This window comes from Canis aureus, chromosome 33, assembly GCF_053574225.1.
Source record: "Canis aureus isolate CA01 chromosome 33, VMU_Caureus_v.1.0, whole genome shotgun sequence".
In the NCBI taxonomy this organism is placed as follows: Eukaryota; Metazoa; Chordata; class Mammalia; order Carnivora; family Canidae; genus Canis; species Canis aureus.
Genome location: NC_135643.1, coordinates 21,968,452 through 22,079,025, shown reverse-complemented (window position 1 = coordinate 22,079,025; position 110,574 = coordinate 21,968,452). Strand labels below are relative to the sequence as shown.

The 110,574-nt window shown below is 41.2% G+C and overlaps 1 protein-coding gene and 3 long non-coding RNA genes across 9 annotated transcripts; 2 read left to right on the top strand and 2 right to left on the bottom strand.

The window, feature by feature from the left end:
* Positions 1–1,475: 1,475 nt before the first annotated feature.
* On the bottom strand, positions 1,476–64,485 carry LOC144303738 (uncharacterized). Its single transcript, XR_013370711.1, has 7 exons — positions 64,109–64,485; positions 61,837–61,891; positions 60,897–60,973; positions 58,887–58,997; positions 34,786–35,019; positions 5,239–5,345; positions 1,476–1,965 (listed from the first exon to the last, which is right to left on the bottom strand). It is a non-coding gene; the product is annotated as an uncharacterized LOC144303738 (long non-coding RNA).
* LOC144303736 (uncharacterized) lies at positions 15,442–16,705 on the bottom strand. 2 transcript variants are annotated; one of them, XR_013370706.1, is made up of 3 exons: positions 16,436–16,705; positions 16,264–16,322; positions 15,442–15,567 (listed from the first exon to the last, which is right to left on the bottom strand). It is a non-coding gene; the product is annotated as an uncharacterized LOC144303736 (long non-coding RNA). The 2 variants fall into 2 exon arrangements; XR_013370707.1 differs by having other exon boundaries at positions 16,557–16,705.
* Positions 64,486–64,588: 103 nt separating the features above from the next.
* Positions 64,589–79,933, top strand: LOC144303737 (uncharacterized). 3 transcript variants are annotated; one of them, XR_013370710.1, is made up of 4 exons: positions 64,589–64,810; positions 65,454–65,544; positions 67,123–68,981; positions 79,718–79,933. It is a non-coding gene; the product is annotated as an uncharacterized LOC144303737 (long non-coding RNA). The 3 variants fall into 3 exon arrangements; XR_013370709.1 differs by lacking the exon at positions 79,718–79,933 and having other exon boundaries at positions 67,123–67,212; positions 68,779–69,011; XR_013370708.1 differs by lacking the exon at positions 79,718–79,933 and having other exon boundaries at positions 67,123–69,011.
* An 8,824-nt stretch (positions 79,934–88,757) lies between these two features.
* On the top strand, positions 88,758–108,648 carry C33H4orf54 (chromosome 33 C4orf54 homolog). 3 transcript variants are annotated; one of them, XR_013370704.1, is made up of 4 exons: positions 88,758–89,064; positions 89,929–95,413; positions 103,940–104,063; positions 108,300–108,648. XR_013370704.1 is itself a non-coding variant. In XM_077882095.1 (3 exons), exon 2 carries the CDS (start codon positions 89,962–89,964, stop codon positions 95,374–95,376), a length of 5,415 nt encoding a protein of 1,804 aa, XP_077738221.1. In that variant the 5' UTR covers positions 88,758–89,064; positions 89,929–89,961; the 3' UTR covers positions 95,377–95,413; positions 103,940–108,648. The 3 variants fall into 3 exon arrangements, 1 of the variants encoding a protein (XP_077738221.1); XR_013370703.1 differs by having other exon boundaries at positions 104,234–108,648; XM_077882095.1 differs by having other exon boundaries at positions 103,940–108,648.
* Positions 108,649–110,574: the final 1,926 nt, after the last annotated feature.

Below are 110,574 nucleotides of genomic sequence, written 5' to 3'. Positions count from 1 at the left end.
TAACATGTGCAGATGGTATTTTTCCACTGAGTGTAGGGCCTGGTGGAGCTATCAGATGTAGACAAGGTTTAGCACAAGAGGCCACGGGTTGGGAATGAGCCAGAAGGAGCCCTGCAGCAGAGGACTTAACTCGAGGTGGTCTCCAAGGTTCTGAGAAAGGCTCTTTCTATTTCTAGTGCCATACTGACCTTGCATCATGAGAATTTGCATCATGGCCAACTATAATGACCTGAAATGATTCTGATTAGTGGCAAGAAGGCATTTTTACAAAGAATGCTTGTTTCTCCTAGCTTGGAAAGTTTTTTTTTTTTTTTTGAAAGTTTTTATCTTGAAAATATTTGGCTTTAGGACCAAACACAGAAGTAAAACTCAGTCTTGTTAAAACATCTTCTTTGTTATATATTTGTTTATTTCTTTTGGGAGAGAAACACACACACACACACACACACACACACAAACATATCAGCTTTGTGGAAACCACCTCTAAATCAAAGAGAGTCATAGTGAATTTCCTACACATATTTTTTTCCAGATGATATTTTCCTCTTCCTCAAACTGTAAGGTGATGATATAGTGTGTAAAGTGATGATACATTTGGATAAAAAATAGAATTGTCTCCTACGTAGCAAATTTATGCAAGTTTTATTCTGTAAGTAGAGGCAAACTTCAAACACACACACTCAAAATTGCTCAAGAATCCTAGGCTACGAATGCTCTTTGGCAGGTAACAAGTATCAGAAAATGTCATCTGGGTCAAAACACAGCTGAATTATAACTACGAATGAACACATCAAAATTCCCACGTCTGGGGTATCAAATTTGTTTTATATTTTTGTTTTTGTCATTCAAGAATGTATTTTTCAAAATTATGTTTCAACAGTACCTGGGTGGTGCCATCAGTTAGGCATCCAGCTCTTGGTTTTGGCTCAGGGTTGTGAGATTGGGCTGTGTGTCAAGCCCCATGTCAGGTTCTGTACCCAGTGCCGAGTCTGCTTGGAACTCTCCCTCTCCCTTTGCCCCTCCCACTGGTGTGCTCTCTCTCTATCTCTAATCTCTCATAAATAAATAAATAAACAAACAAATAAATAAATAAACAATATCTTTTTAAAGGTCTTTTTTTTTTAATTTTTATTTATTTATGACAGTCACACAGAGAGAGAGAGAGAGGCAGAGACATAGGCAGAGGGAGAAGCAGGCTCCATGCACTGGGAGCCTGACATGGGATTCGATCCCAGGTCTCCAGGATCGCGCCCTGGGCCAAAGGCAGGCGCTAAACCGCTGCGCCACCCAGGGATCCCTAAACAATATCTTTTAAAAAATTATGTTTCACAAGTGTTTAAGAGGCAGTAAAAGCAAATGTTATAACCTAAATTGTTCAAGATGATCTAGATGTTAGGCAAGAACAATTAAACATATCAATTCCAATGATCTGAATCTTTTTAAAGTGTTCAACTAATGAAGGCTTTAATATGGGCATTAGATTTACTTTCAGAGGAATTGGAAACTCTGAACACATTTTCCATCTAACTGTTTAATATCCAGTTACTCCTGAATAAGCATTTTGGACAAAGAGGGGGCTGTCCCTTCTGTTCCTGAGGCAAGGCGTGCAGGCTGCCCAGTGCAAAGGTGTGCCCTTGTGGGAATTCCCCCCTCTTCAGAATCTTTGGGAAAGAGGATGTCCTAGGGTTGAATTCAGGAAGGCATAAGCTGTTGTAATAGATCAAAGGCAATTGTTCATATAAATAAGCAATTTTATGTATATAAAAGTAAAATAAATTATCTTCATCCTGTGCCATCAGGTCAAAGCCTGTTATCCCTCTTAAAAGACAAGATGTGGCCTTTATAGGTCTGTTACAAGATTTCCTGTAGTGTTAATCTCAACACTGATGAAGTTTTCTAGAAAGATTCAGTCTCTGAGAGTATTTTCCATCTTGTCTTCAATGTGGAAGATTCATTAGAATGTTCCTGCAATAGTTAATTTCCAAAGAAACAAATGAAGAGAAACAAACAAAAGATTACCCTGAATGTTCACAAATACCTGAGACAGCAGTCATCACCTCTGTCAAATGCTATGAGAGAACACCAAGTGAGCATTCCTAATTTCCATGGGGCCATCTCTACAATAATTCCCACCAGGCAGCTGAAATCAAATGTGTCCCTGGTCTCCTTCTTCACAAACTGGTTCTTGCTGTTTCCTCTTTCCAGTTTGAAAGTATCTCTATCTTCCCAGCTAGGATTTGAAGTTAGATCCTTTCCCAGCCTTAGTCCACTTATAGTTAATTGTGATCTGGGAAGATCTAGAAGACCTAGAAGGTCCATAAGTTAAAGTTTCTTTGTGAATAGAAATAGCTTGACATCCTAGTCCATGAGACGGATATTCAGAGAAAGTGTGGTAGAAGATGACATGCGAACACCAACTAAAGCTATATTTGGAGCCAACCTCTATTCTTCCCTGTACCTCAGCCTGTGTACTGAATCTGTCCCTTGTGGCCATTCTCACTGTCTCTGGACCAGGTCAGGCCTCTGTCATCTCGTTTTAGAAATATGGTGATGACTGGTCCTTACTGGCCTTTTTAATCTTGAATCCATCCATCATGTCCCTGGTAGCACAGGCAGGGGAGGGGAAAATTATTTTCTTTCTACCCATCTTAGGTTTTTTGGCTGGAGCCTCATAAATTGGGCTGACAAAAAAGCAGATCAATAAAAGAAAAAACAAACAGAAGTCTATTAACAAATGCATTGTGCATGCACATGGGAGCATCCAGTGGTAACTCAAAATGATGGTTAGAACTTGGGCTTATAAAGCTTTACAAAAGGATAATTTTTTGGAGAAGTGACAAGACAGAGGAAAAAGACTTTGAGTCTCTAGGAGTGGCAAATTGTGGGAAGGCAAATATATGGGGAAAATAATGGTACCTGAGGGCTAGTTTTAGCAAGGTTTGTTACGTAGATTCCTCTGGGCCAGTGAAAGGCTAGAGTTGTCTCTGGTGATTAACTTCTGTCCTTTCTGGTAGAGAGGGGCAGGGGACACCTTTACAGATTTATGTTCTGCTTTTAGATAAATATGGGGAGGCAGGGAGCTATTCTTATCCTTGCTTCTTCTCAATTGTCTTCCACTCATAATAGTCCTTATGCCAAAACAGTATATTTTGGAGTGGCATATTCTGCCATCCTTCACATACTAATATTTACATACAGTCGTGCTATATCTTCTTGCTCAAAACTTTCAGTAATTGTCATTTGTATATAGAAAAAAAAATTGTATTTTCTTAGCCTGGCATTCAACTTCCCCATCATCTGGCTTCAACCAACCTTTTAAAACATATTTTTGAGGGCATTTGGGTGTCTCAGTCAGTTAAAAGCCTGATTCTTGATTTTGTCTCAGGTCATGATTTCAGGGTCATGAGATCAAATCCCCCATGTCCAGCCTGGGGCCAGCTTAAGATTCTCTCTCTCTCTCTCTCTCTCTATCCTCCCCCCCCCCCCCCCACCAAACATGGGCTCTCTAAATAAATAAATAAATAAATAAATAAATAAATAAATAAATAAATAAATTTAAAATAACACATAGTTTTCATTATATCCCCTCCAACAACACTAGGCTCCAGATGTATTTTTCAGATACATCATGCATTTTCATATTTTGTGCTTCTGTTTCCATTCCTATTATCATGCAATTACCCCAATTAGGATATGGTCTATTCTGCAAAACATAAATTAAAAACTAACTCTGAGGAGTTATTGCAGAAACTTTCCCCCCCAAATTAATCACTCCCTGCCCTCCCTCCCCTTGGAATATTCTGTACCATGTTCTTATGGCTTCAGACTTACTCTACCCCACTGAGCTACCAAAAGAGGTTTCACACTGTTGGAAGACATGAATTTTCTCATCATCTCTGTGTTTCCCTTCTTTGCTCAAACATTTGGCTGAGAGCCTTGCACAGAGTAAGTGCTCAGTAAACATGTTCTGGCAAATAGGAAAAGTAGTAGCACAGAAATAAGAAAGAATAATAAGTTACATCTTCACCTAACTTACTTAAAGTTAAATGGGAACTCAAAGAGACTCAGGAACATTCCAGAAGACACTGAGCCTGGGTCAAACAGCCTAGAGTCACTTTCTCCAGGTTTAATCCTGACAGTATTATGCTGTTATAACTTCACAACTCTTTCAGGACAAAATGCCAGGTTCAGATGTAGCCATTGACTGTGACAGTTAATTAAGTGCAGGTGTCCTCAAAAGCCATCTGTAAAAGGTGATCTTGGGCCTGCTGCATGCTCACTAATCCCTGTGGCTGTGGAGGAGCACAGTGTCATTTTAAATCAGTTTGGCTAGCAGCAGCTTTGTTTAGACACCTGCTCCTCCTCAGTAACTAAAGGTAACTGATATCTGTGCTTGTACGTGCCCAGACAGGCTTCCAGTCCCAAACGGTCAACTAAAATTATCCTTCTTGAGAGAACTATTTGAATCTGACATTTGCTCACTTATATTCTTCAAAATGTAGTGGAGAAACTAAGAGACGACTCACTTATTATTCCAAGAAGAGACTTCCACATGCTTTCTCACCTGATACACATGGGCTTCAGTTATGGGGTGCTTTCAAAACCCCATAGTAGCCAGGTGATTGTGCATTTTGGAGGAAGGGAGGAAAAGTCTAGAGGCTGAAGATTTTTATCCTCCACTTAGAATTCCTCAGGAAAGATATCTATGCTTTCGCTTATGCTATTTCTCTTGATACAGTATGCCCTTGCCTATTCTTTCAACCCTTATCCTATTCTCCCCTAAATTTTGATCTGATATCCTGCCTCATTCCTGAGACCTTTCCTGACTTCTATAGGTCCCTCTCTTCTCCTTTCTCTGAACTACTCCTGCACTTCTGATTAGTACTACCCAATTTGCATTTTTTGGTTTCTCACTGTTTTAAAGATGTTAATTTGATGTTCTCTGCCAGAAGGCAAGCATTTTTAGGACTGACATTATGCATCTCTTTTGCCTCCCACCATGACCTCACTTGGCAAATACTTTTTGGAAGCCATTGAAATCAAGTCAAAGAATAAAATGTAATTGAAGCTTCAACTGTTAGGGCAGTCTCTTTATAACCTTGATTCCTAGAAATCTTTTAGAAACTAAAAAGCAGACTGAATTGCTGCTTAAAAATATAGGTCTTTTAACTCCAAAAATATTCCAACCAAGAATCTTACACCAATGACAGTTGAAGTATTTTGTGGTCAGCTCCTTACCCAGCATGAGCAACATTCATAGAATCCTGATGGAAGGGACTTTAAGGAAGGCATGTAATCTTGCCTCTAATCTTGTAAGTCACATGGCGGACAGGAAAGCAGCAGTCCTGTTCAAAAGAATGACAAGATTAATAGCTCAGGGGCTTACTGGAGACAGAGAAGTTGGAAGCTACAGTTTGCCCCATTGGATGCTTAAAATCACTCCCAAACTTTTCCAGGCCATATTTTGAAAAACACAGGGTTTATAAGTCTTTCTTTTGTCAGGTTTAGAATATGGTTCAATCTCTGAAAATTAAGAAATCTATTATTGTTTAGCATCCTATTATGGCTAGAATGGTTTTAATATTGCTCAGAATCTGTTTTTCATGTAGAAAGTAGAAATCTATAGCTTTACTAGGAAAGCAGATATTGTACATTTACTGCAAAAAGGCACTGAGAATTTTGATTATTAATTTCATAGAGAGAAAATGGAGGGATATGATTGTAGCAATTCAAATTCTATGAAGTAAGAAGGATGCTTGGAATAGTAGAAAGGATACCTTGCAAATGGGTGTGAGAGGAACTTTGGAACAGGAACGAAATTAGCTTTATTTTAGATTTATTAGATTTATTTTATCAGGGGAAAAAGATGGTGAAAAGACTCATTGATAGTTATGACTAAAAAAGACTTCTCATTCTCTTTCAAAATTTATTAGGGATTTTATTTTATTTTTTTTAAAAGATTTTATTTATTTATTAATGAGAGAGAGAGAGAGGCAGAGACACAGGCAGAGGGAGAAGCAGGCTCCATGAGGGAACCCAACATGGGACTCGATCCTGGGTCTCCAGGATCAGGCCCTGGGCTGAAGGCAGCACTAAACCTCTGAGCCACCAGGGCTGCCCTATTAGGGATTTTAAACCACATTATGCCATGGTTACATGTGGTGTGTAAGTTAATAGCACCAGTAAAACCACCAAAGTTTTGCATTATAGTGTGTTGTAAAAGGGAAGGATGAAGTTGATAACATCACCAAGGCTTTTCAATTAGGAAGAAGGAAGACTTCCAATTGGTGTAAAGAATTTCTTATTCACTAATTCCTTATTATTGAATCATTCATTCAAGAACTATTTATTGGGTATCAATTATGTGTTAGGCCCAGTACACAAAGGAGTGAATAAAACAGTCAAAAATCCTTGCCCCTGTGGAATTTGCATTTGAGTAGGGTGATAGACTATATTAAAAGAGAAATGAAATATACCCTATGTTAGATAGTAATGGGGACTAAGGAGAAGAAGATTTCAGGCAAGGGTATAGTGGAGTGTGTGTGTGTGTGTGTGTGTGTGTGTGTAGGAGGGATTGCAATTTCAGATTAAATGGACAGAAAAGGCCTCACTCAAAAAATTCTACCTGAGGAAAAGCCTGAAAGAAGTGAGGAGAGGGAACCAGTGCTGGGAAGAATCCTGGGAAGAACATTTGGCAGAAGGCCAGCAGTTAAAAGACCCTGAGGTAGAGCCAGTGCCTTGTGATTGGGGGACAGAAAAAGGCTGCAGTGGCCAAAGCAGAAAGAGTGAGGGCAGCTTTGTGGGAGAGGGGGTTGGGAAGGCAGAAGAGGAGAATAGGTCACTGCATGGTGGTGGAAGGACTTTGGCTTTAGGGAGTCTTCACAGAGAAGAGGTGTGATTTGACTTAGGTCTTAACAGGGTCACTCTGGCTGCTGGGTTGAACATAGAATGAAGGAGGATTTCATACTCTCTCTTGGTTGCCATGACAAAGTGCCACATGCTGAGAGGCCTACATAACAGAAACTTATTTTCTCACAGTTCTGGAAGCTAGAAGTCTGAAATTAAGATGACAGCAGGTTTGGTTTCTTCTGAGGGCCCTGAGGAAAGAATTGTTTCAAACCCCTCTTGGCTGTCTTCTACCTGTGTACTAAAGGTCATATTACCTATTAATAAAGGTAATTAAATTATTAAAGGTAATTAAACAAATGTTAATTAATATTAAAAAATAGGAATGACTATATGATCATCTCAAGAGATACAGGTAAAGTAATGGACAAAATTCAGTATCCATTTATGAAAAAAACTCTTAAAGTGGATATAGGAGAAACACACCTTGACATAGTAAAGGCCATATATGACAAACTCACAGCTAACATTAAACTCCATGATGAAAAGCTAAAAGCTTTCCCTCTAAGATCAGGAACAAGACAAGTATGCCCACTTTTGCCACTTTTATTTACCATAGTACTGGAAGTTCTAGCCATACCAATCAGACAAGAAAAATAAACAAAAGGCATCCAAATTGGTAAGAAAGAATTAAAACTGTTGCTAGTTGCAGATGACATGAAACAAATAAGGAAAATCCTAAAAAGTCTACCAAAAAATTATTGAAACTAATAAATAAATTCAGTAAAGTTATAGGTTACAAATTAATATACAGAAATTTCATACACTAGTAACAAACCATCAGAAAAAGAAATTAAGAAAAAAATAATCCCACTTGTAATTGCATCAAAAAGAATAAAATACCTAGGAATAAATCTAACCAATGAGACGAGAGACCTGTACTCTGAAAATCATGAGACACTGATGAAAGAAATTGAAGAAGACATGCATAAATGGCAAGGTATGCTGGCTCATGGATTAGAAGGATAAATATTGTTAAAATGTCCACACTGCCAAAACAATCTACAAGTTCAGTGCAACCGAATGGCATTAAAAAAAAAAATAAAACTAGAACAAATAATCTTAAAATTCTTATAGAACTGCAAAAGACCTTGAACAGCCAAAGCAATCTTGAGAAAAAAGAACAGAGGTATGGAGGTATCATACTCACAGATTTCAGGATATACAATAAAACACTATGTACTGACACAAAAACAGACACATAAATTGATGGAACAGGATAGAGAGCCCAGAAATAGGCCCATGCATATATGGTCAATTAATCTACAACAAAAAGGGCAAGAATATACAGTGGGGAAAAGGCAGTCTCTTCAATAATGGTGCTGGGAAAACTGGGCAGCTATATGCAAAAGAATAAAACTAAACTATTTCTTATCCCATATACAAAAACCAACTCAAAATGGATTAAAGACTGACATGTAAGGCCTGAAACTATTAAACTCCTAAAAGGAAACAGTCAGTGAACTCTTGGACATCTTAGTAATATGTTTTTGGATCTGTTTCCTCAAGCAAGGGCAACAAAAATAAAAACAAAAAACAAATAAACAATTGACACTACCTCAAACTGAAAAATTTTTGCATGGCCAATAAAACTAAAAGGCAACATACTGAATGGAAGAAAATTTCCAATGATATATCTGATAAGGGATTAATATCCACAATGTATAAAGAATGCATTCAACTCAACACCAAAAAGGAAATATCCAACTACAAAATGAGGAGAGAACCTGAACAGACATTTTTCCAAAAAAGACACATGGATGGACAACAGACACATGGAATGATCAACATCAGTAATCATCAAGAAAATGCAAGTCAAACCCACAATGAGATATCACCTCACCCCAGTCAGAATGGCTAGTGTCAAAAAGACAAAAAACAAAAAAATGTTGGTGAACATGTGGAAAAAAGGAAACTCTTGTGCACTTTTGGTGGGAATGTAAGTTGGTGCAGCCACTGTGAAAAATATTATGGAGTTTCCCCAAAAAAATTAATAATAGAAATACCATATGATTCACAATTCCACTTGTGAATATTTACCTGAAGAAAATAAAAACATTAATTCAAGAAGATAAATGCACCCCTATGTTTCTTGCACTACTTACAATAGCCAACATATGGAAACAACCTGTTTCCATTGATAGGTAAATGTATGTGTACAGACGCACAATGCTAGTACTCAACCATAAAAATCTTAACTGTTTAGGAAAACAAGGATGGACGTAAAGGCTATTGTTAAGTGAAGTAAATAGGAAAGAAAGAGACAAATACAATATTCTTTCACTTATCTGTGAAATCTAAAAAAAAAACAAATGAACAAACAAAATGAAACAGAAACAGACTAATAAATGCCTTGTACAAACAGGTAGCAGCTGGAGGAGAGAGGATGGAGGGGTGGGTAAAATAGGTAAAGGGGATTAAGAGGTATAAACTTTCAGTTATGTAATAAAGATGTCCTGGGGATCCCAGGATCCAGGATCGAGTCCAGCGTCGGGCTGCTTGCAGGGAGCCTGCTTTTCCCTTGGCCTATGTCTCTGCCTCTCCTTCACACTCTGTATCTCATGAATAAATAAATAAAAAATCTTTTTTAAAAAAGTGACATAGGTTATCAGGAAAAGAAATTCTATGATATTATGGAAAAGGTGGAGAAAAGTAAAGATCAAGTGGACAAGAAGGCACAAGACACCACTTAGATCAGAGGCCCCAAACTGGAGGCCCAAGAACAAAAAGCTAAATTAATTGCCATCATTGAAAAACTAGGGACTATAATTTAAAAGTATAACTTTCTATCTTGTCTTAAAAAATCTAGAGGTCTGGAACATGGGATGGCATTCCCACATGAAAATGTTATACCAAGGCTCCAAGCCCCTGAGCCCACAGCCAGTTGGTCTCAATCACTCTTGGGTGTGGGACTTCCCAGTCTTTATTTTGTGCATGGATGCAGCCTCATAATCAGTTCTGTTCATGTGCCCCTGGGGATATTAGGGTCTAGGATCAGTTATTGTTTCCATTTAGCTCACATCATTGCATTCCTGACACATGGTTTGTCTTGCTCCTTCTTGTTACCTGTTTGGGTTCTGTGGGCATTTGAATTTACCTCACTTTATAGAAATTCCTAAAGAGTAAGATTGAAAAACATAAGAATAACAGATTCTCCAACAGAAGCTGGAGCCAAGATCTGAGTGTGGTAATGAGAAAAGATAATAGCTCTTAAAGTCAGATAAACCATGTTTTCCTGATGATTTGCGGGAATTTATTTAACCCCCTTAGGCCTCAGTTTCCTCATCTATAGATGAGATAAAAAATACGACCTTGTTTGGTTCTGAGGATTGAATGAGATAATGCATGAAAACAGATGGTGGATCAAAGCAAGCCATCAATGATTTATAGATACAATTATTCTCTAACGTTTCATTTCTCAGTTGTAAAATAGTGTGGTACCACATGCCTCACAGCTCTATTGTGAACGTTAAATAAACATTTGAAAAAGCATTTCCTCTTTCCTGGCTTAAGAGCCAATCAATATACATTAGTTTCCCTTCTTCTTTTCTAAAATAAATGTAAAAGAGAATTTGATTTTAGAGTATAACATTTGTCTTGATTGTGATAGAACAGGATCTAACTATGTTGCAGAAAGCATTCAAACACCATCAGAAATAATAAAAAAAAAGTGAAAGGAAACCAAATACTTAGAATCAACTTGCATAAATAGAGGATTGAAGAACACAGCAGTGAACAGTCGGTAATAATCCAAAAAAGAGTAATCATCAATAGTATTCCTGGCTCTTATGTACCTGGAAGAATAGAGGTTATGAGAGATGCTGTACTTCCTTTTTCTGATCTTGCTACGCTAATAGAAGAAATTAGATTCTCAAAAAAAAAAAAAAAGGTTTGGGCAAAAGGAATAAGAGATGAAAAAATATGGCAAATTAAGAAAAAATGTTGGAACAAGAAGATAGAAAAATAAGACTGACAATATAAGAATATACCAGAAGATGGATTCTGGACTCTGGAGTTTGAATTTCAGCCCCATCTCTTGTTAGCTATGTGGCCTTTGGTAAGTTACTTAACTCTACTAGGTCTCAGTTTCTTCCTCTATGCCTATTTCAATCTTTAAAATGGTTATAAGGATAACCTTATAATGGCTATCTCATTAAAAAGTGTATAGTAAATGAGTTAGCTTAATATATGTAAAGTGTTCAGAACAGTGTCTGGAATATAATAAGTACCACACAAATCTAAACTCTTATTATTATATGAGGCAAGGTCAATGAAGAAAATTCTGATTCTTTTTTCTAAATATCATCTTGATTTCAGCTCAATGAGACTCCTTTTGGACTTCTGAACTACAGAACTGTGAGATGATGGATTAGTGTTGTTTTGAGTCACTGTGTGTATGTGATGATTTGTTACAACAGCCACAGAAAACCACTACATGTACTCTCCAGGGATAACCACTAGTATGTGTTTACATGCTCATTCATGCTTTTGTGTGTATGTAGTGTTTTGCGTAGCTAGATTTTTGAAGGTAGAGTTCTTTAAGGGACTACTTTGGAAACAGGAAAAGTGAGGAGAGAAGGAAAACAATGCAGGTAGAAGTTTAATTACTGGTCAAAAATGAAGCAGCCAGTGTCATAATAGTTGACATCCAAAGATGGCCTGGGTCAGCCACAGTCCGCATAGGGAAACACTGTAAATGGTACACACAGGCCAGGCCACAGGGCCCACCAAAGTAACATAAGACACATACCAGAATCAATTACCAATAAATTGGATGAGTCTCAAAAAAGGTGCAGGAAGTGTGTGTTAATCTAGTTTTGCTAACGGAGAAAAGGACCTCTGTAAAAGGATGCTAGGAGATGGCTGAAGGACAAGGGTAAAAGTTTCAAAAGAGAAAATTAAGGAAATATATCATTAAAAGGTCTTTAGGATCACAGCTAAAATGACATGTCACTAAAGAAGCCTTTCTTGACCACTCTAAACAGGTCCTTGCTCTTTTATTTTCCTCAGTGATCCTTGATTATTTCCTTCCTGGCATCTAGCACAATCAAAGTAATATTTGTTTACTTCCCTCTTATTTCATGAGAACTGGGATGATGTCTGTTTTGTTCATCATTGGATATGTAGAGGTAACACACTGTGTCTGGCGCATACTAGAAATTCAACACACATGGTGTTTGCCAGATAAATGGATGAAAGGAAATCGACACACCTGTTCATATAATATAAAGAAATAAAGAAGATCTTTAGAAAGGAGTGGACTTGAGGATGAAGCATGAGCTCAGGGAATAGATGGATTCAGACAGCAGTGGTGACACATGATAAACCCATATAGCCCCCTGCTGGCCATAGGCAGTGAAGCACTAAGGGCCAATAGCAAACTTCTGACAAAGGCTGAGGAGGCAGGAAGGAAGACAGTTTTATGGGGTCTCTGAATTCTTTGAATAAAACTTCGTGAATTGAAGGATGAAAGGAAACATACACAACCACATTTGTGTGGACGAGGTTATTGAGCCAGGGGAAATGTGTAAGTCAGAGACATGTAAAGATCTAGAAGAGCTAATTAGAAGGATAGGACACATTCTTGAAAAAGAAGATTCTAGGGGTGCATGGGTGGCTCAGTGGTTGAGCGTCTACCTTTGGCTCAGGGCATGATCCCAGGGTCCTAGGATTGAGTCCCGCATCCAGCTCCCTGTGGGGAGCCTGTTTCTCCCTCTGCCTGTATCTCTGCCTCTCTCTCTCTGTCTCTGTCTCTCATGAATAAATAAATTAAATCTTAAAAAAAAAAAAAGAAAGAGAAGATTCTAATAGGTGAAAGGAAAATAGTGAAAATGTGAGGATACTGCAGTTATAGGAAATGGCTGTCAGATACTTAAGGAAGTTTCTTGGTAATTGGAAGTATACAAATATTGTAGTTAAATAATTTTTTGGTATTGCAGTTTACATATTTAAATACAAATCTGTAAAAGGTGTACCTAGAATAACTTCAAAAGCAAGATATAAATTTAAGCAATTTTTTTCTTTTAAATCCCAGCAGGAAAATAAATAAATAAATAAATAAATAAATAAATAAATAAATAAAACAATCAATCCCAGCAGGGAGGAAAATTGATCATTGATGTGAATGTCCCCTGGGGGAGATAAAGTGTCCTTGCTAGCTGAGCTAGCATGGGATTCTCACAGAAATACTCTAAGTGAAGCAACAAAATGTTCAGGACAGAAGTTGTTCTGTAGAAGCAAGATAGAGTAAAATAAAATACCAGTTGTCGCTGTATTGTTTGCATTCTCCCCTCCCGATCTTGCTTCTAATAATGTTTTCCTCTTTTTTTCTGTACCAACTTTTCTAACTTCATATTCAGTTCTTTCTCTGATGTAGTCCATAACTATTTAAGAAGGAGTTAATATTTATGAAGCTATTACAATAGTTCTTGGCAATAGTTAAGCAGCTATATAAATATTTGATAAATAAATGCATAATCCTAAAATATTTACCCTTCAGGTACAAATTTAGCCCTACATATGCTTTTCTTCATTATACTTGAAATAACATGGCTAACTGTATGAAGTGGAGCTGCTGGTTTACAAAACAAGTGGAGAGAAGTATATCAAGAGGGTTGGTAAGCTTATCAGAGTTAACTGTCTCATTTTCTTGTAAAGATCTTCCTTATTCTATGCTCCTCCATCCCACTTCTCTCCCTCACCTCATGTGTCCAGAAAAAGTCTTAGCTAAACACAATGGAAATTTTATTCTGATATTCTTAAACACCATAGCTCTTGTTTTATTTTATTATTATTATTATTATTATTATTATTATTATTATTATTATTATTATTTGCTCTTGTTTATCTATAAAAACAACCTCTTGGGCAGCACCGATGGCCCAGCGGTTTGGCACCGCCTTGGGCCTGGGTATGATACTGGAGTCCCAGGATTGAGTCCTTCGTCGGGCTCCCTGCATGGGGCCTGCTTCTCCCTCTGCCTGTCTCTCTCTCTCTTTGTCAGTCATGAATAAATAAATAAAATCTTTTAAAAAATAAATAAATAAATAAAAATAAATAAATAAAAACAACCTCTTCCGGGCAGCCCTGGTGGCTCAGCAATTGAGCGCCTGCCTTCAGCCCAGGGTGTGATCCTGGAGTCCCGGGATCGAGTCCCACGTCAGGCTCCCTGCATGGAACCTGCTTCTCCCTCTGCCTACCTCTCTCTCTCTCTCTCTCTCTCTGTCTCTCAAGAATAAATAAATAAAATCTTAAAAAAAAAAAAAAACACCTCTTCCCTTTTCTTAGTGGTGGATCACTTCTCCCTTTCCATTCTTAAAAGAAACATGACAAATAAGTGTTTGCTATTACTGTCTCTATATTCATTCTATTGCTCTAGACAAACGGGACACAGATTGAAGAAAATGGAGGCCATACAACAATGCTTTGTCATCAGCAGATGAACCAAGACCAAATTCACGTCTCTTCATCGCCAGACCTGTGACTACATTACAATCCTGCTGGTTAGCCGTGGGAAATTTCCCCCTTCCCAGTTGGTGCTGTCTGAACTACATGTAGAACTCTGCAATGTGTGCCTCCTGCCTTGTGTTTCTTCTCTGTCCAAATGTGAGAGCAGGACTGAAGCGAGGGGAGAACCCAAAGCAGGCCTACCGTGCCTGCACCTGCTGGGCTTTCCTCCCAGCCCCCTGCTCCTCACGTTCACCTCTCCACCTCTGAAGATCCAGCACTCTTCTGTGCTAGCTCCTGCTGGCCCCTGGCCCCAGTTCTTACACAGTGTCTGGCTACAGGAGCGATGCAGGAAAGGGGCGAGTTAGGGAAGGGGAAGGAGCCACACAGGGGGCCAGGGTGGGTGGGTAATGAGGACCTGTGCCTGCGACTTGGAACGGCAGATGTTGCACCTCTGTGAACCACCATACCGACTACTGACTCCACTCTGGAGACCTAATATTCCAATATGCCTTACTTAGTGTAGGAAAGAGGATATTTCACATTTTTACAGAAAATGTTCAACTAGGGAAGAAATTGAGTTCATCAAATTAGGCAGGAGTAATTTGTCATAGAATAATTGGTAGTATAGATAAAGGGAGTTTATTTCTAAGATAATAGCAACAACGAAATACTAAGGACTGTATTTTGCTCCAAAGTGAAAGGAAATTCAGTGAAAAGAGCTTTTAGTTTACTGCTCTTATGAGAATTATTGTGGGTGGGTAAAGCAACCAGTTCATTCTTTTGCAAATTAATCACTAATTCTGCTTTCTTTTTTTTTTTTTTTAAAGAGAAGGAGAGTGGGAGCTGGATCCCAAGATGTATTCTAGCCTGAGCAGTTTTTCAGATGTTATTTAAATTCTCTGGGCCTCAGTCTTCTCATTCCTGAAATCAAGGGTTTAGTCTAGACCAAGGGTCAGGGACTTTTTTCTGTAAAGGGCCAGATGGTAATTATTTTAGGCTCTGCGGTCTACACAGTCCTTGTCACAGCTCAACTCTGTTGCTATAGCATGAACACAGAATAAGAAAAAGAATGCACGTAGCTGTGTTCCAATATAACTTTATTTACAAAAGCAGGCAGTGGGCTGGATGTGGCCCGTGGGTTTCAGTTTTCTGACCCCAGATCCAGATCTCTCATTTCCCAAGTGTTCCCTGGAGATTTCTGGGGCTTCTTCTCTGAAGGAAAAAAGGAATAGGGAGCCTGGGCAAGTGGGGTTCTGTGGCTCTCACCTCCGTTTCATCAGGGAAGCTCTTTTTCACATTTACAAATAAGATTATTTTTAAAGCATCTTCAGTTAAAAAGCAAGTAAAGAAAACATCAGCTCTCTAAAGTTCCCTTGAAAATTGCATGCTTCTTAGTAGTGTCAGCCACTCTCATGCTTTGTACTGGCTGTTCCCACCCTGCCCTCTGAAGACCTGATGGCCCCCAGATTTCTCATTCTAGTTCAGAGTCCTCCCTGAATTAGATGCCCATATTCATTTTCCTTCTGGATAACTGTCTCTGTTGGAATGTTCCACAGGAAGCCCATAATCAATACATTCAAAACATAACTCATTATTTTCACCCCAAACCAGGCTTCATTTGAGTTAATGGCTCCAAATTCCCTCTGGTGACACAAACCAGAAACCTGAGACTTCTCCTCTCCTTTTCTCCACTGGAAATCAGTAACTAGTCTGACAGATTTTATCTTGTAATTACCTCTGCTTTAGTATCTGGATCTTACTTCGGACCTGCACTAGCTCTCACCGGGGCTATCATCCAATGAGAGAAAATGAGAGGCAGAAAGAAGGTGGGGAGCCAACTGGTTTTGGCCACTCTCTTTACCTGTGACAATGGTCTGTCTAAAGTACAGATCTGAGTAAGAAACTCACCTACTTAAAATTCTTCATTTGTTTCTACCCCACGTAAGAGAAAGCACACGTTGTTCAACCTGAAATTAATACAAAGTCATCTGTAACTGACCACCACTGATGAGGTGGAACCACATGAAACCACCATTTCTGTAGGTTAAAATGGTTGACATAGCAATGTGTTATGGTTCACCTCAAACTCTGACCTACTGTCATTTCCTCACTCACACTTCACACGTAAGTGTGAATTCCTTTGCTGGAATGCACATGCCCATCTTCCTCACTGGCCTGATCAATTCATACACAAATCTCACATCCTAGTCCTGGTGACCATTTCCTCCAGATCTTCCAATTCCTCCAAATTGCCAACAGGTAAGAGGTTGCCTCTCTGTGTTCCCATAGCAACCTGTGCAAAGGCCTGAGAAAGCACTTAGGCATTGGGTTGAAAGGATCTGTTTGTGTTCCAGTGTTCCCCAGGAGACCTTCAGATCTTTGAGAGCATCTTTGTCTCCCCCTCTGCCTGGCATGGCACATTCCATTTGTTGAACTGAATGGAATGGAACAAAGGTAGCAAGTTTTTAGCAAAAATTGATCACTAATAAACTGATTTTGGATTTCAGAATTGTTTGAGTTTCAGAAGTCTCTGGGGATTTGAGCCTACCTAGTGTTTTCATATGCTAAAAAATGTGTTCGAGGCATGAAGCATTAATTAAATGAACAGGTAGCTTTGAGAACTGAATGATAGAATAAGCCAAAGGTCAGGACTTTTAGCCACAATATTTATATCAGAGTAAATGATTTGAGTAAAGGACTTCTGGAGTTCTATTGTGGGGAAAAAAGCATTTTTATAGTATGAATAATGCAAACTTTCATTTCCCAGGTCCCTGAATGTGCAAATTGCTTTTTTCTGAATCTCCTCTCTATATGCCAGTTTGCATTGATGAAGATGAGATATTTCAGCCCCTCTCTCCTAAAAAAACAAAACACAACAAACAAACAAAAACATACCAAGAAGACTGTGGGCAGATAGTAATATTAGTTTAGATAAAAAATAACTCACAATTGCAATTATAGCAACTCAGCTGTGGAACTCTATGCAGTGTGGGAACAGACATATATATGGGGCTGTTGGCAGAAGTAAACAAACTTATTCATGTCAGGATAGAATGTTCCCAAATAAAGCTCTCCTGCCTGGTGGAGAAGTAGGCAACAAACCAGCCAGCAGACACATCTGCTAATTGGTCACATAATTATGTGGAACTCCTAGAGGAGAGCCCTAGAAAAAGGCGATAATTCATCAGCATGTTCATTGTTAGGGCCGGGGCCTGCCATACTGTGGCTAGAAACAAGTGACAGCTCCACAAATTTGAAGAACTGCAGTGAAACAACAAAAAATAGCAGGCTTAAGCAAGGGGCAAATATTGAACACCTCTCCAAATACTGTGTCTGATAGGGGGCTCTCACAGATAAGACTTCACTGTGGCATCCTTCTCTTTTCTTGAAATGCCAATCCCAAGCATTAAGCCATCTTGCTCCTGTGTCAAGATCTGTGTCCGTAAGCATAGCACCAGGTGCAGCGAATAGTAAAGGTTTTTGCATACTTAAAATTCTTTTGCATAGGACGATAGGGAAATGAAGACCGGGAAGGGAGAAAGAGGCCTGGGTGCAGAAGCTCCAGGAGAACATTCAGGTTGCAACACATCCTGTGCTCAAGGAGGGCTTCATGCTCTGGATATGGAAGCTACATGTGTGGGGGATGTATACAGGACTTGAAGGCTCTTATGATCAGTGTAAAATCTAAATATAGTGCATGCTCTTTTTCTCCGCTTCTTCCTCTTCTTGCCTTCTTGTTTCAGAGTTGTGTGGCTCAGTGGAGGAAGCAAGTTGACCTTTCTAAACTCTGTTGTAAAGAGTCTGAATTTACTACCACATCTGGTTCCATATTCATGAGGAATTCATATATATCCCCATTTTTCCTTTGTCTTCATGTGAAGTTTCCTAAAGAGTGTCTGGTTTACCTCATATCTCCTTTTATGATTCTCATTCACCATTCTGGCAATGATCTCTAATAGCTTCTTCTAGACCTGAACCATAACCTTTTTTCTAGTTGTTTTTCATATGTTCTGTGCCTTTTCTAATAATAGTGATAGTGAGATGATGGAGTATGATAGTGTTGATGACATGTGTTTAGCCACTGTTTACTGAACATCTATTATATACTCCACAGTACTTTGAGAAATTTACATATGTCATTTACTCTCATTTACATATTATCTGATTTTTATTGTCTGTATAAGTCATTGTGTTAGGTATTATCATCTCCATCTTTTAAATGAATAAATGGTTGGTGAAAGTGAGCTTTGGTCACTTCCAGTTGTCATATAGTCAGTAACTAGCAAAGCTGCATTTGATTTCTGTTCTGTTTGACCTCAAAGATAAGCTCCATGTACTTTTGTTGTAAGTGGTTGTTTGTAGTTCTCCACTGTCCTTTTTTAGTTCCTCTTACTCCTGAGTTGGCTTTTCTTTCAAAGTATCCTACGTATTTCATTTAGTACCTTTTATGGCTATTTCCAAATTTGCCTTTCTATTCTAACTCTCATTTATGGCATGCCACTACCCTAGCATTCTTAGAGAATGTTCTCAATATTTTTTCAGAGCTTTATAGAAAGACATAGCATCTGATCATTTTTCTCAAACTTTCACTAATTGAGATGTTTTCCATTTTTCTGAAAGCCTATGTAATTTGTCCTGTTCCCTGAGTATATAATCTTTATGCCAAATTTCAATCTTTTCTATAATAATGTATTAGGGAAATGTAAATATTGTGTCTTTGAATTGTCCTTTTTTAAAAGATTTTATGTATTTATTTTAGAGAGAGAGAGGGAGTGAGCACAGGGAGAGAAGTAGAGCGAGAGAGAGAGAGAGAGAGAGAGAGAGGATTCCAGCAAACTCTGCCCTGAGTGCAGAGCCCAATGTGGGACTCAATCCATGACACTGAGATATGACCTGAGCTGAAACCAAGAGTCAGACAGATGCTTAACTGACTGAGCCATCCAGGTGCCCCATGTCTTTGAATTTTCTTGAACTGACTTCCCCTATATCTTCTGAAGAAATTCATTTGATACTTCTGACTGCTTTGTTAAGGAAGTTTTCAAAATGTTGCTGCGTGTATATCAAGAGAAATAAAGAGCTACTATTCCTCCTCTGGCATCTAAAACATAATTTTCAATAAAATTCTGAAAAGTAGTCATTCTGGAGAGAGGAAATTCCTCTATCCTCACCTTTAGCATACCCAAAATCAGGCCTGGTGTACCTGTTCATAAAGATTTAATTAAGGCAAGTCCTGATCTGATAGAAATAAGAAAAAAAGAAAGACTTCCTTCTTCTACTGGAGATGGGCTATGAGAGAAGGAGGTAGATGCAGATGGTGACAGGGGAGGAAACACGCAGAGGAATCCTAGTTGCCTGAGCACGCTGGAAAAAGTGTACAAGGAGCTAAGGGAAGCCAGACTTGTAACCACTTCCAGTAAGATTCAGAGAGATGGTGGAAAGGCACCAGCAGGAGTGAGTTTAAGAGGTTATACCTTTTATCTGAAATAGTCAAACTCATAGAAGCACAAGGTAGAATGATTGTTTTCAGTGCTTAGGGAGAGGGGGAATGGGGAGTTGCTGTCCAAGAGATACAAAGTTACAGTTACACAAGATGAATAAGTTCCAGAGATCTGTTGTATAGCATGTATTTATAGTTAGCAATGTTGTATTATACTCTTAAAAATTTGCTAAGAGGGTAAGTCTTATATTATCTGTTCTTAACACAATAAGAAAAAGAGGTAACCCCTCAGTTTACACAGAGCATTCATGGGGAACGAACATGCCCAGGTGCTGACTGAGAGGAACACAGTGTTTCTTAGGGCATCTTTGGTCTGTAGAGCCTGGTATTGGAAAGAGGAGGCCTCTGAGAGTGGGGAGATCAATGACCAAAGACCATGTGGTCATTGGTAGTGGAAGTATTTATCCAACAAGTCAAATAGGATTCATTTCATCTCATTAGTCACCAGTACAAGGAGCAGTTGACTAGCCACTCTGTGACAGAGCTTGGCAAGATCTAGAGGACTCTGCATGAATTCATGCCTTCTCCACCAGTCCTGTAACCAAGAGGTCACATGAGCCAGAGTTCTCAGGTATATATGAGGCCATCCTGAAAAGGATCAAGGAAAAGAAAAGATGTTTGAGAGACTAAGCAATTCTAATGATGAAACCACCTCAATCTCATTATAGAAAAAAAAAAATGTAGGCACGAAAAGAAGGAAACAATACTCACAATCCTATTTATAGATGATAGCTTTTAACATCTTGCAGCAGATCCTTTAGGATGTAACTCACTAATCCATACCTCCCGATCTTTCTCTGTCCTTACTCTCTCTCTCTTTCTTTCTCATGGTTCTGCCATTTATTACTCCTATGACCTTGAGAATAATCATCATTTGTAAAGTGAAGGTAATAGTAATATTAATATCTACTTCATAGAATTGCTTTAGGATTAAATATGAAGTTGTATATGAATGTCAGTGCATAGTAAATATTCAACACATTTTAGATGTTTAGTTGGTTTTTTTAAAAATGGGCATAAGATATATTTTTAAAGTAAGAATATATACTGGATATCTTTTTATATCAATACATAATTTTTCTATAACATCACTCTAAAGAGTTGAACAGTACTCAAGGATATGACCAGGCCAGAGTTGATTTAATCAATCCTCTATTGTTGGACATTTAGATTATTTCTGATTTCTCATTACTACAAATAGTTCTCATGCAAATATTCTTAGAGATACATATCTGGGACAAATAAATTCTTAATTGTTTCTTTAGATTAAATTTCCGAAAGTGCAATTTCTTGGTTAAAGGAAAAGTTTTAAAACTTTGAATACATATTTCCAGATAGCTTTCCAGTAAGGCTGAACTCAAAATTAAGGTGCCTTTTAACAAATCAGCAAGAATATGTCCAACCACATATCCTTCTTCATCTTGACAATGTAACTACAATTCACAGCAAGATAAAATTCGCTGCGAATTAAAGTAACTCCACCTGGAACAACAGATCTTACATTTACATTTTCAGGTAGAGTGTAATCTGAGAGAAGAGGGAGGGAGATTCTCAGTTTACCCCCATAGTCTTTGTGGCTGATGGCCAAATGTCAGACGCAACTATCACACCTGTCTTTTTTTTTGAAAATCATTTTGTAAAGCCTCTTGTTTGAAAGATAACTGCATTTTAATTGACTAGCATTCTACATCATTATGTTACTTTACTATCTGAAAATGAAAAAGAAAAAAAAAAAACTATTACTCTAAAAACCCCTCCGGTCTTGAGTTTAGTTTTCACCCCCGCATGGATCATCATGGCTATGACTTCCTTAGGGATTACTCACAGGAGCAAGAGCAGTCGGCTTCATGCATGGGAAGACTGAAAGCCACTAATCTACAGAACTTAATTTAGAAACAACCTGCAAAAGATAGTTAGCGACTAATGAAGGTTAACTGAACCCTCCCTGGGGATGGTTCTCCTGGCTTAGATATAACTGTGCAAAGCCTTTCTTTCGCATCTGTTACACCCAGGAGGCCAGAGAAGGAAAGACGACCAACAAGAGACAAATAGAGTCAGCTCTTCTGCCTCATTCCTGCTGCCCTACTTAGGAAAGGAGTTCAGTTCAGCCTCAGAAACTAACACACACACTTTCTCAGCTGTACATGGTCATTCTTTCTAGATGAGAGCCCCATGGTACAGTAATTACCAGATTCAATTGCTTTAGTTGTCTTATGACAAACCCTAATGTGGGAACGCACTAAGCTATAAAATGACGATGATATCTTGCTCATTGGATTCAGATGTTTTAAAGAAATTGCTATATTAGATTTCTTTTGCAGTAGGATTGGCTTGATATTATTGACATTCTTAAAATAATTAATTACTTCAATAAGTTCTTTTTATCTCCATTTTTTGGAGAAATAATTGGCATACATCATTGTATAAGTTTAAAGTATACAGCATGATAGTTTGATTTACAGATATTGGGAAATGATTACCACTGTAGACTCAGCTAACATCCATCTTTTATATAGATACAATAAAAAAGAAAAAAAGGAAAAACAATTCTTTTTGCGATGAGAACTCATAAGATTTACTGTCTCAACAACTCTCCTATATGTCATGCAGCTACAGTCATCATGCGGTACATTCCATCTGTAGCACTTACCCCTCTTACAACCCCCTCTTACACCCAGAAGTTTGTACCTTTAGACTACCTTCTGCACTCCCTACTTCCCACCTCTGGCAATCAACCACAGGTCTAATTTCTCTTTCTACCAGTTTTTTTTTTTTAATTATTCTATATGTAAGTGAGATCACGTAGTATTTGTTTTTTCTCTGATTTATTTCCCTTAAGTGTAATACCTTCAAGTTTGTTGCAAGTGGTGGGATTTCCTTGGTTTTTTTTTTATAGCTGAGTAATATTCCATTGCATAAATAAATCCCAACTTCTTTATCCATTCACCCATTGATGGACAATTAGGTTGTTTCCATGTCTTGGGTATCGTAAATAGTGCTGCTATGAACACGGGTTTGCAGATAGCTTTTCAAGTTAGTGTTTTCATTTTCTTTGGATATATTCCCAGAAGTGGAATTGCTGGATCATATGATAGTTCTATTTTTAATTTTTTGAGGCAACTTCATACTGTTTTCTATAGTTGCTATACCAATTTACAGTCCTACCAACAGGGGTTTCCTTTCCTCCACATCCATGCCAGGGTTTGTTATTTCTTATGTTTTTTGATGATAGCTTTTTTAAGTGTGAGGTGATATCTCTTTATGGTTTTAATTTGCATTTCCCTAATGATTGGTGATGTTGAGCATCTTTTCATATACTTGTTGGCCTATTGTATATCTTCTTATATATAGGAGACCTGAAATGTCTATTCAGGTCCTTTGCCCCCTTTTATTTTTTATTATTTTATTATTTGTTTATTCATTTATTTAGGAAGAGAGAGAGTGGGGAAGGGGCAGAGGAAGAGAGAGAGAGAGTGAGAGAGAGAGAATCTTAAACAGGCTCCATGCCAGCATGAAGCCCGATGCAGGGCTTAATCTCACGACCCTAAATCATGACCTGGAATCAAGAGTCACAGTCCCAGGTGCCCCAGTCCATTTTTAAATTGAGTTACTTTTTTTTGCTATTGAGTTGTATGAGTTCTCTCTATGTTTTGAATATTAACCCCTTATCAGATATATAGCTTGCAAATATTTTTTCACACTCTGTAAGTTGTCTTCTCATTTTGTTAATGGCTTCTTTTGCTATGTAGGAGCTTTTTAACTTGATGTAGCCCCAGGTGTTTAATTTTGTTGCTTGTGCTTTAGGTGTTGTATCAAAAAATCATTATAAGACCCATGTCAAGGAGCTTTATTTCTATGTTTTTCTCTAGGAATTTCATGGTTTGAGGTCTTACATTTAAGTCTTTAATCCATTTTCAGTTAGTTCTTGTGATTGGTAAAAGATATGGGTCCAGTTTCATTCATTTACATGGAAATATGCAATTATCTCTGAACCATTTATTGAAAAGACTTTTCTCCATCAAGTATTCTTGGCTTCCTCATCAAATGTTAGTTGACCATATATGCTTGAGTTTCCTTCTGGCTCTCAGTTCTGTTCCGGTGGCTTATTTGTCTGTTTTTATGCCAGTACCATACTATTTTGATGACTGTGGTTTTATAGTATAGCTTGAAATCAGAAGATGATGCCTTGTGCCGCTATTTTTTTTTTTTTAAAGATTTCATTTATCTGAGAAAGAGAGAGAAAGAGCATGAGTGGTGGGGAGGGGCAGAGGGAGAAGCAAACTCCCCACTGAACAGGCAACATGATGCGAGGCTCAATTCCGGGACCTTGGGATCAGGACCTGAACTGAAGGCAGGAGATGCCCCGACTTTGGGTCTTCTTTCTCAGGGTTGCTTTGTATTCAGGATCTTTTGTGGTTCCATGTACATTTTAGGATTGTTTGTCTACTTCTGTAAAAAATGCCATTGAAATTCTAATAGAAATTACACTGAATATATAGATGGCTTTGGTAGTATTGATGTTTTAACAATATTGATTTTTTAATCCACTTATTTGTGACCTCAGTTTATTTCATCAATGTCTCATAGTTTTCAGGGTAGAGATCTTTCACTTCTTTAGTTAAATTTATTCCTAAGTATTTTATTGTTTTTGATGGTACTGTAAATGGGATTAACTTCTTTATTTCTTTTTCAGAAAATCTATTGTTAGAGTATAGAAACACTCCTGATTTTTCTATGTTAATTTTGTATCCTGAAGCTTCACTGAATTTATTAGCTAGATCTAACAGTTTTCTGGTGGAGTCTCTAAGATTTTCTCTATATAAAATCATGTCATCTGCAAATAGAGACAATTTTAATCTTCATTTCAAATTCTGATGCCTTTCATTTCTCTATCTTACCTGATTGCTCTAGCTAGAACTTATAGTACTATGTCAAATAGGAGTGGTGAGAGTGGGCACCCTTGTCTTGTTCCTGACCTTAGAGGAAACACTTTCAATTTTTCACCATCAAGTATGATGTTAACCATGGGCTTATCATATATGGCCTTTATTATGTGGAGATATGTTTTTTCCATGCCTCATTTGTTAAGAAATTTTTTTCATGAATGGATGTTGAATTTTGTCAAATGCTTTTTCTGTGTGTATTGAGATGATCATATGATTCTTTTCTTTCATTTTACTAATGTGATGTATTAGAATAATTTATTTGCATATGTTGAACTATGCTTGCTTGCAGGGATAAATCTCACTTGATCATGTATAATCCTTTTAATGTGCTGTTAAATTCAGTTTGTCAGTATTGTATTGAGAACTATGTTCATTGAGGATATTGTCCTATAGTTTTGTTATCTAGTGTATTTTTCTGATTTTGATATCTGGATAATGCTCGCTTTGTACAATGAATTTAGGAGTGCTCCCTCCTCTTTGATTAATTGTAAGCTTTTGAGAAGAACTGGGGTTAATTGTCCTTTCTTTATTTATTTTTGCATATTTTTTATTGGAGTTCGATTTGCCAACATATAGCATAATACCCAGTGCTCATCCCATCAAGTGCCCCCCTCAGTGCCCATCACCCAGTCACCCCATACCCCCACCCATCTCCCTTTCCACTACCCCTTGTTTGTTTCCCAGAGTTAGGAGTCTCTCATGTTTTGTCACCCTCACTGATATTTTCACTCATTTTCTCCCCTTTCCCTTCATTCCCTTTCACTCATTTTTACATTCCCCAAATGAAGGAGACCATATAATGTTTGTCCTTCTCCGATTGACTTACATCACTCAACATCATACCCTCCAGGTCAATCCACATCAAAGCAAAAGGTGGGTATTTGTTGTTTCTAATGGCTGAGTAATATTCCATTGTATACATAGACCACATCTTCTTTATCCATTCATCTTTTGATGGACACCGAGGCTCCTTCCACAGTTTGGCTATTGTGGACATTGCTGCTAGAAACATTGGGGTGCAGGTGTTCCAGTGTTTCACTGCATCTGTATCTTTGGGGTAAATCCCCAGCAGTGCAATTTCTGGGTCAGAGGGCAGATCTATTTTTAACTCTTTGAGGAACCTCCACACAGTTTTCCAGAGTGGCTGCACCAGTTCACATTCCCACCAACAGTGCAAGAGGGTTCTCCTTTCTCCACATCCTCTCTAACATTTGTGGTTTCCTGCCTTGTTAATTTTCCCCCATTCTCACCGGTGTGAGGTGGTATCTCATTGTGGTTTTGATTTGTATTTCCTTGATGGCCAGTGATGCAGAGCATTTTCTCATGTGCTTGTTGGCCACGTGTATGCCTTCTTTGGTGAAATTTCTGTTCATGTTTTTTGCCCATTTCATGATTGGATTGTTCGTTTCTTTGCTGTTGAGTTTAATAAGTTCTTTATGGATCTTGGAAACTAGCCCTTTATCTGATAGGTCATTTGCAAATATCTTCTCCCATTCTGTAGGTTGTCTTTTAGTTTTGTTGACTGTATCCTTTGCTGTGCAGAAGCTTTTTATCTTGATGCAGTCCCAATAATTCATTTTTGCTTTTGTTTCTCTTGACTTCATGGATGTATCTTGCAAGAAGTTGCTGTGGCCAAGTTCAAAAAGGGTGTTGCCTGTGTTCTCCTCTAGGATTTTGATGGAATCTTGTTTCACATTTAGATCTTTCATCCATTTTGAGTTTATCTTTGTGTATCGTGCAAGAGAGTGGTCTAGTTTCATTCTTCTGCATGTGGATGTCCAATTTTCCCAGCACCATTTATTGAAGAGACTGTCTTTTGTCCAGTGGATAGTCTTTCCTCCTTTGTCGAATATTAGTTGACCATAAAGTTGAGGGTCCACTTCTGGGTTCTCTATTCTGTTCCATTGATCTATGTGTCTGTTTTTGTGCTAGTACCACACTGTCTTGATGACCACAGCTTTGTAGTACAACCTGAAATCTGGCATTGTGATGCCCCCAGCTGTGGTTTTCTTTTTCAATATTCCCCTGGCTATTCGGGGTCTTTTCAGATTCCACACAAATCTTAAGATTATTTGTTCCAACTCTCTGAAGAAAGTCCATGGTATTTTCATAAGGATTACATTGAATGTGTAAATTGTTATGGGTAGCATAGATATTTTCACAATATTAATTCTTCCAATCCATGAGCATGGAATATTTTTCCATCTCTTTGTGTCTTCCTCAATTTCTTTCAGAAGTGTTCTATAGCTTTTAGGGTATAGATCCTTTACCTCTTTGGTTAGGTTTATTCCTAGATATCTTATACTTTTGGGTGCAATTGTAAATGGGACTAATTCCTTAATTTCTTTTTCTTCAGTCTCATTGTTAGTGTATAGAAATTCCACTGATTTCTGGGCATTAATTTTGTATCCTGCCATGCTGCCGAATTGCTGTATGAGTTCTAGCAATCTTGGGGTGGAGTCTTTAGGGTTTTCTATGTAGAGTATCATGTCATCGGTGAAGAGGGAGAGTTTGACTTCTTCTTTGCCAATTTGAATGCCTTTTATTTCTTTTTGTTGCCTGATTGCTGAGGCTAGGACTTCTAGTATTATGTTGAATAGCAGTGGCGAGAGTGTACATCCCTATCCCATTCCTGATCTTAGGGGAAAGCTCCCAGTGTGAAACCCTGCATCTTTTGATGGGATCATTTAGTCCATTCATGTTCAGAGTTACTATTGAAAGATATGAATTTGTGTTATCATAATACCTATTCAGTGTCTGTTTTTCTGGACTATTTCTTTGGACTTCCTCTTTCTTTTACAGAGTCTCCCTTAATATTTCTTGCAGAGCTGGTTTGGTGGTCTCATATTCTTTCAGGTTCTGCCTATCTTGGAAGCTATTTATCTCTCCTTCTATTCTGAATGAGAGCCTTGCTGGATAAAGTATTCTTGGCTGCAGGTTCTTCTCATGTAGGACCCTGAATATATCCTGCCAGCCCTTTCTGGCCTGCCAGGTCTCTGTGGAGAGGTCTGCTGTTAATCTAATACTTCTCACCATATAATTTTTTTTTTCTCACCATATAATTTAGGCATGTCTTGTCTCTTGCTGATTTAAGGATTTTCTCTTTATCTTTGGAATTTCCAAGTTTTACTATTAAATGTCGAGGTGTTGAATAGTTTTTATTGATTTTTTGGGGGGACCTCTCTATCTCCTGGATCTGAATGCCTGTTTCCCTTCCCAAATTAGGGAAGTTCTCAGCTGTGATTTGTTCAAACGTGCTTTCTGGTCCTCTGTCCCTCTCAGCACCCTCTGGATCCCCAATTATACATAGATCTTTCCTTCTGAGGCTGTCATTTATTTCCCTTAACCTTTCTTCATGGTCTTTAATTGTTTTTTTCTTTTTTCCTCAGCTTCCTTCCTTGCCATCAACTTGTCTTCTATGTCACTCACTCTTTCCTCTACCTCATTAATCCTCATTGTTCGGACCTCCAGTTTGGATTGCATCTCATTTAATTGATTTTTAATTTCGGCCTGATTAGATCTAAATTGTGCAGTCATGAAGTCTCTTGAATCCTTTATGCTTTTTTCCAGAGCCACCAGTAGCTTTATAACTGTGCTTCTGAATTGGCTTTCTGACATTGAATTGTAATCCAAATTCTGTAACTCTGTGGCAGAGAGTACTGTTTCTGATTATTTCTTTTGTGGTGAGTTCTTCTTTCTAGTCATTTTGCTCAGTGCAGAGTGGCTGTATGAGCAGGCTCCATCAAGAATATCAACCACAACCTAAGTAAATTTCACCCTAGATTATTCTGCTGAGGTTAGAGACCAGAGATTGAAAACAAAGGTCAGAACAAAATAAAACAAAAGGACCACTAAAGTGAAAAACAAATTTTAAAACAAAGTAGTAAAAAATAAAAGGCCAGGAATCCTAAAGAAAAAAAGAGAACAAAAAGAAAAAGGAAAAAGAAAAAAAAAAAAGAATGAAAAAGGGGACTGGGAGATGGTGGTGGTGGTGAAGAAGTTGTAGTGGAGGGAGAATATAGTCTACCTGAGGGGTTCTAGAGGTTGATCCTGTTGTTTCTGAGTATATTAAGTCCTGTATATTAGAAATGCTCAGTCCCAAATTTATATAAACCAGAAATACTTGTAGAGGGCCCCAACATTGACCACCAAAACATAAATGAGATAAAAGAGGGGGGGCAGAATGGGAATGAAGAATCTCATAGAATGAACCAGCACGGTATACCACTTGTTCTATGCATACTGGTCATGTTTTAGAAGGTATTAATTTCTGCCATTGTAGAACAAAATGAGGCAGAGAAAACAAAAAACACAAAACAAAACAAAAAAAACCATATCTTGTATATCTCCAAATTAAGTTGAGTATGTTGAAGGAATCTAAAAGTGGAAAATATATCTGGGACCTGTAATTGTAGAAATATGAAAGTCAAAAAGGAAGAATCTTAAAAATGAAGGTGGTAAAATATTGTAGTTAAGGTGGGAAAAGAGAAAAAAACCTGGACATTTACAGTCTGATATAAAAATGAGTTGTACTGGAAAAAGGAAGAAAAAAAAAAAAAGGAGGGGTATCCTCTGGTTCTATATACTCTAAATCCCTCGACTTCCCCTAGAGCTTTCCAGCACTGCTCGGTCAAGAACTTGCTCTTCCCCCATCTTTCCAGCTGGTCTTCTGAGGGAGGGGCCTCCTGTGCTGATTCTCAGGTGTGTGCACCCGGGGGAGCTGCCCCGCCCCCTGCCAGGTGCACGGCTCAGTGGGAACTGTTTACCGTGAGGCCCTGTTCCCTGGCACCCCGCTCCATCCAGGCAGAGGGTGACACCAGGAGGAACAACCCCACTGGCAGCGGCCAGCTCTCCAGCCCTGGAGTCAGCTCCCCCAGTAACTACCGCAGTCTCCCAGTCTGGACTGCCCTAGATGCTCTGGGGGCGGAGGGTGCTGATCTGCACAGCTCTGGGCGCCCAGCGGCAGGAGAGTCCTCGCTGTCCTGTACCCTCCCCACCTCCACCTGTCCCGGGGGAGCTCAGGATCCCGGCTGTGTCCCTGGGAGCCCTGGGGCCCGGGGCCTGCGCTGCTGGAATCGCGCTCCCGGCCCGCGGCTCCCGAAGGCAGCAGGGCGCAGCCCCCTCCGCCCGGAGCCCCCGCCTGACCCCCGGCTTCTCCCCGAGGCCCCGCCGGGCGCTCCAGCCCTTTCCCGAGCTCGGCCGCGGGGTGTGGGGCGCTCTCCCCGGGGCACCTCCTCTGTTAGTGACCCCGGGAGCCGGAGGCCCCACCGCCCCTCCTGCGATCCTGCCCGAGTTCCCTGCTCAGCCCCTTTCCCTCCGGGAAGAATCCGGTGCAGATTTTTAAAGCTCCCGCCTCTCCGGGGCTGGGCTCTCCGGTCTGGAGGCTCTCCCCGCCGCCCCCCGCCCCCCGCCTTAGCCCGGCTCCCCGCGGGGCCCCTCCCCCACTGGATTCTTTTTTATTTTTTTCCGCCTTCCTACCTTGTTAGAAGTGCAAACTCTTCTCCCTGTAGCGTTCCAGCTGTTCTCTCTTTAAATCTCAGGTCAAATTCGTAGGTTTTCAGGATGATTTGAAAGTTATCTAGGTAAGTTGGTGGGGACAGGTGAATTGAGGACCCTAATCCTCCACTACTGGCCCCCCCACCCCAACTCCTAATTCTTCTTTAAATATTTACTAAAATTCACCAAGAAGCTCTCTGGTCCTGGGCTTTTCTTCATTTGGAGATATTCGATTACTGATTCGATCTCCCAACTAGCAATTGGACTATTCAGATTTTCTATTTTTTTCTTATTAAGTCTTGTTAAGTTGTATATTTCTAAGAATTTTTCAAACTTTTTTTAATTTTTGTTTGCTCGCATGTAGTTGTTCACTATAGCCTCTTATGGTCCTTTGAATTTCTTTGTCATCAGATGTAATATTTCCTTTTTCATTTGTTTTGTTGATTTGGATTCTTTCTCTTTTTCCCTTGGTTAGTCTATCTAAGGGTCATCAATTTTATTTATATTTTAAAAGAAACAACTTAGTTTGATTAATCTTTTCTATTGTATTTCCTTTCGGTACTTTATTTCTGATTTAATTTTTATTATTTTCTCCTGCTAACTTCAAGCTTAGTTTGTTTTCATTTTTCTAATTTCTTAAGGTATAGAGTTACATTGTTTATTTGGGATCCTTCTTGCTTCTAATGTAGGTGTTTATTGCTATGAACTTCCCACCTAGAACTGCTTTTGTTACATCCCACAATTCTGGTATGTTTTGTTTCCATTTTCACTTATCTCAAGAAACGTTTTTATTTCCCCTGGAATTTCTTTGCTCCATTGGTTGTTCAGAAGACTACTGTTTAATTTCCATGTGTTCACAAATTTTCCAGTTTTCTTCTTGCTGTTATTTCTACTTTTATGCCATTGTGGTCAGAGAAGATACTTGGTATGATTTCAGCCTTCTTGAATTTACTGACTTGTTTTATGGCTTAACATATGATCTATCCTAGAAAAGATTTCATGTGCATTTGAGAAGAATGTGTATTCTGCTGTTATTGGATAAAATATCCTATATAGGTCTGTTGGATTCATTTGGTCCACAGTGCTGCTTAAATTCACTGTTTCATTATTGTTTCTCTGGATGATCTACCCACTGTTAAAAGTTAAGTAGTAAAATCCTCCACAATTGCTGTATTGCTATTTATCTCCTTTTACTTTCATTCATTATTGCTTTACATATGTAGGTACTCCAATATTGGGTGCATATATGTTTATAATTATTATATCCTCTGATCCTTTATTCATTACATAATGATTTTCTTTGTCTCCTTTTACCATTTTCAGTTTAAAGTCTACTTTGTCTGAAATAAGTATAGCTTTTTAGGGGTTGCCATTTGTTCAAAATGTCTTTCCATCCCTTCTCTCTCAGTCTATATGTGTCTTTCAGGCTAAAATGAGTATCTTATAAACAGCATATTGTATCTTTATTTTTTTTAAATCCATTCAGCCATTCTATGTCTTTTAGACACTTTCTATTAGAGACTTTGATCCTTTTATGTTTAAAGTAATTATTGATAGGTAAGGACTTACTATTGCCATTTTGTTAATTGTTTTTTGGTTGTTTTGTAGATTCATTGTTCCTTGTTTCTTATCCTGCGGTCTTTTCTTGTGTATTTTGATGTTTTTTGGTATAAGTCTGCTTTGACTTCTTTATTGTGTTCTTTTGTATAATTACTATAGAATTTTCCTTTGTGGTCACTATGAGTCTTAAATAAAATATCTTATTTTTTACTACTTCCCCTTACATTTTAGATTATTATTGTCATAAATTCACATTTTTTATATTGTGATACTAATAGCAGATTATTATAGTTGTGGTTATTTATACTACATTCATTTTTTAACTTTTAAACTAGAGTAATAAGTGAATTATGCACCACTGTTGCCATATTGCTGAATTCTACAATGACTATATTTTTACCATTACCACTAATATTTACACTACTCTTTATGCTTTTTTGGTGTTAATTAGCATTCTTTTACTTCCCCTCAAAGAGCTTCCTTTAGTATTTTCTGCAAAGCAGCTCTGTGATAATGAACTCCCTCACCTTATATTTGGACAAATTTTTATCCCTCCTTCATTTTTGAAGGACAACTTTCCCAAGTACAGACTTCTTGGTTGACAATTAATTTCTTTCAATATTTTAAATATGTCATCCCCTTCTTTCCTGCCCTGAAAAGTTTCTGTTGAGAAATTTGTGGCTATGGGGATTCCATTGTATGTAACTTCTCTCTCTTCTCTTTCTGCTCTTAAAAATTTTTATCTTTAACTTTTGACAATTTAATTATAATAAGTATAGTGAATCTGGATGTTCATTTTTCTCCCCAAGTTCAGGAAGGTTTCCTTTTAAGTTCTCCTTCTGAAATTCTCATAGTGCAAATATTCTTTCTTTTCATTTTGTCCCATAGGCTTTCTTTACTTTTTAAAAAGTTCTTTTTCTTTTTGCTCCTCTGGGTAATTTCCCATGTCCTATATTCCAGGTCACTGATTGTACTTTTGACATTCTCTATTAAAATCTTTAGTTCAATTGTTGAATTATTCAACCCCAGGATTTCCATGGAAAATTTTATTTGTTTGTTTGTTTTTTGGTGGTTGCTCTTTCCTTGTAAAACTTCTCATTATGTTCATACATTGTTTTCCTAATTTTGCATAGTCATTTGTGTTTTCTTGTAGTTCACTAAAATTCCTTGAAAGGATTGTTCTGAATTCTGTGACTGGGGTGGTTTGTAGATCTCCATTTCTTTAAAGTGAGTTATTAGAACTTTGTAAGTTCCCTTCGTGGTGTCATATGTACCTGATTTTTTTGAATCCTTGATTCTTTATGTTGGTATCACTGTATTTGGGTAACTAGGCACTTCTTCCAGAGAAAGTTCTTCCTTAGTCAACACAGTTTGGGTTTCTGGGGGTATGTGCTGATAATGCCTTTGGGAGCTACTATTATGGTCTATTTTGGGGTGAGGCAACTATCTGAGCTCTGAGGATGGAGATGGGGATATCTGCCACTGACTGAGAATAGTTGGATAGGACTACTGGCTTGATTCCCTCCCCATGTGAGTCTGTAGGATAGACTCAGCAGCTGTCTGGATTCTCTGTTCAGGCTCAGATGGTTGAGACTGAGTACTATATTCAGTTATAGATGGGGCTATAAATTAGCTTTCTTGCCCTGAGAGAGCAGCTAGTGTTCAGGATCTGTGCAACTCATTGTTTGGGGACTTAAATCTGGCCAGAGTGTGCACTGAATTCCTTGGTCAGATGAGGTCACTAGTTTTGCTCTGCAGATGGAGAAGCCATGGGCTGTGCTCTGGTGTTTAATTGCCACCATGCATAGGACTGTTGAATGGGCTATACAGCTTCCTGTGTGCTATAATTAGAGACCTTGATTGGACAGGCTGAAGGCTGTATTCAATGATGAATGGGGATATGAATTAGATTTTCTGTTCAGGCGCATTAGGAGAAATAACTCTAAAGCTGGTAAAGTTCATTGTTGTTGTCTTAAGCCAACCCATATTCCAAGTGCCCTGACTAAAGAAGGTCCTGGCTTTGCTCTGCAATGTATCAGCTTCACCTACCCCCCTCTTAGCTCCAGGGCTACTGGGTTGCACTGCTTCCTGGAGATGTCTCCAACCCTTCTGATTGAGTGGGGCAGGAAGACACTCTCCACAGTGGTGGGAGCTATTTCTTAGCTCCCTTGCCTGGGCAAGAGGAGGAGAGGACACTCTGGGTTACTCTCAATTTCCCAAGGAGGTTCTCCAGTTGGCAGGGGCCAGGAACTACCTTCACCCTTGGATATGAATTAAACCCCCTGCTTGTGCATACCACAGAAACTCTACCCCTGGTACTGGCTTTGCTCTGGGAACAATCAGCTTTGCCTACCACCTCAACTTGAGCAGGGCTGTGCCATACTGCTTCCAGGATTTTTCACCAGTCCTTCTGGTCATATGGGGCTAGAAGACATTCTCCACAGTGGGTGGAGCTGTGATTCAGCTCCTTGCCAGGGTGTGGGTCCACTAGGCCATAGGGCTGGCAAAACTCCTCATTTGAGAATCCTAACCAGGCACATCTGTTCCCTACCAAGTTCTAGGTGAGAGTGCACCCCTGACTTGGTTCTGTATATGGGCAAAAACAATTATTAGGATTACTACTTGGGCACTGCAGGTATGAACTCAGTCTGCCAAGACCCATATGGTGGCTGTTGCAGGTCCCTCCCTCCTCCTTCACTACAGTCAGATTCTCAGTGATTGAGCCCTGCAGATTCCTCTGCAATGCCTGTGGTGTGAGATCAGAGTAGGGCTCCTAAAAAGTGAACCACAATGCTGGAGTGGGGCTGATTGTTCCCACTGGATCCTCTTTTCCTGCTGGAGGAATGAGAAGTTTAAGGGAGATCTCTGTGCATGGTGCTGCACTTGTCCAGGGTAGAGGCAATGCAGTCTCTGTGTAGACACTTCTCTTACCTTTCTAATGCAGTCTGTCTTGGTCTCTGTGGTTCAAGGAGGGCTTGAGCCTCATCACCATGTTCTAGGATTCTTTCAGTGGCATCTTAATCTTGAATAGTTGTTAGTTGTTCTTCTTGTGATGGAGAACAAAGTCAAGAACAACCTAAGTCTCCACTTGGTCAACGCATTCTTGATAAATTTCTATGATAGGCCAAACAATGCAAATATCTTTCTCTCAAAAGATCTCAGAGTCTGAAATAAGAGATAAAATGTAAACAAATAACTGAAATACAAGATAGAGAATGATGTTGACACAAGAAATGCATAAATAAATGCATAAATTATTTTAAGTATTATAAGTTAAGTATTATTAATTAAGTATTATAAGTATCATAGTATTTCAGAGAAAAGTCAGATGATATTTAATAGAGTGAAATCAAGAAGAGTTTTCTGGAGGACAAGATATTCCAAGCAGGTATGGACCTGCTGAGATAAAGGCAAAGCTATGCAGGTGGGGGAGAATGGGCAAAGTTATCCTGGGAACTGCTAGCTATTGTTTTTGATTAACATAAGAGATGGGGAGATGTGGGAGAGATGCAGTTAGGAGGGTATGGAAGCCAAATCATGGATACATAGAATATCGACATTATGGGGATCTTCAATTTGGGATTGCTCATTAAATTCCTCATTCAGTATCTGAGGAAAATGAGGCCCAGAGAGGTAAAGTGGCCTGCCCAAGGTCACATAGATAGCTAAGGAAAAAAATAAAATAAGCAGTAGAATTGTGAGTTTTAAATATCCCAGACTATATTCAAAAATGTAGTTAAATTTAACATAAGATAAAATTTTAAAATATCCTCACCATGGCATATGTACACAAATCTGGAGTATACCTAAGAGTGAAATGGCTGAGTCAAAGGATATTTATATGATGCAGAAGTTGAGCTTTAGTCAATGCTGCCAGTTTACCAAGGTGGTTGTACCAATTTACACTTCCACCAGCAGTTTTGTACAACCTTACCAACACTTTGGATTGTCTGTTACATGTTAGCCTTTCTGATAAGCCTGTAGTATATCTCATGTATTTGGTTTGCACCTCCTGATGACTCATGAACTTGAGCACCTTTTTGTATGTTTATTAGCTATTCGTATATCCTTTTTTTTTTTTTTTTTTTTTTGGTGAAATGCCAGTTCAAATTTTTGCTTAATTAAAAAAATATGATGCTTAAAAGTTATACTACAGAATTCAAAGTCACTTCGACAATGTAAGTCATTAAAGGCAATTTAAGTTTTATTAGCATATCCAGGACACACATGCCCAACAAAGATGGTACAGGAAGCTAGAGAGTGCAGTCTGGTTGGTCCCAAGCCAAGTTGTTTAATAAGCACAACTTGCCTTTGTATCCTTTCACCTCCTCTATTGGATTTCCCCCCTTCCAACTTCTCTGTGGTAACATAGCCCCACTGACACCTCTTCCCCATTTCTCCAACCTTATTCTATATCCTGGATGGGAGAGTGCATTGGAAAGCACCACTCTTAGGTTTCCCTTTGTACTTTGTGTATATCAATACTTTCATGAGTTTTTAACATGCAAAAGTAGCCTTGAAAAGAGCTGAGTTTGAGAGTGAGGACAAAAGAGAGTTTAATTGAATTGTGAGAAAAATCCATTGGAGCAGGAAAGGATTTAGCCCTTGAAGGAGTATTTAAAGATTTTTTTAAATTTATTTATTCATGAGAGACACAGAGACAGAGAGAGAGAGAGAGAGCCAGAGACACAGGCAGAAGGAGAAACAGGCTCCACACAGGAAGACTGACATGGGACTTGATACTGGGTCTCCAGGATCATGCCCTGGACTAAACCGCTGAGCCACCCAGGCTGCCCTGAAGGAGTATTTAAAGAGGAGAAATGAGAGGGGGATTCAGAATCCAGCAGGGTGATGTGATCACTGAGAAATTCCCAGTGGAGGGTGTTAAATGATTTTGTAAATTAAATTCTTTGAAATTTTAGTCATCTAGAAAAATACATTTATATGGTTCATAAATCAAAATATATTCAATGAAATGTCTTACTTAGTCCAACTTTTGTCCTTATCTACCCCATTCCACTCTCTCTCACTTCCAGGAAGTTTCTTTTTTAGTTTTTAGGGTATCTTTCCAGTATTTCCAATACAAACCAACCTTAATTTATGTTTTAATTTTCTAACTTCCAAAAATATTTTAATGGCAGTGTCTAATATTCACTTGAAATTATTTGAGATATGAGGCAAATCTTCAAAATTTAGCAAAATCTGCCTCACACAACACTTTTTTAAAAAAAGATTTCTTTATTTTAGAGAGAGAGAGAGAAAGCAAGTGAGCATGAGTGGGAGAAGGAGCAGAGGGAGAGAGTCTTCAAGCAGACTCCTTGTTGAATGTGGAGCCTGAAGGGGGCTTGATCTTCTGACCAATGAGATCATGATCAGAGCTGAAATCAAGAGTCGGATGCTTAACCCACTGAACTATCTAGGTGCCCCACAACAGTCTTGTTTATATGTGTGGTTCTATGTGTATCACGGAACAGGATTTGAGTTTCTTATCTGGGCTAACATGATGTGGAACAGTACTGTGTAGAATGGAGAGAGAATCCATACACTGAATTAATTCATCAGGGGAAAATGAAGCCAGAGGTGATTATGAGAACATAAACCCACCAGGAACTGATATAAATATTGGGAAGGGTGTTGGGTTTTCCACAGAATGTGTAGTGGTGGTTGAAGCCTATCGTATTTAGGCTTTAAAGGACAGAGTGGATTCAAATGATACCTGAATTACATATTATTGCCTTCAACTATGAAAAAATCCTTAATTATTAACCATTATTCTGGAACTTGATGATAAAACATCTCATTGCTAAGCTGAGAAGCTGATATTTTCTAAAGGCAAATGAGTAGTCATTGAAGGTTTTTAACAGGGGAATGACACAATCAGAATTATATTACTACAAGTTTAATTTGGCAGCCCCAAAATTAATAACGCTATTCCTAGATTTGGGAATCCCATTGAAAGTATATTGGTTACCTGTTGATGCATAATAAAGCATCACAAAATTTACAGCTTAAAACAACAAGCATTCATTAACTTAGTTTCTGTAGATCAGAAATCTGGGTGTAGACATAGCAGGATTCAACTCATCACTGGCCATTAGACTGGGAACCCCAGTCCTTCCAAGGTCATTGGCCAGAGACCCCCCTCAATTTCTTGCCAAGTGAATCTGTCCATAGGGTAGCTCATTACATGGCAGCCGGCTTCCATCAGAGCCTGCAACTGAGAGAGCAAAAAAAGAGGAAGAAGAGACACACATAGAGGATGTGAAGATGGCTATGTGAAGATGAACTCAGGATCGTAGTAATGCATCTACAAGCTGGAAGAGAAGAAGGCACTCTCTAGTGCCTCAGAGAGACTATGGCCTTGCTAATACCTTGATCTTGAACTTCTGATCTCCAGAACAGTAAGGCAATAATTTTTTTTGTTCTGAACCAGAATGCAGGGAGGGAAAGGAATGGAAGGGAAGAGAAGGGAAGGAAAGAGAAGGGAAGGGGAAAGAGAGGAGAGGGGAGGAGAGGGGAAGGAGAAAAAGAACAGATAAGCAAGATGGAAACCAGAGTCTCTTTGTAACCCAATCTCAGGAGTGATATGCCATCACATGTGCCATATTCTATTCACTGTGCCTTATTCTACTAATTCAAAGCAAATTGTCAACCCCAGTCAACATGCAAGGGGAGGGGGTTACTCAAGGTATAAATACCAGTAGGTGGGATTTATTGGGGACCATTTTAAAGGTTATTTCAACCTAGTAGGCTAGAAGTCGTGAGGCATTGCAGTAGGTGGTTCCTGTCAGGCGAGATAGGGGAACGGTGTGAAAATGAAGATAGAATTAGAATTGCCAGCACTTGCAAACAGATTGGATGGGTAGGATGAATGGAAAAAAGGTGTCAAGCCCGGCTGATTGGGATGATTGCCAAGGGAGTCACAGAGAGAAAACACATGATGAGAGGCAGATTTGGGAGAAACGTCAGTTAACAAGAATAGGTTTTAGGAAACTCAGCATTAAGGAATTAGGAGAGAAAGAACCAAGAATTCTTTTGGTTCCAATGACTTGCAGCATCTAGTGTAGAAAGAAGCAAGACCATATGCCTGGAGTAAGACAGACCTGGGTTCAAACAGCAACTCTTCCCATCACTAACAAGTCCTGTGCCACTGGACAGACTACACTGGTTCTCAATTTCTCTTCTGTTGATGTTCAAGTCAATGCCCACCTCTCCTGGTTATTTTTAGAGGTATTTGAGGTAACCACTTTAAGGTTCCTAGTACAGAGTAGGTGCTCAGTAAATAGTACTGAGTACAGTATCCTTCATGTTCTCCAAAGTAGGTATGAAAATATCCTTTGTCAGTGTCTCCTTACAACTATCAGATAACCCCACTTATATCACGTTATTTTGTCAAATTCAACCCCTGTCATAAAGTTTAATTTATACCTACATGGCATCAAATCATTTTATATGTGTAGGGTTTTTATGTATTTGTGTCAATCATGTCACACAAATATCCCCCAAATGTGGGTACCCAAACATTTAAACTCACTAGCATTAAATGTCACTAGCATTCATTATGTGCATGAAATTAGTGTGTTGCTTTCTTTCTGTTTTTCTTTTTCTCTGAGGCCTACTCCAAAGTTGAGCTAGAAAGTCATTTTTAATAGCCTCTCCTTTTATTGGGCAGAAAGACACTATATAGTAGGTCAAAACGAGATAGAACAACAATCTAAACAATCTTTGAAGACCTGGATTTGAATCCTGATATTCTTTTTTTATTAGCCACTTAAACTTTTGGGTTTCCAGCTTCCTACATTCATAAAAATGTAGGACAGTTTGAGCTGCCTTATAGCCCTCCAGAGTAAATGGCCCAGGATTACAGAGGTGGAAGTTGCCATCATCCTCGTCTTCCCTGTAGCAACTCAGGGGTGAGGGCCACATCATTGCATCTACCCGCCAGTGCAAATGTATGCAGCATTGCCCACTGCCTGTCATGATGGGTGGTTGAGTGGGTGGATGGGTCATTGGGTACATTGCCCTCCAAATGCCAACAGGCAAATACTTGTAACGCAAATGGCAATCATCAGCTTTACTACCATCTAATCAGCGTTGCCAATATCATTTCTAACTTCCTCCCATTTTAACCTTTTCAAATAATCATATTGAGTTTCAGAGTTTCAGAGTAGGCAGAAGGTAATGTTGAAGTATTTGAAAGATCAGTTGAGACAGAAATGAATGTTGATATAAATTTGTCTCTTTTTTTGTTGTACCATAAATCTGTAGCACCACAAAATGCATGAGGTTTGGAATTTCACATGTAAATTTTGCTAAACTTTTTTTTTCAAGCAATATTCGTATGTTTGGAGTTCATAATAATTATTTACATAAGTCAAATATTTAAACTGTGCCAGGCTCTGGACTTTACATTTATTAACTTGCCTAATTTCATAACAACCAGTCAAGTGTGTACTATGACTCTCTTTCACATCTAAGCAAACTGAGGCATAGACTCACCTTCCTGGAGATGAAGGTAAGTGACTGAGCGGGGCACTAATATCTATGCAGCCTGGCTGCAGGACCCACACTCTTCACCACTATGCCTAACTTTAAGTTCCAAATAGTTGTTTGCAAAGTGTTGTTTGCCAACTTCTTAGCCTCAGAGTCACCGGCAAGTCTTCTTACAATATGGATTACTGAGTTCAACTCCTGACCTGTTGAATGAGAGTGCCAGGGTATGGGCCCTAGAAATCTGAACCTAAGCAAGGATTTTGCATTCTTCTAATGCAGACTAAAGTTTAGGAACCACCATACAAAACAGCCTTGGATTTTCCATGGGTCAGGAACCGTTGGATTCTAGATCCTGCCTATTTTCTTGCCTTTTTTGAAAGCTCAGCCCATACACTCACCAAATGCAATCCTGAAGATCTCTTATTTAATTGAGGCAACAGCATCCAGACTGACTACCCAGGATGCCTCTATCTTTAAATTCCAAGGCCATCTACTTTTCTTCTTTGTTCTTCAGACGTTAATTTCTAACAGATGTGTTCCCTTTACTCATGCAGTCTGGTCTGGGGTGGATGTCTAAGGAACTACTCTGCCCCTGGCTAGAAGCTCAAGGCTTTTCATGAAGCGACATTTATCCAGGGTTCGTGGGTTTGGTTCCTGAGCCTTATTCACCCTCTACCTCCATGTCCACGGTATTCTCTTGACATTATTATCTGAGGACTCTCGTTTGCATCTGCTGGCCTCTCCTTTGAGTTCATGAGCCATGTTGCATCTCAGCTGCCCTCCCTGGTGAACCCCCACACCTCCCTGTCCCGGCACTTGTGTAAGTGTGACCACTTTCAATATGAATCATCATAAGAGATGTCCCATCTTAGATATCACTTGAATTGGCAAAACCTCCCACCAGATGTCTGTCCCAACCTCACAGTTTCTGTTTGGAGAACCCCCAAGAATCCCTGTGTTGCCAGGGCTAGCCTTTGCTTTCCTCCCTTTGAGTCCTCTCTCTCTTCTAGGGTTTAGGTCCTACCCCTTCATCCCAACTGAAATCCTGCCACTGGATTACCACTTCATTCTCACTTCTTGCCATCCTCAGGGTTGCATGTTTAGCTCCAGATACACTTTTAGTTGCTATAGAGGGACCTGTTCTTTCTTGCTACAAAGTTATTCTTGTTCTGTCTCCTATTCTCTTGGTCTAGAATACTCTCTGTTTCCCTTTCAGCTGCTAACTCCTTTTTTAAAGCTTTGGTTCCATTGTCACGTCCTCCTTTACCTCCCATTGACATCTCAATTCAATTCTTTTAAGATTTTATTTATTTATTTGAGACAGAGGGAGACAGAAAGAGACAGAGAGAGAGAGCATGAGAAGGGGGGGAGAGGGAAAGGGAGAAGCAGACCCCCAGGTCCCTGGGATCATGGCCTGCACCAAAAGCAGATGCTTAACCATCTGAGACACTCAGGCACCTCAACATCTCAATTCTTGATCAAATGTTTTTCCTTTGAAATTCCACCATCCTGTACCTCTCCTGTCACAGAGTTCATCACATTATAACGACATTGCCTTTTTATTTACACATAGTCCCTCCTAGATTCTAAGCTTCATGATGACAGGGAGCCCATCTTCCCACTATATATTTTTTAAAGATTTTATCTATTTATTTGACAGAGAGAGAGAAAAAGCACAAGCAGGGGAAGCAGCAGAGGGAGAGGGAGAAGCCAGCTCTCTGTTGATCAGGGAGCCCAATGCAGGACTTGATTCCAGCACCCTGGGATTGTGACCTGACCTGAAGGCAGACACTTAACTGACTGAGCCCCCCAGGTGTCCCTTCCTACTGTATTCTTAGTCCTCAGGACACAGTAGTTGTTGAAAAATAAACAGTAATAATATTATTTACTATTATAATAATTAATGAATTATTGTGAATCATAAATGTTCTTCCAAGTACTAGCTAAGTGCCTATCTGAATCAGAACACCTTTTGCTCTGGCATGAATCAGTGCCATGTTCTCACGCCTGATCTACTCCCTTGTAATACCTTGCTTGGCCCCTACATTCCACAGAAAGGATAAATCATGACTTTAGAGGGTAGGTCATAAAAGACATGGGTTTCTGCCTCATTGTCTCTTGGATTCTTAGCTCTGAGAGAAGCCAGCTGCCATGTCATGAGGACACTCAAGCATTCCTAGAAAGGAACTGAGGCCTCCTGCCAAGGGTCACCTTCAGTTTTCAACATGTGGGTGAGCCATTCTGGAAGAAGATCTTTATTCCATTCAAGCATTCAGATGGCCATAGACTTGGCAAACATCACGAATGCAACTTCGTAAGAGACGTTGAAGCAGAACCAGTTAAGTTTCTCCTGAATTCTTACACTGTAGAAGCTGTGAGATGGTAAACATTTCTTGTTATAAGTTTCTAGGTTTGAAAATTTGTTACACAGTCATATGTAACTCATTAAATTCTTTATTCAACCTTGTTTCACCAGTGAGAACACTCAGCCCACTATGAAAGCATAAATCTTAACAGGATGACAAAAGTTGAAAAAACATGTAAAAATCTGACTCAAAGTGTGAAAATATGGTAATTAAGGCCAACGTGTGTGCATGTGTATGTGTGTACACTTACACATACACACACACACACACACCAGCAGGTGTCTCCCTCACTTCCCATGGTTCCTAGCTGAAACAAACTGCTCACCCATTTAAGCATAACACACACGATAAATAAACCCTTTACGTAGAGGGTGCCTGGGAGACTGAGTCAGTTAAGCCTCTGATTTCAGCTCAGGTCATGATCTAAGGTACTGGGATCAAGGCCCAGTGGATGCCCATGTGGAGGCTCCCCTTGGGCTCAGCAGGAACTCTGCTTCTCCCTCTACCCCTCCCCCACGCATGCTCGCTCAAACTTTCTCTCTCAAATGAGTCAATAAAATTTTAAGAAAAAAGAACAAGGAAACTAAATAAAGCATAGTATCCATCTTTGGTTTTTTGGATGGAGTGCTAACTCTACAACTGTTTTTTTTTTTAAGATTTTATTTATTTATTTATTTATTTATGACAGACACAGAGAGAAAGAAAGAGAGGCAGAGACACAGGCAGAAGGAGAAGCAGGCTCCATGCAGGGAGCCCGACATGGGACTCAATCCCCGGTCTCCAGGATCACACCCCAGGCCAAAGGCGGTACTAAACCACTGGGCCACCAGGGCTGCCCCTAACTCTACATCTTAAGAAGATCCACTGGTCAACTTAGAAAAAGGAGTGGTGGGAGGATCTAAAATAGATATGCTAACAAAGGGGCAGCTTTTTTTGAGACAAGTGTTTTTCAGCCTAGGAAGATAAAGCTTGAGAGGAAATATAATTTCAATTTTTAATATCCTACAGGACATGGAGAAGGTAAAGAAGAATTGTTCATCTGATGTCAGGGTGAATGCTTAAGTGTGTAGCAATATGGCCTTTGTGGCGGTCTTGTCTATATTTGGATTATAAAAACAACTATCCACACCAGGAAATCAACATATTTTTTTTGAATCGTACAGAAGTTGAAGGTTGAAAATATAAGCAGATACATGTTAAAGCTTAGAAATCACAGGCTTTGGGGGAGCTGACCCTGTAAATATAATAGCCCTTCCTCTCCTTGACCAGCCTTAATCTTAGTGTATTTGAGCATTCTTAAATTCTTGCAGTCGCCCCATCTAAATCAGCCTTCTAATGAGGACTCTCACCTTCTCTCATGTCTTCCCAATCCATTCTCCACAAGGCAGCTGGCATGCTCATTTTAAAAATATAAAACTGATCGTCTCTCCTTTGCTATGCCCTTTGGGCCCTCTCATTGATCCTTGCAGGAACACAGCCTCCTTACTGTGGCTCTGGCCCTGTAGCCCAGGTCCTGCCACTTCTCCAACCACCACCTGCCCCCTGCCCACCTCCTTTCTCTTCTGCAATTACCCCAGCCCCTTCCTATGTGGGGCTTTGGCAGTGGGAGTGTGTCCCATGGCTGCCTTACTGTCCTCCTTCAGGTTTTGAGTCTAACTCCCACATCCCAGAAAGGCTTTTCCCGACAATTCCTTTGAGTGCGTGGTTGCTTTCCTTTGCAGCATTTATCATTGCTTGAAAATGAATTCTTTTCTTTTTTGTTTATTTGTTCATATCACTAAGCCCTAGCTTTCAAGTGCCTTCCTTGCCCTAGTATTCCCAACACCTAGCACTATGATTGACATTTGTCATCATCCTCTTCATTATTAGAATAGCAAATGAGACAAAACAGACAAGTGAACAGCTGGATATTTCATGGCAAATTTCCATAATCAACACCATTTCACAAACTCTTCCCTCCTTCTTTCCCTCCTCCCTCTGTCCTTCCCCCTACCCTCCACCCCGTCTCTCGATTTCTCTATGGCTTGAAATATGTCAAGTCTTGGCTTTCTACCTTGCTGCTTCCAGAAAGTGCAAAGCAATTATATTCTGCTTTTCGCTTCTGACTCAAAGATTGTATGACTTTAACCCTGGGCTCCCTACCTGCCCTAGTTTCTCTTTAAGTAGAGGGAGCATGCATTTTCTGTTTGGTAAAAGGCTTTTGAACATGTTTAGCTCAGTGGTGTTTTTCTGTTGAGGAGTATTGCTAATGTGTGACAAAGTGTTGAGTGAGTGAAGGAAAGTGCCGTGCGTGGCAGCGCTATTAATAGAGATTTGGAAAACGGACACCTGCAGGAGAGTCAGACTCACGTCCAACCGTAGAACCTAAAGTCTGTGCCAGCCAGAAACTATCAGAGCTTTCCAGCAGCATCGCACTGTAAACATCATTTACTGAATTTTCTTCCTTTTTCATTTTGTTGTACTGCCTGCTAACATGATCTCAATTAATATAACATAAAACAAACAGTCGTATTGTATTTGTTCAATTTTTTGAGTTAAACACATTTCGATAACTTTTCATTTAGTTACCATTTTCATGAAATTGATTATTCACTTTTTAATTAAGATAAAGAAGGAATTCACTTAATGTTAATTTTGGTGTTTATATTTTTCCCATCACATGATATTACCTGGGATCATCATTTTTTGGCATGATAACAAGAGTAGAAGAAAAATCAAGGCCTGAGGGAATGCCACTGTGCTAGCTTTGAAATTGGAAACCAAGAGAATAAATATTGAGGAAAGACCTATTTTTTTTTCTATTGTTTTTTTTAAATATAACTCTTACATCCAAAAACATTTTTAAAGTACACCCTAGGCCTTTTTAGTAGGCTTTACTTCCTTATAACAAGATTTACTAATGAATTATCAATAATCAAAATTAAGTACACATAGAGGATTGCCTAGCCACAATTCTGAAGTTTAAAGTGGTATGAAAACCAAGGAGGGTTTCTTCTGTTTGTTTGCCTTTGTGGCCAAAAGAATTAAAAAATAAAAAATAAAATTGAACCTGAACCAATGCCTTGTTGTTAATCATCTTTATGTATTTCACTGAGTCTGGACAGCCATACATTTTACTGCAAAAATATTAATGTATTTTATTAAGGGGTGTTGCTTCAGCCCTCATTGGAAATGTTGTTTAAAGAATAATATAGGCACTTTATTATCTTTGAAAGAATGTGAAAAGCTTGAACTCAGTAGCACAAGCAATCTGCAGGTTTTCACACAGGGCTCTGGGGACCTGTGTCATGGAATCATAAAGAAATGTTCGAGTTGGAAGGTACCTAGGAGATAATATATTCCAACCTCCTCGTTTTATGAATGAGGACGCTGAGTCCAGAGAAGTGCAGTGACCTGCCAAAGGTCTTACTACTCGGTTAGTAGCAGAGATAGAAATAGACTCTGCTCCCAAGGTGCTCAAGTCCCGGGCTCCTTCCACTCACAGCGTTTCGAGGAGCTCTTCCCTGTGCTGGGATTTCTGAACACACACAAGTGTGCCCTCTACTCCAGGCCGCTGCTGCAGTGCGGAGGGAAGCCGAGACTGTGCATGACATGTACACATATATACATGATGTGTGCAGGACATACCTACTTTTGAAAGAAACCAGGTCCCTCTTCTCTTCCTAAATTGAGCCCTATAGAATTGGGTTGATTCTGCTAACCAGCCGAAGGGCAGTCACCGTCATGATCCTCCCCAGTTTGGTAGGCACTGTTCCAAGTGCTAAAAAGGCCACGTCCTTGACTTTACACTCCAATTTAACTTGGTTGTTTGATCAGTTTCTATTAAAAACATGCCAGGATGCATATTAGCTTTCAATCACCAGGAAATTATTGGGCTGCTCCTATGTGCCAAGGATTGTAACATACTAAATCAGTGACCTTCAACCAAGGGCGATTTGCCCTTCGGAGAATGTTTGGCAAAGACTAAAAGCGTATTTACTTGTCGCAACTTGGAATGTGCTATTGGCATTAAATAGGTAGAGGCCAGGATTGCTCTAGAAGCCGTTCAGTGCACAGGACAACCCCTGGCCCAAAAGGTCAATAGTGCTAAGACAGAGAAAATCAGAGACTAAACATAGACCATTATTATTATTGTCTTTTCTGGAGACTATATACTTTTGTAAGGGCGACTCAACTAACATTTATGAAGTTACAAAGCATAAATAAATACTAAACTCAGTGCTCTAAGGATTCAGAAACAGAAGACCGAAGTTCAAGCCCCACCTTGCCACTTCTTTCTTCTGTGATCTTTGGACAATCATTTAAGCATTTGGGGCCTCAGATTTATTATCTTGAAAACAAGGCTATTGATGACTAACCTACATATTTTATTGGGCTGTTATATCAAAAGAGATAGTGTTTTTGAAAAAACTTTGAGAACTATAAAGTATGAAATAGATATAAAGCAATAGTAGTACAATAATTCTTTACCACACTCTTTTACCAAATTCAGATAGACATGTTGTAGAAGTGTCCACCCTGACCTCGGCGAACAACATCATCATCTACTGGTAATCCAAGTCAGGAATACCACATCCTCCTTGATCCTTTTCTTTCTTTCTTTTTTTTTTTTCCCCTTGATCCTTTTCTTTTCTCATTCCCCAATCAGTCAGTGAGTCCTGGGGAATCTAGTTTTTTTTTCCTTTGTTGGGGGGCAGGAGGGTAAGTGCAAGAATAGAAATCCAAATGAATACTCCATCCAGGCACTCGCTGATGAAGTTAACGTCGAATCACAGACAAATGGTTCAGCACTGTTTGGTTATGCTCTGTTGCCCTCTTCCTTTTCTTCCATCTTGCCCTCCTAGCCCTTGAAATTTCTTCCCTTATTCTTCTGGGAGACTCAGTAACAAGGCTATCATTTCTTATACATTGCCTTTTTGGGTGTGAGCAGACTTAAGACCAGGTGGATAGTTGAGTTCAGGGTGAGAATCAGGACGTAAGTGAAGGTGTGGGAGAGCATCATTTGAGGTCTAGTGAAGGAACTCAGATCTTCGGAATGTTTGAGGATCTCTGGGACATCTTTTTGGAAGGCACGAGCTAACTGACCGAACTGAGAACACCTACCATATATGTAAAGGGTACCACAATGTGCTACTTTGTGTAGAGTTTTTTGTACTATGCACACTCAGTATATGAACTCCTATGTATGTAAAAGATTTACTGTAGTTTAATTATTCACTCTCTAAAAAATGTTTTATCTGTGAAATTATTCCTAATAATGTAATAAAGACTCTCCCAGTGTGATTAAAATATATTTTTAATTGAAGTAAAAATAACAGTTTTATATTAGTTCAGGTGTACAACATAGTGATTCAACAATTCTATACATTAATCAATGCTCACTATAAGTGTAGTCACCCTCGGTCACCACACAACGTTAATACAATATTATTGACTATATTCTCTATGTTGTACTTTTGATCTCCATGACTAATTTAGTTTATAATTGGAAGCTTGTACCTCTTAATCCTCTTTATCCATTTCACCCATCCCCTACCCATCTCCCTCTGGCAACCACCAGTTTAAAAAAAAATTAGAATAGATTTTGATTCACAAACAAATGCTTTAAAGGCACATCTCTTCTGACATGTCAAGTGATGTATATGGGGTAGAAAGAAAAGGACAAATGGACAATGTCTGCATTGATGGAAGAATTATATAGGCACAATTAGAAAACAGAAGGAAAACAACTTCTTTCAAGAATTGATTGGTACAACAGAGCGCTCAGTCAGTTAAGAATCTGCCTCGTGATCCCAGGGTCCTGGGATTGAGTCCTGCGTCACTGGACTCCCTGCTCAGTGGGGAGTCTGCTTTTCCCTCTTCTTCTACCCCTCTCCCCGCACTCGTGCTCTCTCTCTTTCTCTATCTCTCTCGCTCACTCGCTCTCAAATAAATAAATAAAATCTTAAAACAAACAAACAAAACAATAAAAAATGTATTGGTGCAGATCAGTTCATAGAACCATTTTCACTTTTTAAATCCATCATTTCTTGACTGCTTATAGCATATAAATCTTGTACTATAGTTTCATGTGGGTATAAAGAAACTCAGTGAAATGATTTATTTTTATTTTCTTTCTCTTGCTGTTTTGAGCTCTATGGTAGTATCTGAGACCTCGGCATACAGAAGGTCTGAAATGAAATATGCTTCACAAATTTCCGACATGGAATATCCATAATTATGATTCAGTTAAATAATACTAGTAGCTGGCTGTTAACAACAACAAAAAAAAAACTACGTTTTTTTTTCTTCTGTGATACTCAGAAGGATTGTGTTTTTCCCATGACGCATAGATATTCGCAGGATCATGCACATTCTGAGTTGACCCTATCCATAAAGCAAAGGAGAACAGTCTTGCTTGGCTGGAGTAGTTGGTTCCAGCATCATGCACACCATCACATGGAGCCAGCCTAGAAGCTTCGTTCTGACTCTATACACTAAGTTGCCTTTCTCTTCCCAGACCATCCACCTCTTTGACTTTAGCTTGCTCCATGTCTGAACACACAAAAGTCTCCTGGTGGCCTGGATGATCAAGAAGCAGAGAGATGTAAATGAACTAGTTTAGAGCCCACTTTACAAATTGCAAAGAGATCTGAGTTCACTGGTATACTCTAACCCCCCCATGACATGAACTAGATTGTTCTTGGTGATTTTGATGTCATTTCCAAGGCCTGCATATTTCCCATTTGCCAGGTTCCTCTTGGATGATAACATGGAGGGGTTTGCACTGGTACCGTTAATGTCAGAGAGATGTCTGCTGAGTTCTTATGGAGTTTTACTCTGTAAAATCACATACCAGAATGAAGCTTGTTCCTTTAACAATTCCAGTAGATTTCCTAGGAAAAACCTCTTCCTAGCCCAGAAAAAGCCCATCCTCTATTTTTTTCTTTCATGGAGCTCCATCTAATGGCAATTTCCTGCTTTTCAACAGGGAGGGAAATGCCTGGTCTCCAGGTAAAGGCAAAACTCCCCCAGCTGTGGAGCTGAGTCTGGTGCTTTTTCAGTAAGGGTAGTAAGCCTTGATGTTTATCGTTTGCTGCATCAGGATTTTACCGATTGGATTGATTTCAGTTCTGGGCATTGAGAAAGTCAAGGAAAGAGAAAGCGTATGCTTTCACTTAATCATGTCACAAAGCAAGATACCCCCGCTGCACAGCTCTGAGCAACATCTGGCCAGGGCTGGAGCCACTCAGCTGTTCTAAATGCCAAGTCAGATGAGAAAATCACAGGCTTGAGACTGAAGACTGCAGGAGGCCTCTCTTGTGGCTTCTTACTGCATCACTCCATGGCGCTGAGGCAAGGTAGAGGCATGCAGAAAATGCACACTGCAATGGGCATGCATTTTGAGATGCAAACCGCAGGAACAAAGATACAATGCCTCATCAGTCCTTATGCTGCTCTTGAGTACAGAGACCCACAGTAACTGCTCCCAGGGTGTCATTCAGTAGCTGCTGGAGGCACGCTCTGCTGAGTCACTGGCCTTGGCAAGACAAGCTGGCGGGGACCTGGTAGGCAGGTGATAGAGGGAGAAAAAAAAAAAAAAAAACTGCTCTGTAAACCAAGCAGCAAGGCCTTTTCCTGAGACTCACTTTTTATTTTAGTCCATTCACTTCTTTTCTATGTTTGTTATATTTTAGCTACTCCGACAGAGCTATAAGTATAGTTATTTACAAATGTCTTGAGTAATTGCAAATACGTTTCCAGGGTGCAGGAGGCTCTTTCTTCCCATCTACTTTCCTTTCTCTACAAACAAATGGGTGTTATGTGCACGTGTGTGCATGCATGCATACACACACACACACACACACACAGTTGCAGGAAGGGGGCACTGTATTTGTGATGGCGACTTGGAAAAATTAAAAACTTCAACAGCAGCAATGGGATTATAAAGAAAAAATGAGAAGGACCCCATCCTAGGCTCCCAGCCCCATGTCCGTGACCAAAGGCATCTGACATGCCTGGAACCTCCTTGTCCTCTGCTGGGACTCAGGTGGGTTCCTCCAAGAACTCTGACAGCTCCCACCTTGGGTCTTTGCACCAACTTGCCCAATTGGAAAGATTTTCTATTCTATGTGTGAGCCAGTAAATATTTCCGGTGAAAGGCTGTGAAAGGTGGGAATGACACATCCGGAAGCAGCTGTTTGAGGCCCAGAACACCCAGCAGGCCAGCTGGAGGTCCCTCACTATCTCTTTGTTATTGAGATGAGGTTGCTCCCTATAGAGAGGATGCTGGCTCCTCAAAGGCATTGCATTGCAAGTGTCTTACTATATTTACCCGCCAGTGGGAGTGACTTTGCTTTTCCAGTCAGAGGTGAGTGATTATTACAAAGGATGATCTAAGGACCAAAGTGACCTCAAAAGAGAGGCAGGAAATGCAATAATATATCTCTATTTCAATTCATTTAGCATCGCCCCCTCTCCCCCCAAACCAGACACTGACTCCTCTGCTGGTTGTTTTGGCTTCCAGCCATAATTTGCTTGCTAATAAGGAAATTCTTGCCCTGGACTGCCTTCTTTTCAAGGGTGTACAGTGGCAGTGTCGGTAAGGAAATCTGGATTTAGAAGAAGAGAAAATGCCTTTGAGTTCTCCTATAAAGATCCTGTTCCTTCCCCTGGAAGGGCCAGATTGTGGCCCAGAGGAGGGTCATAGCACTGTGGGAACTGATCCTTTACTTGTAAGTTTACTTCTTTACCTGTCCACAGAACACAAACGCCAACTGGATTCATTAGCGTGATGCTGCCTTACAACAAACACCCACACTGTATCTCGGGCCTAATGGTAATAATATGGGTCCATAATCCACTTCCTTCCCTAAAACAGAGGAAGGTGTATTTCCTCAATTCTTCTCATTCATCCACCCACTGAGAAGATTTCAGATTAGTCTAGAAATAAAAGGCTCAGGATATGAGACGTCAACTTTTAAGCCCTATCATTCCTCTGGCAGTTAAGTGTCACACTTCAACAGTACTTGGGTTTGCCTTGCTGTATTGTCAGAAATTTATTCAGCTGCAAGAAACAGAGAAATGTCCCCTAAATAACTTAAAATTATAAGGCTGATTTCCTGAAAACCTTCAGCTTATATTTTATTGTCTGCAATGTATTGCTTCGCTGCACCCAATTATGACAGTCTAGGAAGCTTGAGATTTTTAGCCAGGAACATTGTTACCCTGATTAAAATTACTAAGGAAGTAGAGAGGGACAGGAATTTGATTTTGGGGAGGAAAGAGTATTGATTGTTATAATCCCAGCATCTACCACTGTGCCTGGGAAATAGTAAATTATACGTACTTGTTGAATGAGGCCCTAAAATATTAAGATAAAGCATGGTCAAATCTTAAAATGCTAAGCCCCTTACAGGTGTCACTAATATAGTGATTAAGAAAATACCTGTGAGAAAATTTCATGGTAATAGAGATAAGTGTACAAAGCAAATATTTATTTGATTCTTTTTGATTCTTAATGTTCTTGATGAAATAGAAAAAGAAGGTCCTTAACATGCTCTAGCCATCTTTATACCATTATAGCTCTCAGAGGTGCAAAGATCTTGGCGTCAGCTCTTTCTGCAATAGTTTTTTTAATGAATTTCTAGGTCAATGGCCTTAATAAACATCACATTACAGTTGTGGGACTGTTTTGGTAACTTTATAGAAAATTATTCCAAAGATGGAATATCATGTATAAACATTGTCTTGGGATGGTCTTTATTTTTTAGCACCTTGATCATGAGTGAGTTTTCATAAAACAGAGGTATCCAGTGGTGTCTTTGATTTCAATAGAGCCTTAAATCGATTCAACAAGGATTAATGGAGCATTGACTATACTCCAGGGATTATATGGGGGGAGAACACAGGCCCTGAGAATACACAGAAGAATCATGTACTATTTCTCTCCTCAAAGAGTATATAATCCAGGGTTGAGAGACATTTCTGATATGGTGAGTGCTATTCTAGATGGGATACATGATGCTGTAGGACACTTAGGAAGGGCAAGATTAGATCCATCCATCTGGAGAAAATTCTACAAGGTTGTTAGAGGGATCTGAGTTGGGCCTTGATTGAGGGCTTTAGCAAGTAGAAGGATGTGGTTGAAAATCCTATCCTTTTGTATTTGATTTATATTAAAATAATTATAGTGGCACAAGGCAAGAAAAAAATTAAGCAAGCATGAAAGAAGTCATCACTTAGGAAGGTAGAAGCTTGAAGCTGAATTAAAATCATACCTTTGGAGAATGTTATGAAACCTGTTTGACTTATAGTCATTAAGCAGTTCACAGTCACTGTCCTTGGAAATGGGATTTTGTAGACTGATCAAACTTTGCAAAGACTAAAGAAATAATGTCTCTTTTCTCCTGACCATCCTTTTCATTTGATGGAAAGGAAAGATGGGAGTTCAGAGTAACTGGCAAGCTTCCCATGACTGTAAAATTGCTGTCTGGAAACTGCTATTTGGCTCTTTGGTAAACAATATATCCCCCAAACTAAAGATCAGGTCATAGCACCATTTAATGATCTCAAAATATTTGAAAAGATACTTAAAAATTAAATCAAAGGTGTAGCTGTTTTCTATAGTGATGCAAAATGCATACAGATGTTTATAGAATTCAAATTTGGAAAGTTGGAAAAGAGGTAAAAAGCATTGTGACAAAAGTCTTCAGATTGAAATTCAGTCCCTGTTAGGACGGAACAGCTGCTTCTCTGACAGCCTGAGAAGCAATCCATGCCCCTCAACCTCCACTCTGTCCTTCCCCACCACTGCCTTCAGGGGGACAGAAGACAATTGAGCTCAGACGTCACATGGAGGTTGATGTTACCGGAAACCCAAATATCCAAACTGCAGTCAATCAAAGCATGTAATATGGTTGCAGATGATTAACTAAATTGATGGGGTGCTTGGCACTCTGTGTACCCTAGATATTTTCTTCCTTGTTAGATACTCCATGCTGCTGGGTTTTTAGAAACCTCTGTTAGCTTGGATTCCTCAGGTTGTGGTTTTTGTTTTTTGTTTTGGGTTTTTTTTTTTTTTTTTTCAAAGCTCTTTTGTGTGTCCCACATGGGAGCATTGGAAATTACTATGTTATTCTCTTGAGATATGCCTAGTGTTTTTACAGCATATTTGCTGTAGTGTTACTTTGTGTTACTTGTAGTTGCCATTCAGCATGGCAAGATTACCTATTTTATTTTATTACTTATCTTTCCTCTTGCACTGTTCCTGTCTTTTTGGAGAAAATGTATACCCAAACCACACTGATAGTTGGTTCTTCAGTGAGAGTAGCTCATGCTCTCCTCCAGGAATGTAGGACATGGGGCAATTTTAGTCTCTCTCAAAGCCAATCAGGCATCTGCAGATAACTTGTGCCTGTTAGCAAACAATTAAGAGAAAAAAGAACTTCACAGTATAATGGCTTGAAGTTGTAGCCTTGACCTTTTAACTCCTTTCAGCAATCGCTGAAATATCCTGCCCTCCAATAACTGGGTACTTTTATCAAAAGCTAAGTTATCACAGTCATGGCAGACTCAAGACAACAGCCTCCCCTGGTGCTCTGTAGCAGTTTCCTGGGTGAAGGTCCCCACTGTGTGGTCATTAAGGCACTAGAGCTCAGTAGCACCTGAAGATTCACAAGGATACCCAGAGGCCAGGATGTAGTCCCAAGAATTGAGAGTGACAGAGGGGGAAGAGGGAACCCTTCTTGACAGCAGCTGTTTGTTCTCAGAACCCTCTTCCTGCTTTTCTGGGTATGAGGACAGTCTATTTCAGTATGGAGTATGTAAACAGCTCTCTGAAACCCCTCTTGTCTTATTTGTTGAGATTAGAAACATAGTATTTTTGAAAAAATAGGAATCTTCTTCCCAACAGGTAATTTTTAAGTTTTATATAGCTGAGAGATACTGTGATTTCAGTCAACATCTTTAGAAACCCACTAATTCTGAGACATAGAAATATTTGCTTGCTGTGGAGACCTTCTGGATGAAAACATTTTGCATATTTTCTCGCTATGTATGAGCAGCATCAGGTATAGATTAAATCAACCAATAATTGACCGGCTAGCAGACTATAGAATGTTGCTACTCTATCTCAAGTTGTTTATTTAAATTAGGATGTCATCTTTAGAGATGTAGTCAATCACTAGGACTGCCATAACTAAGTACCAGGGGGCTTGAACAAGAGGAATTTGCCCATGATTCTAGAGGCTAGAAATCCGGGATCAAGGTGTTGGCAGGGTTGGTTTCTTTGAGGCCTCCTTCTTTGGCTTGTAGATGGCTGCCTCCCTCCTGTGTCTTCACCTTGTCTTGCCTCTCTACTTGTTATGTCCTAATCTCCACTTCTTGTAAGGACACCAGTCATACTGGTCTAGGCCCCACCCACCCTTATTCCCTCATTTTAACTCCACTGCCTCTCTTCAAATACAGTCTCATTCTCAGGTATAGGGTGGTGGTGGTCAGGACTTCAACATATGAATTGGTTGAGGGGGGCACAACTCAGGCCCTGATCAGTGGTATTAGCAAGAAAAATATATTTGCAAAATGTATAGATTTATTGAAGCATATTACACACCAGGCAATGGGATAGCTGTTTTACATATGTAATTTTATACACTTCTTATAATGATCCTAAAAGCTAGATGAGTAGAATCTCTATTTTGCAAATGAGAAAATGTGGGCTCTGAAGTAAAGTGACTTTCCCAAAGCTATAGTGAACAAATTGTTGAGACCAAGTCTCCAGAAAGTGCACACGTACCATTCTGCTCCTCTGCGATGTATGCAAGGTCACAGAGCTGGCCGGCAGCAAAGGCAGGCCTCCTAATTCCCAATGCAGCTTTCTATTGCACTCATGTGCAAATGATCCGAGAGTAATGGAGTTTTCACTACCTCGCTTGTTAAAAATGAGGCTATCATTTTGCCTTGTGTTAGGCTGTTTTATATTTCGAGGGATAGAGAGCGATGAACATGATGAGATGTTAAAAACCACCAATGCCTTGCTTATTAACTCAGTTAATTAGGACTACTGAAAGGATATTAATAGGTACTGCCACTGACCATCCCGGTTTGCCTGGAACTGAGGGCATTTCCAGCATATGGGATTTTTCTGTTAAACTTCAGATAATCCTAATTTTAAAAGCAGAAACAGTCTTTTGTTTTTATTTTTTAAGACTGTATTTATTTATTTATTTATTTGAGAGAGAGAAAGAGTGCTGGAACAGTGTGGAGGAGTAGAGGGAGAGGGAGGTGGTAAAGCATCTCAAGCAGACTCCTGGCTGAGCACTGAGCATGATGGGGGGCTCAATCTCATGATCCCAAGATCATGACCTGAGCCGAAACCAAGAGTCATTTGCTTAACCGACTGAGCCACCCAGGTGCCCCAAACAGAAACAGTTTTAAAGCAGAAAATATTGGAAACAATTTCAACAACTGCAGAGGCAGGCCCTCTGGAGAATGGGACTACAGACACAACAGCTAGACTCCTTAAGGACTGAACATACAAATGGACAATGGCTAGACCATATATAAAACTAGACCTTTGGCTGGCAACCTACAGTCCTTTTCCCAGGAAGCCAACCCCTTGTCTGCAATGAACAACCAATTATGTCTCACTTGAAGGAAGCCAGATTGCCATTTCTGGTGGCAACCCAGGAAGCTAAACAATAATTTCTGTAACAATCAGCCCAAAATGTCCAGGGCTTAATTAATAATCAATGTCTGCCCTAATTTTTGTTCCTGCTCCCAACTTAGGGTAAATCAGAGAAAGCCAAATATGCACCCCTAACCAATCACACAGAATGTCCTACTTCTAGTTAGCCCACCAGTAGTTCCCCTTGCCAAAGGCCTCAATGAGGGCACACCAGAAGCCTTCTCTTTCATCTACTATAAAGTTTCCCCCACTCCTCTGCCTGCTTTGAGTCCCTGTCAAAGGCTGCAAGTGACATGGCAGTCTCCCTTGCTATAGCAAACTCAGAACAAATAGCTTTTGCTTGCTGTCATTTGATTGGCCTTTATTTTCACATTCCATCAACAAGACACATCATTCATCCTCTACTCTAGCGTTCCACCATTTTGGACAGCACTCTGCCTTTACTGTTCTCACCTGCTATGATACCATTGAAAACTGTCTGTGCCTTTGTGGTCTCAGGCTTCTGTTTACTGCCTTATTTCTGGGCCTTCAGGTTTTCCTTTCCATCAGCTGCATCTATCTTTTAGTTGAACTCCCTGAGAGAAAGTGTCAGAATGCAGCATGCATTGGGTGCTAAAGGAACATCCTTAGTATGCATTGTTATGACTCCAGCCAACTCATAAGCTGCTGGCCAGACTATAAATGACTGCCTTTGGCTCAATGGCTGGTCCTTGGCCACAGAGCAGCTTTGCTCATGGTAACACCATCATGTGGTACAAAGCATGGCAACTCATGTATAATAAGGCCATTTCATTCAAATAGAGTTTGTGATTATGGCTTCACAACGAGTATACATTAACAAAACTGACTAAGGGTTATGTCTGAAAATGACATTTGGTCCTTACTGAAAAGATATGTTTGAACATGTGAAGCACACACAGCAAGGCACCCTACATATTCTTCTTTACTTTTCTTCTTTCCAAGAGCTCTTTTTCACTTTATAATTGGAAGAAAGAGAAGCTTTGAGTACGTGCTCAATTTGATTTGGCAGATTTTTATCCCTGCCATGTTACTACTGGGCTTTACTGAACAGAAAGTCTTGCAAATTAGATTCCAAGTGAACAGTGTGGGATTCTCCACCTTAATGAGTCATCCCTTGCATGTGAAACCTTTCAATAAATGATGTATCAACTGTTATTCATTACTAGTTCTATAAAACTACTTTCTTCTTAAAAGAATTAGACCCAAAGAATGGCCACTTTTGAATCTTTTTCATAAAGTTTTTCAAAAATTTTTAGTTAATTTTGAATTATTTGTACTCATTTATTTATCATTGGGTTTTTCATATTTACAGAGCACCTTCTATCTTTCAGGTTTATTATTTACCTGCTAGAGTGTGATTTCCAAAGCAAAATTATTGTGTCTAAGTCCTCAGTTACTTTCCTGTGTATATGCCAATAGATAAATGCTCAGAGAAACATAATTTCAATATCAAGAGATCACCAGGCTCAAAGAGAAAGTCACTAGGCCTTGAAAACAGTTGCTTTAGGATCTGATCTTCATTATCTATGGAGATAAGAACTGCTAATTTGCAGCATTTGGACTCATCCAGATTACTATAAAGATGAGCTCTAGAAGCAAAGAAAAGTCACTAGGTTTTGTCTTCATTTCACAGAATGTCCCATACAAGACACCCAGTTCTCTTAAATTTGGGCTCTACATACTAAACAAATCACTGGACATGTTTTCAGATGGTTTTTCTAACCAGAAATGCAACTTGTCAACCAGAAGACCTAAGTGTCTTGCCAGTAGTGTTTTTCACAGTAAGATGGTAACTGACAATCTCTCTACAAATTCATATTTCTTGGATGCAATTTGCTTGTTCCAAGTGCTGCTCAAACTTAAAGGAGAGGAATTTTACCAGCCTAGAGGTCCTCTGTGACCAAGACTCCCCAGGGTGGGATAGACACCCCCTTCATGTCTTTCTGTGGTGCCCAATACACATGCTGGGGCATATAGTAAATATGAATGACAATTATCAGCAACCCATTTCTGAAAGGAAGTGGTATTGTGAGGTTTTTTAAGACTGCCCCACATAAAGCAGGTCTAGGAACAATGAATGGGCTGAGGCGATCTGCTCTGAGAATCAAGTTGGGTCAAGTCAGCCAGAAGCATAGGGCAGGGAAAGAGCATGGTTGTGTTGGAGAGGTGTTGTGGGGGCGTAGGAAGTAAGAAAAGGGGTGGAGAATGACCGGGGGTTGGGAAAACGGAGTTTCATTCTCAAAAGTCAAAACCCAGGGATTGGCTTAGAAAACAAGCTCAGAAAAAAGGGCTGAGAAAGAGGCTCTAGTAGGTCTGGGCAGTTAAGAAGAGCTTACTGTTCCTACTCTGTACAAAACGTTGTCCTGTTCCAAGATTTCTATTATAAATTCATTATCCACATTTAACATCTTCACTGAGTCTTGTCGTGGGGTTAGGAAGCAGATATTATTGTGGACTGCTGCTGTGTTCACAAAGCAATCACTTACATAAATTCCCTTTATCACTGCTGAGTGATGGTGGAAGTATCCACTGATAACCTCTGAGAGCGTCAACTTCCTACCAGCTGCTGAGTCACCATATCAAGCATATTAATACATCTGCAAGAGAAAATTTCAGTTTTACACAGGATATAAATGCAACAGATATGGTTTCCCTCAAGGGAAAATAAGAGTTAGTAACTGACAAATATAAAATATCAATTACCCCTAAGATTAATATTGGAAAAAGCCCATAGTCTCTATTTTAAAAGTGGCTTCCTTGCTCACAAAACACATGAATATGACCTCCATAGGGTAATGACAGGTTGGATCTCCAACACACATTATTGGCATACTTTAGACATTATACTTCATTAAGTGTACAGGGCTTTAATTCACCCATAAGCATACCCTATAGTTCTAAGACTTATTTTCTACTGGAAAATTTATTACTATGGTTTCTTATGTGTTTGCAATTGTTTTAAACAAAGCACATTCTGTATTGCTACATTATCTTCTTTTAAAAGATTAGAGCATCTATATCCTGGATGAGTCAACATAGCCAGTTGGCCAGTCAGAAATGATTCTGTGCCCATCAGAGTCAGTTGTGACAAATATTCATATCAAAGGGCAGCCATAAACGTGTGTGCAATACCATATTAATCAAAGGCAATGCATGCCATGCAAATGGTTAGGGGATGCCTTCTAATGACAAATTCTACAAATGGCCCTATTATTTCTGCTTCAATAAATAATAGCTTCTTGGCAATGCAATCTGAATAATCCTTTAGTTCTGCTGGAAATATGAATGCCCACCTTGGTTTAACATTTGATTTTTGATCCCAAGAAACATTATGGTGTGACTCAAAATGATTGCAACTGAAGATAAAGGCATGTGATCTGTTGAGACTCAGACATGATATAGTCTGAATTTTCTCTTCTGCTCTTTTTCAAATTAAATTACTTTCACTCTGCAGTTTTAAAAAGCATATTTTGTGAGGAAGAAATGCACTTCAATATATGCTATCGGGACAAATATTTTCCATGTTATAAAATAATCGTAATAATAAACATAAAAAGAGAAAGAGGAGGAAAGAAAAAGAAGAAAGAAACTGGACCCTTAACCACATGCTATAGATAAAAATCAATCCCAAGGAAAGATTTAAATGAGGAAGACAAAACTATAAAATTTTTAGGAGAACATGTGTCAGACTGTCTTTACAAAATTGGAATAGGGAGGGATTTATTAGACAATGAAATCCAAACAGTGAAGAAAAATATTGGTAAATTCAATTACATTAAATGGAAGAACTTTCCATCCCTCCATCCGTCGCTCCTTCCCTTCCATCCTTCTATTTTCCCTCCTTCTCAAAACCTATTGGATCAGAGCCTGGGATAGGAAGGCCTACCTTGTAAAGCTGCAGCATCTCAGAGGTATGTCGGGGCTCTTGTGAGGAAGGTGCACCTAGTCGTGTGGCAGCTTGGCAAGGGCAATAGATTGCTTTTATATGAGGACTGACCATATAAGTAAGTATACTGAGGATAATGGGAGCCAGATTTCTCAAAGTTAGAGAAAGAAGCTACAGATATTAAAATGGGAAAAGCTAAAATAAATCTTGTAGTTTTCAATATAGAAAGGCCATAAACATAGATATATATGTATATGTAACTGTATGTATATGGGTGTGTGTGTCTTTCTCTGCAAGCATTCATTATTTCCTAGCTCTGCCTACTGAGAAGTCCTGGAAGCAGCAATACCTCAATGGTAATAGGTATCCGCATCCTGAGCTTGGGTTATTTATTCATTTTTTTTAGATTTTATGATTTTATTTATTTATTCATGAGAGACATAGGGAGAGAGGCAAAGACCTAGGCAGAAAGAAAAGCAGGCTCCTCGCAAGGAGCCAGAAGCAGGACTTGATCCCAGGATCCTGGGATCACCACCCAAGCCAAAGGGAGGCGCTCAACCACTGAGCCACCCAAGCGCCCCCTATAACTAAGCTTATAAATATCACTTACCATGAAGAAGGACTCAGTATCCTTGGAGAAGTGACTGATTTCTAGGGCTGGGTCAGGGAAATTACACTGCTATGGTGCTAGGAAGTAAGGAAGAACTCAAAGAATGATAAAGCGATGTAAAAAGGACACAGTAGCTAGTATAAGGGGTCTCCTATTGGCCAAATCTGGGACAATCCAAACATCAAAATAAATAATGACAGTAACAAGTTATAATCTACTGATTTAAATAGGAATATCTGAGTCCAGACTGATATAAATAAATAAACAGGCAAAAAAATGAAGAGAAAACTTCTTACAACATTTCTAACAATAACACAGCAAGTAATTCATGTAGAACAAAGTTAACATTAAAATATCATTTTTTGGGCAAACAGAATAGCAATTACTCGGGTAAGAAACTTTAATAGAGGTCACATTTTAATGGAAGTAAAAATTCGAAGAAAATCAGGTTGTTTTCATAGCCTCAAAATATCTTTTCAGATTTTTATTTTATTTTATTTATTTTTTTAATTTTTATGATAGTCACAGAGAGAGAGAGAGAGGCAGAGACACAGGCAGAGGGAGAAGCAGGCTCCATGCACCGGGAGCCCGACGTGGGATTCGATCCCGGGACTCCAAGATCGCGCCCTGGGCCAAAGGCAGGCGCCAAACCGCTGCGCCACCCAGGGATCCCTATCTTTTCACACTAAGGAGGGCACTTGATGGACTGAGGGGACTTGATGGTATTATACTATATGTTGGCAAACTGAATTTAAATAAAAAAAATTTTTAAAATAAATAAAAATTGCTAATGAAAAAGTATTTTTTCACAAAATACTGACGAGATACAAGAGGGAAAGAGTGAATTTACAGTGGAGAAAACAGACAGCTGGTTGTCGTTACCTTAATCAAATGATCAAAGCTGGCATAACTAGGAATGAGACAAATGAGAATCACGTACCAGCTAATAGGATACAGTGGGGAGAGCATAGCACCAATTCAAGGATCTATGCATCCTGGAATACACAAATTTTAGAATTTTAATAGAATTAAATATATTCTAGTTATATATACTATATATTATAAATTTATATGTATTCTATATATTATATTATAACATAATTATATTATAAATTATAAATGTATATTTTATTATATATAGTTACTTTTATTCAGAATATATCATTAGAATATATATAATACATAATTAGAATACATATCATATATTACATATAATTAGAATATAAATATAATTTTATCTATAATATGTATATTCTAGGATGTATTTGTGCTTAATCATTTTTATGTGTGCTAATTTCCCCTTGGATTAATGTTCATTTTGGGGTGTAAATTATCTATTCAAATGATTTGCCATTTTTTAATTGCTTTACTTTTTTGTATATATAGTCTGGATACAAGACCTTTGTCAGATATATATTCATGAATGAATATTTTTTCCTAGTCTATGGTTGTCTATTCATTTTCTTAATAGTGTTTTCAAATGAGTAGAAGTTTTTGACTTTGATGAAATTCAACTCTCTTTTTCTTAAACAATTCATCCTTTTTGGATCACCTCTACGAAATCTCTGCCTTCCCCAAATTTCCAAAGATACTCTCTTACATTTTCTTCTAGAAACTCTATAACTTTAGATTTTACATTTAGGTCTATGACCCATCCTGAATTAATTTTTTATAAAGTGTGAGGTATAGGTTCAGGTTCATTTTTATCCCCTATATATTTATTCTAGTTTTTCCAGCTCCATTTGTTTAAAAGACTTTCTTTCCTACTTTCTTTCCTACAATTCGTCTTGAAACCTTTATTTAAAAAATCAATTGATTCTATATGTATCAGTGCATTTCCCAACTTTCTAATCTGTTCCATCAATTTATTTGTCTATACTTATGATAATTCCACATTATCCTGATTACTATAGCTTTATAATAGGTCTTAACATCACCTTAAAACTTGGTGAGTCCTCCAAATGTTTGTGGAATCATGTTGGATTCCTATTGGCGTCAATTTCTACAGAAAAAAGTCTTAATGTTTTAGTTGAGATTGTATTTAATGTATGGATTAATTTAGGGAGAATTGGTATCTTTTTTTAAAAAGATTTTACTTATTCATTTATCAGAGACACCGGGAGAGAGGCAGAGACACAGGCAGAAGTAGAAGCAGGCTCCCACTTGAGTCCTGCCAGGACTCAATCCCAGGACCCAAGGATCATGACATGAGCCAGAGGCAGATGCTCAACCACTGAGCCACCCAGGCGGCCTGGGAGAACGGATATCTTAACGATATTGTGTCCGTTGGGCCATAAAAATTCTGTCTCCCCATTTATTTAGATTTTTTTTATCTCTTTCAGCAAATTTATAGTTTTCATTTTAGAGGTCTTGCATGTCTTTTATTACATTTATGCTGAGATATTTTATGTATTTGTTGCTTTGATCAGAAAATATTTTCTAAGTGTTGTCTGCAAGCACACAAAAATAACATTAATTTTTTGGCGTATTGACTTTATATCTTATGACCTCTATGAATTCACTTATTAGTTATCATAGTATTTTATAGATTCTTTAGGAATTACTACATTAAGAATCATGTCATCTGAGAATAAAGATGGTTTTACTTTTTTCTTTTCAATGTTTGTTATTTAGTTTCCATGCCTTGTTGGAGGGCTTCCATCCCGTGGCACCACTGACAATTTTAGCCTGTCCTGTACATTATAGAATATTTAGCAGCATCCCGGGGCCCTACCCACCAGATGCCAGTGGCACCTTCCACCCACCCCCACCCACTGCCCCTCCACCCTTCTGAGTAACTTCCAGGCGGGGTGTACTAGGGAAGTCTTCAAGGGGCAGAAGCTGTGTAACAGCAGGAATGGAGGGCACAGGCTTGGGAGACTGAAGAAGAGAGACACAGAGGCAAATAGACAAGAGGAGAGCTCCAGAAACAACAATTTGGCCAGTGTGATGGGAGCAGAAATAATCAAGAACAGGGATTGTGGTTATAGGTGGGATGATGTCTTGGGGAAAGTTTCGGAAGGTCCTGAAATACCACAATTGAGAAGTTTAGATTTTCTCCTTTATGACAATGGCTTTTTAAAAATCTTTTTCGCCCTTCATCCCTCCCTTCCTATTTCAATTCCTTCCACTCTTTGTTTTTCTTTTTTTCTTTTTTCTTTTTTTTTTCAAATATTAGAGCAGAGCCCTGAAGAAATCAAATTTAATCTTACTTGGATGACTGGTATCGAAAATAGAGGAAATCAGAGAAGCTTCATCAAAATGTGCTCTGCGGGGAGGAACCCTGGAACCTGCCACATGATCTTGCACTTGAGGTGGCTCCTGAAGTCCCTCTGTGGCACCCCCCCCACCACCACCGTGTTCTTTGAAATAGGGATACAAACAGCGACTCTAGGTAATGAGCAGTCATTAATGGATTTTGGAGCTGAGAAGGGAAGCCTTTTCCTAGCTGTGAGCCTTAAGAAAGTTATTTAGCCTCTCTGGGGCTCATTTTCACTTTTGTAACATGGAGCTAATAATACCTTCTGGAGAAATTGTAACAATTAGAAACAAAGTACTTGGCACGGTGCCTGGTGGGTAGGTGTTCAAATAAATGTAATTGCAAAGTTAATGATCATGACGATAATAATGGAAACAGAGGGTGTCACCCAGCACTGAGTTCCAAATTCCCAAAGTCATTCTGAGATCGTCGTTTGCCATCAGATTCTTGGCTGACTCCCAAGCCAGGTTCAGAAGAGCCCTCGCACTCTGGAGCCCCCAGAAGGACTTAGTGCTTGTAGGCTCTGGCAGCTTCGGGGTGTCTGGGGAGGGCAGTCCTACCTGAGGCTGTCCTGAGTCTGAGACACGTGGCGCTTGGGGCTGACTCTCTGCGGTGGCTCCGGGTCCCCTGGCAGTGTCACTCTGGTGTGAACCCGGTAGGCCCTGGGACGGAGCAGGGGCTCCCTCCCCTCCATACCGAGCGTGGCACAAGTCAGCATCTCCCACTGCAGGCCGGTCCTTGCTCCAACTCTGGGGCTCCGCCAAAAGCAGCGAGCTGCCCTCTTATTCCTTAAGACGCGTCCTGTGTCCTTTTATGGATAGAAGACATTTGAATTGTGTCCTAGCTGTGCGCATGTTCACCCTTTAGAATTCATTTGCCATTTGTTTATTTATCATAAATGCAACAAATTGAAAGGGAGTGCCCAGCGTGTACCAGGCCCTGGCTTAGGTAGGCAGTGAAAGACCACGGTCTGATGTCAGACCATGTAGACATCATATAAATGCTAGTGACATATATGTAACATACATAAAATATATATTATATATATTTATCAAACTCAATCTATACGCATACATGTGTGTGTGTATATATATAAAAACTCAAAAGATACTTAACATGGCAAGTCAAAGCCAACTTTGCAAGTGTTTGTGTCTTTCCAGGGTGACTTCTATGGCACTGCCAACACCATCTGCTCTAGAGCAGAAAGACTACTTAATAGCCAAAAGCAGCTGCCAGCTTAGGCTTCAATGTACTCTTGTAGTTCTCTCCAGGATGACCTGATATGACCACCCTTCTAGGTAAAGAGGATTCTATCTCCATTTGACGATTAACCCTCAACCTGAGGAAAGAGAGGTCCTGCCAGCCTGGCTGACTTGAAGTCACAGGAGGGTAAGATTTTCACAATTTAGAGTCCTACCTTGAAAAGGCCAGTGTGTCAATCCCTCGTGGGGAAGGGGGGGTGAGGTGGGGTGGTGAATTTGGTTTGGTGTGGTTGGGGTCTGACTGTTTCAGTACGATTGATATGAGGAAGGATCATATTTCTGAAATACTTCCATGTGTTTCATTTTCCCTGATATTTTTGAGTTACAGTACAACATGGTGACTAATCCCTAGGAATGGAGTGCAGGCAGGGGTGAAGGTAGGAGTGGGCTGGGGAAGAAAGGCGAGTGAAGTGCATTGGCATCGAGACTTTTTCCATTCTTAAATTTGACATAAAAATTAGTTTTGCTATAGGGAAAAAAAAAAAAAAAAGAAATCTCCTACATACCTGACATTCTGGGGGTGAGGGTTCAAAATGCCTCAGAAACTTTAGGGAGGGGGGTTAGTCTGCAATTAAAGTATTCCAGTACTAACTGCTGTCCAGTGGCCAACTTTCACAAACTGCTTAATAACAAAAGCAAGATCATTATAAGCAACTTGGGAAATGCCAAAGTGCTCAAGTAAAGAGAAAAAAACATTTATAACATTAGTACCCATTTCCTTCCTTTTTTTTTTTTTACCCATTTCCTTTCTATATACATATATTTTTGTTTTGTTTTGTTTTTGCTTTTTACAAAACATCACTGAAATGAGATTGTATATAAAATTTATCTCACTGTCTTATCTGACCATTAACATTGCTTAAGAACATTTTTGTCATTAAAAAGCATATACATGTATTTTTATTTATTTATTTATTTATTTTTATACATGTATTTTTAAATGAATTATGTTATGTTGCAAAATTAACCCATATTCATTGCATAAAATTTAGGAAAAAGAGGAAGTAAATAATCCTAACTTCAGGGGATCATTACTAACATAGTTGTTAAAGTAGTTATGATATTAATATAGAGCTACAGGCAAGTGTTCTACCAGTAAAAGCTCATTATTATCTTTATCTTTCTTTATCTGTTTTCTTTTATCTTTCTTTATCTTTTATCTTTGACCTGAGATGTCAAAGGATCAAAAAGAGTACAGAGTAAAAGACATGATTAATCCAGTACATTGGAGGAACATCAGGGGGAAGAGTGGCCAGAGTTAGCAAATGGAGATAAAAGTATCTTCCTTTTAGGGTTCTTATAAGATATTTCATATAAATGTAAAGTGTTTCTCACAGTGCCTGGCATATGATCAGCACATATTTATAATTTTATACTAATTTTAAACAAAGCAATATCACCTTCTACAAATTGTTCTACAACCTGCTTTTTTAATATTGAATAATATATCGGGATCATTTTTACATGTTAAACATAAATCTGCAATATAATTTGAATATCTACATGGTGTTCCTTTCTATGTGTATGAGACAAATCAAATGTGATTTCCAGTGGCTGCATAATATGCCATCATGTATATGTGCTATAATCTATTAACATTGTGTCGTCTGTTACCATCCAGCTGCCCAGGGACAATGAAGCCATGCTAACTATAATGAAATATATTTCTCTGACTCTCTCTTAATTTTCTTTTGCTGGGCTTTAGGTCCTCTTCAAAGACTCCTCCTGTCATTTCTAGGAGTCCCCAACGGATCCAATCTATTCATTCAACCAACAAATATTGAGCACGTATCAGGTACCAGGGAGTGTGCTGAAGATGCAGTAGTGAGAAAAAAAGGACACAGCTGCTGTTCTTTGGGTGTTTTCAATCTAAAAGGGGACACCAGACCTTAATCAAATAATGACTCAGGGAATCAAATGCAAGCTAACTTAAGTAACTAGAAGAACGAGTAGAAAGCTTATAAGAACAATGGCAAAGGTACTTGACCTTGGCTGGGGCTCAGGTCTCCAAGGAAGTTCCTAATTGAAATGAGCTCTGGGGTCTGGGGAAGTTCATGGGGTCTGGGTGAAGCGGTTCTGAAGAAAGAGGGCTGTCTCTGGCAGAAGGAACGGCAAGGGCAAGAGCTCTGTGGTAGGAGAAGGCACAGTATGCAGGATACACAGTTCAGAACTGGCAAGTTTGAATGATTTCAGCAGGCTCTGAGGCAAAGTTGCTGCCCCTCATTATCTGGTACCTGGTTCTGGGGGTGATAGAGGCAGGGGAATAGTGGCCCTAATTGTCAGAACCCATTGAGGAGGTAGGTGATGGTGTGGGCTCTGGGTTGGCTAGTTTGCATATGAAAGTCACACTAGCGGGCAGGTTGTTTGCTATCTCTAGAAATTGGCTAGCCCTAGGATGGGAGTCCCTCCAGAGTCAGCAGGCCCTGAGATGTCAAAGGATCAAACAGAGTACAGAGTAAAAGACATGATTAATCCAGTACATTGGAGGAACATCAGGGGGAAGAGTGGCCAGAGTTAGCAAGAGGGACAGATGATGAGGAAGGATGACATTTCTCACTGTTTCTGAGGGACTTCAGTGAAAAATGATCTTCCCAGTTTTTGTAATCCTTTCCCCCTTTGGACACAAACATATGGCTGGACTGGAGGTCTAATCTGGCTGAGAGAAACATCTGCACTCAGAAGTGTCCCAGAAACTATCCTCCAATAACTCTTGATATAAATTACATATCCTCTAATATGTCCTAGCAACATATTGGCCTAAGCCTGAGTGCTAGGTCTCTTCCTTGGGAATATATTATTTTCTTACATTCTTTGGTCAAATTAGCCCTAGGGCAGTGGTTCTCAATCAGGAACAATTTTGTGGGATTTAGGACATTTGACAATGTCTGGAGACATTTTTGGTTGTCACAACTTGGTGGAGAGTATTAGAGTGCAGAAGTCAGGGATGCTGCCAAACATAACAAAATGCTTGGGACACATTCCCCAACCCCCCACCCCACACACACAGCAGAGCATCATCTCTCTCAGAATGTCAGTAGTAGGGCTGAGACTGGGAAATATTATCCCAGATATCTGTATCCTGGAAGTGAATAGAGTCAGAGGTTAAGCCATGGCCCTTCACAAAAAGAATTTTTCATTAAAAATCACCCTGTAGTGGATATATTATATTCATTATTTGTATAACTTGTCTTTTAGTCTCAAGAAATATCTGATTTTTCTTCTACCTATTCCTTCTCTCTATGTCTGTTTTGGAAAAGAAGGCCTGGGGGCATATTTAGAAAGAGTTACCTAATCTGCTATCTTATAGCACCATTCCAAAGCTCTTTAAGTGATGGTCTCCTATTTGTTTTATTTTTTTTAGATTCCCTGTTACTTTATGAAATTGAGTCAAGTCGACAAGTCTTTAATAACTGCCTACCATATACTTAGCACATGTCATTCTGGAAATCTAACACAATGCCTGACCCAGTGCACAGAGGGACCTAACCCATGAGAATGTACATTATCTTATGTACTTTTCCCAGTAGCCTTATAATGAAAGGATTCATATACCTCCGCTTACACGTGAGTAGATAAAGGCTTGGAGAGAGTTGAGTTGTGCCTAGATCACGTGGCTAGTATGTAGTAGACTCTGGATTTGAACCCAAGCACATGGTCTGCCCCAAAGCCAATGCCCCTCTTGTGGAACTCCATAACTCTTTCCCACTGATGAAAACTGGGGAGCACAACTTTTTATCCCATTAAGAACTATCCTCCAATTGGCTCTTTTAATTTAGAGGACTCTGTTCAGCTCATTCAGCTTCTCCACCAAAGAAGTGAGCATAGTTCTGGATGAAAGGAAAAATATTAACCAAAGGAATCAACAGGCTTCATAATAGTTTAACTCCCATTCTACCAGAAAGTCTGACTCTCAAAAACTCTGACTCCCACCTAATTAGTACCTTAGTCGAGGCGCTATAAATTAGCAGAGATTAGTTAGGGATAATGAAAAAGGTGGGGGACATATCCTAACATTGCTCCAGTTTTATTCCACAGATAGCTCCCTGGGAAATTAAACAGATTCTCATTGAGCCTGAGGTGAGCCTTGAATTTCAAAGAAGATGAAAAGACTCATCAGAGCAAACCTATTCCTGCTCTTGATAGAAATTACTTCTCCTCAGATGTCAGCCCCTTCCCCACCCCCTCAGACTATCTCTTCCAGACTGTCAGCAGTTATTTTTTAAGTTTTATCCTTCTGTATTATTTTAGTGGGGTTTTTTTTTTCCTATTATGCCCATATACCTGCTACAAAGTAGGACATGAGCTAGCTAGCTAAATAATCTTTAGTAAATACATAGAACTATACCCTATGGTAGAGCTTTAAAAATAAAAGGCATAAAGAAAGTTGCAGAACAGTATATAAGATGTGATTTCAACTGTGTTGTAAAAGGAAAATATATTTTAATATGTTCAAAATATGTCTGGACTAAGACAATGGCTATCACAAGGAAGAGGAACAGAGGAGGTCAGTCGGTGGTAGGGTGTAGGAGATGTTCACTTTGAAGATTTGAAGACCTAGTCCACTTTCCCAGGTAGAATTCTATAGATGACAAGATGCCATTTTGAAAGTTCATGCCTTATCTATAATTTAAGGCATTAAGTTCTTGATTTGTTTACTAAAGACTATAATTAATTACAGATCATAGAGACTCCTGATAAAATACTTAGTCTCTCACAAACTGCTTTGCACACCAGAGATCCACACTCTGATTTCAGAACGGCTATACCTTCTACCAGAGAGTGTAACACATCTTCTTTGCACTAATATATTACACTTTTTAGGTCAATACCCACTTACCCGGCACACTTCAATTGACCCCTAGCAATGCCAATTTTACTGTACATAGTTACAACTATCACTGGGCACAGAAAGATTTGTATAATCACCATCCTGCCCTTACCCAACAAAAATGATACAAGTCATTCAGCAGCTGATCTCAGTTAAAAGCAGAATCAGTAAACCTTTGTACTGGTGGGTTTGCCAAGCAGAGCTCCTTGGCACTACAAATGTACTGACTAGTTGGAGAGAGAGCCTCCAGGTCAAACCATTCACTCTGCACCCCTATCTTTCTTCCTTTGGTCCAACTTTTTTTTTCATGGTCATACTGCAGTCTCTGCTGAAATTTAAGACTAAAAATCAGGGACACCTGTTGTAGTTGGAAATGACCATGCTGTCTATGTTATAGTGGCCATTGAGCCTGACAGCTGCACAAATGCAAGGCCAGTCAGGGACCACTTCAATAGAAGGGACTTCTCTGGAACAAAAATGCCAACAGAAACTCAGAGCCTGAACTGTTTTGCTGTGGCTTTGCTTGCTTGTTTGCCTGGTTGTTTTTACAGAAAGAATACTTTCTGGTCTGTCTCAAAGTGGGGAATCATAAAAATTATATATATCCGTCTAAATATTTTGTTTTATCTTAAAGCATATATGTCTATTTTCCAGTGACTAATGTAGGGCCCAGGCTTGATTTGAGTGTGGACACACTGGACTTATGTTGTTGCCCCTTTTAAGTGAATTCCACTTTTTGACACACCATGTACGATTTCCAGGTTGGATTTCTCTAAAGTGGAATTCGAACTCCAAGATACTCATGAAACAGTCGTAGAGTAGATACCATCTAGATTTTTACAATCTTTCCCTACAGAGTTAACTTTCCCATACATAATTCCATAGCAATATTTTTGGTAGCTTGTTTTTATTAAGTCTTTCCAGGTCATTCCCGTTAGTATTCATAGAAAAAAGGACTCTCATTTCACTGGCTTATATAATATGTAATTAAAAGAATATAGTCAACAAGTACAGCTGATCCCTGGACAGTAAGTAGCCCAGCTGGAGGGTAGGTGACTGAGGGAAGAGCTAGAAACAATGTCCTGGGGATGCCTGGGTGGCGTAGCGGTTTAGTGCCTGCTTTTGACCCAAGGCGTGTCCTGGAGACCGGGGATCGAGTCCCACATCGGGGTCCCTGAATGGAGCCTGCTTCTCCCTCTGCCTGTGTCTCTGCCTCTCATGAATAAATAAATAAAAATCTTTAAAAAAAAGAAAGAAAGAAAGAAAGAAAGAAAGAAAGAAAGAAAGAAAGAAAGAAAGAAAGAATGTCCTATTACCACTGAAACATCAGTCAACAAGTCTTAACTCTGGGAGAAGGGGAAGCGTATGTCGGTTTGTGGCGTATCTACTGTTTATTAGTCTCTTTTAGGGTCTTGCAATGTGTTTTAAGCAGCATTGATGGGATCTTATGCAGAAGAACAGAATATCTGACAGGAGTGGAGGTGTTCTTAGGGAATTGTGTTCATCCTCAGCTGCCCACTCCTTCTATTCCCCTAAGGTGGCCCTTGAAAAGCATCGGGAACACCTAAGGCTGTGTGAAGCATAATATGCAAACCTTGGAGAGTCCAATCCTTTCACAATAGAATGATAAACCAAAATCTAAGGATACCGTGGCCAGAATTGAGTTTTTCAGGTTCCTGGGCTTAAACCTTTTCTGCTACATTTTCTGACTTTTATTTTCCATGCAACTTGAGGCTGCCCCTCCTGGGGCCTTTCTGGCATCTGATCATCTTTGTGTGGCAGCCCAGAGGCCAGGAAGGAGTAGGGTGGAAGAGGCTCAGCATGGCCCTCACTCTGTATAGGTCTCTGAACTTCTTGCCACTAGCATCTAAACCCTATGAATCAGTGTGTGGTGGGAAAGGCATGACTTTCTTTCTGACCTTTCTGCAAGACTGTTACTTTTCAACACTCTGTGGGCTGAAGAAGTGTTTTCCTTGCTAAATACATGGTGTCACTTTTGCCTCCAAATTACAGCTAGGGGAGGTAACATCTGAGATGGGCTCATTCAGGAGAAGAGGGTGGAAGAGTGGAAGGGCAGCTTTTAGGAAAGCCAAAAGCAAATGCAAAGTTTCTGACTTGACCTGAGCCAGTACATTGTTCCAGAAGCAGAAGGTAAGAGCAGAGGCCAGAATCATGAAGGGTCCCGTATCCACACTCAGAAGTGTGGAGATTGTCTTGAAGGCCATAGAGTGCTATTAAAGGTTGGCAAGTAGGGGCATGGCATGGCCAGATTTGTCATTTAGATGGGTCACCCTGTCAACAGGAGAAAATAGCTGGTGGGGGGGGGGGTGGGATTGAGAGCAGGGAGACCAGATAGGAGATGGATGGCTACACTAATTCAAGGAAAGATGATACAGTCCCACGCTAAGGCTGTGACAGTGTGGATGGAAGAGAAGAGGCAGTTCCCAAGGCATTAAGGCATCCCTGGGTGGCTCAGCAGTTTGACACCTGCCTTCGGCCCAGGGCGTGATCCTGGAGACCCGGGATCGAGTCCCATGTCGGGCTCCCTGAGTGGAGCCTGCTTCTGCCTATGTCTCTGCCTCTCTCTCTCTCTGTGTGTGTGTGTCTCATGAATAAATGAATAAAATATTAAAAAAAAAAAAAAAAAGAATGCCGGTACTTAGAACACTTTCCAGTGCTGACTAGAAAGTTAGATTAAAGTGACCAAAACAATTTGCCAGAGCATGGAAGAGAGTGTGCATGTGATCAAGCTTCTGACTCGATTGCAAGGAATATTCTTACAGCTTCTAGCTCTCCTACTGGGGCTACCCCACATGTGACCGAACAGGCTGTTTAGTGCTGTCCACTACAGAAGACGCTACTGACACAGACTGTAATGTGTTCAGGCCACAGCCCCTTCAGTTGTACAGTCCTACCATCTTGCTTCTCTATGGTTGTGCAAACAAAAATTTCCAGAAGAAGTCTACATAGCTTCTTGAGGAATGTCATGTGAGGTATATAAGCCCAACTAAACAGAATAGGTAAGAGTAAGGAAAGATGCCTACCAGGAGCTTTTAGGAGCTAATGCCAACCTGAAACAGTCCTTGCCCCACACAGGCTCTGGGAGAGGAAAGGAGGGCAGACGGCAGCAGGCATTTGGGCAGTTGGGAAAGGACCCAAGGAAGTTATACGAAGCACTTGGCATCATAACAGCCTGAGACAGAACTTCCACCAATGTAATGAGGCTCTGAAACAGAGAAACAAGCCCTATCACAGACACCCGGCCATGGTGCCCAATCCAAGGGCTCTGGGAATGGCCTGCAGGGGAAGAGTCTTCATAATGGCAAGGCCCGCGGCAGTATCTGCGTCCCCCACACACTGAGAGGCATTTCCTTTCCCTTCTGTGTTTGGGAGAGGCTGTGTTTTGTGCACTTCCCTTTGCTTCACATGAGTCAGTATGGATGGTAAGTCTTCTAGAGGCAGGATCTTTGTTCACAATTCATGGTGCATCTGAACTCTAGGAGAAGTAAATGAGTATGTGTAACTGTCCTTCAGTTTACCCACTTGATGTATTTCTAAGAAGCTGTGGGTGTACCGCATACAAACCAAGTTTCAACACAAGTTGTCCCTAACAGATGAAAATTGCAAATGAAAGTGCCACATGCTGTGTAGATCACACGATCAGTGCCGAACGGTGCCTGGCACATAGCAGATGCTCCCTGAATGTTCACTGAATTCACAAATAAGTGGGTTATGTTAACTAAGCACTTCCACACAAATGATCTCATTTGATCCTCCCAAGTCTCAGAAGTAGGTGTTGTTATCTGTGTCTTATAGAAGAGAAGACGGAAGCTCTGAAAGGTTCGCTGACTTACATGCTCAAGGTCACACAGCTACTTTATGCTGTGGCTGGTATATTAATTGAGATCTTTTGATTCTTTCCACCACTCGACAGCTGTTTGTAAAAGCTTCAGTCTGCACAATTCTGATTTAAATGAACCTACTGAGCAATCCTCTGGTGAAGAAGAAAAACATGCCTAATGCTTATGTTATAAGTCATTTTGGGGGTATTATTTTGGATTTTCCAGAGTGGGGTTCTCCATCTTGTAAATGCATAAATCCCTAGTTTGCACTCATTTTGAAGACTGACTAACTGTAGCACATAAAGGATACACAAATGGTAACTACAAAAAGAAAGAAAAAGAAAAAAGAAAGAAAGAAAGAAAGAAAGAAAGAAAGAAAGAATGAAAGAAAGAAAGAAAGAAAGAAAGAAGAAAGAATGAAAGAAAGAAAGAAAGAAAGAAAGAAAGAAAGAAAGAAAGAAGGAAAACAAGGAGAATGAAAAAAATAGACTTCATCCCTTCTTTTGTCCTATTAGAATCTACTTCTCTCCTATTTAGCAAACATTACATAATACTTTATTTCTTATTTTCTGCCTTGTTCAAGGCCTAAATATTTGTTTTCTAAAATTGGGACCCTGATTGGTTGGGTTGACATGGTAAACTAATGAAGTCGAAATTGATCTGTGGAGGAGTGAAAAACCTACTCCTCCAAACTATAGATGCTGGAAACCATAGATGGAGGAAGTCTTGAGCTTTCTTCTATGTAAAAATGGAAGCAGTGGAACCCCCTGGTGCAGGAATCTTGTCTCAGAATGTGTCACCTCTCACGTGTACCAGCGAGTGGGCTCTGCCCATGTGGTTATTCAGATTCCCATGCCTCTCCCACCTGCTTGAGGCATCTGGGGCCAAAATCAGCTCAAAACTTCACATCCTCTGCCTCCCTAAGTGACCCCTAAGCCTCCCGCTGAAGGCAGTGTTCTGGTCCCTGTCCCCAACTGCTGTTGAACTTTGCGTGCTTGGTGTGCTTTCTCTCCTGATCTTTTTTTAGGTAAGAGTGAACAGAAGCCCAAAGATCAGGTGTTGGCTACAGAACAAAGATGTTTACTTTCCATTAGGATCAAAGGTGAACATAAATCAAAAATAAGTATAGCACCTTGACCAAGTCTTTCACACAATTAAACAGAATCTATTTTGATAATTATATCAGCAGAAACTGCTCGGGAGAATTTGCCTAAAGCAATGATTATCTTAATCTGATCTACCAAGTCCTCATTTGACTAGCAAAGTGTCACTTCATGGCCACAGGACAGGAGATTGCAGCACAGATCTCAGGAGATCTTAAAGTGGTATTTTTAAGAATTCCAGAGACCTCAACCTTGCCTGTGGTTAAACTTTATTCATTCAGCCTTCCCTGTTTCAGAACTTTGTTTTCCAAGTTAATCTATCTAAAGTGCTGAGAGGAAACAATTGAGTAAAATCTAAAGGAAATTTGCTTCATATGTTAGTTTATAAAAGAGGGTCCAGGAAGTCCTAAATACATACATGCATGCATAAAATTTTGATGGAGGTGACAATGTATTCGCCAGCAAGCAAACTGCAAATTCACAATGGTGTTTATTGAAGTGCACTATATTTAGCAAAGGCAAGTCTGATGGGGCTTGGCTTCGAGAGGGCCGTTTGATCCTTCCTTTCATCACTGCCTGGTGAGGAGGACCTTGGCGAGGCCTGAGTGGGGAGAAATCACCACCAGGGCTTCCACCGCACGAACCTCCTCTCTTGTGACCAAACATAGCCCTGCTGCTTCAGGAAGGTTTGCATAAAAGGGATTGGTTTTCATTTGATTCTGCAAATGAACTCACTGTGAAAGCCTGGCAGAAAGGAAGAGAATAAGAAAGAAAAAAAATTCTTAGGCAGTTCTGGCCAGCTTCCAAAAGCTTCAAGCTGACAGCACAAGTGGTTTAATCTGCTTCTTTAGAGCTGAAGACATGCTTAACTTTCAAGGCCACAAACTTGGGACTTAATGAGTGATCACCTGAAATTCTGAATTTTTTTCTGGTAAAAAACAAAAACAAAACCGGGGATCCCTGGGTGGCGCAGCGGTTTGGCGCCTGCCTTTGGCCCAGGGCGCGATCCTGGAGACCCAGGATCGAATCCCACGTTGGGCTCCCGGTGCATGGAGCCTGCTTCTCCCTCTGCCTATGTCTCTGCCTCTCTCTCTCTCTCTCTCTCTCTCTCTCTCTCTCTCTGTGACTATCATAAATAAGAATTAAAAAAAATAATAAAATCTTTAAAAAAAACAAAACAAAAACAAAACCAGAAAACAAGATATCATGCTTGAACTATGCCACCTTAAAATAATTTTTTTTAATTGTAGAAATGGTGGTCCCTTTCTTGAACTTAAAAAATATTGTAGAAATGTGTCACTTCTCTGAGAATCATTTTGCATCTGTTGTTACCATATGATTACATTCAAACTGTTGAAGGCAAAAAGATAGCCCTCTTTAAAATGAAATGAATCGAGCTGGATCTAAAATAACTGTTATTTATTTGCTGACTGCTTACCACCGGCAGGCACAAGTCTTTGTTTTATTAAAAAGATAAGTAGCGATGAAACATATTCACTGTTTTCAGGGGCTCACAATCTACCAGGGGAAGCACACATTTATGACTAGGTAAAGATATATATTCTAATTTTCACATAGTGCAATGAGCATTACATAAAAGGTATGGGCAGGACACTGTAGAAACAAGAAGAGGTAGTAATGAATTCAGCTGCGTGGGGCACAAGTCTGTCTTGGCTTCACATAGATATTAACATTGAGGCTGGGCTTGAAAGAGATGCTCTCTAACAAGACTTAGGAGTCAGGCCAGCACCAGATGGGGACATACTGTACAGCGCTTGTTAGCAGTGAGGCCAGCTCTGTTCAGGTACAGGATTACTCACCTGCTGCTACCTATCCAAGTGCCACAGAACTCACTAAGCTGGAAAGCCAGGCTGCTTACTGGCCTTCTTGCTTCAGTTCTCGTGCTTCTGTAGAAGTCTCCTCTCCACAGGCCTCAAGACTCACCCCCTTCCTCTCTGAATCATGTATTTCTTTAACATGTATACTTATACATGTTAAATACATGTTAAATAAAAGCACCTACTTCACAGCATGCCCTCGGCTAGACCCTTGGAATATGTAAGTCAACAAAACAGACAGTAACCCTCTCCTTGTTGAGCTTATTTTCTAACAGTGGAGACAGTCACATGAAAACACAATCAATGACTAGAAAAGAGTACATTTTATATTAAGAAGTAGAAGTACGATTTAAAATTTTGAACAGTGAAAGGACGTCAGAGTAGTGGCGTTGGGAGCAGGTTGGAATTTTGAACAGGGTGGCCAGGGTGGACCTCGTGGAAAAACTGACCTTCAGCAGAAACACAAAGAAGGCAGGGGGCAGGAAGTGGTGGTCACCATGTGGATAGTTGGGGAAGAGTGTTACAGACAGAGGGAATAGCCAGGGTAAACAACGAAAGTAGAACAGCACCTCCTGTTGTCCAAAACAGTGAAGAGGCCATTATGGCTGGACCAGCGAGCAAGGGGGAGAGAAATAAGGATGAAGTCAGAGAAGAAAGAGGGGGTGGTCATCTCATGGAGAGTCTTCTGGGTATTATAAGGAATCTGGCTTTAACTCTGCGGGAGATGGATTTTAAGCAGGAGAGTGACATGCTTGGACTTATACTTCAAAGAGAAACAATCTGGCTGCCCTGTTGGAGTTAGGCCATACGGGAAAGGTTAAAACCACACAAATGCTTCGGATCTGGCTTTAGTAATCAGGATGGAGGAGCTGGAGGCTGAGAGGAGGAGAGGAAGTGGAGGAAGTGGGGAGGTGAGGGAGGCCTCTGGGTATATTTTGAGGACTGAGCCAACAGTATTTGTGGATGGATTGGCCAGGAGGTGAAAGAATGGGAGAGTTCAAAGATGACACCAAGGATTTTGGCCTCAACATCTGGAAGGATGGAGTTTCCATCAGCTGAAATGGGAAGAGCTACATGTGAAAGAGATTTAGGATAAGGTAAGGAGTTCAACTTTGGACATATGAAGTTTGAGGTGTCCATTAAACACCCCAGCAGAGACCTGCACCAGAGTTCATGAGAAGGGTTAGGATAAAGATATTCATTTGGGAATCATTGCTATGCAAATCATACTGAAAGTATTGAATTCTACTGGGTGAAATCATGAAGTGAAAGTGTATATGTGGAGAAGAAGAAAAGACCATGTATTGAGAAAAAAGGAACAAACATAAAAGACAGAAGGAGAAATCAATGAGGTAGGAAGAACTCCACACAACATAGTCTCCTGAAAGCCAAATGAAGAAACTTACAGTCAAGGAAGAAGGAATGGTCAACTGTGCCCATTGCTGCTGAGAAAAGTAGAGGGCTGACCTTTGTATTAAACAGTGTAGGGCCGCCTGGGTGGCTCAGCAGTTGAGCGGCTGCCTTCCACCCAGGGCATGGTCCTGGAGTCCTGGGATCGAGTCCCACATCGGGCTCCCAGCATGGAGCCTGCTTCTTCCTCTGCCTGTGTCTCTGCCTCTCTCTTTGTGTCTCTCATGAATAAATAAATAAAATGTTTTTTAAAAATAGGTAGTGTAGGTCATTGTTCAATCCAAGGACTCATCTGTAACTTTTATAAGAGCAGTTTTGATGGAGTGTTGAGTGCAAAGTGTGTTGGGGTAAATCATTCCCAGTCTCTGTTTCAGAACCACGTTCCCCAACCTATTTCTATCTGCTCTGTATCTTAGCCTTCTGTTTACTTTGCTGGTTCCTCATTTCTGTCTCCATATCAAATTTGGATTTGGTGCTGAGCCCCTTTTCCATGGTTATAACTTTGAGGCCTTTAAATAATGTGTCCCAGCCACATTGCCTCTAGATGCTCGAAATAAAAATCCTTTCCAGCTCCCTTGGACCCAGACCCTTTCTGTTCTGACATTACCCATATGACTTATTGCTACTGGATTTGTCCTGGCTTTAGGTTCAAGGGGAGTAGACAGACATAAGATTCAAAGAGTTTACCACAGATTGGGTTGCTGGCACAGCGTTCTTGGTGCACAGATCTTACCACACTTCTTCTTTCCCATGGTCCAGTCTGTTTCATTTCTCCTGAGGCCTGGATGTAACAGCTGGCTCTACCCGTCCTGTCTTGAGCTGACCACAAGGCCTAGTTTCTTTTAGTGGCCACTTGGCTTCTGGAGAGTTCTACTTCCCTAGCCTGTCTTCCTCTAAATTCCTTCAAAGCTCCTCTGGAACTTTCTCTTTTAAAGATCATCTAAAGGTATAGGAGCTTCCACTTAACCCTAGCGTTGGTCACGTTTCTGAAAACTTTGTGGGCTTAGTTAAATTCCCATAGTAGGGTTAAGTTAAGAAGCCCTGCAGAATTTGCTTTCTTTAAAGGAGATTGGGCTGCATTTCAATTTCATGGTTATATGTGATTTTGGTTTTCCTTTCTCCATGGAAATTGACAAATGAGGGGAGAGGATCTAGTGTAGGATAGGCCTACTGATGGTGACAAGTATCTACTATCTTGGTGCATCCCTTGTTCTCCATTTTATTGGCTTTACAGAAAGCAGGCTGAACTAAGTGACCTGCATATTCATTCTTCTTATAGATTTCTACTCCTCCTCCAACCAGGAAATCACAAGCCCACTTCTTTCCCCCTGAGGCTGTTGAAGAGGAAAGGCTTGGTTGAACCTTTGTTTCTAAATGAATATCTAGGGCAGCCCGGTGGCTCAGTGCTTTAGCACCGCCTTCAGCCCGGGGTGTGATCCTGGAGACCCCGGATCGAGTCCTGCATCCGACTCCCTGCATGGAGCCTGCTTCTCCCTCTGCCTGAGTCTCTGCCTCTCTATCCCTGTGTCTCTCATGAATAAATAAATAAAATCTTAAAAAAGTTAAATGAATATCTAGTATTAAAGATGATCTCTATTTGCCTTTTGTATATACCTTTGATGTATCTTGGGTCAATAAGTTATGAAAACTTCATGAGATGGTTCCATAAAGGTCAACACTCATTCACAGGGTACCTGGAGTCATGAGGCCAACTGTAAAAGCAGCACCAGCAAAAGCAGAGGCCTCCCTGTGCCCTGGACAACATTCTAAGCACTTCACATGTTTTACCTCCCTAAACCCTCACTCTGACCCTATTAGCTATTATTACCACAGTTACAGAGTTGCCCAGTGTCCCCTTAAGAGTGTTCTACATTCTCTACTCACCAGACACAGGGGAGAACATTCTTACTCTCTCCATGGAGTCTTCAGTATGGCCCTCTTTGTGCCAGCAGCTGTCTGAGCTGAACTTTAAAAAGTGCAGCTCTGCAAAGTGAGAACTGAGGAAGACACACCCATCCATAGCAAAAGGGTAACTGTGTGGTCTAGATGTCCGTTCTGAGAGGTGTAACACTTTGCTGAGAAGTTGTGAACTCCAGTCCTCCTGCACTCCACTCCCACCGCACATATCAATACAAATGTACACCAAGCATTCACTTCAGCCATTTCAAATAGTTTACATTTTACCACATGCAAAAGTATCAGAAATGGAACAGGTTTTAACCTTCACGCCTTTTAAAAACACTCAGGTACTACATCAAAAGTCAACCAAGTGAGTGAATCATTTCATAGAAGAAAGGCAACAAAGAACAAATAAAAATTTGAAAAGAACAGGGCTTTGTCCGGGAAAGAAAAAAATTGCCAGTCTTTCTAGATAATCAGAAGGATTGGTGGTGCCCAGACATAGGTTTTGTGTGGCTATTTAATTTGTCTAATTAAGGTTGCTAGAATTCATTAAACTTCTTCCATGGAAACAGTATCTCAGGCATACAATTGTTTTGAGCTCGTTTTGAGCACAGAACAGGAAGCAAGCTTCAGGATAGAACTGAGAGGCCAAAAGACATCTCTAATGTTTGAAGTAGAGAGCGTTCTTGAATTAAAGTGCATTTGATTTATGCATATTCAACCACTCTGTGGGAGTGGGAGGCTGGGAAATAAAATGTTATCAAATGTTACTTTGTATTTATTATATATTGAATAAACATGTGCACTTACATATTACATATTTTACATAATTATGCAGATTCACAAGTTATATTATATAAACTGTACACTCAAAACCCTGAAATCAGACTTTATGAGCAGCTCAAGGGATTTCCAAGGGTAATTTTAGCATTACTTGCTGTTTATCTTGAGCACAGTTCTAGAAGTCCAACCAGCCTGTGACTCCTCTGTGAATTAAATGGGCCTTAAGAGGATAAGAAGGCCAATGGGATGGATGTCTCTTGGACCCAAGAACTAATCTAAGTCTGATTATTACTAAGGTGGGGTCTCTACCTGTCAAGAGCCTGGAATTCCCCCCGGAATACAAAAGGAAAAGGTTCAAGTGATTCAGGACTGTGTTTGATCAGTCTGTTAGGTTTTATCCAGATCATGTCCCAAAGTCAATGAGAGCATGTTTTTTGGGCTGCTGTATTAAAAGTGTGTTGTGTTGAGTTAGAAATGGTTTTCTTGCCCATGAGCTTGCTTCCGTAGCTACAAAAGACATTCAGAGAGGACAGTTCACCAAACTTAGCCCAAAAAATCCTCTGCACCTATTTCTATTCTTAGAGGCCGTGTGTGTGATAATTATACAGAGACCAACTCCAGTCTTATGGAAGGGGGTATATGTTTACAAGGACTAAAATAGTAGCACATTAAAATCAGGCAGGTGCTTGACTGGGGAATGTAAAACCATCTTCTCTAAGAGGCTCTGGAAGTTTTTATTTAAATGTTTTCAGCAAAATAAACTGTTACTAGGAAAACATGTTGTTATAAATATAAGAAGGGTCCGCGGGTTTGAAATGTATCTGACTGATTTCTCCTTCCTTGTAGTTCCACTAAGCCTACATGCTCAGCAGTGAAAGTCAGATCTCTTGATACCCTTGATCACCCCTGGCAGCGGGCAGAAAATGGTCGGCTTTCTGAGCTTACAACAGACAATCTTTCTTGATTGATGACCCCTGACCTTTTAAAGATTATGTATTCAGAGATCTCATTTGACCCAGGGTCTCTCGTGTGGTAGAATGGGCCAGTCTACAGATACCTTACATTCTCCATGTGAGGAAAAAAACACAGGAAAATGAGAGTAAACAGCAAAAGAAGAAACAATGCATTAGTTCAGAGAGTTCATAATTTCTGTGGGTACTGAGAGTAAGGGTCACTTTGTGACGGTGATGGTAGCCAAAGGACCAGAGATAGGGGGCTGGAGCAGAGAGTTCAGAGGAATCGTGAGACCTCTGAAACAGGATGGTTCGTATATATTTATTTCCAGGAGAATCATCAAATTGAAATTGTCAGATTCTCAAAGGGTTTTGGGAATTAAAAAGGATTAGAAGCTTGTCATAGGAGATCACTTTAATCAGTCTTACAAGATTCGTGAAGTTACAGAAGGTATAGAGGAGGCCATCTCAGGAAGTGGGGAGAATGCAAGACCTAAGCAAAGAAACACTCTGAGAGACGAAAGTGCAAGGCATACTGGAAATGGTTTTAGATTTGTGTGATTGGGACAGGGAATTCATATGGAACAGCTAGGAAAGTAAACCTGGAGAATAGGTAGGAACTGAAATGGGGGGCAACTTTAAATGAAACCGAAGGAGGGACACCTGGGTGGCTCAGTGATTGAGCATCTGCCTTTGGCTCAGGGCATGATCCCAGGGTTCTGGGATTGAGTCCCACATCAGACTCCCCGCAGGAAGCCTGCTTCTCCCTTTGCCTATGTCTCTGCCTCTCTCTCTGTTATCTCTCATGAATAAATGAATAAATGAATAAATAAATAAATAAATAAATAAATAAATAAATAAATAAAACCGAACAAGATTGCGTTTCCCTCTATAGACCATGGGGAATCACTGGTTCCACTTCAACTGAAAAAATATTGTGTGTCTGATACCTACAAAGCAATGTGCGGTGTCCTAGCTTGCAGGTGGGGATGGGAGGCTCATGTGTAAGGGAGAAGGGTTAAAATTTGCTCGAAGTATAACAGTAATTAGCAACCATTAACATTTACTCCTGTGCTTACTGTGGGCCAGTCCTTGGACTAAGTGCTTTAAATGGATTATCTGATTTAATCCTCACACCGCTGTTGAGGTGTACCCTATTGGAGTAAAAGGAAATTACATTACTTGTCCTTAGTTATACAGCCAGGAAAGGTGGAGTCATTATTCAAATTCAGGCAGTTGTAATTCCACTGCCTAAGCTCTGGAAGGCTCTTCCATTCACTGTTTCGGAATATCCCGACCTACTGCTGCAGCCAGAGATGGCCATGATCCCATGATTCTCATCAATACCAGGGTATTGACATGTCTAGAGGCTCCCAAAGTTTACTGATTGCTACTGATGTGGCAAAATGAATATTGCATGTTTCTATAAACAATCAACTTTATCTCAAGACTTGAAAAAAAATATATGACAACAGATATGAGAATATTATGCATGTAAAAATCACATTGATTAATTTAATTTTTAATGAACATAGCATACATGCAGAAAAGTAAACAATCACAAGCATACAGCTTGTTATACTTTCACACAGCAGATGCAATCATGCAACCAACACCCAGATGAGGCAATGGAGCTCTTCCAAAGCTCCCATCTGCCCTTTCTCTGACATCATCACCAGCAGTAGCCATCATGTAGTATGTTTTCTTTGCAGCTGGCTTCTTTTCCTAACTTTGCATTTGTCAGATTTATCTATATTGCTGCCTGTAGCAGTAGACTATATAAGTGACGTTAGCTTTTAGGATAAAACCTGATGCCACAATGAAGTTATTTGCTTTTAAGGGAATATTTTCCTATTTTTTTGAGAATGAAGTTGAGTCTCCTGTTTGGTCACTTTGATGACCAGGTTTGAGCAATATAGGAGAAAGCACTCAATTTGGCATCAGAAGAAAGGATTCTAGTCTTCCTCCACTACTCATAGCTGTGTGACCTTGGGCAAGTTACTTAAATTCTCTGAACTTCTTACCCTATTAATAAAATAAGGAAGTGGGAGTGGGGGAAGGCGGTGGGGGGGGGGCAATGTCTAGGAGACCATTGAGAGAGGAGGGCAGAAGGCGTGAATGTCTCTTGTTCTACCCCTGTATGAGTTGTCTTTGCTTCAATTCTAAGCTGAATGGGCTTAACTTAAAGAAAGTTGATAGAAAAATAAAATTTTTCTAAAATAAAATTGTGTTTTCTATTACAAAAGAAAAGCATATTTGTTGTAATAGTTCAAACAACACCAAGCTGCATAAAAGAAAATTTGATAGTAATTGTTCAATCTTACCTTCCCAGTATACAAAAACAGTTAGTTTGGTGTTTATGCAACTATACATTTTCTATTGGCACAACTATACTTTCCCTTAATGAGTTTTATTACTGTTATTTTTGAAATGGAATCATACTAATACATTTTCGTCTGTAATTTTCTTTTTGTGGAAATTCTTTCAAGACCGAAGCATATGTTCCTATTCATTTAATGTCTGCAGAATTAATGTCTGCACAATGTGCCATAGCATGCATGCACTTTAATCAATCAACCATTCCTTTACTGATGGATATTTAGGTTGTTTTCCAATTTCTTACTATCACAACATGTTGCAATAAACATCCCTGTACATACCTTATTTAACCCTAACATTCTTATTCTACATGATAGATAGGAACTGTCAGGTTGTTTTCCAAAAAGTTGCTTAATTTGCATCTTGACACTTGAGTTTTGAGCAGATTGGAATGTGAGATTTGAAGCAAGGAAAGAAACAAGATCTTAAACAATTCTCATAATATTTCAAATAGTCCTAGAAAATAAAAAGCTGAAAAATAAAATATTAAGTGCATCTTCAGAGGCTCCCGTTTGAAATTGCTGAAGCCTGAAATCAGAAATGTGAGAAAGGGAAATATTTCCCTAAGGAACACAAAACAGAAATGTGATTTCAGCCCCCAAAATGCAATATGAAGAATTAAAAGACAAAAAAATTCCTGTCTAAAATCACAGAAATGCCATTCGTGTTATTCTGTAGACAGGCAGCTGAGTTGACTGGTAATTTAAAGTGTGTTTTAACACCAACCTGGAAAAACTTCCAGTAACTTTTAAAGCCTAATGATGCATCTTTGTGGACCTGCTGTCCCAGACCCTTAGCAATTCCCCCCTGGAGGACCCTGCTTCCTTCGGGCTGGGATAACCCAGAGGCGAGTCAGGAGAAACGGACAGAGTAAGGCTATTTCACACAGAGGAAGGTTTATTTGTCTCGTCAGGGTTTCACTTTGAGGCTGGTCTGGGAAGGATAATTTTCTTTTATCACAGTAAGATCTGAAACACCAAAATCTCCACTACTCCCTCAAGAGAGAACCAGATGGAAGCTTTTGTCAGGAGCCAAGGGGAAGAAGGGAAAAGGAGGGCAGGGTCTAGGAGACCACTGAGAGAGGAGAGGGGGAATTGGGTGGGAGACCAGAGAGGAGCCAGTCCTTGATACCCATCCTGACTGGAGGGGAAAAAAAGTGAGGAATCTTTTTTGCACCACCTCCGCTCTCTGTGCGCAGGCTTGAGTGTCAAAGTTTTATTTCTGGTGGTGAAGTGTTTCTTCCTGTCCTCCCAAGTTTTAAGGGCATAGCCGAGGGGTGGCATCTACAATGCACATGGCACGATGCTACAACGTGCTCTTCTTTGCCCAAGTAGATTGTGCTACTTATTCATCCTCAGGGTACATGCTGTTTTTTTATTCACAGGGATAGTTTTACACTAATCCTGCCACTCCGTTTCCTTGGACTCTGTGGTGACCAGCTGGTCCCATGCACAGGCAGCTGGTTGAGGCCGTGGCATGGCTAACTGGCCAGCAGTGGCAATACGCCTGTGTGACCTCCACCTCACAGCCCCAGTGCTCAATCACCAACCGAGCGCGGTGGGCTTGAGTCACTCAGACCTGGGCAGTCAGTCCTCTAGCACTGTTAGTTGTGGCAAGGTCACGCAGCTACACATCTTCACTAACCTACATTTTTTCTCTATAAAATGGGAATAATCATTGCTCTCTCGTGGTGTTCCTGAGAGGATTAAACAAGCCAGAGCATATATGTACCTCAGTAACTACATACATAACCTCAGTAACAACATAACTAAACACTTTTTGGCACACCCAGCCAAAAAACAAATTAAAATAAAATAAAAAATAATGTGATGACTTCCCTTCAGATGTAATTCTTAGGTGTGCCTACCTGGGCCAGGAGGTGAAACAGCTGGCCACACTCCGTCATTAAGCAGCGTCCAACAGAAAAGCCTCCCTCACATCAGTGTTTGAGGATAAATGTGCAGGTATATTATGGAAACCCTTACACAGAATTCAAAGTAATCAGAAAATCTCTCCCTCTTATTGCAATCCAGAGAAGCGTGAGAATGTCTGTGGTTAGTAAATCTTTTGTCTGACGTCTGGTTCGAGTCCAAGTTTAAACCTATCTCTTTATTTCTGGTCTAGGAGTCTATATCTGCTAAAGTGCTCTTCCTTTTGAATGATATATTTATCTATTGTATTATGCCACTGTCAGAGACCTGGAATATAACCATATCCTTTTTTTCCAAATGGTGGATAGCTTGGCCTTCATTCTCAATTTCTTTAATCATGTTAAAGTTTCTCATACTGTGATACATTTCACAAGACTTTCAGGGAATGCTAAGAACTTTCTCTGCAGAGATAAAAATAATGACACTGAGTCATTTCCTTTGTTGCTCTTTGAAATCCCATATAAAGTTATCTAACAAGTATACCTTGCCTGGTCTAGCAAGTATGCCTGCTTAACACGGGTTAACGCTGGCAATATTAGTCACTGTCAATTGCTCAAGAGTTGAGATCAGATAGGCAATCACTGAGTTCATCTGTAAAAAAAAAAAAATGACTATAGTCATATTAAGGAATAAAAGGCTCTATGGCTACCAAATGAGTATTTCAAAGTAATATATACTGACAGAGAACTCTGGAAATGCAGGGACAGGCAGGTTGGGGTTCTTAATTGGGTTGACTTTACCTTACAATCGGTTATTGTTTTTCCATTTATGAGTTTCTTTCTTCTTTGTCTCCTTTTTTTTTTTTCAATCTTTTAATAGAGTCTGTCCTATTCTGAATTCTCTGCTTGTCTAAATTTTAAATAGAACTCATGATTTGGATTAAACCTTACCTTTTGGAAATTGACTGTATTTGAGAAAGATTTTCTTACAAGTTCTTCCTAATTCATTTAGTTAGAGAAGAGAAAAACTGCTGCGCAGAGAATGTGAAGGTAAGTACCTCTTTTAGGATAACCCTCTCTTTTTGTCTCTTGGGGAGCTTTGGCTAGGGCTGTGCTCTCTGGAGGAAGCAAGACTCTGGAAGCAGGTTTTCATAATTTCAGGCATTAAGCAATTATACTTTAACCTACACCCGGGACATCTGACCTTCCAATTTTGTACTTTGCCAACTGCAAGGAGAAACTGCTGAAATACATCGAGTTATCATGACAGACAGGGCCATATGGAAAGTGCTGGAAAATTCCTCCTTAGGCGCGAATTGCCTTGACGGGCAGAAATGTTGCCTTGTATTCCTCTTTGGAGTGTGTATGGCCCATAGTGCTTGAGGTAGTGCTCTGGATTTACGGTCCAAGGCCTCAAAGCAAGATTAAAACGAGGCATTGAAATTACTTTGCTTGTCTGAAGCAACCAATTATGTTTTATTTCATTTTATTTATAAGGTCATGTTCCTTAATCCCTGAGTATATAATGCATACATATACGTTGATAATATTTTTTAAAAAAAGAGAAAAACAAACCCAGAAACAGTTACATGCTTTGTTTGTGGTCATGTAGATGGAATTGCCTAATGGATGCATTGCTCCCTCCTAATTGTGCATTTGGTGCCACGGAAAGCATTTGGGCAGAGTAGCCAGCAAGCTTCTGCAGCATAATGGTTCAGGTTCAAGCTCTGGAGCCAGACTGCCTGGGTGTGAGTCCTGCTCCGTAATTTCTTAACATCTCTGTGCTTCAGCTTTTCTAACTATAAAAACTCTACCTAACTCATCAGGTTGTTATAAGGATTAAAGAAATTAATACATACACATCTAAAAGTGCTTCAAATCGTGTCTATTCCCTACACACAGTAAGCACCGTATAACTCTTAGTTGTGATTATTATTTTTAAGTTTTTATTATCATTAAAAATCTAGGATTCTGTGCCATTAAGTCTGGTTCTCCCTAACCCAAAAGCTGGTCGCAAATTTAGCAAATTCTCTCTTTGCTTCTTGTTCTTTCATCCCATTGCTTTCCCTCTATCTGTTTCTTTCTGTTTCCTTTTTGCTTTTACTCTCCACCTAGCGCTCTGGCTTTATACACATACTATGATACTTGATATTTCCAGTCTTTCCTTATGCCATGTTTTTAAAGGCGATGATGCGGGCAGAAGCAAATTGTCATGCGGAGAATGGCAGGCCTGTACTCTCTGTATCTTGAGTAAGGGAAGGTAAACTCTTCAGTCGTTAGGGGCTCCCACTCCATACCTACCCCACGCCTATCCAGAGGAAGGAACATTTTTCTGTGCGGGGGTGGCATTCATGTTGGAAGGGGATGGGTGATGATGTTATTTTTGTTCCCCACAAATGTGGATGTTTAAAATAGTGCTTTATTCAGTCGGCATAAGTGACACATAGACTATGTATAGTGGTGAAACTGGGCCTGGCAGGTGGTGAGGGCCAGATCTCACCAAAACCAAGTGTCGTGGTTCTCCACTGATAGCACCCAAGGACCTGTTCTGAGGGTGGCCAGCACAGAACCCCCATCGTGGGGTGCCTGGCAAGTTCACTTGCGTAACTACTAAATTATCTGAAATGGATGTACCTCGGAGCCAGTGAACTAGGACTTTGGCTTCGTGTCCATGGGGCATGCCAGCGGGTCACATTTCCTCTCTGAACCTCCCTCCAAGCTGCACTGTACTCATGAAGGGTAAGTGTATTCGTTGTTCTTTTGTGCCTTTTGACTCCACGCCCTGCAGGTCTGGAACTCAGCCAGCGAAACCGAATCATGAGGCTGCAGCTCAGGCTATATTTAATTGAAGGTTTATGGTCTTGCCACAGTTTTAGAAGTTTAAGGAACTTTTCTTCTTCTTCTTTTTTTGAGATCGATTGGATACTGTAGGGATTTGAAGTAGTGTTCATTTTGACCCCATGTGCTCCTTTTTAGTGACTCTATGTAAAAGTTTATTTAAAGTGTTACGTCTGAAGTCTTTGAAAATTGCCCCTTCATACTTCCAGTCAATACGGTAAGGATCCTAGAAGGGATTCTATTTTGAGACAGATTGCGTTTTATAGAGTGTAACTTTGGAGAAAAGGGGATGGAATATTTTATTCCTCCGAAAAGTTTTATTACCAGATCTCATCTGATTTGAGATGAAGGAAAAAGAAAATGCAGAGATTTTTGAGGCAAGCGTAAAGCCTACCATATGCCCAGGAGAGATTTTGAAATCTTTCTGGATTGTCCTGAATTCGTTTGAAACGCACTGCAGAATTTGGATTTTATTTAAGAACAAGGGGGAGAACCCATTCGATCAGACGTGGCAGTGAATGATGGCAGCGAGTAAAGAAACCTTTCATACCTGCTCGACCTCTCTCTACGAGATTCCGCAGGGCATGTGGTTGATTTGAGTGAGAACCCCCATGCCCCCCTCCACCCTCCACCCTCCACCCTCCACCCTCCACCTTGTCTGTTCAGAGCCTCTTCTCTCTACCCTCAAGTGCGGTTTCAGTATGACTAGGGAATAGACACTAAAAATATTTCTGGAATGACGTGACCCACTCTCGCCCCATCCAGGAAAGGGACGACAGGCTTCACAAGAAACAGCACATGCTTTCCTTTCATTTCTGGAAGTCCCTGGGTCGACCTGCAGATGCTGCTCCTTCCGTGGCCGATGGCATTCAGACTCCTCGCGGCCGCCGACGGTGCCAGGCAGACAACTGCACGGAGCAGCTCAGCCGCGGGAAGCTGGCCACGGTCTCGGCCCGAGCAGCAGCCCCCGGGCCCCCGGCCACCTCTGCCACTGCATCCGGGAGCCTTCCCACCTCCCTCAGGCTCGTCCCGGCCCCGCCACCGCCACCGGGGCTGAAGAGCTGGCAGGTGGTGGCCGCGCGCGCCGCGGTGCCTCCAGCCCTGGGCGCAGTCGGGGCACGTGGGGGCCTGCCTAGGGCCACTCTGCAGCCCCCCGGGCCCGGCCCCGCCGCCTCCCGCTGCCTCTTCCTGTCGCTGCACCTCAGGCGCGGGCCCAGGATGGAAGCCGCCACCCCTGAGCGGGGTCCCCGGGCCCGACTGAGCGAGGGGGGCGGCCGGGTGAGCGCGGCTCGGGACAGCCAGGAGCCGCGGCGGCAGCAGCTGCGGCCACCACCCGGCCGCGGGCCAGCGGCCTCCTCCCAGCCAGAAGCCAAATACGTGGAGATGTGCGCTTCCGCCGCGGCCCGGGGGCACAGTCCCCGCACCCCGAGACCCGCCCCGGAGCACCGCCCCGGGGAGCAGGGCGCCCCGGGGGGTCGCAGGGAGGAAGCCCAGGATGAACCCAGCGGTCAAGAGAGCCGGGCTCCGGCCCCCCCGAAGAAGCCTGCCTCCTCGGAACTCTCCAGATGCCAGCTCCCCGGCACGGCCGGCGGCCGCAACTTCTCCTCGTCCTCCTCCTCCTCCTCTTCCCCAGTGGACAAAGCAGAAGGTGGCCTTTCCAAGACGGATGACACCACCACGTCCACAGGGGGCCTGGCCACCTCGTCTTCGTCTTTAGGCTTTGAGAGTGACAGTGGTGAGAGCGCAGTGAGCTGCCAGCCCAGGGGTGGAGGAGGAGGGGGAGGAGGAGGAGGGGCAGGAAGAGGGGGGGGAGGAGGGGGAGATGGCACAGAGTGTAGGGACATTATCGCCAAGTCGCAGGGCAGCAGGGACCCCCCCAGGAATGAGGAGGCTCACTACATCACCACCCACGAGATCCAGCTGAGTGAGGTGGAGCAGGACATGGATTTTGATGTGGGACTGGCCTCCCGCTGGGACTTCGAGGACAACAACGTGATCTACTCATTCGTGGACTACGCTTCCTTTGGTGGCAGCGACGAGACCCCAGGGGACGTCACCACCCCGACGGAGGAGGAGGAGGAGGACGACGACAACAGCTGCTACCTCAGCACCACTCCCAGCACCAATGCCACCCAGACTCCGAGCCCCACCAGCAGTGACCCCGCCCGCCCCGGCGCGGACAGCAGCGGTCGCCACACCAGCAGCACGGAAGTGGGCAGCGGCCCCTCTGACAGTGACCCCACGCCCCCACCCGCTGGGCCTGGCACTGCCAGTCCGAGTGAGCCCTTGCTGGAGCCCCCGGAGGCAGCTTCCCGGGCAGCCGCCGCCACCGCCGCAAGCAGCTGTGGGAGTGCAGCAAGCCAGATCCTCCTATCAATCAAACCGACTTCCCGGGCTATAAATGAGCCTAGCAACGTGCGTGCAAAGCAAAACATTATTTATGCTGCCAAGCATGAAGGCGACATGAGCCTCCGCGTCTCTACAGCTGCTGAACACAATTCAAGTTCACTGAAGCAAGACCCGGCTGCAGCCGTGGCTCAGGACCATGCAAAGAAACTCATCGCTGTCCCTGCTCGCCTGCAAACCCGGTGCGGGGCCATCCGGGCGAAGGAGCTGGTGGACTACTCCAGCGGGGCCTCCAGTGCCGTAAGTGAACTGGACGATGCGGACAAGGAGGTGCGCAACCTGACCTCCCGGGCCTTCCGGAGCCTTGCCTACCCCTACTTTGAGGCCCTGAACATCAGCTCCCGGGAGTCCTCCACACTCTCCGAAGTCGGCTTCGGGCGGTGGTCGACCTTCCTGGACTTGAAATGCGGAGGTGTTGGAGCCCGGGTGGAGCAGAGCCTCCTCCGGAGCAGTGCGGCCTCGGTGGCCGCAGGTCTGAGGAAGGGCGGCGGGGCCAGGACCGCCGCAGACCAGCTCTACATCCAGGCCAAGAAGTCCCAGACCAAAGCCTTGGAGTTCGTGGTCAGCAAAGTCGAGGGGGAGATCAAACACGTGGAGACGCCCCTGTGCTTCCAGAAGCAGGTCCAGACGGGCTCCCGCGTGGTCACCCTCCTCGAGCCCCTGAATTTTCGCAGCGAGAGCAAAGCCAGCTCGGCCACGGGGCCCTGCAGGACCGCCAGAGTCTCCGGCAAGGGCCCCGGCTCGGTGTACACGGACGATGGCTCCGAGGCCTCTGAGAGCAGCAAGCCTGCCTCCCGCGCCGACGGCCCCCAGAAGAAGTCCAAGTTTGCTTCCAGCCTGCTCAAGAATGTCATCTCCAAGAAGATGCAGCGGGAACACGAGTTCAAGATGGAGAGGGGGGAAGTCACGGACACATCCCAGCATAACCTCTCCGGCACCTGCAAGGAGCCGGAGGGCCCGGCGCGGGGGGACAGGCAGCAGCGGGAGCGGGGCCTGCAGAGGCAGAGTTCCCGCCACTCCGAGGCGGGCTCCGAGTACACGGTGGTCAGCGCGTCCGATGCAGGCGCGGAGGGCCCCGCGGCCGAGCCCAAATCGCCCGTGTTCAAAGCCAGCGCTCCGCGGGAGAGCCATGCGGTCTCCTGCCGAAATTTCGCGGACGGACACACCGAAGAAGTCTGTGAGATTAAAAAGAGTGCATCAGAGACGGTCAAAGGCATCTTCCTCCGTAGTCAGAACAGCGCATTCCGGTCCTGGAAGGAGAAGGAGGCCGAGAAGAGGGAAGAGAAAGCCCCCGTCGGGAAGCTGAAGCTTCCCAAAGGGGGCGACTGGAGGGCGGATCTCGGAGAGATCTCTGCCAGCAAGTCCACCATCATGTCGCGCCTCTTCGTCCCCAACATCCAGCAGACCCCCAAGGACAAGCAGCCGGGGAAGCAGGCTACCAAGTACCCCGCTGCCCAAGCCGCCTCCACCGCGGTGATCCGGCCCAAGGCTCCCGAAATCAAGATCCGCCTGGGGAGTGTGCAGCAGCCAAGCTCCGACTTCAACATTGCCAAATTGCTCACGCCCAAGCTGGCCGGTGGCAGCGCCTCTAACCTCTTCAAGACCGTCGAGGACAACAGCAGGGCGCAGCAGCAGAAGCTCTTCCGGGGAGACAACCTGGAAAAAGTGCCCCAGTTCCAGGTGAGAGACGTCAGAGACAAGTCCAAGGCCCAAGGCCCCCTCCACCAGGTGAGAGATGTCAGGAAGCTAATCAAAGGGTCGGGGGACAGCAGCGACAAGGGCAGTGTCACCCCAGAGCAGGGGCTGACCGGGCCCAAACCCAGGCAGCTGGCTGCTGCGGGGGGCGGATCCAGATCCCTTTCCCCCATAGTGATTACGTGCCAGGCGGTGGTGAACCAGAGAGAAGATAGCAAAGATAGCATGGACCGGGAGCCGAGGGAGAACGTGGGCAGAGGTGGCAGCGGCAGGTTCTTGAATTCGTCCTCACCCGAAGGGACAGTCTTGGTTCACAGGGCGTCGGGCAGACTGCCCGTGGCCACCATCGCCCCCAATAAGCCTGAGCAGGGCTCCTACCTGCCTGTGCTCAAGATCGTCTCTAAGGCTTCTGCCCAGAAGACCCCAGAGAAGGCCAAGGAGGAGGAGGTCAAGGAGGAAGGGAAAGCCTCCAAGCCATCTCGGAATGCCCTGGAGAAGCTGACTGCCGCCGTGAGGTCCATGGAAGAGCTGTACAGCTTCAACAGGAATGAGTGGAAGCGCAAAAGTGACCCCTTGCCCATGATGATGGACAGCCATGTCCTGTCGCTCATTGCCAGCGAGGAGAGGGAAGGGGCTTCGGGTGCTGAGGGGGACCCAGACAAGCTGGCCAGACGACTGGGTGAGCCAGAGGAGCGGGGCCCGGGAAACAAGGGCGGTGTGGTGCTGCGCGGGGGCCCCGGGGAACGTCTGCAGCGGAGAAACTCCAACCCGAGCGCGGACAGCGTGTCTGCCCGGGCGGCTGCCTTTGAGAACCTGGCCAGGGAAAGGCCTCGATCCCTCTATATCCCCCCCGTCCACAAGGACGTGGAGAGAACCCAGCCCCTGCAGCCCCTCCCACCACTCCCCAGTAACCGCAGCGTGTTCACAGTGAGTGCCAGCAGCACCCAGAAAACTGGGGGTGTCGCTGGCAAGTTCCCCCAAGGGCCTTCTCCAGAGAGTCCTTCAGCAGCCAAGGGCATCAAATCACAGGGACTCCGGTCCCTCAAGATCTCTCCGGCCACGCGGCCACCTCCCGAGGAGGTGACCAATAGGAAAAACGGCAGCAATTTGGAAAAGAACAATAGTGACTGTGAGAATTACCTGTCCATCCCTCTCAAAGGAAGCTCTGCAGCCGGAGAGCTTCCTGGCAGGCCCGGGGCTGGGAGGGAGGGGCCCCCAGCCTCCTCAGGGGCCAGTCTCTGCAGCTTGCCCCCTCTGAGCGCCCGCAGTCAGGTCCCCAGCAGTCCCAAAGGTTCTCAGGTCAGTGGAGCCAGCCGGCCAGCTTGGCGTACCAAACCGGACAACCCCAGGGAGACGGTAGCTGCCCCCGCAGGGCCACAGAGCCCTGAGCATCTGCCCACTGCCATCTACCATCAGCAGCCACTGCCGTTCACCCTGCAGGGAGCTCAGCCCCAGGTCCTCTGCTTCTCCCCACCCAGCATGCCTGCCCCAGCCCCGGCAGCCCCAGCCCCCGTCCCTGCAGACCCCTTCCAGCAGCCGCAGCCCCAGCAGACCCAGCGCAAGATGCTCCTGGATGTGACGACCGGCCAGTACTATCTGGTGGACACGCCAGTACAGCCCATGACCCGAAGACTTTTTGACCCTGAGACAGGGCAGTATGTGGACGTGCCCATGACCTCCCAGCAGCAGGCTGTGGCTCCCATGTCCCTCCCTGTGCCTCCCTTGGCCCTGAGTCCTGGGGCCTATGGACCCACCTACATGATCTACCCTGGGTTTCTGCCCACGGTGCTGCCCACCAGTGCCCTGCAGCCCACGCCAATTGCTCACACTCCAGGGGCTGGCGAGCTCTCCTCCATGGCGGCAGAGCCCCCCAGCAAAGAGGCAGCTGCGACATTCACTGAGGCCCCATACTTCATGGCCTCTGGTCAGTCTCCTGCCTCCTCTTCCTCCTCGGCCCCAGCAGCCACATCCCAGCTCGTGGGGGCCAAAGGCTTCGCCCAGCTGCACGGCAAGCCTGTCATCAGCATCACTTCGCAACCCCTGGGGCCAAGGATCATAGCCCCCCCCTCCTTTGACGGCACCACCATGAGCTTTGTGGTAGAACACAGATGATGAGCAGTCACCAGAAAGCAGAATGGAGCAGCTGCTGGTGAGTGAATTTTACTTTGAAAATCAGTTTCAAGGGATTAAGAGCAATCCTATTGCTTTGTGTTTGCAGTGGCGGAAGAGACTGTCTGTAGAAAGGGGCATTTTGGAAGAACAGAACAAAACCCCATCCCAATGATTAAGGAGCTAATTTTCTTACCAAGTTTCCTCTTCTTCCCACTCCTCAGCCTTTCCCCCATTGACCTTTTCAAACTGCCTGAGTATTTTTTTTCTCACCAGCCAGCAAGTAGGAGGGAAGTGAACCTTGGATTCCTCAGGTTAGCCTTTGGTGAAGGTTGGCAGGGAATGAGCTGAAAACCCGGTCTGGATTTGGTGCAGTGAGCTTCACTCTACTCCTGGCAGCCCCAGTGACAGAAGGCCTGAATATCCCGAGGGATCACTGGGAACACCGTTAATCTAATTCCACCTCACAAGGAGGGAGAATCACGCTGGCATTTTCTTGTTAGGAGGTTTTCTAAAATTTTGTAGAAAGCCTTCTCTCCCTCGGCCACTTCTTCTGTCTTTTGACATTTCTTACACAAAGGGACTATGTTTTTTTAAGTTCTTGTTTTTCTGTTTCTGGATAATTAGAGTACTTTTTCCTAGGGCGAGTTCAATATAGTTTAATATACCTTACACACACACACACACATACACACACACTTACACGCACACACACACACACTGAAAAGGGGGCGGTCCTCCAGCTGCAATGGCTCCTTGGATGGGCTGCTGAGCAGACCATGTCCACTGTGTTCGGCTGCTGATCCCTGTTTAAGACACTCCTTTTCATATCTGCATTCTCACCCTTTGGAAAATAATCAACCTACACTTGCCCCCTTTGAACGAAATCAAATAAAATAGATTCCTAACACCCTAATTAATCCACATTCACAGACCAGAATCCTTGCTGTAAAAACAGTCCATGGAACATGAAAAGAAGTGAGTTTGGCTTGTCTGAACCAGGAAACTTCAGGTCAAATACACAATAAGACAGGGGGGCCTTCAGATAGGATCACAAAGGTGCCCGCAGTGTACGGACAAATTTGCCCTCTCATTTCCCCCCTGTTCTCTTCAGCTTAGATAGAATATGTTGGCACCATGGACGCTTCTAGGACTTTCACTTTTTGGCAAGATCGTGCTGAACCAAGAAGGGAGATGGAGAGGAAAGAAACCCTTTCTCTGCCTGTATGAAAGGAATAAACCATTTTTCTCTTTTCTGAACTGAAAAGGAACAGAAGAACATCGTTTCTTTGTGCAATGGCAGAGCCTTAAATTAGGGAAGTGGGAGCTTTGAATTAGAAACACAGCCTGCTCTCCTCACCAGCCATGTGTTCTTGGACATGCAAACTCTCTAGCACTCATGACACTCATGTGTCAATAATATCCACTCCTTACAATTTACCTGAATGTCAGATGACATAATAGTATATTGCAAAGTAGGAAACCTTTTTCAATTTCAGGGACTGTTACTATGCACTGTGTTTATTAGACTTCTAGACTTTCGGCCACTGTTCAAAAATCCTTGGGTCTTTCTCTAAAAGTCCAGGTGAGAGCACAAGCCTCATTTTCCTTGCACTCTAGAAATAGATAATTGGAATTCTTCCTTTCTAAGAGATTGCAACAGACAGTGTATGATAATCACAAAGAGGGAGTGTGGGGATTAAAGGCAAATTTATTACATCTTTTATTCAATGTAAAAAATCCAGTATGCATATGGAAGAGGCTCAGAATTAGACACTTAGTTCTGCAGAAAGAAAAGAGTAGCCTCTAAGCAAAAATGTTTTAATCTTCTGGACAGGTGGTATGTTTACCTAAAGCTATTTTGGGGCAGCTAATCCTGTGAGGCCTTTGTGTGAGCCCTGGAGGTGCAGAAGCAAGGGGAAGAGAGGACAGGGCACAGAGGAGGGAGCAACCGGGCACACGCTTGCCTGGTGTCCCTCTAGCAGCTGCGTTTGGCTTTTCTCCCATCTGCTGAGTCTGGAGAGATTAGGCATGGAGTTGTTTCCATCAGACACAGATATAAATCCAAATTTTTAGTGTTCGAGATTTGAACGGTAATTTTTTTTAAGTTTTTCCCTTTTGAAAGTACACTCTTTTATTTTAGTCCACAGCCCTAAAGATAGAAGTGCAGAAGCTGGCTTCTCAAGTGAAGAAGACTAGTTAGGAACTAACAATTAGCATTTTGTATACAGACAAAACTCTAATATCCAAACTCAGATAACTAACTAGAATCCTTCAAAACTTACCTTCCTGAAAGTTCTATGCTGCTTTCCAGAGAAAGTCAGATACATAAAAAAGAACTGTGTGGTTCTTTGTCCTATATGACAAAAATTGTAAATATTGCACAGATATGTTTTAAAAAATTACACTAAACACACTCATTGATCAATGGATGCTCATATGGATGGTTGGGATGAGAAGTCTTGGAAGCTGGCTTCAGTTCAAGATTTCCTATAAAACCCAAACTGACTTCAAAGATTTTCCTTGAGATAGAGTAGGAGTTTGTGTGCCCTTTTCAACTAAGAAGTCACAACAGTGATTTGATCCAATCACAATATTTCACAGAGAAGAAAACTACGGCTTAGAATGGAATGGCTTTGCCGAGATCCCAGGGAATGAGATAAGCCAGGACCTGCAGAAGGGGCTCTTTGTGCCCCTCACACTGTGCCCTCATAGGTCGGAGGCCTAGAACAAAGGAAGGATGGCAAAGAAACATAATGAGCTTGGTATTGGCAGCCAGGACACCTGGACTCTACTCTGTGCCTCTCCGGACATTTGTATAAAATGAATGTTTGAACAGAACACACTCATTCCCTCATTCATCCAAAGAACATGAATTACCTGTTTACGCTCCACCAGCCACAGTGTACTCTGCCGTGAGGCTGTCAACACCCATGTGACTTGGTATGGTCCCACAGGCCGAGAGCCTGCACTCCAGCTGGAGGACAGACCCGTTCACGCAGAACTGCGAGACCAGGATTCAAGTCCTGTCTTAACCTTTAAGATTCCTTCCAGCTCAAATAATAATTTCATTGTCTATTTTTAGCTACACATTGTAACAGGGAGCTTTGCTTTCTCCCCCTGTGTATATCTGAGCAGAACCAGCTGCCATGATCTCTCTCTGATTATTAGGTTATGAATTTCCCTTTGGTTCTGCTTTCACAGGTGGGTCTTTCTTGCTTCTCGCCTTCCTGTGGTCAATGTGGCAGCATTTCTCACTTTGTCATGTCACAGCCTAGCTAAGAAGATAACTAGCAATATTATTTACTTTATCCTTTCCTAGTAATGATGTCACACATTGTGGTAAATGGAGGAGGCAGTTCACAGCCAGTGGCCGAGTGGCCAGTGGTCACAAGGGGAGCCTACTCGCGAAACACCATTGTGCCTAGGCACACCAGTTGCAAAACTCCACATATTCTCCTTTTCTGTCACAACTTTTCTATTCTAGGCTTTTGTTGTTTGTTGACTTTTGGTTTGAACGTTACAGAATCTTTGATGCTTTTCCTGATGAGATTATTTTGGGTTCAGTTTTCTATCGTCCGACACACAGAGCTGTTATTTTTCCCTCCCTGACATATTCACGCTCATGCTTTCTCCTGCCTATCCTCTTAGAAAGCCATATTTTTGCTTTAAAACTTGTATTGAGACTTGATCACAAATGCCATTCATGGGGGCATAAAGATAAAAGAAATAGGTAATGAAAACAAAAGAAAACTTTAATTGGCAACCACACTTGTGTCACAAAAAGTCATGCAATTGTTTTGTTTCATTGGATGTCTGCTGTTTTTTTTTTCCCCTAGAGGACTTGATCCATTTGTCTTTTCATTTCTGAGTGCACTTTACGTGGCTCCTACACTTTGGTCTCTCTTTTCTTCTTGCTTCCACATCCTCCGGCTTCTTTCCACCCCCTCAATGGAGCCACACACAGCAGAAGCTGAAGTGGAGAGAGGGGGGGGTTGGAAACAGGGGCAGCTACTTTTGTAGAGCTCTAAGGAGGCCCTTGAGGGCTCCTCAGATCATCACACCCTGTCCCTTGGGTTAAAATTGCAGGAGGAGGGGCACCTGGGTGGCTCAGTGGTTGAGTGTCTGCCTCTGGCTCAGGTTGTGATCCTGGGGTCCTGGGATCAAGTCCCACACAGGGCTCCCCGCAGAGAGCCTGCTTCTCCCTCAGCCTATGGCTGTGATTCTCAAGAATAAATAAATACAATCTTTAAAAAAAAAATTGGAGGAGGAAATTGGGAATCAGAGAGAGGTTAAGTGATCCTTAAGTGTCACAGTGTCCCTGAGGGCAGAGTTGGGACTAAAAACCAGAATGATCCTAAACTACAATCTCTTCCCCATTGGTTTCTCACCGCTCTTGCTCTTCCTATCGCCTTCTCTTCTCCCTCAGGCAATTCTATTTTGGTGGCCCTCCTTCCTGGTGTCTGTCCTACTCACTCATTCCCCACCCCTTTCTTCCCTTACCGTTGGTTTGAGAATTTAATTTTTACCATTTTCTGCATTTTTGGTTTTTGTTTGGTGATTTCATTCCCTTTTACGGTCTCTCTTTTCCCATTCGATTTTGGTGGACTTAGTGTGATGCTCCACTTTGCTTCTTCCCCCATCCTCATCTTTTTTTTTTTTTTTTTTTTTTTGTCACCCACTGGTCAGCCTAAAGGACAGGTGCTCCCTCACCTGCACATTCTTTGTACCTTTGTGCAGGAGACCTGGTGGCAGGACTTGGGGCTGCAAGTGCCACATTTCATTTGTAGTTCATTCTATAATTACATTCCTGAATCAATTTGCTTATTTCTGTTTTTTTCCCCTAACTCAGTTGTGGCTTCCTCTCTCCATTATTGTCTCTAGCTGCTTTCATCTTTCCTTCCTTTTTTTAAAAATGATTTTATTCATTTATTCATGAAAGACACAGAGAGAGAGAGAAAGAGGCAGAGACACAGGCAGAGGGCGAAGCAGGCTCCATGCAGGGAGCCCAACGTGGGACTCAATCCCGGGTCTCCAGGATCACACCCTGGGCTGAAGGCGGCACTAAACTGCTGAGCCACCCGGGCTGCCCCTTTTTCTTGAGACTGTGGCTTCCCTCCAGCTTATTCTTGAGTGCCTTTCTCCATGATTGGATAGCCTTCGTATTTTCTTCTCTACCTTCTACAAACTTAACAATAAATGAAAAATAATAGCTAATGTGTATTCATAATTTATTATATTTCAAGACTTAATACCATGCCATTTGATTCTTAAAGTAAGTAGGTACTGTTTTTCATTCATCTTTGACAAATGGAAAGATCACTTGTCCCAGACAATCAGATCACCTGCAATCCAGGCCCTCAAGCTCTATGGCCATGCTCTCACAGGAGACCCCTGTACGCATGCTTCTTTTCTTTCTGGCCTCTAAGCCTTGATTTCCTGTTGCAATTTGTCCCTCTTACCTTACCTAGGCAAAGGGGGAAGAGAATCAGGTGACAAACTGACTCTGAATCTGGCAACATCTAGCATATACTAAGTCTCCATGTGTGTTTTGCTCTTGATTAAAAAGTTAGCTGTCCTTGGTTATTAGAACATCTTATGCCTTGAAGAGAATAAAAGGCAGTTCAGAACTTCTCAGGGTGGCTGTGGCTCTCCATTGGCGGGGGGGTGGGGGTGGGGGTGAGAGGGCTGGGGATGGGGATCATACACTGTAGTTGAAGGACTAAAGGCCAAGTATGTGCACCCTTGCAGTCGGGCAGCCCTGGCTCAAATTCAAATGCTTGTATTACTTTGGACAACCAACGTATCTTCTCTGGGCCTTGGTCTCTTCAACTGTAAAATGGAAATACCTGGTAGGAGTGTTGTGAAGACTGACTTATAAAACCATTACAGGGATGCCTGAGTGACTCAGTGGTTGAGTGTCTGCCTTCAGCTCAGGTTGTGATCCCGGGGTCCTGGGATCGAGTCCCACATCAGGCTCCCCGCAGGGAGCCTGCTTCTCCCTCTGCCTATATCTCTGCCTTTCTCTGTGTCGTTCATGAATAAATAAATAAAATATTAAAAAAAAAACATTAAAAAAAGACATAACAAACAGCTCATGGCACATAGAGTTCAATCTCCCTTGGAGACTAGAACCTCTTCCTGCATGCCTCAGAACAGGGGCATGAAGGGGCCCCTCCCAAAGCAGAAGAGTGGCCCTTATCTATGCAGATTTCCAGGGCAGCATCAGGGAGTGCTTTATATTTCCCCAAACTGAAGGCAATACCCAGAGCCCTGTGGCCCCTTCAAGCTGGCTTATCTCTTGGGGCAGGCCAGTTGGCCATAGGTCAGGATACTCTAGTACCAAGGCCTTCCAGAATGTCATACAACTCTGGATATAGCTTTCCAGCTGCATGTAGTGATTTTCCTCTCTGTCTGGGCGCAGGTCTGTGTGGAGCAAGGGAAAATCTGACCAAGCATCCCTGCTGAACTCTGTCATGTGTTCTGATCCTATAATCATGGGAAGTCATGCAGGCAAACTGCCTGGTGACATAGTATAGTCATCCCTCTCATCTTTACTGACTTCTTCATGATCCTCTGATAGGCAAAACTGGTGGGTTTTGTTATTTTCTCCTTAATAGGAGTCAGAGCAACTTCATGACTTTCAAAATTTCAAGTCAAATTCCTCTGAAGTTAATGTAAGCAGAACCAGTGTCCTGTGAATGAATGAAAAGGTGATATCCAGTTCATGGATCCCTAAAAATGTTCCCAATAGATTGTATAAATAGATTTCTCCTTCATTTCTCAGACTGTTCTCACTGTCTTATAGTAGGCTTCCCACTGCTCCCCACCACTGTCTGCACCCTCCCCGCCCCCACTACCACCCTGTATCCTTCTCATCTGCTCAGGGCATCTTTGCAAAATCTTGCCTTATAATGGAGTCAGCCTGACTTGTTGTCAGATCCTTGGGTCCCTGAATCTGAAATAACTCTTCTAAGTCTTCTATTTTCTTCTCCTCCCCTTCTAATTCTATTTTCTTTTCCTGTTGATGCTTTATATGTCTTAAGGTTCAAAAACTTAAATTTAGCAAATGAGAAGTCTCCAAACCTACCACAGCCCCTTTCATCTTGAAGGTCATTCCTCAATATAAAATACAAAAGAATAAAACAAACAAACAAACAAAACCATGAGATATATACCTATGAAATCATAATTATTCTTTTTTTTAAGATTTTATTTATTTATTTGAGAGAAAGAGTGTGCATACCTGAAAGAGAGCATGGTGGGGAGGGGGAGAGGGAGAGGGAGAAGTAGGCTCCCACTGAGCAAGGAGCCCCACATGGGGCTGGAGGCTCAATCCCACTGCCCTGGTATCATGAACTCAACCAAAGGCAGATACTAAATGGACTGAGCCACCCAGGTGTCCCAATAATCATAATTATCCTTATAGACTTTTTTTTTCTTACATGTTTAATGCAGGCCAATTTTTAGATGACAGGATTAAAATATCCCTTGCCGAGCTACTCTGATTGCATATAATTGATTAGATAGCTGTTATTTGATACTTCCCAGAGGTTATTTTTTACATGACAGAGTCGTCTTAATCCCTAACAAATTTTACCTGTAGGCCACTCTGTTTCTGTCTTCATAATATTGTGTTCAAATATCAACTCCCAAATGTTAAAAAAAATGTTTTTTTAGGCAAAGTTTTAGTAGATATCCTGTATATATATAGAAAGATTGGCAGAAAGGGCTCATTTTCAGTAGGCTTTTGAATTTGTCAATGCTTGTGATAGAATGGATTTAACTAAGTTAAAGGCTCTAATCAATGTATCTCATTTTAGTCAAAATGCACTGTATGAAATTCTTTGTAACTTAAGTAGTGCTCATTCACTTATAAGAATTCTCAGTATAGAGTTTAGTTCTTCAACGAGATCACTAACTCATGGTAAATTTCAAATATTTCTCTTTAGCTTAAATATCATTTCTGCATGATGTTTTAGGAACATATCTATTACACTTTTATCTCTGCTACGGATGATTTCAATGAACCTAAACATTTAACTCTAAAGTCATTTTTGAGGGGATCCCTGGGTGGCGCAGCGGTTTAGCGCCTGCCTTTGGATAAGGGCGCGATCCTGGAGACCTGAGATCGAGTCCCATGTCGGGCTCCCGGTGCATGGAGCCTGCTTCTCCCTCTGCCTGTGTCTCTGCCTCTCTCTCTCTCTCTGTGACTATCATAAATAAAAAAAAAAAAAAGAAAAAAAAGACAACCAAAAAAAATGTCACATTTCAAAAAAATTAAAAAAAAATAAAAAATAAAATCATTTTTGAACAGTTGATTGGATTTAATTCAAGTCTCAAAGAAAGGTTCCACTCTGGGCACTTTCTTGAAGTCAGTATAATGTCTAAGTACGTTTAGAAACACATTTCCCAAACACATTTTGAGATGGGAACTTCCTCATTATCAATGTTGAAATTAGCCAAATAGTCAAATAAAATGTATCTTGACATTTTCCTTGCTTCTTGAAAAGTGAAATTTACTTTTAGAACTAATGATCTTTTCCTTGACTATGTTTGTTTATAGGAGCAAGACAGAAGATGGACTATTCTGTAATCTGAAGGTTGCGTTGTAACAGCACTAAGAATTCAGCTGAAAAACTTCCTCTACATGTGTTATTCTTAGTTTTTGCTTCTTATAAACCAAGTGTGTAAGTTTCTATATTTTCCTGAACAACCCTGTTAAAGACAGTTTGTGTTATTTTAGTGTTACTAAGCTGAGTGAATGGTTGCAGTTTTCCCCTGTAAAGCGGGTTCTTTTTATACTTTAAAACAGAATATAAGCTTTCTCTTCATCTTTCCCTCCTGTCCCTGTGACTAGGCAAGCCATCCCTTAAGGGTTTTCAAAGCTCAATCAAAACATACGGCAGAATGAGGTTGGTTCTGTTGTAAACCACACCGGCAGATCAATAATCTGGATCACAGATCTCCTTGGAGGTTCTCAGAATACGTGAGGATTAGCTTCCAGAGCTGTAACACATGTTCGATTTTAAATATGGTGGGTCTACATTTTGAATTATATACCAGCCAAGCCTGGTCATTCCCTTGGTTCCGTTCTACATGTTTTATTGGGTTTAGCATGATTTCAAATGGGATTGTGAAAGATAGTGGCTTTGACTCTTGGGCTTTGTTTTGATTTTCCCATTTGTACAATGCCGTGACACTATCTGTTGCCTTAAGATAGAATGGCTTGAAATAGCAAAGAGCCAGCGATTGCGTTTAAAGTTAAGTTCTTAGTCTCAGAAAGGTATAACATGCCTATTTTCCTCCAGGAATCTGATCTTTATGATGAGTGGATAGCCTTTTTTTGGTCTTCTTTAGTGATTCCCTTCCTGCATAGTTGCATGCTCCTCTCTCACAGATTGTTTGGAGTTTGAGGAGTGGCCTGTATGGGGCAGTAGAGTGGAATGTAAACTGATTCCGTGGCTCTGATGCTCTCCAACCTAGCCATACTTGCTCCTTATGGGCTTAAGAGATGTCAAGAATCCAAATCACAGAATGTTTCAGCGACTTTCAATATTGCCTCAGTCGTAACTCAATTCTGAAGGTTATTTTAGTGAGTGTTCACAGTGAATCTTGAAGAGCTGATTGAACAGATAAATATTTAGATTGTCATCATTAATAAGTGTGTTGACATATATCCAACAAACGATACTTTGGAATAGATAGTCCTTACTTTTAAAAGAAAATAACTTGAAGGTTCTCCCAGGCTTTCTTTAAGGAATCTCCTCTTATCTATTGACTTGTTCAAAGATAAGGCATCCTGGTAAATTTTTTTAGATCCTTAATTTAGATTTTGATGATCATTGGTCTTGGTTTCTATTTAAAATTTTTTCTTGAAGCCATAGCATTTTATGCTATTCATAACTGAAGATATGAGTAAAAACCTGAGACTAATTTTTATATGATTTATATAATCTCATTACTTTGTACTTAGGCTTCCTATCTCAGACTCCTTTAGGAAAAATAATTCAATTTCACTTTTAGCATCTTCCTTAAAGGGATCTTGCTCTAAAAAGAAATACTGTTAGGTAGAAGAAAAGGTTTGAGGGAGGAATAGCCAGCCCTGGTCACAATTCAATCAATGCACTGATAAGTGATGAAATGAAGCATAAAATATAAAACAGTCCCTGGCCATAGACACGATGCTCTTGTACCATATTGGGAAAAGCGTAATTCCTTGGCCACAGAGGTCTTCTTACCCAGGTACAGCAGCAGCTCTGCCCTAGAATTGACTTAATTTTTCACCACTGGAGAGCTTCTCTTACAGCACCAGTTGCTCCTCATTATCCAGAGATTGGCTGGGCATGAGGTCATTGAATATTGAAAAAAGAAGGTAAAGTCAATTTCAAAGATCTCAAACCTGTAATACTCAAAGCAGCACCATGAATTCTCAAGTGTTTGAACACATCTGGCAAAACTGATCTAGGATTTGGGTGGAGATAGTACCAGAATCGACAAAGACTATTTTAAAACCATGTGTGACTTTTAGGAAAAGGCTAATCATGCCCATATTGAGTGATCATAATCAGTGATCATATTGAGTAGTCAACTGCTTGCAAGGTCTTTAAAAAGAGAGATATCTCCTTCCCTAGAAAATGTGGTAGAGTTCTTAGCTACCAAGGATCTGGGGACCCCATAAGCTATTTATCACTATTTATCACCAGCAGATCTGAGCCTTAAGTTCTCAAACTTAGGTAAACTAGTACAGAAACTAGGAAAGAAAAGAGAACTTTTCACTTGTTGGTTCCACCAGAGAGGCCACATCCTCTAAGAAGTTATCAAGTACATAGTAAATGTCCAAGGGATTAAAAAAATAACTTTAAAAATAATATTCTATGAATACCAGTGTTTATTGACAATTTTATGGTTCTTTATCTCATCAAACCAAAAAAACCAAACCAATGCTGCTGGCCATTTACTACCTCAAGTGATAGGAACATTTTTAAAGACATGAGGTCAATCTAAATCCTCATTTTCAGTGTTTTATTATTTCTTGAGATTGCCTTGCTATTTGAATGAAGTGGTTATGTCCTTCCTGTTTCAACCAAAGATAGGTGGAATAAAACAAGAATCTATGAAGCCTTCTTATCCATAAAACTATCACCCAACACTGTCCCTTTAGCTACTGAACTACATTTTTATAAAGTTTTATGTACATAAAACTGTTGATAAAGCATGAGGCATTTCCTAAACAGTGCCTCAAGCTGGAATCGAACTAGAATTGTAGAGTCTGGTTTTTGCCATTTCTTTTCAGGGTTACATGTGTGAATCAGTTTTCCAGAGGAACCATGGGGCATTGTCTGTAGAAACCTTGACCCATTTCCTCTTTCTCCGTTGGTTAAATGGTAAGGTTGACATACTCTTTATTTGCATTGTTTCTGAAAAACTGAACACATTTGTAACCAGTATGAAAACTTCAATCTCCCAGAATATATTTTCTTAAAAGCACTCACTGAAATTGCCCTCAGGGTTGAATGAAGCCCAAATATGCAGTTAGTGACTTAATATATGGGCTCTCTGTATGTCTGTATATGTCTTTATACGTTTGCGTGTATGTGGCTCTCTATATACCATTGAGGAAATAAGCTAAACCAAATTACACTTTGACAGCTTTATGACAAATCTCAAATGTTAACACACATTTCAAACTTAGCCTTATAACACTAGGAAATATCTAGTGATATAAATTTCTTAATTTCAGATTTGACTTCATCATTCTTGCCTCTTAAAGAGACTTCATGCATTTTAATTATTTTCATACTTCATAGAAATGAAAGTCTGTGTTTGCTACAAATTGAATGCTCATGCTACCTGAAATAATACTTTGGACTGCAGGACAGTATTGATTCTTAAGTAGATTGACTATAATTTCATAAGTATATATATATGTGCACAAGAAAACGCAGTCAGTAATAGTCTCTGTGTTTAAAAACCATCATGGTATATACATTTTCCTACGTGGTGCTTGAGGAGTTTCATTCTACAGTTTACAAGGTGTCGGTTTGCACCCCAAATTCTCAGGGTATGCTATTTTACCCAAATACTTGAAAGAAAAAGGTGCCCTGTATTTTATCAGTACTGTTGATGGGGAAAAATTTTGTGTAGGCTTGTTTTAGAAAACTACTTATAAAAATCAAATTCATAAACTACGTTAGGCTTTTTCATAATTTCTAAGATATATAGATAGATATGAGATATATTTTCCAGAGACTGTTTCTATATCCTTAACCACTTCTGGGTCCTGAGTAGACCTCACAGGTGCATAAAATCATTAATAAAGCATGAAGCATTTGCTAAACTGTTACCTTGAGCTTGAATCTAATCAGAATTGCAGACTCTGATTCTCTGGAAAGAAAACATATCCATCTGTGGCACGTGTGACTACAAGGCCCAGAGAATGATTCTGAAAATTGAACTCATTTGTATGCCCCATGTCTCAGAAGAGAACTGAACGTTCACAGCAGTGTTTGTAAGCTGTTAACATTCTTGTTTCGTGTTGCAACTAGAGCGTATTATTAGATTTATTCCTATTGAATTCAAAATGGTGCAGAATAACACACACACACACTACACATTTGATTTGATTTTTTTTTAAAGGTTCATAATTGCTTTTTACAAGCTAGTGTTACTGGCAGAGTCCTTGTCGGGGCTCCCTGAAATTACCTATCCTACCCGGATCTGTTTTCTAGCAGGTGGTCCTTTTTCTCCCTCTTTAAGAATGTAGTTTTCTATATTTACGTGTAAGTCATATTATCGTATAGTGAAGACAGTGGTGGTTGAAAAGAATGTGAAGACTGTGGAAGTTATGTCCCAAGCAGAGGAGAGGAAATCGTGTGGTAAATGGAGAAAGACATTGGGTAATGCCGAATTGTACCCCTGACTAGGAAAAAAGCCAGAGGTAAATGGAAGAATGTGAACATTAAAACTGCTCTCAAGACAGAAATCTTGGTGGAAAAGTTCCTACCTGAGGTCTGATTCAATTACAAGACACAGTGAGCTTGGCCAGCGGGACTGTGAAATCAGCTCAGCAGCTCTGAGAATTACGTTATCGATGTATTGCAGATGGAGAAAACCACTTAGACAAGGACTCTGTGAGACTGGCCTACTTACCTTTAACTGCGGCATTCGTAAGTGATTGTGCAATCTTGTGTAATGGTCTTTTATTTTGACTCTTTTGAAAAAAAAAAAAAAGTTTTGTTGTTGTTTTTCCAGTAAAAATAACTGCGAAGAAAACATGCATTGTTTGTCTCTATTTTAACTCAAAAAACAAACTGTGGACATGTTCATTTTCTTCTTTATTCTAATTGAAATCCCTCACTTTACTAAAATCCTCTATCATAATGGTTCATGTCCAGGTTGTATTAATTTCTGATTGCTGCGGTCACCACAAACGTCGTGGCTTACGACAACACAAATTTGTTATCTTTCAGTTCTAGGGATTGAAGGCTGGCCTGGCTCTTTCCCTGTACCAGAGTATTTCCCCTGACAACAAAAGGACTCTAACTGCCTGCATCACTAGGTAGCATTGTGAGGTGCACCTACCAAAGTGTGTGATGCTCCAGTGACACCAAAGAGCAGCCTAGATGAGTATCCCCAAGGGTTCACACGGACTCCTGGGAAAGTAATTGTGCTAATCCCCTTTAAAGCACAAATATGAGAGGTGTACATTTGGGAGATTTAGTGCACGATGAGAATCAATGCTGTAACGTGTCCCTTAAGTCAACCACCAGTCAACTGAAGTCCCTATAATCCTTGAGATCAAAGCCCCAAAAAGATTTGAGCCCACATCCCACAAAGAGAGATACCCAGGATCCCTCACATGTGTCTAGGGGTTAGAGTTATGGGGAGAGAAAGAGTTGAAAACAGATACAAACCTTATATTTCCCCGAGTCATCTCTGGCTTCCAGCTCCTGTTTCCAGTGAATTCTCAAATTGCAGAGTCTCCATTTTGCTTCAAATGTTCATTGTGTTACTCTGTATGGCATAGCTCCACAAACTTTGAGGCAGTACACCCATCAAAACCTGAGTATTCCAGACTCGAAACTATATGTACAGCAGGATTTACGGAGAAGTTTAGGGTGCATGGGATGGAGATCAGCAGGTGCTTCATCACATGGCATCCAGCTGCCTTAGCAGACACCTTAGACTTGAACCCCTGATATCCCTGCTCTAGATCATCTCTGGTATCTCTGGCATCAGGTAATTTCACAGGCTGTTGAGTTCATTTGTGCTTCAGCCACGCCCCGTATTGCCACAACCCTCTCCCTTCCTTCAGCCTTTGCTTCCTCTGTTCCTCAGCTTGCTGGCTTAGAATCCTCCAGTATCCTTATCCTGTTATTTCTTACAGAGAGCCAATTAGCCACCTAATGGAGCCCTGCTAATGCGGTCCCACTATGATATGTGCAGAAGACCTCATCTCATTACCAAGTACGCCCCTTGTTCTAGTTGGGTATTGCTAGGTAACAATCCATCCACAAACAGTGGCTTAAAAGTCATGAACACCTTTTGCTTAGCTCATGCATCTGTCGAGCAGGGCTCAGCATGGAAGGTCTGGGTCTGCTTCACACAACAGCTCAACTAGGGACTGGAGGATCTACTTCCCAGATGGCTTACTCATATGACTGGAAAGCTGATGCTATCAGCTTGGTGTTCAGCTGGGGCCTTGGTTCCTCTTCAGCTGGGCCTCTCCATGGGCTGCTTGGGCTTCCTCAAAACATGGTGGCTGACTTCCAGAAATGAATATGCCAACACACAGTATCAGATGCTTCCAGTTCTCAAGGCCAAAATTTATAAAGTGACATGGCATCACTTTCTCCATACTTTATTTGACAAACACAGAATCCAGATTCAATGGGCTGGAACATAGATCCCACCTTTCTTGACAGAGACATGTTTTAAAGGCAGCATCCTCATTAAAGTGAATTTTTAAACAGATGCTTTCTTTTAAAGAATTCTAAAGTTGGTTCTCAGGTTAGAATAAGCTCAGTTGAAGATTCTAGAAAAAATCTAGAGTGAGGATAGTCTGTACAAAAAGCATGCTTTCTTGTGTGTGTTGGGTAGATGTTGGAGTCTCCTAGGGCAGAAATCACTGTTGCATTTCTAGTGTGGAGGGGATCGATGTCCTTTAGGAATGAATGAATGCCTACTCTATGCCAGGTG

Bases quoted from the DNA above. Each gene is read 5' to 3' on its own strand.
- C33H4orf54 (XM_077882095.1), top strand. From the start codon at position 89,962: ATGCTTTCCTTTCATTTCTGGAAGTCCCTGGGTCGACCTGCAGATGCT.